Source organism: Rhinatrema bivittatum, chromosome 12 (assembly GCF_901001135.1).
Source record: "Rhinatrema bivittatum chromosome 12, aRhiBiv1.1, whole genome shotgun sequence".
Classification (NCBI taxonomy): Eukaryota; Metazoa; Chordata; class Amphibia; order Gymnophiona; family Rhinatrematidae; genus Rhinatrema; species Rhinatrema bivittatum.
In genome coordinates, this window is record NC_042626.1 from 77,148,915 (window position 1) to 77,258,167 (window position 109,253).

Here is a 109,253-nt window from a genome sequence, read left to right on the forward strand (position 1 = left end):
AATCTGAGCCTCCAATACTTCATCTACGTTGATGATGTCCAGATTCTCATCCCTACGAATAACAACATACAAAACACCCTTATTCAATGGAAAGCCATCCTATCCCAAATACAGAACCTCCTATCTCAAATAGCACTCACCCTTCATCACTCAAAAACAGAAATCTTACACATTTCAAACAAACCCCCAGAATGGATCATTCAAAACGGACCTTCCACACAAAGCTCTTTCAATCTCATCATATCAACAAGAAACCTTGGAGTCACCAGACTCACAGCTCAGCCTTAAAACCTACATTAACACCATAATAAAGGAAGGCTACTTCAAACTACAAAACATTAAAAAAATCAAACCGCTACTACTCATCCAGGACTATCGATCCGTACTCCAAGCCCTCATTTTCTCCAGACTTGATTACTGCAACTCCATCCTCCTTGGACTCCCATCCTCCACCCTCAAGCCCCTCCAACTACTCCAAAACGCAGCAGCCATATCCCTCACGAACAGCAAATGCTCCACACACATCACCCCCATACTAAAAGAACTCCATTGGATCCCCATCACACACAGAATTCAATATAAAGCCTTTACTGTTGCGGCTGCGGGATGAGGTGGACCCTTGGACCAGCCTAGTGAAAAGGGGAGTTCCTTTGGACAGGCCAGGAGGCGGAATCAAGCTGAAGAACTGGCGGCGGCTTCACCCTGGAGATCCTAGATTCCCCCAGGAGAAGCCCGTAGGGATCTGGACCGCTGGAACTTAGGTGATCTCAGGCAGGGGAATCGGAGAGAACTTCACCCAGAGAATCCTGGATCCCCCCAGGAGGGGCCCGTACGGATCCAGACGACTGGGACTTACGAGGCTGGAGCAGACGAGATGTGAAACAATTCCAAAGGTCAAGGCAGGCGGCGAACAGGGAACTTTAGGAGCGAACCAGAGTCAGGAACCAGGAGATCAGCAGACGAAGGAACAGCTGGAGCAGGGACTGGAACAGGCTCAGGAACACCAGGAACCAGGATGACAGGACCAGCAGGAAACAGGAACAGGACGGCAACTAGACTCTCAGAAGAGGGACCTCGATACAAGGCAAAGTTCCTGAGTCAGACACCGGCCTATATACTCTGCCGGCATCTGACGTCATCCAGGGGGCTGTCCAGCACTTCCGGGTGCTGGACCTTTAAATGCCCCGTTCTCACGTGTGCGTAGCAACGCGGGGGGGGCGGAGTCAGAGACGGGCTCGGCAGCATCTCCCACGTGGAGACACCGCAGCCATGCGGCCTACCAGGCTGGGAACCTGGCGTTTTCTTCTGCGGTCTGGAGCCGGGGGTAAGTGGCCACGACCCCGATCATGGGTGAGGCGGTCGGGGCCGCAACAGTACCCCCCCTTTACGCCCCCCCTTTTAAAGGACCAGGTTTCCAGGATGATCTAGATGGAATTGTCTGAGGAGTGATTTATCTAGGATGTTGCAGGCAGGTTCCCAGGTGTTGTCTTCATCTCCGCAACCCTCCCAGGCTAAGAGGTACTCCCATCGACGGTTGAAAAAGTGCACATCAACAACCTCCCGCACTTGGTATGTAGGATCCTCAGCCGTAGGTGCTGCTGCATCTTCTGGTGGTTTGCGGTGAAAGCGAGAGAGGATCACTGGTTTAAGGAGGGAGACATGGAAAACATTGTGAATTCGCAAGGTGGATGGCAGTCGTAGTCGATCGGAAACCATTCCAATTCTTTCTGCTACACGAAAGGGCCCACAATACTTGGGTGCTAATCTTTTAGAGGACAGCTTTAGATGGATGTTCTTAGTGCTGAGCCAAATGCGGTCTCCTGGACGGAATGCTGGTACCGGTCGATGATGCTGGTCAGCATATCCCTTAGCAGTTTGGCAGCGGAAGTGAGTTTGCTCTGAATGGATCTCCAAAGACCCCGAAGTTGTTGTGCGGATAACTGTGCTGCCGGTGAAGAAACTGGTGTAGATAGGGGCAGAGGGGGTTTAAGTTGTTTCCCATAGACGATTTGAAAAGGGGAGCTCCCCGTGGCAGCATGGATTTGATTATTATAAGAAAATTCGGCCCAGGGAAGAAGCTCCGTCCAATTGTTTTGTCTCTCATTCACGAATGCTCGGAGGAATGTCTTCAGAGAGCGATTCATTCGCTCCGATTGGCCGTTGCTCTGGGGATGGAATGCTGTGGAGAAACTGAGTTGGACCCTAAAGCACTTACATAGGGCCTTCCAATATCGGGCCGTAAACTGCGGCCCCCAATCGGACACTATGTCCTGAGGAAGTCCGTGGATACGGAAGATGTGTTGGGCGAATAGTAGTGCTAGTTCTGGGGCAGATGGTAGCTTGGGTAATGGCACAAAGTGGGCCATCTTGGAGAAGCGGTCTACAGTGAACCAGATCCACGGTCTTCTCCATAGACGTTGGTAGATCCACTACAAAGTCCGTGGCTATGTGTGTCCAGGGCTCTGTGGGAACTGGAAGTGGCTACAATAGACCCCAGGGAGATCCGACCTTAGGTTTCTGTTTGGCACACGTGGGGCAGGAACTTACATAGGTTCGGACGTCTCGTCACAGGTTGGGCCACCAATAGTATCGATTCAATAATTCCAATGTCCGATCCCGGCTGCATGCCCACCGGTTAGCAAGTTGTGAGCCCAGCGTAACACCTTCTCGCGTAAGCGTCTAGGGACCACGGTCCTTTCTTGAGCCTTGACTGTAACGGCTGCTAGGCGAACCTTGGCAGGGTCTAGGATGTATTGAGGATGATCCTCGTCTTCGTCCAAGATCTAGGTCCGAGATAATGCGTCGGCTCGGACATTCTTTGAAGCTGGTCAATACTGGGGGTTGAAGTCAAACCGACCGAAAAAGAGCGACCATCTGGCCTGTCTGGGATTCAACCGCTGCGCTTGAGATAGGAATTCGAGGTTCTTGTGGTCTGTATAAACCGTTATAGGATGAGCTGCCCCTTCCAGCCATTGTCTCCACTCCTCGAAGGCCAGTTTAATGGCTAGGAGTTCCTTGTCACCAATACTGTAATTGCATTCGGCGGGTGAGAACTTCCTCGAGTAATATGAACATGGGAGCAGCCGCCCTGATTGCGAGTATTGACTGAGTACAGCCCCCACCGCGAGGTTAGAGGCATCAACTTCAACCACAAAGGGGCGTAGCAGGTCCGGGTGATGTAAGCAAGTGTCTGTTAAGAAGGCTCGTTTTAGATCTTCAAAGGCCTGGATGGCCGTGTCTGGCCTCACTTTAGCGTCCGTTCCCTTACGGGTCAGAGCGGTGAGGGGTGCCACTCTGCGTGAATAATGGGGAATGAAATGCCTATAGATGTTGGCAAATCCCAGGAATCTCTGTAAGGCTTTTAGTCCCGTGGGGCGAGGCCATCTAGTGATTGCCGATACCTTCTCTGGATCCATCTGGAACCTGGTGGACGAGACTATGTAACCCAAGAACAGTAGAGACTCGCACTCGAACATGCATTTTTCAAGCTTAGCACACAAGTGGTTCTCCTTTAGGACTTGTAACACCTGTCTGACATGCTGTCGGTGAGATTCCAGATCTTTAGAGTAAATTAGCACGTCATCTAGATACACTAAGACGTAGGAATTTAGCATTTCCCTCAGTACCACATTCATGAGGTTTTGGAAGACTGCCGGGGCATTACATAACCCAAAGGGCATTACCAGATATTCATAGTGCCCATCCCGGGTGTTAAAGGCAGTCTTCCATTCGTCTACCGGGCAGATGCGTACTAAGTTGTAAGCTCCTCTTAGGTCAAATTTTGTAAAATGTTTGGCTCCTTGTAGTCTATCTAGGAGCTCGGGGATCAACGGAAGTGGGTAGCAGTCCCTTTTTGTGATGGCTTTTAATCCTTGATAGTCTATACATGGTCTGAGTGACCCATCCTTTTTCCCCACGAAGAAGAACCCCGCTCTGGCAGGCGAGCGGGAGGGGCGGATGAATCCTTTGGCAAGATTCTCCGTGACGTACTCCGACATCGCTCGGGTCTCCGGTAGGGATAGTGGGTACACTCGGCCACGAGGAGGCATGGTACCTAGCAGCAAGTCTATGGCGCAGTCAAAAGGCCGGTGTTGAGGAAGAATCTCCGCTTTTTCCTTGGAGAATACCTCGGCGAAGTCTCTGTAAGGTGCGGGCGGAAGTACCAAAGTGCTGAGCAAGGATACTTGAGGCGGTTGTGGAATCTTGACGCAATGAGAGAAACAGAAGGTGCTCCACTGCGCAAGTTGGAGAGTATCCCACTTGATTACCGGAGAATGTCGCTGTAGCCAGGGTAGTCCTAGGACCACGGGGTGCACGGCTTTTTCTAGCACTAAAAAGATATTTCTTCGGAATGGAGAACTCCTGTTTGGAGCGTCAAAGGGGTTTTGGACTCCGATATGGTACCGGGAAGCATGGTGCCTCGAATAGACGTGACGCGTAACGGAGGGCATCGTGGTACAGTAGACAGACATAATTGGTGCACCAAGTCTGCTACGAAGAAGTTCCCCTCCGTTCCCGAGTCTATGAACGCCAACGTATGGAAATACCCTCCGGGGTATTTAATGGTCACTGGGACTGTACATTGAAGAGCAGAGCCGGCACAGCCTAGGAGTAGCTCCCTGGTACTTCCTAGGCTTAAGCGTTTTCCGGGCGTTCCTTGCATTGTGCTAGGAAATGCCCCTTGTCACCACAGTAAAGGCATAACCCTAGCGGGCGACGTCTCCTTCTCTCCTCAGCAGTCAGTGGGGCGCGACCTATTTGCATAGGCTCGTCGGAGGAGGATTCTGCAGAGGGTGTTCTTGGCGTGGCCGTTGGAGTCATCAGCCTAGAGAACGCTGGGGCAAGAGCTATGGGTCAGCGTGGCAGGCGCCCTTCCTTAGCCCGTTGCTGAAGCCTCCGGTCAATCCGGCCAGCCACATCTATATGGTCGTTTAGATTGTCGGGAATGTCCCTGGCAGCCAACTTATCCTTGATACGGCTTACCAGTCCTTCCAGAAAGATTTATTTATTTATTTTATTTAAAGGCTTTTATATACCGGAGTTCATGCACTAGTGCATACCACTTCGGTTTACACGGAACAAGGAACAGAAAATTACGGGCGTCGCGTGTCCAAAGGGGCGCGATCTAAGGGGCTTGCCCCTTAGTGAGCCCCTTTGTGACCCCAGGACCCAGGACTCACATCACCACATACAACTCGCCTCACCACTCCTCACATCTCTTCATCCCCAAGCATATCTGAGGACCTCCAGCGGAAACAGTTCACATCCTCTCAACACTCATCCCAACAATTATTTTCCTATTCAGCAGTCTACGCCTGCACTCAGCTCCAGCAGTCATCTCCTGCACTCAGCTCCAGCAGTCATCTCCTGCACTCAGCTCCAGCAGTCAACTCCTGCACTCAGCTCCAGCAGTCATCTCCCGCACTCAGCTCCAGCAGTCAACTCCAGCATTCAGCATTCAGCTCCAGCATTCAGCATTCAGCTCCTGCACTCAGCTCCAGCATTCAGCTCCAGCAGTCATCTCCCGCACTCAGCTCCAGCAGTCATCTCCCGCACTCAGCTCCAGCAGTCAACTCCAGCATTCAGCTCCAGCATTCAGCATTCAGCTCCTGCACTCAGCTCCAGCATTCAGCTCCAGCATTCAACTCCTGCACTCAACTGCATTCAATTCCAGCATTCAATTCCAACACCCTAATCCAGCATTCAAATCCAGCACTCAACTCCAGCACTCAACCCCAGCATTGCGTCCAAACAGCATTCCAAGTGCCCTCATCTCAACCACTGTGCACACACCCGCCTGTACAGCCTCAATCTTCTGGGACCTCAGCCATGCTCATTTTGCCTATCCCAATCATCAAAAACCTCTACAACAACCGGATAAAACCAGCCAACCATTCAGTCTTCCAACACAAACGCCTGATACCAATAATGACAACCCCTCTCACCCAATTCCTCAGACTATCCTTATTCTCTCTAACACTCTTTAACGCTCAATCAATCTCAAAAAAAACTCACATAATCAATGACTATCTCCAGGACACACAACCGGATATATGTGCTATGACAGAAACATGGTTGAAACCCACAGACCTACCTCTAATTAACCAACTACCCATTCACAGCTACGACATCTACTCCATACCCAGACCCAAAAAAAGAGGGGGAGGACTTTGCTTAGCTGCAAAGAAGGAGCTCAGACTAACCCTACAGACCACTATTCACTCCTCTCGACTGGAATTTGCCCTCTTCAGCTCTAAACAGCTCCAAATTTGTTTAATATATGCCCCTCCCGGTCTCCTGGATTCAGATCCATCACCACTCATTGAACTCATCGCCAAACACCTAAAAAATGACACCCCAGCTGTCATCCTAGGAGACTTTAACATTCACACAGACGTGATCCCTTTATCCGCTAATTGCGATATGCTACTATCTTCTTTTAAGGCTATGGGCTTCTCTCAAATTGTTAAAGGTCCCACACACAAAGCAGGGCACACTCTGGACCTTATATTCATCAACTCAGGCCTTTCACAATCTTCCCCACCACAATGCTCCCCTATCCCATGGTCAGATCACCTGATGATAACAACTAATCTCTGTATCAAGGACAACCCCATATCTCCAAACACCAAAACCACAATTCACTACAGGAACTCATGCTCTAGAGAGGACCTCACCTCTCTCCTATCTTCGGAACTCGCCAATCTTGACCTTTCAGACGCAGAAACAGCCACCTCGTCATGGCACAACATTACGAACAAGGTGGCAGAAAAACTTTGCCCCCAAAAAACCAAAGAGATCAACCCAGCCTGCAAAACCAAAAAACCATGGTTCACGCAGGAACTAAAAACCATCAAATTAGAATTGAGAAAAAAAGAACACGCATGGCGGAGGAATCCTTCCAACACTACACTGAATGAGTACAAAACCCTCATGCACAACTACAGAAACAACATCCTTCGCACAAAGAGAGATTTTATGCCCACAAAATTCACAATTTTTCCTTTGATCCCAAAGCGCTGTTCACATATGTCTCAGAGCTCACAAAAACCCACCTCACCAACTATCCCAGATGATCAAGCACAATCAAGATGCACAGAACTTGCTCAATTTTTTGAAAACAAAATTCTCAAGCTAATGGCCCCTCTGGCAACCAGTAACACAGTACCTCCTTCTATCATCACTCCTTCACGCAACCAGAACATAAACCTAGATTCATTCGAACCTATCTCCTCACTTGAAATAGAAATGACTCTCAAAAGATGAAACCCTCCACTCACCCGACAGATTCCATCCCTTCTAAACTCCTACTCACCATTCCGAACATCATAGCGAAGCCCTTAGCAGAGATAATTAATAGCTCGCTAACCCAAGGACTAGTACCAGACATCCTGAAACTAGCCACCCTCAAACCTCTCCTCAAAAAACCCAACTTGGACCCTACAGACCCAGCTAATTTTCGCCCCATAGCTAACCTTCCATTTGTAGCCAAACTTATGGAGAGGATAGTCAACAAACAGTTATCCGAATACCTAGAAGAGCATAAAATACTCACAACAGCCCAATTCGGATTCCGCAAATCCCTTAGTACGGAATCCCTCCTAACTCTCTAACTGACAGAGTCCCTCGTAGGTCTGGAGAAAAAGACCCCATACCTCCTGATTCTCCTCGACCTATCAGCTGCGTTTGATACCGTAAAACACTCTATCCTGATCGACCGGCTCTCAGACATAGGCATCTCAGGATCAGCCCTGGAATGGTTCAGATCCTTCCTACACAATAGGACTTTCAAGGTCAGAATCAGCAACAAGGATTCCCTCCCGGTCAAATCCTCTTTCGGAGTTCCCCAAGGATCCTCTCTCTCCCCCACCCTCTTTAACATCTATCTTCTCCCCCTATGTCATCTACTCTCAAGTCTTAAGGTCACACACTTCATATACGCAGACGATGTTCAGATTCTGCTGCCAATCACTGACTCCATCTCCAGCACCATCAACTTCTGGAACAATTGTCTACAGTCCATAAACTCACTCCTATCTAGCCTTAACCTAGTACTTAATACGTCAAAAACAGAACTTTTGCTTATCACTCCAGATGAGAACCTTCAGCCTACCAACAACCTAACCTCACCACCAATGATCAATTCCACTCAAGTAAGAGACCTTGGGGTCACCTTAGACAAAAGGCTGAACCTCAAAGAATTTGTCAAGAACACAACGAAAGAATGCTATTATAAACTACATATTCTGAAAAAGCTGAAACCTCTCCTGCATTTTCAGGACTTCAGAACAGTCCTCCAAACAATACTATTTTCCAAAATCGATTACTGCAACTCTCTGCTTATAGACCTTCCAACCATAACCACAAAACCTCTACAAATGTTGCAGAACTCCGCCGCAAGGATTCTTACTAACACCAGCAGAAGTGAACACATAACACCCATACTAAAACACTTACACTGGCTCCCCATCAGATCCAGAATCATTTTCAAGTGCTAACTATAACACACAAGAACATCCATTCACAAACGTCGCTAGATCTAAGCCTTCCACTTCGCCTACACGAGTCTTCACGACCAATCAGAAACAGATACTTAGGCACCTTACACGTACCTTCAGCCAAGTCCTCACTCAAGAAACGTGCATTCTCGACTGCCAGCCCCCTTCATTGGAATGCCCTCCCCACGGACATTCGCCTCGAAACGTGTACTCGAACATTCAAAAAGAAACTCAAGACCTGGCTCTTTACAAAAGCCTACACTTAAAGGTCTAGCTCAGAACCACATCCCAGAACTTGAATCATTCTCGCTTTTATAATCATATCAAACAACTCCTAATTTTATCCTTGGTCTCACAATTCCAAATCATTAAATATTTGAACATGCTACACCAATACCTCTTAATCCAGATGTAACCTTAGTTTTTGAAGTCTTCATTCCTATAGAAATAACCGCCAGTTCTTATTTACTTAACCCTATTCTGTAGACGTAAACTTTTCATGAAGACTGTAATCTGTAAACACCTGTATTTATTATAAGAACTTGTATTTACTATTTATATTTATTATTCAGCTATTACATTGTTCTATTACCACTTGGTACTATTTCTCTCCTTCACCTCTAACTCTAAGTTCCTACTAAGTTAGCCATGTTATTTATACCCAATTGTTGGATGTAATTGTATATTTGTTTAATTGTTCAATCTGTTTGATGTAATTTTCTGTTCCTTGTTCCGTGTAAAGATACCTCTTAAACAATCCTCGCGCCAACCCACCTCCATGGTGAGGGTGCGGAATTCGATGGCATAGTCCGCCAAGGATCGGGATCCTTGCTTTAACTGCAACAAGTCAGAGGTAGCTGTAGACTGGCGAGCAGGTTCATCGAAGGCTTGTCAGAAGTTAAGGACGAACTGCTGGAGGTTGTGCAGTAAGGGATCTTGTCGTTCCCACATGGGGGAGGCCCAGTCAAGCGCTCTCCCATCTAGCAGAGAGAAGATGTAAGCTACCTTCACGGAATCCAATGGAAATTGGGCAGGCAGCAAGGTGAACCGGACATAACATTGGTTTAAGAAACCAAGGCAGGCCTTGGTGTCCCCCGCATAGCGTGTCGGGGCGGGAAGCTGGGTGAGCATCGTTGAATTCGTAGCCGGAGCTGGAGGCGGTACTGGCAGTGGCTCAGGAGTCACTGCCTCAAGCCGATTAGCCAGACGCTCCATGGTGGCGACGAGGACATCAAGGCAGTGTTGCTGCTGCTGCAGTCATTGTGCCATCCCGGGGATGGCTTGCAGGCTAGGTGCTTCCGCCGGGTCCATGGCCTTGCAAACTGTTGCGGCTGCGGGATGAGGTGGACCCTTGGACCGGCCTAGTGAAAAGGGGAGTTCCTTTGGACAGGCTGGGAGGCGGAATCAAGCTGAAGAACTGGTGGCGGCTTCACCTTGGAGATCCTAGATCCCCCCAGGAGAAGCCCGTAGGGATCCGGACAGCTGGGACTTAGGCGATCTCAGGCAGGGGAATCGGAGAGAACTTCACCCAGAGAATCCTGGATCCCCCCAGGAGGGGCCCGTAGGGATCCAGACGACTGGGACTTACGAGGCTGGAGCAGACAAGATGTGAAGCAATTCCAAAGGTCAAGGCAGGCTGCGAACAGGGAACTTTAGGAGCGAACCAGAGTCAGGAACCAGGAGATCAGCAGACGAAGGAACAGCTGGAGCAGGGACTGGAACAGGCTCAGGAACACCAGGAACCAGGACGACAGGACCAGCAGGAAACAGGAACAGGACAGCAACTAGACTCTCAGAAGAGGGACCTCGATGCAAGGCGAAGTTTCTGAGTCAGACACCGGCCTATATACTCTGCTGGCGTCTGACATCATCCAGGGGGCTGTCCAGCACTTCCGGGTGCTGGACCTTTAAATGCCCCGTTCTTGCGCGCGCGTAGCAACGCGGGGGGGGCGGAGTCAGAGACGGGCTCGGCGGCGTCTCCCACATGGAGACGCTGCAGCCATGCGGCCTACCAGGCTGGGAACCTGGCGTTTTCTTCTGCGGTCTGGAGCGGGGGTAAGTGGCCACGACCCCGATCGTGGGGGAGGCGGTCGGGGCCGCAACACTTACCCTAATGCACAAGTCCCTCAACAATGAAAAGACAGACTGGCTAAAAGACACCCTTCAGCCTTACACCTCCCAATGAAACCTACGCTCCAGTAACGCTCCATCCCCTCCAACAAAATGGCCCACCTCGTCTCAACCCGAGAACGAGCAATCTCAATAGCTGGCCCCATTTTATGGAAAAAACTACCAGAAAATCTCAGAACAGAACCCTCATCACAGGACTTTAAGAAATCACTAAAAACATGGCTATTCCAAAAGCCTACCCAGCTGACTGCTAACACCATGACACCATCAGCAATCTCCACAAAACTGAATCTCAGCCCGCATTCTTTAATCTTTTAAAATTCAGTTGATTTAATCGACATAATCAATAACCTGCACTAATCTATTGTCATTCTTGCAATCTTTATAAACACTAGAATCTTTTTAAACCTATTACTGTAATAGTTAAGATAACAAATAGCTTACTTTTTATCCTGTGTTGTTATCTCTCTCTCTATATATGTAACATTGTAATTACTTTGTCATAATATAAAATAGTGTGACCTAAAATCACACTATATGTATGTATATGCATTCATAGGTAACAAAACCTTACTTCAATGCAATTCTATGTTTTTTAATACAAAATAGTGTGTCCTATAATCACACTATCTCACCATACATGATGTAAACCGATGTGATACCCTGGGTGAATGTCAGTATATAAAACAAAAATAAATAGATAAATAAATAAACACAGAGTGATATAATTCTGTGGGTAGGAGGGCACAGTGTTGTATATTCCTGGTTGTTGCATAGGGTGGGAAAGTTCTGGGATTGACAGCACAGGGTGGTATAATTCTGGGGGTAAAAATGTACAGTTTACTATGAATTTGGTGGCACAGAATGTTATAATTCTGGGGGTAGGACGGCACAGGATTATTTAATCCTGAGGTGTTACAGAGTGGTATAATTCAGGGGTAGGAGGGCACAGGTTGGTATAATCCTGGGGGGGGCAGATGGAGGTATAATTCTGGGAATAGGAGGGCACAGGGTAGTATAATCCTGAAGGTAAGAGGGCACAGGGTGATATAATCCTGGGGAGGGCATAGGAGTGGTATAATTCTGGGAGAAGGAGGGCACAGGGTTGTATAATCCAGGGAGTTGTACAGGTTGGTATAATTCTGCAGGTAGGAGTTCGCAGACTAGTTTAATCCTATGGGTTGCATAGGGTGGTATAATTCTGGGGTAGTAACTCTCAGTGTGGTATAATCATGGGAGGGCACAGAGTGGTATAATTCTGGGGCTTGGAGGGCCCAGGGTAGTATAATCATGGGAGGGCACAGAGTGGTATAAATCTGGGGCTTGGAGGGCACAGGGTAGTATAATACTGGGGGGACACAGAGTGGTATAATTCTGGAAGAATGAGGGCATGGGGTAGTATAATCCTGAGGTTTGCAAATGTGGTATACTTCTGGGGGTAGGAGGACACAGCATGGTATAACACCAGGGGGCATAAAGGGGGTATAATTTTGTGAGTAGGAGGGAAAAGGGTGATATAATACTGGAGGATACAGGGTGGAATAATTCTGGGGGTAGAGGCACAGGTTGGTATAATTATTGGGGGGGGAGGGCAAAGGCTGGTATAATCCTAGGTAGGGATGATAGTGGTACAGTTCTGGAGGTAGGAGTTCAAGGGGTGGGCACAGATTGGCATAATCTCAGGGGGCATAAAGTGGTATAATTCTGGGGGTAGGAGGGTACAAGACAGTATAATCCTGGGGGGCACAGGATGGTATAATTGTGGTCTAGAAGGGCACAGGATAGTATAATAGTAGGGATTGCTCAGGGTGATATAATTCTGCGGGTAGGAGCTCACAGGTGTTTTAATCCTGGGGTTGCATAGAGTGGTATAATTCTGGCGTAAGAGCTCACTGGGTGCTATAATCCTGGGGGGCACAGAGTGATATTATTCTGGGGCAAGATGGGCACAGGGTGGTATAATACTGGGGGGGGGGGCACAGAGTAGTATAATTCTGGGGGTTGAAGGGCACCTGGTGCAATAATCGTGGGGTTGCACAGTGTGTTCTAATTCTTCGATAGGAACTCACCATGTGATATAAGCCTGGTGGGGCCAGGGTAGTATAATTGTGGGGGTAGCAGTGCACAAAGTGATATAATCCTGGGGATTGCTCAAGGTGATATAATTCTGGGGTAGGAGCTCACAGGTTGGTATAATCCTGGTTTGGAACAGAGTGGTATAATTCTGGGGCTAGGAGGACACAGGGTAGTATAACCCTAAGGGCTGCTCATGATGATATAATTCTGGAGGTAGGAGGATACAGGGTGGTATAATTCTGGGGGAAGGATGGCACACAGTGCTCTATTACTGGAGTTTACAAAAGATGTATAAATCTGGGGTATGAGCTCACAGTGTGATATAATCCGGGGGGGGGGGGGGGGGGGGGGGGACACAAGTTGGTATAATTCTGAGGGTAAGAGAGCACAGGGTAATACAGGGTGGCCCATGGAAAAGTAGCCTGCCTCAGGCGGGCAACTTTTCCATGGGCCACTCTGTATAGTCCTGTGGGGGCATAGAGTAGTTTATTTTTGAGGCTAGTAAGGCCAAGGTGGTATAATCCTGGGGTGGAGGGGCACAGAGTGGTAAAATCCTGGGAATAGGAGCTCACAAGGTGGGAAAATCTTGGGGGTTGCACCCTGGTATAATTCTGGGGGTAGGAGGGCAAAGGGTGGTAGAATTCTGGTGGAGGGGTGGCACATCTTGGTATTATACCTGGGGTTACAAAGGGTGGTATAATTCTGGGGAATAAACTCAGTGTGATATAATCCTGGGAGGCACAGGGTGATATAATCCTGGGGAGGGCATAGAGCGATATAATTCTTGGGGTAGGAGGGCACCGAGTGGGGTTGCACACACTGGTATAATTGTGGGGTGGATGGTCACAGGGTGGTATAATCCTGGGGGGGGGGGGGCATGGACAGGTATAATTATGGGGTAGGAGCTCACAGGGTGGTATAATCATCAGGGTTGCACAGGGTGGTATAATTCTGGGATAAGAGTTCACAGGGTGATATAATCATGAGGAGCTAAAGGGTGGCAGAATTCTGGCAGTAAGTGGGCAAGGGATGGTATCCTGAGGCATAGAGTGCTATAATTCTGGGGGTAGGAGGGCACAGGTTTGTTTAATCCTGGGGGTTGCATAGGGTGGTATGATTCTGGGGGTAGGAGGGTACAGGATGGTATAAATCTGTGGGGTACAAAATGGTATAATTCTGGGGTAGGAGGGCACAGGTTAATATAAATCTGTGGGGTACAAAATGGTATAATTCTGGGGGTAGGAATGCAAAGGATAGTATAATCCTGATAGTATATCCTGATAGTATAATCTCCTTCTTAGGGAAGGAGAGCATGCAGGTGGTATAATCCTGGGGAATATAGGGTGGTATAATTGTGGGGAAGGAGTGCACAGAGTGGTATAATCCTAGGGATTGCTCAGGGTGATATAATTCTGGGGTAGGAGGGCACAGGGTGGTATAAGCCTGGGGTTGCATGGGGTGGTATCATTCTGGGATAGGAGGGCACAAGGTGGCATAATTGTGGGTAGAAGCTCACAGAGTGATATAATCCCTGGGGGGGGGACGGGGGACGGGGTGGGGGGGGGGGACATAGGGTTGCACAGGGTGTTTAATTCTGGGGTAAAAGGGCACATGGTGGTATAATCCTGGGGGGTACAGTGTGGTATAAAGTTGGTGTAGATGAGCACAAGGTGGTATAATCCTGAGTGTTGCTCAGGGTGATATAATTCTGGGGGTAGGAGGGTAGCAGGTGGTATAATCTTGGTTTGCACATGGTGGTATAATTCTGGAGGAAGAATTGCACAGGATAGTATAATCCTGGGGGTTGCATCGGGTGATATAATTCTGGGATAGGAGGGCACAGGGTGGTAAAATTTTAGGGGTAGGAGGGCACAGAGTACTATAAACCTGGGGATTGCATAGGAATGTATAATTCTGGGTTAGGAGGGCACAGCATGGTGTAATTCCGGGTTGTAGGAGCACAGGTTGGTATAATCCTATGGGGCATAGGGTGGTATAATTCTGAGGTAGTAGTGCACAGGTTGGTATAATCCTGAGGAGGTACAGTGTGGTATAATTCTGAGGGTAGGAGGCACAGGGTGGTATAATTCTGGGGTTAGGCATTTACAGGTTTATATAATCCTGGAGTAGGAGCTCACAGAATGGTATAATCCTGGGGTTTGCATAAGGTGGTATATTTCTGGGGGTAGGAGGCATAGGGTGGTATAATCCTGGGGGACACAGGATGGTATAATTCTGGGATAGGAGCTCATAGGGTGGTATAATCCTAGGGGGGCACTGGATGTTATAATTCCGGGGAAAAAAAGGGCAAAGGGTTGTATAATCTTGGGGGCATAGAGTGGCATGATTCTGGTGGTAGGAGAGCACAATGTGGTATAATTGTGGGCTAGGAGGCCACAAAGTGGTATAATCCTGGGGGTTGCTGAGGGTGATATAATTCTGGGAGTAGGAGGGCACAGCGTGTTATAATCCTGGAGTTTGCACAGGATGGTATATTTTGGGAGATATGAGGCATAGGTTGGTATAATCACGAGGGGACGACACAATGGTGTATTTCTGGGGATATGAGGGCAAAGGGTGGATTAATCCTTGGGGGGGAGGCAGGCTGGTATAATTTTGGGGTAGGAGCTGATAGGGTAGAATAATTCTTGGGGGGCACAGGAGTGTATAATTCTGGAAGTAGGAGGGCACAGGGTTGTATAATCCTGGGGACAGAACAGGGTGGTATAGTTCTCGGGGTAGGAGCTCACAGGGTGGTATAATTCTGGGATGGGGCACAGGTGGTGTAGTTCTGGGGTATGAGGGCACATGGTGGTATAATCCTGCGGGTTGCATAAGATGGTATAATTTTGGGGTAAGAGCTCAGAGGGTGATATAATCTTGGGGGGCGGCAAATGGTGGTATAATTCTGGGAGGGCACAGGTTAGCATAGTCCTCAGGAGGGAACTGGGTGGTATCATTCTGTGGTAGGAAACCAAGAGGTATAATCCTGGGGGTTGCATAGGGTGGTATATTTTGGGATAGGAGGACACAGGGTGGTATAATCCTGGTGTTACAGGTTAGTATAATTCTGGGAGTAGGAGGGCACAGGGTGGTATAAACCTAAGAGGGTACGGAATGGTATATTCTGGAGATAGGAAGGCACAGGATGATATAATCTTGGGGGTTGTACAGGGTGATATAATTTTGCAGGTAGTAGCTCACAGGTTGGTTTAATCCTGGGGTTTGCATAGGGTGGTATAATTTTGGGGTAGGAGCTCACGGGGTGGTATAATCATGGGGGCGCAGAGTGGTAAAATTCTGGGGCTAGGTGGGCACAGGATTGTATAATTGCATGGTCGGAGTGAACAGGGTGGTATAATTCTGGGGTTGCCAATGGTGGTAAAATTGTGAGGCAAGAGTTCGCCGGGTGGTATAATGCTGGGAGTTGCACAGGGTGGTATAATTCTGGAGTTAGGTGCTCATGGGGTGGTATAATCCTGGAGTAGGAACTCACAAGGTGGTATAATTCTGAGTTAGGAGCTCACTGCGTGGTACAGTCCTGGGGTTTGCACAGGGTGGTATAATTCAGGGTGTAAGAGAGCAAAGGGTGCTATTACCCTGGGATGGGAACAGGGTGGAATAATTCTCAAGGTAGGTGCTCACAGAGTATTATAATCCTGAGGGGCACAGGGTGGTATAATTCTGGGGTAAAAGCTCACAGGGTGGTATAATCCTGGGGGGGGGGCATAGGGTGGTATAATTCTGATGCTAGGAGGGCACAGGGTGGTATAATTCTGGGGACAGGAGGGCACAGGGTGGTATAATCCTTGGGATGGAAGAGGGTGGTACAATTCTGGGGGTAGGAGGGGACAGGGTGGTATAATCCTGAGGGGCACAGAGTGGTATAATGTTGTGGGGAGGGGTGAGTTTGAAGCTCCTCTTTCGGTTCTGATGGGGGGCTCTTGCGCTATTTTAGGAGGAGCAGGGGCAGGGTGTGGCAGCACGACCGGTTTTCTCTCCCCTTCCCGCACAGCTTCTGGTGGTATCTCCCTCCCTCCCTCCCTCCCTGGGCTGCCGCCATCTTGGCGCGTCAGGCGCAGCGCGGCCGGGCGGGAGGCGGGATCCCGGGGCCGGCCGTAGGGAGCAGTGGGGGCTCGGCTTAGCTGTGCGTACGGCTTCAGCCCCGGGCCCGGGATGGCTTCGAACTGCACGAGCTCTGCAGCGGCGGCGCTCAGCGCCAGCAAAACCAAAACCAAGAAGAAGCACTTCGTGTGCCAGAAGGTGAAACTCTTCCGGGCCAGCGAACCCCTCCTCAGCGTCCTGATGTGGGGGGTCAACCACACGGTAAGAGACTCCCCACACCCACCCCCCTCATATAAACCTCAACACCTGTGCCCCTCCCCTCCTATAAACCCCAGCACTGGCGCCCCTCCCCTCCTATAGCCCGCATACCAACCCCGACAATGATTCCCCTCCCCTGACACTGCCTTGCCTCCTCTCACCTCCCCCTATATCACTCACACCGCCTCGACCCCAGCTACCCTGACACTACCTCCCTTCCAATACCCCTCATTCCGACCATTCCCCTAATGCACCCCTAACACTGACTGTCTCCCCTTCTGCACCTTGACACTGCCTCCCCGCCCCTCCCATACCTTGACAGGGACTCCCCTCCTCTCCTTTACCCTGACACTCCCTTCCCTCCATCCCAGTACTGGCACCCCTCCCCACCTATACCCATCTCCCTTCCCATACCACACACTGACCCCCTCTCCTCCTGTGACACGGATACTGTTTCCCCTCCCCTATTATACCCCGAGAGGGACCCCTGCTCCTCCTCTCCTATACCACTCAACCTTATCCCCCCCCCCATACCCCGATACTGACTCTCCTCTACCTAAACCCCCTCTACCTAGCTGTTAGAGCAGTGGGTTACAAATCAGAAGACCAGGGTTGAAGTCCCACTGTTGCTCCTTGGACAAGTCACTTTTCCCTCCATTGCCTCAGGTACAAAATTAGATTGTAAAACCTCAGGGGGTAGGAAAATACCTACAGTACCTGAATGTAATCTGCTTTGAAGTGCTTCCCTCCCACTGCTCCCTCCCTTCCTCTACCCTGACACTGAATCCCCTTCTCTCCTCTCACCTCCTAAACCACTCACACCACCTCCTACCCTCCCCTTGACATTGACTCTCCTTCCCTCCTAAACTCTTATGCTGCCCCCAACTCTGTATATCCTAACTCCCCTCACCCCACCTCCTCTACAGTCCTCTACCTCGACAACCCCTCTTGGATTCTGACACCCCCATCAGCCACACAGTGAGAGTATCCCACTTCATCACCTCTTCCCTTCCCTTCCTGCACCCTAACACCGCCTCCTTTCCTTCTAAACCCCCACACCACCTCCCCTTGCCCCTCCTCAGCTTCCTGATGTTGGAAGTAAACTGTGTGGTGGGAGGCCCCCCACCCCAGCATTATCACATCTCCTCTTCTCTCCTCAGCATCCTGATATGGGGGGTCAACCACATAAGAGATCCCTGACACCTCACTTCTTGCACCCTGACATAATACCCCCGTCTCCTTCTTGCACTCTTCACCACATCCACTCCCTCCTCTGCTCGCCAATGCCACCTATTGCCTCTTGCTTGCTGACACACCTCCCCCATACCCCAGCACCACATCCTGCTCCCAGACACGCCTCCACGCCTTTTCCCTCCCTCCCTTCACCTGATACTGCCTCTCCTCCTGCATCCTAATATTTCTTCCCTTCCCTTCCTCTCCTGTACCCTCATACCGCCTCCCATCCCCTCTTGTATCACTGCTTCACTTCCTGCACCCCGACACAGCTCCCCCTTCCTCTCCCTACTCCAGCACCCTAACACAGCACCCTGTCTCCACCTCCGTCCTTTCTGCTTCCCATACTGCTTTCTGCTCCGTGACACATCTCCCCTCACCCATAGCCCAACACCACTTCCTGCTCCGAGACATATCTTTCCTCCCTTCCTGCACCTGGACATCAGACCAATAAAACCTGCTGCACCTTCAAATCACTTCACCACCTCCCTTCCCTCTAACATCAGCACCTGTACCCTGATAATGCCTCCCTTCCCCCCTTGCATCCTGACACTGCTCAAGTACCACCTCCCAACCCCAGCACTGCCTCTCCTGCTTCCTTCACCTTGACGACACCACCACTTCCCAACACAGCACCTACACCTCATCACTTCCCTTGTACGCCGACACTCTTCCTTCTCTACCCTCCTCCTGCTCAGTGTCCTGATGGGGTGGGAGCAAAACACATTCCTTCTCCCACCTGCACCCTGACATTGCCTGCTATACCACCTACCTTCCTCCTTATGCACCCCCATCTTCAACTCTTCCCTCCCTCTGCTCAGCGCGCTGTTGTGAGGGGTCAGGCACAATGGTAAGGTCCCCTAGTCAGTATCACCTTTTCCTCATCCCCTCCCCCCCCCCTTTTTTTTCCAAGTTTGTGGGTCTGCTTCATAAGGGAAGGCAGCCTGGTAGTGCCTGAGTTGGGTACATTATAAATATTTCTGCTCGTAATCGTGAATGTCTGCTGTATGTTTAGACTGCATATAGGCTATAAATGCATTAAAAAACAGTTCTTATAAAACAGGTGAGATGGATGTATGGCTCTCTGTCATAGGAAGTGCAGTATGTTGGAGAGCATTGTATACATTTCTGAGAAATATGGCATGGTAGACTCTGCCTCATCTCTTGCTCTGCTACAAAGGTCTTCTGTGTTCTGGATGCAGTCATTGAAATGGACTATAAAAGCAGGTAAGGCCCATCTAGTGTCAGCCAGAGACCCCAGCTGATCTCTGGCTTTCCCCTTCACTGACAGAGTTCCTCTGTGATTATTTTTATTTACTTATTTATTTATACATACTTTTTTTTTTTATACCAGTGTTTAGTTGAAAGACCATCACATTGGTTTACAAAATATACAATTTAAAATTCATAATACATGCGTCAATACAAAGATCTAAAACTATAAAATTACAAAGAAATTAACAGTAACTAAACTTATATAAACTATAAAATAACTCATCTATGCTCGTAGCTTCTGCATTAAGGATTTTCTGAATCTATCTCTTAGCCGATTAAATAACCATGTTTTCAAAGCTTTTCACGTGCCAACTCTTCACGTGGATGGTGTCGAACGTGGCTGCCTTTCACCCATTTTCCTGATCCCCATGCTGCTTTAACTTCTGGCCAAGAGTGCTAGAACACAGTAGCCTTTGAACTGCAAGGACTATTGATATATCTTCTTCAGCTGAGCTTACAGGATAAATGGATCTTTTAAAAAAAAACTTATCACATCCAGTTACTGTGCAGACCTGAGCATCTGTCTCTCAAGATTCTTATATCTTGGGATTGAGCAGTAGGACTGCTGTGTCTGGTGGTGAGTTTTTATTTCTCTTTAAAGATCTTAAAACCTGGCCTATGAAAGATGCCTTGTTGACAGTAAGGTCTGTTGCCTTTGTCCAGCTTCAGCATTGGGACTTACATCAGAATTGGTCCTTGTGTGGCAGATTTCGGTGGGCTTTTCAGAACCTGCAAGAACATTTGCATGCCCTTTAATTACTGGCCCTGGACTTTCCTCCGCCCAAGAGAGCCATGCATTAATGATTGGAGATGAGGCTTGCAAAAAGTCCAGGAGCCAATGGTCACCAGAAGAATGTATTGGCACCTTAACCTTATCAGTAGGAGGGATTCATTCTACCAATCCAGTTGCAACTGTTCCTGTAATTGCCATGTGATTATAAAGTTTCAAAAGGGTTTCTTGCCAACTTATTTCGGGTGATGTTCAATAGTTGTTTCAGGATTTGTGGAAACAGGGAGCTCCCACTACCTGGCTTGAGGATTCGTTTGTGACTCTTGATCTTGCACCCAAAAGGGGAGCCATGGGTGCAGAAAATGCTTGTGATCCCCAGATTAGCCTGCATTCTACGGGGAGGGGGAAGGTGCCCTGTCTGTGAGCCGACTCTAAGACTGATAAGGAGTGGGATCCTGAGCTGCAGTTTTGCATTTCCATATTTCCTCCAGCTTGTGTTCTTGGGGTTTAGACCTTATCGATATATTTGTCCTATATTCCTGATTAATGTTCTGTTTTGATGAAAAACTGATGCAAGCGTAAGTAAAAGTTTAATTATAATTTTGATTGTAAAATGCCATGAGGGCAACTTAAGAACAGGTGGAATAGCTAATGTTTGTTAATAAAAATAGTAGCGTAATTAGAATAAGAGAGCCTTAAGGATATTCATGATGCATTAATATAAAAATGATTTGGTACTCTGGGAATGGATTTCTTTTTTTTTTTCAATACATAGGGAGAAGGTAAGAGTACCAGGAAAGGTTGCACTAGGCTTCAAACGTTTTGGTAATGCACATTCTGCTTGTCATTGTAAGATTGTCTGGTGACAGTGCCCCGGTACTGTTAAGTTATGCTGATGGGTGAGGGACACATTTCACCGACACTGCTCACAAGCTGGAAAAATTCTTCAGCACAAACTGCTGAATGCAATGTGTGCTGCTCACCACAGCTCTTGCCCTTTAGTTCCTGGAGCACAGGATTTGATTGGGAAGACCCAGAGTTAATCTGTGTCTGATCGTGCCAAGCTGCAGCTCATTCAGAGCCATCCATCAGGTGACCTCCAGCAAGCAGGAGCAAATCTGTGTCCTGTGGCTGTTATATGTTGGGTTTCTGTTGGTCAAATGTGCTGACATTTACATTGAGCACTCCTCACAGATCGTGCGGTAAGGGTTTCCTATCCCCAGCTGCCTGGAGTTATGATTGAACACACAAGTTCCTACTAGATGAAGCCATAGCTGGGAGTTGATGGTCTTGGAAAAGGCTGCTCCAGCAGCTTGGGGTCTTGCTGCTGTTCCCTGTAGCACAGGACCCAGCTGCCAGGCAGAGCCCCTCTGGAAAATCACAAAAAGCCAAGCTGTCCAGACTCCCAGGCAGCCACGGAACTGGTCAATTTGTCTGTGTTGGGTTTGGCATTATGAGTCAAGTTGAATAAGGGATGAAATGTATGTCTTCGGCTGGAAGTTTGGTCAGACCTTGCATTTAAAAATCCCTGCTCCCTCTATAATTTACAGCTGAACAATGAGCTGTGATATGAAACTCTTGAAGTCTTAGATGTGAAAATGTCCTGGTTTTGCTCCTTGTTGTTCACACTGTGGCAGTATCAGTAGGAGATTATGGATGTAGGGCTCTATGGTTGTGCTCTAAGGGTATGGGCACCCTCAGATTCTTCCCTTAAGTTTTCTTGCTGAATGAAGTAGCTGGAATGTGACTGCCCTTCCCCTGTGTTACTGGTGACCATAAAAGCAAGAAGCAATCCATGGGATGCTGCCACACAGTGTTATAAGCCTTAGGTGTGCTTCCTTTCTTTCAGATTAATGAGCTGAGTAACGTTCCTGTCCCTGTGATGTTAATGCCTGATGACTTTAAAGCTTACAGTAAGATCAAGGTGGACAATCATCTTTTCAACAAGTAAGTGGATATGAGCTTTTCCCTGGCAAATCCTGTAGTGGTAAATGCTTTTACTTGCCTGATGACTGGCAGACCAGAAGAAGCCTGTAAGATGAATAGGAAAGGTCTCTGCTATTTTGGACTTTAAGTGGCTCAACTGGTGGATTTCTAAACAAGTAAACAGCAATGGATTCATAAAGAAAAGTGTCGTACTACAGCATTTTAACTTCTGTCTATGGCTCTTCCGGCTGCTACTGCCACGGGTGCATGCTCTTAGTAGATTCTGGGTGCAATTGTGTGACTAACCTGCTGCCAATTTGATCTGCAGCGCTAGAAACTGAGCTGCTGCTGCAGGAAATCACTGTGAGACTCCAGTCTGAAGTGGGGGTGGTTTTATTAAGTGTTTCAATGCTGTTGGTATCCTAGGCTCATATGGTGCCATTTCTGGTATTCTAGGGAAAATCTGCCAAGCCGATTTAAATTCAAGGAGTATTGTCCGATGGTGTTCAGGAATCTGCGGGAACGGTTTGGGATTGATGACCAGGATTACCAGGTAATCAAACTTTGTCCAGGTCTCCTTCTGGTACTCTTGTGGTGGTTGATAGGAAGTGGGAGGTGCTGCTGCTGCCGCTGCCTGTTGCCTTTCTCTGAACACAGGCATTAATGTACCCCCCCTCACTGCTTCCTTCTTGCCAAAATGTTAATGTTGGCAGGAGCATCTCTTGCTTGCTGTTTTAAAATGTTTCGATTTTCTGTTACCTCCAAAATCCTGAGAGGTGGGATTTATAGTCCTACCCTTTTGGAAAGGTCTTGATCTTTTAGCACAGAATAAGATGTTAGTATGTGAGCAGGGTCAGTGGCTCGCAGAAGCATCCCCCACCACTGGGGACTGATCCCTGCAGTGTCTTGGGCTTCTATCAGTGATTTAACTGTAAAGGTAGCTTTCCTATCTTCTGCTAAGTTGGGAAGCAAACTCCAGTCTTCCTTTGTAGATTTGAGGTCTGACCAGCATTGATACGGCTGACTTCTTTGGCCATCATCAAACTTTGGTGGCGTCCAAGGGAACAGGAAAGATGATTTGAGATTTAAAATTAACTTTAAGGGCATAGTGAGAGGAGATCTGCTCTGTGTCCTTCACACTCAGCACAGATTGAAAGGGATATGATTTGTAGATGTCCTGCCCTTTCCAGTCTCTTTGCTGTCAAGTCTATTGAGTTCTCACTTTGTTCCCTCTTTGTCGGCCTGATTTTACAGCATACTTTGTCCAAGCTTTTGCCCAAGGAGCTCGATAAAGCCATGGTAGCCCCTGTGTGTCAGGTTAGTGGTAGCTATGTTTGATAGCACCTCTAGGTTTTAAATGGCATTCCTTAGCTTGTTTGCTGCTGATTCCTTCACATTAAAGCATTTTCTTCCAGGAATATGCATGTTTGGCATGGATGAAAGGATCTCAGCTTACATGTACCCTCATTTTCACAATAAAGGAGAGTTGCTTACCTGTAACAGGTGTTCTCCGAGGTCAGCAGGATGTTAGTCCTCACACATGGATGACATCATCAGATGGAGCCCCGACACGGAAAACTTACGTCAAAGTTTCTAGAACTTTGACTTGCCACACTGGGCATGCCCAGCATGCACTATACCACACTTCCACGGGAGGTCTCTCTTCAGTCTTTTAACATAGATATAAATCAACGTTAGGAAAAACCCAACTCCGTGGGGTGGCAAGTGGGTTTCGTGAGGACTGACATCCTGCTGTCCTCGGAGAACACCTCTTACAGGTAAGCAACTCTGCTTTCTCCGAGGACAAATAGGATGGTATTCCTCACACATGGGTGAATCCCTAGCTACAGACTGCACTCCCAACATAAAAAGTGGGCCAACAGACACCGAAACTAGGTGCCGCAGACAAGACAAAAATGGTGCTATCGGTAACAGAGAGGGTAGACAGCCTGAATCCAAACAGGCCCTAGGCAGGAGCGAGTTGGGTTCTACACCTCAAACAGATTCCAAAGGACAGATTGGCAAAACCTACTGTCGCGTTGGCCATCCCTACCCAACAAAATAGTAAGATGTAAATGTGTGGCGAACTCCTCTTCGCAGCCTTTCAGATCTCCTCCACCGGAACTGCTCCAAGTGGGCCACCGACCCTGCCACGACTCGGACAGAGTGAGCCTTGACATGGCCCACAAGACATCTGTGTATAAGAGAAGGAGATGCAATCTGCCATCCAATTCGATAGTGTCTGGCAATGGCAAAGCTCAAACTATTCCTATCAAAAGAAACAAAAAGTTGGGTGGACTGTCTATGGGCTTCTATCCACTCCAGTTAGAAGGTTAAGGCTCGCTTGTTGTCCAAACTGTTCAAGACTCGTTCGCCTTGGTGTGAATGGGGCCTGGGAAAGAATGTTGGCAGGATGATGGACTGATTAAGATGGAAGTTCATCACCACCTTAGGCAGGATCTTAGGGTGCGTACACAATACCACACTATCTTGATAAAATTACTAAGGCCTGGAGCTCGCTGACCTAGCATGCTGAGGTGACTGCCACCAAAAATATGACCTTCCAGGTCAGGTACTTCGGGTCACAGGTTCGCAGTGGCTCAACAGGAGCTTTCATCAGCTGAGCTAACACCACGTTTCCTGTATGAACCAGGATCAGTCCAGACAGTGGGTTATGTCCCCCACCCAGCAGATGGAGTCAGATCAAAGTTCCGAGGGAGGTGCCACATAAGCCCGCACCCCCTCTATGTCCCTTCAGTATCTTTCTGACTCCAGCAGATGTGAGCAGGGGAACATCAGTTCCCCAATACATGGATTGAGTGTAGAATTTCTCCTCACTTTTACCTTTTTTGTTAACTATATTTTTGTGAGGGATCAAGTTCTCATTTAAAAAAAAAAAAAAAAAAGACAGTTCAGTTTTCTCTTAGGGAGAGCCCTATTGGCTGGCTCCCTTAGTGGCACTTGCAGGCAGACCTGTTGCTTTGTTTTTCTTTCTGCCTGCCTTGCTTTCTTCCTACTGCTCTGACTTGGTAGATGGGGTAAGTGTCCTGTGTTTATTTGCTTTTACAGCCTTTCTTCCTGGACTTGTGCTGCACGGGGGTGCACGTTGGTGGCACCAACCTCTTCCCCCCACCCCCCGACCCTTGGCCCTGCAACGCCACATTCCCCGGGGCTGCCGTTGTCCGCAGGGAAGTCCCATTCCCCAGACGGTGTTTTTGGGCTTTGGTCGGGGGGGGGGGGGGCTCGAGCAGCTTTGGAGTACACTTGGCGCTTGTGGCGCCTCAGCTCCCCCGGTTCCCGTGCTTCTCCTCCTCCCCTCTTCCCCCCACACGCAGCATGCCGAGACTTTCAACATGCCCTGTGTGTGGACGCCACGGGGGCCGTCTCTCCAGGGATGGACTTTGCGCCGACTGCCTCCCCGGTGGGGAGAGCAGTTCGAGGCAGGGGGATGTCTCCGGTGCGCGAAATCAGGACCGCAGCGGTGGACAGTAGCCGGCCCCATTCCCGCGGAGTGCGGGAACGGCAGCCATTTTGCGGCAGGACCCGGCTGACTCAGAGGTCTCGGAGGGGGAAGGGGAGCCCTCATTTTCAATTCTGACACCGGTTTTGGACCCCGTGCAGCCAGCAATTGCCTTGCACCAGTCGGAGGAGCCTTTGACCAGACCCCCCTCGGATCCGCCGGCATTTTCCCCGGAGTTTGTAGTCTTGATGCATAATGCCTTTTTGGCCAGACTCTCCCAGCCCCTGGATCTTTTTCCTGGGCCACCCCCTCCCAAACTGGCACGCACGTATTCCCTTCCTGGGAGAGTCCTACCTCCGGGCACCGGCCCTCAGAGTGGGGGGGCGGGGGGCCCATCTCCACGCACCCTGGGATTGCCTAGCAGCTACCCTTGGACGCAGGGGGGGGACCCGGTCACGGATCCCGGTGGGGATGACCCTTTATTGACAGGCCAGCTGGAAGGGGACGACCCCCGAGTCCTGCGTATTGTCCAGAAGGATGAGCTAGATGACCTGATCCCACATATCCTGCAGGAGCTGGACCTGGATGATCCACCGGGGCCCGAGCCTTCGGCTAAGAAGGGGGACCCCGTTTTGGCGGGGCTCCGGCTCCTGACGCGGGCTTTCCCTACTCATCCCACATTCCTTCAGCTGCTTTCTAGGGAATGGGACGCTCCGGAGGCCACGCTAAAAGTTAGTAGGGCCATGGAGAAGCTATATCTGCTGCCCAAGGACTTTCTTGAGCTCCTCAAGGTTCCGTCGGTCGACTCCGCAGTCTCGGCGGTCACCAAACGCACCACCATTCCGGTCACAGGGGGCACAGCATTGAGGGATCTACAGGACAGGAAACTGGAGGTTTATCTCAAGAGAGCGTTCGAGGGAGTGCGTTCGAGGGAGTGCGAGCGGCCATCTGCAGCTCCCTGGCACAAAGGGCAGGTCTCCGCTGGGTGCAACAGCTTCTCACATTGCATGATCTCCTGCCGGAGATGAGCTAGGCGGATAGGTTGGAGGCCGTGATTGCCTACGGGGCGGATGCTTTGTATGAACTGCTCTGGGTGCTCTCCAGGGCCATGGTGGCAGCGGTCTCGGTGCATTGCCTTCTTTGGCTTCGGAACTGGTCAGCGGATTCTTCCTCCAAGACCCGACTGGGATCACTTCCGTTCAAGGGCAAGTTCCTCTTTGGCGAAGATCTGGATCAGATCATCAAGTCCCTGGGAGAAAATGCAGTATATCGGCTTCCAGAGGATCGGCCATGATCCACAAGGTCCTTCGGCTCCTCTAGAAACCGTTTCCGAAATCAACGCCGTTTCCCTACCACGCGTCAGCAGCAGACCTCCAGGAATCCTTCGTCCCGCTCACATTCTTGGAACCGGCCCTTTCCCGCTCACATTCTTGGAACCGGCCCATGGTGCACCCTCCAAGCCCATTGTGGGGGCTTGGAGGGTGCACCATGAGGCAAGGAGGAATTGCCTCATGGTGCACCCTCCAAGCCCCCACAATGATGTCAGGGCGACCCAACCGGTGATCCCCAGGGTAGGGGGCCGGATTTCCCTCTTCTACGAGGAGTGAGTCTGGATCACGTCGGATCAGTGGGTCCTAGATATTCTAAAGCACGGCTACGCATTGGATTTTGTACGGCCCCCCCAGAGACAGATTTCTCTTCTCCCCCTGTGGGTCACTTCAGAAGCAGCTCGCAGTTCACCAGACATTGGATTGGCTCCTCGAGCTGGGGGCAATTACCCCGGTGCCGCTCCCAGAGGTGGGCTGGGGTCATTATTCAATTTATTTTGTGGTGCCCAAAAAGGAGGGCACTTTCCGCCCAATACTGGATCTCAAGCTGGTAAACAAATCCCTCAAGGTACCACATTTCCGGATGGAAATGTGGTACTTCGCTCGATAATAGAGGCAGTTCACCGGGGGGAGTTCCTGGCCTCCTTGGACCTCATGGAGGCATACCTACACATTCCAGTTTTCAAGGAGCATTAGCGTTTCCTCCGGTTCAAAGTTTTAGGCCAACATTTTCAGTTCCAGGCACTTCCTTTTGGTCTGGCGACGGCTCCACGAGTTTTCACCAAGGTCATGGTGGTGGTAGCAGCCGCTCTCCGCCGGGAGGGTATTTTGGTGCACCCTTACCTAGACGACTGGCTCATCCGATCGAAATCCTTGAGCCAGGGTTATCAGGCGGTCGACAGAGTGATACAGCTTCTTCAGTCCCTTGGGTGGATCATCAACTTCGCCAAAAGCAGCCTCACTCCATCACAGTCATTGGACTTTCTGGGCGCGAGGTTCAACACGGCCGTGGGCAAGGTTTTCCTACGACCGCAACGTGCCCAGGCATTGCGGGATCAAATCAAGCACTTCTCTGCTCTCTCTCCACCCACAGGGTGGGATTATCTTCGTCCTGGGGTCCATGGCATCAACTATAAATCTGGTATCCTGGGCCTTCGCACATCTACGACCACTACAGAGAGCTCTGCTTTCTTGCTGGAAACCGGTCTCACGAGATTTTCAGGCGATTCTCCCGATTCCTCAGACAGCCGTAGACAGTCTCCACTGGTGGCTAGACCCACGGAACTTGGCTCAGGGGATGTCCTTGGAGACTCCGGATTGGATAGTGGTCACCCTGGATGCCAGCCTCTCGGGTTGGGGAGCAGTCTGCCAGACGAGGTCCCTCCAGGGACAGTGGACGAAAGCACAGGCGCGGTGGCCCATCAACCGCTTGGAAACCAGAGCGGTCCACCTAGCCTTGAAAGAGTTCCTGCCCCTAGTTCGCCATCGAGCGGTCAGGATACTCTCAGACAACGCGACCACGGTGGCATATATCAACCGGCAGGGGGGCACGAGAAGCCGACACGTCTCTTTGGAAACGGACAAACTCATGGCGTGGGCGGAACTACATTTGGTCCGATTGGCGGCCTCCCACATCGCCGGGGTGGACATCATACAGGCGGATTTCCTCAGCCGTCAACATCTAGACCTGGGAGAGTGGGAACTCTCGGAGGAGGCGATGCACCTGATCGTCCACCATTGGGGGACTCCTCAGGTAGATCTCATGGCGACAGCTCGCAACACGAAGGCCCCTCGCTTCTTCAGTCGCAGAAGAGAACACGGGGCAGAGGGTGTCGATGCTCTAGTGCTGCCGTGTCCCCATCATCTATGTTTTTCCCCCCCTGGCCTCTAGTGGGCAGGGTATTAAGAAGAATCGAGAACCACCAAGGCACAGTGATTCTGGTGGCTCCGGAGTGGCCTCGCTGCCCATGGTTTGCGGACCTTCTCAACCTGGCGACGGACGGGCCTCTGCGCCTCAGGCATCTTCCACAACTTCTTTGTCAAGGCCCAATATTTTTCGACGAGGCAGCTCGCTTCTGTCTTGCGGCTTGGCTTTTGAGAGGCGCAAATTGAGACGCCGTGGTTACCCAGAGGCAGTGATTTTGACTCTCCTTCGCGCACGTAAGACTTCCACCTCCGTCGCCTACGTCCAGGTGTGGAAGGTTTTCGAATCTTGGTGCACGGCACATGCTACACACCGGAATCCATTTTGGTGACTCAGATTCTCTCGTTCCTACAGGCAGGCTTGGAGAAGGGGTTAGCCTATAACTCTCTTCAAGTACAGTATATGTGCTTCAACGGTATATGTGCTTCAACGGTAGGGGAGAAGAAAAACTGATACTTCACGCATAGCTCTCTGCTTCAACGGCAGGGGAGAAGAAAAACTGATACTTCACGCATATCCAGCATAGCGCTCTGCTTCAACGGCAGGGGAGAAGAAAAACTGATACTTCACGCATATCCAGCATAGCTCTCTGCTTCAACGGCAGGGGAGAAGAAAAAAGGATTCGCACTCACAAAGCGGGGAGTAGCTGGCTTGTTACGGCGGTTACTACCCCAAACCAAATAAGCCTGATACTTCACTTTCAATGCATATCCTGCTTCAACCGCAGGGGAGAAGAAAAACTGATACTTCACGCATATCCAGCATAGCTCTCTGCTTCAACGGCAGGGGAGAAGAAAAACTGATACTACACGCATATCCAGCATAGCTCCCTGCTTCAACGGCAGGGGAGAAGAAAAACAACCAATAAGGGCTGAATAACACAGTCTGGGTAAAACAAATAAACATGGGTGTAGCTTGCTTATTGCGGCGTTTACTACCCCTACTACCCCTAACTAATCAAGCTTGATATTTCACTTGGTTGCAGCTCCATCACTGCTCTCTACATTCATGGTGGGGGTGGAAGAGAAATAGAACCAAAGAGCTAAGAGAAACAGATAAGTATGAGAAAAAAATGTGAAGCTTGCTGGGCAGACTGGATGGGCCGTTTGGTCTTCTTCTGCCGTCATTTCTATGTTTCTATGTTTCTATATATATACAGGTGGCGGCCTTAGGAGCTTTGCTTCGCCGAGGGACAGAGATTCCACTTTCTTCTCATCCGGACGTCGTTCGTTTCCTTAAGGGAGTAAAGCATTTGAAGCCGCCGCTCCAGGCTCCTTGCCCCTCTTGGAGCCTTAACGTAGTGCTCCAGATCTTCTGAGGCAGTCCTTTCGAACCTTTATGGACCACTACTCTCAAGGACCTCACTCTCAAGACAGTTTTTCTGGTGGTCGTTTGTTCGGCCTGTCGGGTCTCTGAACTTCAGGTATTATCCTGCAGGGAACCGTATCTTAGCTTTACCGACTCCGGGGTCACCTTGCGCACAGTACCTTCATTCCTACCCAAGGTGGTTTCTACCGTTCACCTGAATCAGTCGGTGGAGCTGCCTTCCTTCTCTTCAGTTGACTCTCGGGACCTACGCAAACTCGATGTTAAGCGTTGCCTGATACGTTATTTGGAGGTGACCAACGACTTTCGGCTCTCGGATCACCTCTTCGTCCTTTGGTCCGGTCCTAAGAAAGGGCATCTGGCCTCTAAGACGAAGATCGCCCGCTGGCTGAAGGAAGCCATTACGTCATCTTACATTGGAGCGGGGAAACATCCTCCTCTGGTGTAAATATCAATGTTTTTATTTTATTTGTCGGTAGTGCTGTATTTTGATTATATAAGTCAGGGCATGTCATATATTCATTGAGATGCTAGTTATTACAGATAGAGGGCATATAGCATCTCCCAGGAACACTTGTCTTTGACTCTTCTTTAAAAAGCCAAATAAACTAAATTTTAAACCTCTTGCTGAGTCGAAGTGTTCTTGTTGCCCTGGCCCTGAGTACAGAAATTATGTACACTGGGGGTCCGGGCTCACTCCACCCGCGCCCAGGCGACCTCATGGGCGGAGAGTCTTTTGGTCTCGTCGTAGGAAATTTGCAGGATGGCCATCTGGAAGTCACTGCATACTTTCGCTCGCCGTTATCATCTGGATGTTCGCTCATCGGCTTCTGGGTCCTTTGGCGACAGGGTCATTCGAGCAGGGCTATCTATGGCCCACCCCCAGTAGGAAAGCTTTGGTACATCCCACCGTCTGGACTGATCCTGGTACATACAGGGAAAAGAAAATTATTCCTTACGTGCTAATTTTCGTTCCTGTAGTACCATGGATCAGTCCAGACGCTCGCCCTCAGATTGGTGGGTTTTTCTAGACAAGGGATCGGCTGCTCGACCTCTTCCTTTTTTTCTGTGGAGCTGTTTCATACAGTTCTGTTGGCAAGTTGCCGTTGGACAACAGTTTTCCAGTTGCAATTACAGTTTACAGTTCTAGTTTCATGTTAACTGAGGTTTACTTGATCCCTCCGTTTTTTCCTTCTTGTTATGGCTTTGATAGTCTAGTTATTGAAGGGACATAGAGGGGGTGCGGGCTTATGTGGCACCTCCCTCAGAACTTTGATCTGACTCCATCTGCTGGACGGGGGACATAACCCACCATCTGGACTGATCCATGGTACTACAGGAACGAAAATTAGCAGGTAAGGAAGAATTTTCTTTTGAGGTCCCAAGACACAGTGGGAGGCCTTAGGGGGAAGCTTCAATTGAAGCATTCCCCACATGAAACATACAACTATAGGCTGTACAGAGATAGGTATACCATCTCCACCTTGGTGGTATGTGCCAGTTGCACTGAGATGAACTCTAACGGAATTGGTCTTGAAGCCAGCTTCTGATAGCTGTAGAAGGAAATCGAGCAGTTTTTGTGTGGGGCAGGAGAACAGATCTAGGGCCTTCTGTTCACATCACACAGAAAACCTTCTCCACTTCATTCCATAGGGCTTTCTAGAGGCTACCAGGACTCGAGAAACATCTTCTGAAAGATCATGTGCTTGCAAAACTAACCTCTCAACATCTAGGCTGTGAGCAATAGGGCATGGAGGTTGGATGTCTCAACTGCCTTGATCTTGCGTGATGAGATCTGGGGAAGTCGCTAGACTGATTGGTCTCCGAATGGACAACTCCTGGAGGAGTGGAAACCAGACCTATCTCGGCCAATAAGGAGCTATGAGGATCATAGTCCCCTTGTCCTCGCAAAGCTTCAAGAAAGGCTTTCCTACTAGGGGAATCGGAGGATACATGTTAAGAAGACCTTTGCTCCAATGTTGGGCAAGAGCATCTGAAGCTGGTTTGCCATCTGTCCTATACAGGGAGTAGAATCAAGGCATCTTTCTGTTGCAAGGGGACGCAAAGAGATCCACGTATGGGGTCCCCCAGAGGCGGAATATCCGATTTTGCTATCCCCTGGTCCAGGAGCCACTCATGGAATCTGACGGCATGACTCAGTCTGTCTGGTAATATGTTCTTCATTTCGACCAGGTACATGGCCCTGAGCACATCCCATGGGACAGGGCCCGTGACCAAATCTGAAGCACTTCCTTACACAGAAGGTACGAGCCCATATCAGCCTGCTTTGTTGACATACCAATTTGCCACTTGGTTGTCGGTTTTGAATCAGGACAAATTTGTTGGACAGCTGATTTCTGAAAGCCCATACTGTGTACCTGATGGCCCGGAGCTCCAGGAAACTGATCTGGAAACAGCTTTCCTGGACAGACCAGAGACTCTGGGTGCTGAGTCCATCTACATGAGCTGCCCAGCCCAGGATGGACACATCCTTGGTTAGGACAATTTGGGTAGGAGGCCTTGGAAAGAGATCCCTCTTTCCAGATTGGAAAGTACCTGCCACCAGGACAGAGAGTCCCGGAGAGGCATGATGACTCAGATGCAATCCTGGAGACTCTCTGTGTGGCCTGGAGCCACTGTGACCTCAGGGTCCACTGGGCCTTGCACATGAACAGTCATGCGAAGGGAGTGATGTGGATGGTTGCGGCTTTATGACCCAACAGCCTCAACAGGTTCCAGGCTAACACCTGCTGGCTTTGCTGAATCTCCTTCGCGATGGTCTGATGACCTTGATGAGGGTAGGAAGGCCTGGCCTGAGCCATGTCTAGCAGGGTTCCTATGAAGTCCAATTGAAGTAAGGGGCTGTTATGGGACTTCAGGTAGTTGATGATGAACCCTAGTGACTCCAACACTCAGATGGTCAAGCACACAGACCTGATAGCCCCTGCATGATATGTGCTTTTGAATAGCCAATTGTCCAGATAAGGGAAAACATGCACCCCCAGCCTGCGGAGGTGCGCCACCACCACAACCAGACATTTTGTAAATACCTGTGGAGCTGATGCGAGCCCGACCGGCAATACCCGATACTGGAAATGCTGTTTTCCCACCACGAATCAGAGATACTTCCAATGAATTTGGAAGATCTCGATGTGGGTGTGCATGTCCTTGAGATCGAGAGAGCATAGCAAGTCCCCTTTTTGTAAAAGGGGGATCAAGGTGCCCAGGGAAACCATCTTGAACTTTCCTTTCTGATAAATCTGTTCAAGGCCTTAGGTCTAGGATAGGGCAGAGTCCTCCTGTTTTCTTTGGAATCGAGAAGTATCTGGAGTAAAAATCTATGCCCTCTTTTGCCCTTCTGGAACAGGCTCGACCGCTGTGGGCCGTTAAGAGGAGGAGAGCTCCATTAGTACACCCCCTGTTGTACTACCAGCCCCCAAAACAGGCTTGGAGGGCAATTTGTCAGGGCCACCCAATAGGTTCAATTAATACCTTCATAGACGAAGGAAAGAACCCACTGGTCTGAGGTTATACTGGGCCATTGGTTTGCAAAGAACTGCAGCCTGCCCCCGATCCATTGCCCCGGATATGAGAAACTGGACTACGCTCCCTACGACCCAGTCAAAACCCCGTCCCTGGAGTTGACTGAGACATTGGCTGGGTCTTGGGAGCTCTCTGCTGCCTGGGATGTCTGCGGGGAAGCCCTGATTGCTGCAGACAGTAGCGAGGGGGCAGAGGATAGAACTTCCTCTGGCAAAAGAAAGATGACTTCTGCTCCAATCTCGCTGACCTCCTAGCAGAGGAGGACAGGTCTGGAGTGCTGGCAGAGAGTTGTTTGATTTCATGATGGTCCCAGAGCTGGGCCACCGCATTCCTCACCTTATCTCCAAAGAGATTCTCCCCAGTACATGGCATGTCAGCATGTCTTTACTGTACCTCTGGTCAGAGATCCAAGGCCCGCAGCTATGCCATTCTGCAGGCGCCGAGTCCTGCTGCAGAGACCCTCAATTCTGTTTCAACCAACATCGTAGGTTGCGTTGGACCTTGGTCTATTCTGTGCTCCAGGCCCTTTTATACCAGCGACATGAGGGTGTTCTGTTGCTACTGTTGCTTGGCTATTTCCTGCCACCTGCTTCCAGATGTCCCATGAGTATCTGGCTCATTTAGAGCTGGTAGGAAGGTTTGTGGGCAATGATCATAGCTCACTTGAAAAAACGTTCTCCCAAGAGTGTCCATCGCTCTGTGATCCTTCCCCGGGGCGCTGAGGAATGGGTCAGAGGACCGCCTCTGCTCTTTTGAGAGTGGATTCGACTACCACCGATTTTGGTGAGGAAGCTGTCACTTATCAAACCTGGGAGCCTTCTGGACGACTGGTAAATCCTGTCAGCTGCCTTATTCATGGGAGGCACTGTGAGGGGTTTTCCACTTCCTCAGCAATAACTCCTTTCAAGGATATCGTGAACCAGGACTACCACGATCTCCTTAGGAGAGTCCATGAACTTGAGGATTTCAATCATTTTATGCCTGGCATCCTCCTTTTATCAGCAACTGAAAAAGAATAGCCACCTCCATTGCCCATACAAAACCTGCAAAGGACAAGTCTTCAGGCAGGAGACTTCCTTCGCTCCTCTGGAGGAGAAGGGTCTGAGGGGAGACCCTCAGAGCAATCTGTAGGGGATTCCATGGCGTCATTCCCCCAGGGGTCATAGTGGCCCTCATCCTCACTGAAAGTGAAAGGGGGATGGGTCCATAATCACCAGCTGAGCTGGAAGGGGGACTGGAGGCCTCTGAAGCTTCCTTCTCCAAAGAACTGGCCACAACCATTGTATCGGCAGCGGGAAGCTGTTGTGCCCTGATGGGCAGTGATGCCAACCTGGGAACCGATGCCAGCTGGGTTGGTAAGGTGCTGATGAGTGCATGTAGCTTCTCCAACAGCAGCTCCAAGATGGACAGTGCTGGCTCCAGTGCCGTCTGTGCCACGGGACAGATGTCCCACATCGCTCGCTCGACTGCTAGCTGTATTCGCCACTCGAGCTCCTCCTCAAACATTGCTGATGCCAACGCCAACTGGGAGGAAGGAGGGGTGGCCAGATCCTCTTCGGAACAGAGAGGAGGCTTGGTGACTGGCATCAGGACTGGTGGAGACTGCGGATCCCCGGCACTGATGGAGGATTGGCACTTCTTGCCGTGAGGTCGCTTGAGGAATACTACAGGGAGGACCAAGAGGGACCCGGCATCGAATGCAGAAAAGAAAATTGTGTGAAATTCGAAAAAAGTGGAAAGTTTTTCAAAAGAAGCTAAAAAGCCAAAGTCTGTTCACAAAACCGTGATGCTCAGCGCCGCGGAAAAAGAGAGACTGAAGAGGGACCCCGCGTGGTATAGGGCATGCTATGTTTTCTGTCGGGGCTCCATCTGATGTCACCCATGTGTGAGGCCTACCATCCTGCTTGTCTTTGGAGATTTTTTAATTGTGGTGGTAGTGTTATATATAATTGCTTGGGAGTACTGCAGTATTTTTATCTGTTGTAAATTGTTAAAACTTGTGATGTATCTTTTGTAATCCCCAAATCCACTGGTTTGGGATAGGGGGAGGAGAATGAGGATCCTGGCTACTTCACAAGCAGCATGAGGTTGAGTTATTGCATCTTGGAATTGTGTATAGCCCTGCAGTCTCTCATGTTTTTCCTAATATAAAGATAGGTGTTTGCTGAACGTTTTGCTCTCCTTGATAAAGCAGAGAGAAATTTGTATGTACAAATGTGCAGATCATAAAGCAGTGTGTACAGGAACACCATTCACATACAGATTAAGCCTTCAGCCACAGAATCTCTACTGGAGAGGAAACATTGTATGATGTGTGTGGGCAGCAACAGTAGGGAATCACAACAAGGAGCCAAGGATCAAAGAGTGGGAGGGTAGGACTTGAACTAGTCCCAAGACTAGTTATCACTTGCAGACCTCTCTGTATTTAAGGCCTGGGCATACAGTAAGTGCTTGAGGCCTGATAGAGTATGGTACTGCTTGCCCGGCGCCCTGGGATGGTAGACTTTTCTTCCCTTCTTTCTTCAACCTGTTCCCCCATTTTGTGTCCCCAGAATTCTCTGACGCGAAGTGCCCCAGTGAACAGTGAAACTCAAGGCCGCTTTGGCTCTCGTTTCCTTACAACCTACGACAGGAGGTTTGTCATTAAGACAATAACAAGTGAAGATGTGGCGGAGATGCATAATATTTTAAAGAAGTACCATCAGGTATAGTGGCTCTGGCATTTGGAAGTGGGGGCTGGGGGAGGCACTGCTGTTGGAGTCACTGAGGGTGAGGCACACCCTGAAGGTGATGTATTTAGTCTTTGGCTCACCTTTTCCAGCTCTCATGCAGCAGGTATAGAGATTATTTTGAACATTTGTTGGGGAGGAGGTAGTGGCTGGTAGTGGTTAAAGAAAAAAGGGGATGAAATTAAAAAAAAAAAAAAAGACAGACCAAGAGGACAATTCTTCCAGATTCTTGAGTTTTAGCACCAACTCCGTTCTGTCCTGCCACACCTGTCTGCTATGCCGAGACTGAGGATCCCTCCCCTCTTAGCCCTGCAGCACCCTCTGCTATTACAGTGTTAAGACCACACACACATGCACAATAAACTAAACTTTTTTGTACTTCAGTTTATTGTGGAGTGCCACGGGAACACATTGCTTCCTCAATTTCTGGGGATGTATCGCCTCACAGTGGATGGTGTGGAATCCTACATGGTGGTGTCCCGGAATGTGTTTAGCCACAGACTCACCGTGCATCGGAAGTATGACCTGAAGGTAAGGGACACGCTCACAGAGTGAGCTGTGATAAATGGCTGGCTTTTAGCCTGCCCCTTACCCCCTCACATGGGTGTCGGATACTAGAAGCATCTGTTGAATGAGTGCCGTCATGTTTCAGCCCAGCTGTTCGTGATCAAGTAAAACTAGTAAAAGAAATGTGTACAAGTTAGTGGGGGAGGTGTGGAAGCAGTCTCCTCATAGCGGGGAGTCAGGTGCAGATTAATGCAGTGTCATCTTGCTAGTTTATTAACATACAGAGGGTGCCTTCTGGCTCCCCCCAGAATCCCTGCCCCAGCTATCTTAATTTCTGCAGCAGCTGTAGCTCTTTAAATCTATTTTCCATGTCCCAAGATGTCTGAGCTCATATTGGCTGTATCATCTGAGTTTCATTCTCATAACTTTCTTCTGGAACGTGTCACAGTTCATCTGTTCCTGCTGGTGAACATATCCAGAAGCTGCATCCTCCAAATCGGGCTGCTCTAAAGCCCAAGTGTCTGTGGAGGATGGGAGCCCCATGGGAGCAGCATAAACCTTACCGGCAATGTTACTCTTCTTTTTCTCAGGGCTCAACAGTATCGAGGGAAGCAAGCGACAAAGAGAAGGTTGGTGGGACTGAGTCTTGAGCGTTGAGTCACATTGTTGATTTTTCTGTCATGCCTGCTGACTGCTGAAATAGTAAATGCCATGAGTGCCTGTCATTGCTTAGAATTAGGGCTTCTCAATCCAGTCCTTGAGATGACCCAGTCAGTCGGGTTTTCAGGATATTCACGTGAATATGCATGAAATTTTGCATCCCAAGGGGAGGTATAGTGCATGCAAATCTAGCTCCTGCATATGTATTGTGGATATCCTAAAAACCCAACTGGGTTGAGAACGCACAATTAAACTCTGGAATTTGTTGCCAGAGAATGTGGTTCGTGCAGTTAGTATAGCTGTGTTTAAAAAAGGATTGGATAAGTTCTTGGAGGAGAAGTCCATTACCTGCTATTAAGTTCACTTAGAGAATAGCCACTAACATTAGCAATGGTTACATGGAATAGACTTAGTTTTTGGGGTACTTGCCAGGTTCTTATGGCCTGGATTGGCCACTGTTGGAAACAGGATGCTGGGCTTGATGGACCCTTGGTCTGACCCAGTATGGCATTTTCTTATGTTCTTATGTTCTTATGTGTTCCCTGTAAGTACCAGGATCAGTCCAGACGGTGGGTTATGTCCTCCGTCCAGCAGATGGAGTCAGACAAAGCTTCGGAGGGTGCTGCCTCATAAACCAGGGCACCCTCTGTAAGTCTTCAGTATCTTTCTGACTCCAGCAGATAGAAGCAGGGGAATCTTGGCTTCCCCAGTATATGGAGAGAATTATTCTTTCTTTCTCCTCTGTATTTTTATTTGATGGATCAAGTTATTTAAAAAAAAAAAAAAAGCAAGCAAATTAGTTGATTATACTGCCTTAACTTGCAGACAGATCTGCTCTTTCACTCTGTCTGGTTTCTCCTTTTCCTTATTGTTTTATGGGGTAAGTTTTTTGTGACTTTATTACTTTCCTTTAGCTGCTCTTCGAACCAGCTCTCCTGGGGGTGCATGTTGGAGGTTTCAACCTCTCTCCCCCTGCCGCGTCCCGACCCGCAGCCCTGAGAAGTGCATTCCTCGGGGCTGCTGATCGCAGAGAGGTAACATTCCTCTGCTGGCGCTCGTTTTTCCTCGGTGAGTTTGAAAGCGGAGGCATTTTCCAGCTGCCCGCGGCGCTGTTTCCTCGTGGCTTCCCCCCCCCCCTCCCCCTGCCCTCATGCTGAGGGCTCTAAGATGTGCAGCGTGTGGATCCGAGGCTCTCCCGCGAGGGGATTTGTACGAGATGCCTCCCTGGTGGGGAGGGCACCTCGCAGCCGGCGGGACGTCCTTCTTTGCGCGGTCAAGCGCGCCTTCACAGACAGGGACCGGCTCCGATTCAGCTTCGCGCGGGAACGGCGGCCATCTTGGTCTCAGAGCCAGCTGCACCGTTGCCCTCAGGAGAGGATTCGGAAGATCTTGCTGAGCTGTTACCACCGGTTTTAACACCGGTTCCGCCTCGGACCCTATTTACTGCCTGGGGATCCTCCTGCCTTGCCCCTCTCGGGCCCACCTCCGTTCTCCATGGACTTTGGGCTCCTCATGCACAATGCATATTTGGCAAGAATGTCCCAGCCTCCGGATTCCGCAACAGGGCCTCCGCCCCCCCAAGGTGCCCAGGGCAGCTGATACTCCTCCCGGGGGAGTCTTCCAGGGAGTCCAGGTCCCAGTGGGGGAGGGGCACCGGGGGCCCCTCTGGGGTCCTCCCGGGTGCATCTCGCTCTTTCCCCTGCGGTGGGGGTTGACTCTGTCCCGGATCCTGGACTGGATGATCCCCTGCTTGGCCTGGATGATCCCCTGCTCGCTGCCCAGATGGAAGGGGATGACCCGAGGGTGCTCCAGATCTTTCAGAGAGACGAGTTGGATGCTCTCATTCCACATATCCTCCAAGAGCTGGACATTGAGGCCCCCCCCTGGATCCGCCGGGACCCACTACCTCGGGGAAGAAGGGGGACCCAGTGCTGGCGGTTCTCCGCCCTCCGACCAGGGCCTTTCCTACCCATCCTAACTTCCTGCAACTGTTGGCTAGAGAATGGGATGCGCCTGAAGCCTCGCTGAAAGTCAGCAGGGCGATGGATAAACTGTACCCTCTCCCTGAGGACTTCTTAGATCTTCTTAAGGTTCAGAAGGTCGACTCCGCAGTCTCGGCTGTCACGAAGCGTACGACCATTCCGGTCACAGGAGACACGGCTCCGCGGGACATGCAGGACAGGAAACTAGAAGTCTACCTCAAAAGGTATTTGAGGTAGACAGTGTTTAAGGGGCGTGGGATAAACACTGTGGATCCATGAAGTCAAGATGCCGCCAATGAAGAGTGGGTGACTCGCCAGAATGAAGGCTACTGCCTGGAGACATACCCTTATTCAATAAACGTACACATGCTTACTGTGACTCCAACATCGTTCTAGCTTCAACAGCAAGAGGAAATGTGGAATAAAGGATCTGCACTCACAAAGGGGGCAGTAGCTGGCTTGTTACGGCGGTTACTACCCCAAACCAAATAAGCCTGTTACTTCAATTTCTATGCATATACAGCATAGTTCTCTGCTTCAACGGCAGGGGAGAAGAAAAAAACTGATACTACACACATCCAGCAGAGCTCTCTGCTTCAACGGCAGGGGAGAAGAAAAAAGGGTCGCACTCACAAAGCGGGGAGTAGCTGGCTTGTTACGGCAGTTACTACCCCAAACCAAATGTGCCTGATACTTCACTTTCGATGCATATCCAGCATGGCTCTCTGCTTCAACAGCATGGGAGAAGAATAAACTGATACTTCAAGCATATCCAGCATAGCTCCCTGCTTCAACGGCAGGGGAGAAGAAAAACAACCAATAAGGGCTGTATAACATAGTCTGAGTAAAACAAATAAGCATGGGAGTAGCTTGCTTATTGCGGCGGTTACTACCCCTACTACCCCTAACTTATCAAGCTAGATATTTCACTTGGATGCAGCTCCATCACTGCTTTCTACATTAATGGTGGGGGTGGAAGGGAAATAGAACCAAGAGCTAAGAGAAACAGATAAGTATGAGAGAAAAAAGTGTGTGAAGCTTGCTGGACAGACTGGATGGGCCGTTTGGTCTTCTTCTGCCGTCATTTCTATGTTTCTATGTGTCCGCACTGGGAGTCCAAGCGGCCATCTGTAGCTCACTTGCACAAAGAGAGGGACTTTGCTAGGTACAGCAACTCCTTACCTCTCAGGAGCTACCGCCAGAGGAAGCAAGACAGGCAGACCACCTGGAGGCGGTCATAGCCTATGGAGCGAATGCCCTGTATGACCTCCTCCGAGTTCTAGCAAGGTAAATAGTCTCGGCAGTCTCAGTGTGACATCTCCTCTGGCTCCGCAACTGGTCAGCAGATTCCTCATCCAAGTCACAGTTGGGATCTCTTCCTTTTAAAGGGAAATTCCTCTTCGGGGATGATTTTGACCAGATCATAAAGTCACTCTGTGAGAATCTTCCTCTGGAAGATCAACTGCGAACCTCGAGATCGTTTAATCCCTCCAGAAGTCGGTTCCGCGGGCAACGCCGCTTACGCACCACCAGACAGACGATGCCTCGGACTCCCTCTTCCAGATCTCAGTCTTGATCTCGTTCCTTTCGAGGCCGTAGACCAACTAGGGATGGGGTGGCCCAAGGGGCTCCTTCCAAGTCCTTTCAATGATGCCAGACTGACTCACTCCCTGACCCCCAGGATCGGGGGACGAATCTCTCTCTTTTCTACAAGGAGTGGGTCCGGATCACGTCGGATCAGTGGGTACTAGACATCCTAAGACACCGGCTACGCATTGGATTTTGCTCAAACCCCCCCCCCCCCCCCCCAAGAGACAGATTTCTCTTCTCTCCCTGCGGACCACCTCAAAAGCAGCTCATTGTATGGCAGACCCTCGACAGACTTCTAGCTCTCGGAGCCATCCTTCCAGTACCACTCACAGAGGTGGGCTCAGGCCACTATTCGATCTACTTTGTGGTCCCCAAGAAGGAGGGATCCTTCCGTCCAATCTTGGATCTCAAGGTGGTCAACAAGTCCCTCAAGGTTCCTCATTTCCGGATGGAGACTTTACGCTCAGTGATCGCGGCAGTGCATCAGGGGGAATTTCTTGCCTCCCTGGACCTGACGGAGGCTTATCTTCACATCCCCATCCTCAGAGCGCATCAGATTCTGGGTCAGCATTTCCAATTCCAAGCCCTCCCTTTTGGCCTGGCGACCGCCCCCCAAACATTCACAAAGGTAATGGTGGTCGTGGCAGCAGCTCTCCAACGTGAGAGAATTCTAGTTCACCCATATCTGAACGACTGGCTCATCCGAGCAAAGACACTGACACAGGGTCACGCAGCGGTCACCTGGGTTGTGCAGCTTCTTCAATCCCTTGGTTGGGTTGTCAACTTCACCAAGAGCAGTCTTATTCCATCACAGTCTTTGGATTTCCTGGGTGCGCGCTTCGACACGGCGATGGGCAAGGTCTTCCTGCGACCGGATCAGGCCCAGTCGCTCTGGGGGCAGGTTCAGCACTTCTCTTGTCTCCCCTCTCCCACAGCCTGGGATTACCTACAGGTCCTGGGATCCATGGCATCCACTATTGATCTCGTACCCTGGGCATTTGCGCACATGCGCCCGCTACAGAGAGCGTTACTCTCTCGCTGGAAACCGGTGTCGCAGGAGAACCAGCTCATCCTCCCACTCCCCCAGCTCGCCAGGGACAGCCTGCTTTGGTGGCTAGACCCGCTCCACTTGACGCAGGGAATGCTCCTGGAAATTCCAGACTGGGTGGTGGTCACCATGGATGCCAGTCTATCCGGCTGGGGGGCAGTGTGCCAAATGAGTTCAGTACAGGGGCAGTGAACAAAGTCTCAAGCCGCAAGGCCAATCAATCGCCTGGAAACGAGAGCAGTATGTTTGGCACTGGAACGTTTTCTTCCCCTCGTGCGGCATCGGGTGGTCAGGATCCTCTCGAACAACGCGACCACGGTAGCGTACATCAACCGCCAGGGGGGCACGAGAAGTCATCATGTCTCATTGGAAACGGACAAGTTGATGTCGTGGGTGGAGGTTCACCTCTCTTGACTTGCAGCCTCTCACATTGCGGGCGTGGGCAACATACAGGCGGACTTCTTGAGTCGACAACGTTTAGATCCCGGGGAGTGGGAACTCTCCGAGGAGGCGATGCAGCTCCTCATTCATCGTTGGGGGACCCCTCGCCTGGATCTCATGGCCACTCTTCACAACACCAAGGCACCGCGATTCTTCAGTCGCAGAAGGGAGCACGGCGCAGAAGGCATGGATGTGCTGGTCCTTCCTTGGCCATGTCACCTCCTACTCTACGTGTTTCCCAAACCCTCCCCGGTGACCACTAGTGGGCAAGGTCCTCCGGAGGATAGAGGTCCACCAAGGTCTGGTGATCCTGGTGGCACCGGAATGGCCACGCCGTCCTTGGTTCGCGGATCTGATCAACCTCGCGGTGGACGGTCCTCTACGCCTGGGCCACCTGCTGCGCCTACTGCATCAAGGCCCAGTATTTTTCGACCAGGCAGATCGCTTTTGTCTTGCGGCCTGGCTTTTGAAAGGCGGAGACTTAGTGAGAAGTATGCCTGAACAGAAAACCAACATGGAAAAGGAAATCCCCAGAAGCCTCTGCGTGTCTTTGGCCTGCCTGGGCTGAATGGACTGAGTGACTTTCTGAGCATGGATATCTGTAGAGGCAGGCAAGCTGGCACTAGAGAGGTGATGTCTATTCATAGAGTCACGACAGGGGAGCTTCAGGCAATATTCTCAGGAGTTTGTAATCCACACAGTTACAGACGTGTTGATTACCTTTACCAGTAAGAGTTTAACAGAACAAAGAAAGTCATGGGAAATGGGCTACACATCCTGGGAAGCCAATCAGGGATAGTTAGGGATGATTTAATCATGCATTTGACATCACAACTTATGTAAATGATTCTTTGGGCAGTCACGCAAGTCTAGAAGCTTCCACAATATTGTATGTTATCTATAAAAGAAGGATCACTTCCTGTATACAAGGAGATGCTGGTCAGTTTGTAAGACTAAGGGCACCCAGTACCCAGCATCTCCCGAGAACACTTATATTGATTAATAAAAATGCATTATACTTTTACTGAGTCTAAGTGTTCTTGTGTCCCTGGCCATAAGCATAGAGTAAGCTTTACGCCGTGGATACCCGGAGGCCGTAGTCTCTACTCTCCTCAAGGCTAGGAAGACATCAACCTCCATCGCTTATGTACGAGTCTGGAAGGTCTTCGAATCCTGGTGCGCTTCTCAGGCCGCACGGCTGCGGTCAGCTTCCGTGCCTCAGATCCTTGCGTTCCTTCAGGAGGGTCTGGAGAAGGGCCTCGCTTACAACTCCCTGAGGGTCCAGGTTTCTGCTCTTAGATCCCTGTTCCACCTCCAGGAAGAACTTCCACTTTCCTCTCACCCTGACATCGTCCGGTTCCTCAAAGGGGTGAAACACCTGAGGCCCCCGGTTCAGGCCCCCTGTCCCTCCTGGAACCTCAACTTAGTCCTCAGGATTTTGGGCGGCCCTCCCTTCAAACCTATGCGTGCCTCCACTCTCAAAGACCTCACCCTCAAGACTGTCTTTCTGGTGGCCATTTGTTCTGCCCGCCGGGTCTCCGAACTCAAAGCGCTGTCCTGCAGGGAGCCTTACCTCCGTTTCACGGACTCTGGGGTCTCCTTGCACACAGTTCCCTCGTTCCTGCCCAAGGTGGTTTCTGCCTTTCATCTGAATCAGACGGTGGAACTTCCGTCCTTCTCTGGCGACAATCCACGGGATCTCCACAAACTTGATGCTAAGCGCATACTGATCCGTTACCTGGAGGTCACCAATGATTTTCATCTGTCGGACCATTTGTTTGTCCTTTGGTCTGGCCCAAAGAGAGGCTACGAAGACAACTATAGCTCGATGGCTCAAAGAGGCTATTGTCACAGCGTATATAGGGGCAGGTCGGCAACCCCCCCCGGGCGTCAAGGTACATTCTCTTTGATCTCAGGCAGCGTCCTGGGCGGAAAGCCAGTCTGTCTCCTCGCAGGAGATCTGCTGTGCGGTCACCTGGAAATCATTGCATACCTTTGCAAGGCACTACCACTTGCATCTCCAGTTGCCGACTTCCGGCTACTTTGGCGACAGTCATTCGACAAGGGCTATCAAGGGCCCAACCTATGTAGGGAAGCTTTGGTACATCTCACTGTCTGGACTGATCCTGGTACGTACAGGGAAAAGAAAATTATTCCTTACCTGCTAATTTTAGTTCCTGTAGTACCATGGATTAGTCCAGACGCCCTCCCTAAGGTTTCTGGGGATTGGGGTTTACTGCTCGACTTCCCTCTAACTTCGCTACTCTGTTTCATCTAATCTGGTGTTAGCCTCTCCGTTTAAGGGGCTGTTCCACAGTTCTTTTTGCAAGTTCACTTTTTGGCACCAGTTCTTTGGTTATCGGTTATATATATTTTATTCATAGTCATGTGTGGTTGGTTATCTTGATCCATCCTTCTCTGTCTTATTTCTCTGATATTCTCTATACTGAAGACTTACAGAGGGTGCACTGGTTTATGAGGCAGCATCCTCCGAAGCTTTGTCTGACTCCATCTGCTGGACGGGGACATAACCCACCGTCTGGATTGATCCATGGTACTACAGGAACGAAAATTAGCAGGTAAGGAATAATTTTCTTGTTTAGGAGATTGTAGGAGTGAAGGGACTGGATTTTCCTCTACATTGTGAAAAGGAAGCCATTCCACAGGGGAACAAAAGAACAGATTTTTGTGAGCAGTATCAAAGATCTGAAGAACAGAAATGAACGGTGAAGAGATTTTAGAGTTTATAAGATGATGTAAACTGAGGCTCATTAAAGACACAATGAATCCCTCCCCAGGGGGAAGGCTATATGAGGTAATGGGAGATTCTGACTTGCCTTTGGTGCAAGTAGCAGAAGCAGGACTTGACAAGGGGGGTGGGGGCCTTGTAACTGTCCCTCCATGGCCATGGGCCCGTGCTAGAGACGGGAAGTAGGAGTCCAGGCCTCTTGTGCAGTGCATTGACAGCCTCCTAATTCATATCAGATCCAGTTTAACCTGTTACTGAGTATTTCCATCACCCATTCCTTCTATGTGCACCTCATGCCTATCACTGTACACCTCTGATATACAAATAACAAACCTGCCTTTTGCAGGCCAAAGAGCTGCCCACGTTTAAAGACAATGATTTCCTGAACGAAGGTCAAAGGCTGCATGTCGGGGAGGAGAACAAGAAGATGTTTCTGGAGAAGCTAAAGCGAGATGTGGAGGTGAGGAGCAGCTTTACCTTGGATTCTCCTCTGTACTAGAAACATCTCTTGAAAGCTCTGATTTCTGTCAGCACATTGGTTTCTATACTGTGTTTTATCCTTACTATTTTGCAAGGGTATATGAGATCACAGCTAATAATTATTAGCACTTACTGCAGAGGGCTTGCAGGTTCCCCCTGGCCCCTGCAGAGAGCACTTCTGCAACTCATGAGCAGTTTCAATACAAGGCTGGAAAGAGGATGGGGATCGTTCACTCTCCTCAATGACATTCTCAGGCTGAACTCCAGGCACAGAATTTTATATCTGTAGATCTCCTTATCTTTACCATTTAAAGACATTTAAAAAAATCTGTTGAATCATGTAAATAATCACATACAACTACAATTTGCATGCTTTCATCCTATTATAATAATTGAAACAGTAATACAGAAATCAACTGTATTACTGTACTATGAACGTCCAGCCCAGCTGCCTGCACTGATTTAAAAAAAAAAAAAAAAGTAAAAGTAACATAAACCTACTAAATTCAACCCCGCTATCCAAAATCCTTCTCACTAAAATAAAACACTTCCTTTTCATCCTCTGTTATTTCACAAAAACTCCCCCTAAACAGTCTAATCAACTAACAATATTCCTACTTCACTTCATCCCGGCAAGCCAGGCAAAACAGCAATGGGTTGTGCACTTCAGCCAGCAGATGGAGACAGAGAACAATGACTCGCTGATGTCACCCTCGTATAGCTCAGCTGAGGCATCACTAGCCAGTATTTCTCAGTCTTCAGCCAGATGGTAGTTCCCTGTACGTACCCGGATCAGTCCAGACCATGGGTTGAGCCTCCTGTTCAGCAGATGGAGACAGACCAAAACTGTAAGGGTATCCTATATCAGGACAGAGTCTACCCTTCAACCCTTCAGTATTCGTCTGTCTCCAGCAGATGCGACAGCTCACCCTTCGGTTCCCTGTGTTCATTCCTTAGCCCTTACTCGTGGGGTTCTCTCTCTCTTCCCTTTTACCAGGATCAAGCAAGTATTGTTGTTCTTCACCATTTAAAAAAAAAAATAAAAAATTTAAAATTAGAAAGAAATTGAACTCTGTTTTTTTTCTCTTAGGAGACAGTTCCTGTCTCCTCGCTCTTGGGGGGCCTAGGGGGGCTTGGCCCCTTGTTTGTAAAATAGCCTAGGCTCCCTCTTCTCGGTGGTCCTCGTCTGTGGGGCGATACTGGTGGTCCAGTCAGTCCCCCTAGACAGCCCTCTCTCTCTTTCTCCCTCTCCCGGGGCGCCTCCCCCCCCCCCCTCCCCCTCCCCCCGGTGCTGCCAGCAGGGAGGCTTTCATTCCCCTGCTTGCCCGATTGAATAGTTCTAAAAAAAAAAAAAGAAAAATTTTTTTTGCTTCGGGCTCATTCTGGTGCAGGCAGCTGGGATTGAGTGACGGGAGGGGCAGGGTTCGCTCTCCTGCCTTCGCTCCCTCAGGCACTGCAGCTCAGCTGTTTTTCTTTGTCATGCCGCGTTCAGCAGTCTGCCTGGCCTATGGAGAGCCTGCAATCAGGCTCTCCAGAGAAAATTTGTGCTCCGGGGGGTGAGGGCTCCTCCTAGGCAGCTCCTAAGTCTGTGCCCCGGGGCAGACCCTCCAAGCGCATGGCCGGGCCATTCCCGGGTCGTCAAACCTCGGGAACAGTGGCCATCTTGGGTTTTACTGCAGCTACTGTTTCAGAACTGCACGAGTCTCAGGAGCCCGATTTAATTCTTTCTCCCCCGATCTAATTCTTTCTCCCCCGATCTGAGCCCCGAGCACTCTCCGGAGGTAGGTAATGCTGGGCTTGATGGACCTTGGTCTGACCCAGTATGGCATGTTCTTATGTTCTTACCCCTTACCGGAGGAGTGTCTGGAAATGCTGAAAATCCCTAAGGTGGATTCTTCGGAGATGGCTGTCACGAAGCACACCACCATTCCAGTGGTGGGTGCTACGGCCCTGAAAGATGTCCAAGACCGCAAGCTGGAGTTCTGTCTCAAGCGTATCTTCGAAACCTTGGCCTTGGGTGTTCGGGCGTCGATCAGCAGTCTCATGCAGCGGGCAAGTCTTAGGTGGATGCAGCAATCACTCAGTACCCAGGACCTCCCGTCTGCAGAGGCAGAGCAGGCTGAAAGATTGGAAGGTGCAATACGTATGGGGTGGATGCCCTTTACGACTTGTCCATGTCCAGGCAAAGGCGATGGCTTCCGTGATCTCGGCCAGGAGGATTCTCTGGCTCCGGAACTGGTCTGCCGATTCCTCCTCCAAGGCCCAGTTGGGCACACTTCCTTTTAAGGGCAAGTTGCTCTTTGGCAAGGAACTGGAGCAGCTTATTAAATCCTTGGGTGAAAACAAGGTACACAAGCTGCCTGAGGACCGCCCGAAACAGTCTAGAGCCTTCTTCCCGGCTCGTACACGTTTCTGGGGTCAGCGACGTTATAATGCTCAGCCGAGAGGGCCTCTCTCTAGGGGAAACTCCTCCAGATCTTAGTCCTGGTCGCAGTCCTTTCGAGGCCGTCGCGTCTTCTGAGATGGCCTCCTGCAGTGCTCCACTACCAAGCCCGCCTCCCAATGAAATTCGGCGGGCCCATTACTCCGTTCCAAACTTAGGTGGTCGTCCATCTCTCTTCCTCAAGGAATGGGCCAAAGTCACGTCAGATCAGTGGGTACTTGACACAATCGGGAACGGCTACGCTTTAGACTTCTCGAGACTTACCGGATCTACACATAGTCTCCCCTTGTGGACATCAGAAGCGAGCGGCCGTGTCTCAGACCCTCTCCAGACTGCTCGGACTGGGAGCCATAGTCCCAGTTCCCACGGAGGAACAAGGCGCCGGCCAATATTCTATCTACTTCGTAGTACCAAAAAAGGACGGTTCCTTCCGCCCCATTCTGGACCTCAAGCGAGTCAACCGAGTTCTCAAGGTGCCTCATTTTCGAATGGAGACCCTGAGGTCAGTAACAGTGGCTGTTCACCCAGGCGAGTGTCTGGCCTCCCTAGATCGGACGGAGGCCTACCTACAGATACCGATCCGGGCCGAGCAACAGAAATTTCTCCGCTTCCACATCTTGGGCCAACAATTTGTTTCGGGCCCTGCCCTTCGGCCTCGCCACAGCTCCACGCACGTTTTCCAAAGTCATGGTGGTGGTGGCGGCCGTGCTTCGACGGGAAGGAGTCTTGGTATGTCTTTATCTGGACGATTGGCTAGTGCAGGCCAAGTCGGAATCTCTTTGCAAGCTGGCAGTCAACAGAGTTCTAGCTCTACTCACTTTGCTGGGCTGGATTATCAACTTTCCCAAGAGCCACCTGAGCCCTTCGCAGGTGTTGGAATTCCTGGGGGCTCACTTCGATACCCGAGTAGGCAAAGTATTCCTTCCGGACGTTCGGGCATTCAAGCTGATGGACCAGGTCCATGATTTCATCCTCATGCCTCTCCCTACGGCCTGGCATTACCTCCAGGTTCTGGGGACCATAGCTTCCACTATCTACGTGGTCCCGTGGGCTTTTGCACATATGCGTCCATTACAGAAAGCTTTGCTATCCCGCTGGAAGCCGGTCTCGGAACAGTTTCAGATGGATCTCCCACTCTCCAACTCTACCATCGGCAACATGCAGTGGTGGCCCTCCTGAAGGGCATATCCTTACAGATATGCCTGAAGGGCATATCCTTACAGACGCCACACTGGATAGTGGTAACAACAGATGCCAGCCTATCAGGCTGGAGAGCAGTTTGCCAGTCACAATCTTGTCAGGGACGGTGGTCCCTGGCACAGTCTCGCTGGCACATCAATCGTCTGGAGGCCCGAGCGGTCCATCTGGCTCTCCAGGCCTTTCTCCCGCTGATTCGCCACAGGGCGGTGCGTGTGCTCTCTGACAATTCCACTACGGTGGCTTACATCAATCGTCAAGGGGGCACCAGGAGTCGCCTGCTGGCATTGGAAGCCAGCAAGCTCTTTGTCTGGGTGAAATGTCACCTGGAGCGACTGGCAGCTTCTCACATAGCGGGCAAGGACAATGTGCAGGCCGATTTTTTTTTTTTTTTTTTTTTTTTTTTTTTTAAAGTCTACAGCATCTCGATTCCGGCGAGTGGGAGTTGTCTGCCGAGGCGATGAAGCTGATTGTTCGCAGGTGGATTGATGGCGACCTTGGGCAATGCCCAAGCTCCCAGATTCTTCAGCTGCTGGAGGGTACACTGCTCGGAAGGGGTGGATGGCCCTAGTCCTTCCTTGGCCCACCGACATTCTCCTCTACATGTTCCCCCCTCCCCCCCCCCGCCCTTGGTGGGGAAAGTTCTCAGAAGAATAGAACTCCACAGGGGTCCGGTCGTTCTCGTAGCTCCCGAATGGCTGCGCAGACCGTGGTTCACGGATCTAGTGAATCTGGCAATGGACGGCCTTCTTCGTCTCGGTCATCTTCCGCATCTTCTCAGGCAAGGTCCAGTATTTTGTCTAGCGGCTTGGCTTTTGAACGACGGAGATTGAGAAAGAAGGGATATAAGGAGGAGGTTATATCTACCCTTCTCCGTGCTCGTAAGACCTCTACTTCGCTTGCCTATGTCCGGGTTTGGAAGGTCTTCGAAGCGGCTTGCACAGAATCGGGGGGTATCGGTTCGCTCTGCCCTGGTCTCCTTGGATCTTTCCTTCCTCCAGAAGGGCCTCTCAAAGGGCCTTTCTCTTAGCTCCTTACGCGTCCAAGTGTCCGCCCTCTGCTCCCTCCTCGGCAGTGTGGAAGGTCTCTCGCTAGCGTCTCACCCGGATGTGGTCCCATTTTTCTCAAAGGGGTCAAGCATTTGAAGCAGCCCGTCCGAGTCACTTGTCCTTCGTGGAGTCTTAACTTGCTTCTGCAGGTTCTCTGTGGGGCTCCCTTTGAACCTCTCCTTCGGGCTACCCTCAAGGACTTGACACTCAAGACTGTTTTCTTGGTCTCTATTTGCTCCGCCAGGCGAGTGTCGGAGATCCAGGCGTTGTCTTGTCGGGAGCCCTTCTTGCGTTTTTCTGATTCGGGTGTTTCCCTTAAGACTGTACCTTCCTTCTTGCCAAAGGTTGTCTCCTCCTTCCATGTCAACCAGTCGGTGGAACTCCCGGCATTCTCTGCTGAGGATGTTTCGGGTCCCGCCAGCAATGACCTTCGCCGACTGGATGTTAAACGCGTTCTCTTGCGTTACCTTCAGGTCACAAATTCATTTCGGGTCTCTGACCACCTCTTTGTCCTCTGGAGCGGCCCAAATAGGGGCAAACAGGCTTCTAAGACCATAATCGCTCAATGGTTAAAGGAGGCAATTTCGTCGGCCTATATCTGCCAAGGCCGAATGATTCCTGAGGGTCTGAAGATTCATTCTTTGCGTTCTCAGGCCACCTCCTGGGCAGAGATGGCCTGAGAACGCAAAGAATGAATCTTCCAAGTCGCCGCCCTGCAAATTTCCCCAGGAAATTTGCAGGGCGGCGACTTGGAAATCTCTGCATACCTTCGCTCGGCATTATCGCCTTGATGTTCAAGCACCAGTCTTTGGTTCTTTCAGAAGGCAGGTGCTTCGAGCTGGACTTGTTCGGTCCCACCCTGTCTAGGGAAGTTTGGGTACATCACATGGTCTGGACTGATCCGGGTACGTACAGGGAAAGGAAAATTAGTTCTTACCTGTTAATTTTCGTTCCTGTAGTACCACGGATCAGTCCAGATGCCCTTCCCTGTACTCTGTCGTCCGCTCAAAGTTTTTTTTCTCTACTTCCCTTGCAGGATATGGTCGGAATTTTCCGATACCCTTTGGTTCTAATTAATTGAGGCACCGGAAGCATCTCAGTGATGTCAATGATTCAAGAGCGTTTTTTCCTCTACAGAGTTCCTATAGTTACAATTGTTAACATTTTTTTTCCCGAGTTCTCTGGTTCTTACTTGAGTTCTCTTGTTACTTGCTTGATTCCTGAGGATTCTCTTTATACTTTCTGCTTTGACAATAGTCATACTGAAGGGTTGAAGGGTAGGCTCTGTCCTGATATAGGATACCCTTACAGTTTTGGTCTGTCTCCATCTGCTGGACAGGAGGCTCAACCCATGGTCTGGACTGATCCGTGGTACTACAGGAACGAAAATTAACAGGTAAGAACTAATTTTCCTATATGCATCCTTGCTTGTGGGCTGTGGCCTGCCAGGATTGAATAGGCCATTTGACCTCCTGTGGTGATAGCATTAGATCCCTCCCTCAGTTGAGAATCTGGAAAAATTCAGGAGATAAATTCAGGACAGAAGTGAGGTGAAGGCTGTGGCCCTAACCCTTCTCCTGACAGGGGAAGAGTTCCGGTAGGGTAATGAAGCCTTGGGCTCAGCCCTACTGCATAGTCCTTTTCTCTTCCCTCTACTTCCTGCCACTCTTGCTGCTGCAGGCTGGTTCAGTTTTTGTTTTTTGCTTTTTTTCAGCGTGGCTGGTAGGGAGAGTTAAAAAAACAACCCGCGCGTGTCGGACAGCGCTGAGATTGGATGCCAACACACTGCTTACAGGGTCATTCAGGAATGAGAGTGGCAGCTGTGATTGCGGCTGTGTTGGACTGTGAAGGGCGGAAAGTGCTGGGGGGCTATTTTTGGAGCCGACCAGGGGATCAGCACAGCAGTGCAGGGAACATGCAGCAGGTGCCATGTTGGGTGTTTACAGGAGCTGCTGAGATGTGGTTGGAAGCATTTGCTCAGGAGGAGAGAGAGAGATGGCATCAGGGGAGCAGCATGGGAAGAAGCTTTGCATCTGCTCTGCTTGCCATATGAGGATCCTTAGTCCCAGAAGGTCCCTCAGTGTTTACCAGAAGTGCGTGGAGGCCCAGGGAGACATCTCCTCAGGGGAATTTGTCCCTGCAAGTCATCAGGGGCTCCCACTTTACATGAATAAGGTATGGCGGCTGCTAGTACCAGGGAGGGTGAGGAGTCTCCTCCGCCACCTCTCCTACTGATCCCCTTGGGAATGGACACAGAAAAGGTTTTTCATACCTTGGGGATGCATCTTTCCACCATTTTTTAAGGGCCTTCAGACTTTGTCAGGGGCAGGAAGAGCCCCGGGAGGAAGCTAGGGATTGCCCGCTTCAGAGGTCTTCTTCGGATCCTAGGAAGCATTCCAAGGAGTCCTTGCCCCTCTCAGAAGGGGGAAGAAGAGAAGGGGACAGACTGAAGGAGGAGAAGATGAAGAGGGGGATCCATCAGGAGACTCAGGTGGAGAGTCAGGATTTTCAGTGGGGGACCCAACGAGCCATTCTTGGAAGAGGGGGAAATTCCACCAGAAACTGAGCCTCATAGAACGATACTTCGGCTCTTTCACAGGGATGAGATGTCCATTTTAATTTTGCAGATCTTGAAGGCCCTTGGTTGTGAGGAGACCTTGCCAGCAGCGGCTAAGGATCTGAAGAAGAACTCTGTAATGGTTAGCTTGTGCAAGGCATACCATTTTTTTTTTCCTCTGCACGAGGCTGTCCAGGAGCTGATAGATTTAGAATGGAGCTCACCTGAGGCTAATTTTTAAAGGAGGTCAGTCTTTGGGGGGGGCGGATGACGTCATCGCGCTGAATGGGATGCCTGATCTGTGAGTTCCCGTCCCAACCCGCTTTTAGCTGCTGTGTATCTTAACCATCTGCATTCCACTGAGCCATATTCTTCTGATCGTATCTGGAAACACAGCAGATGGCTTCTAAACGGAAAACTGCTGACCTGAAGCAGTTTTCATAAGCTAAATCCACTCCTGACCTAGCTGAGGCCTGTGGAGAGCAGGCCGCTATGAAGGCGGGCAATCACACGGTCAAGACAGTAAATGTGACAGGGCTATCGGATATTCCAACTAGAGATGAGCTATGCACTTGGTTTATGGATATGAGATCTGGTATGAAACAACTTAAATTAGACTTGCTGGCTTCCATATCCGAGATTAAAGAAGAGGACGTCGCTATAAGTACCCGGGTTGATGATCTGGATATTCAGCTGGAAGGCCAAGAAGACACACTTAGAAAACTGTCGGATCAACAGGGTCTTTTGCAGGCTGAACAGGAAAAGCTGGAGGACCTTGAAAACAGGTTGCGCCGACACAACTTGAGGATCAGAGGCATGCCGGAGACGCCTGACCATGCAACAAAACCTTTTCCTAAGCCTACTCTAATCGACTCTTTCTGCTCAAGAGCTCGACGCGGGTGAGCCAGACGCCCTTAAAATAGATTGCGCCCATAGATCGCTAGGCCCTAAAACTGATAATTGCCCCTGTGATATAGTCGTGTGTCTACACGACTTTACCATCAAAGAACAAATAACTTTGACAGCACGACAGCGTGGTGGTTGGTCATGGGAGGGGCATAAACTAGCGATCTATTAGGACTTAGCCCAGACACGCTTTTCCAAGGTGATGGTAGTCGTGGCTGTGGCCCTTATAAAGGAGGGCATTCTTGCTCCTCCACACTTGGATGACTGGCTAATCAGAGCCAAGTTGGTAGAGAGAGCCAGGTGGTGTCAAGCAGGTGATTTAATTGTTACAGCACCTGGGATGGGTAGTGAACTTAGCCAAGAGCATCTCAGGTTCTGGAGTACCTGGGCATCCAGTTTGATACGACTCAAGGCAAGGTGCTTCTTCCAGAGTCTCGGACCTGATCCCAGAAGATCTGGGATCAGGTCCGGGCTGGGCAGTTGGCCCATCAGTCTGGTCATATCTGCAGATGTTGGGATCAATGGCTGCGACAACAGAGGTTGTACCTTGGGCGTGGGTTCATATGTGTCCTCTGCAGTGGTCTCTCCTGACTCGATGGAATCCCCAGTCCCAGGAGTACAATGTGATAATGACCTTACTGCCGGAGGTGAGGCGGAAGTTGCTCTAGTGGTTACGAAGGGAGCATCTTGAAAAAGATATGGATTTGGAGACTCCCGAGTGGTTGGTGGTCACAACGGATGCAAATCTCCAGAGCTGGGGAGCTTACTGTCAGGAGTTGGTGGTCTTGGACTGGGGATTCCATCGAGTGGGCTCCCAAAGAGGTGTCTTGGTCCATCAACTGACTAGAGGCCCGAGTGCTCTGGTTAGCCTTCCTGCAGTTTGTGAACTGGTTGGAAGGAAAAGTGGCGAGAGTTATGTCAGACAACACGATAGCGGTGGCTTACATAAATCACCAAGGGGGAACTCAAAGTCAGCAAGTCTCTCTAGAAATGGATGCCCTTCTTTTGTAGGCAGAACTTAATTTTCAGGCATTGTCAGCCTGGCATATGGTAGGAGTTGACAACGTGTGGGCAGATTTTCTCAGTTGTTACGAGTTGGATCCAGGAGAATGGGAATTGGTTCCCGAAGTCTTTCACCTCATCATGGATCACTGGGGATGTCCCTATGTGGATCTAATGGCGAGTCAAAGGAATGCGAAAGGGGAGAGATTCTACAATTAGACAAGGGATGTTCAAGCACTCTGAGTGAATGTGCTAGTTCAGTCTTGGCCACAAGGGAAGTTATTCTATGCATTTCTGCCATGGCCCATGATCAGCCAGTTAGTGCAAAAGAGAGTGCGACATCCAGGCCTGGTGCTTCTGGTGGCCCCAGATTGGCCACGCAGGTCGTGGTACGCAGATCTGCATTGTCTTCTGATGGGGGATCCATGGCATTTCCCTCTTCTTGGGGGGCTGCTGCAGCAAGGCCCAATGTTTCACAACAGTCTATGTCAGTTTTGTCTTACGGTTTGGCCCTTGAGAGGGTTTGGCTTTTATAAAGCAAGGTTACTCAGGGGCAGTGGTGGAAAATCTGAGAGCGTGTAAGTTTTCCACTTCGTTGGCCTATATTCGTGTATGATGGGTTTTTGAGCATTGGTGTCAGAATCAAGCTTGTCTTCCTGCTTCAGTGTGTGTTCCCTTAATCTTGATTTTTTACAGGAAGATCTGATTAATGGGTTGGCCTTGAATACGCTGAGGGTGCAAGTGGCCACTTTAGCATATTATCGAGACCGAATGCAGGGGAAGGCCTCTCTTCGCACCTAGACATGTCTAGATTCTTGAGGGGAGTAAAACATCTTAGGCTCCCTTTGCATTTCCCAGTTGCCTTGTGGGATTTGAATCTGGTCCTCTCCTTTCTAGCGGATCCAACCTTTCATCCTCTTCAGGGCATATCCTTGCGTTTACTGACCCTTAAGACGGTATTTCTGGTCTCTATTTGTTCAGTGAGGCGGATTTTGGAATTGCAAGCCTTGTTGTGCAGAGAGCCTTTTTTTTATTTATTTATTTATTTAATATATTTTTATTAATAAACATGAAAACATTCCAGAACCAAACACGACTTCCATTCATAGTAAAAAATACATTGACAGGTACACAACTATAAAAAACAATAACAGCACTATCAAGTAAAACACTCTGTATTCATATACCTAGTTGTGATTTGTAAAATCAAATGGTAGAAAAATAAACAATGATTACAATAACTATTCTGGCCATTGCTTCTTTTCCACATCAATTTAGCAATTATTGATATTCCCTTTCCCACCCACCCCCCCTCCCAGCTGCTGAAACGCTAAGACAAACTGGGGTAGATTTTCAAATACCGTGAATAGGCGTACTTTTGTTGGCGCTCCAGGAGCCAACAAAAGTACGCTGGATTTTAGTAGATACGCGCGTAGCCACTAAAATCCGGGATCGGCGCGCGCAAGGCTATCAATTCTGTATAGCCGGCGCGCGCCAAGCCGCGCAGCCTACCCCCATTTCCTCCGAGGCCGCTCCGAAATCGGAGCGGCCTCGGAGGGAATCCTCTAACGCCCTCCCCTCACCTTCCCCTCCCTTCCTCTACCTAACCCACCCGCCTGGCCCTGTCTAAACCCCATCCTTACCTTTGTCGGGGGATTTACGCCTCCCGGAGGGAGAAGTAAATCCCCGCTCGCCAGCGGGCCGCTAGCGCGCCGGGACGCGACCTGGGGGCGGGTACGGATGCCCCGGGCCGTAACCACGCCCCCGTACCCGCCCCCAAAACGCTGCCGACACGCCCCCTAAACGCAGCGACGACCGGGGCTCTGCGCGTGCCGGTAGGCCTATGTAAAATAGGCTCACCGGCGCGCAGGGCCCTGCTCGCCTAAATCCGCCCGGATTTGGGCGGATTTAGGCGAGCAGGGCTCTGAAAATCCGCCCCTATGAATCAGTGCGGATGAACCTGAATGTGAATTAGGTGATCATAGTTGTGTCGTGGATGAGGAAAGCCATTGCTCATAACCCGACCAGGATTGAGTAAATCGAGTTCTAGTCTGGTGTTTATATGCTGTGATTTTACCCAGGGAATGCATAGTGAGTACTCGTGATTGGATACATTTCAATGTGGGAACACTCGGGTCTTTCCAATATTTTGCTATGGAGCATCTCGATACAGTGACCACATATTTAATGAATCTATTTTGAACCTTGTCACAACCTGGGACCTCTTGATTCAAAAGAGCTTGTGGGGCAGTGAAAGCCACGGGCACCTTGATGACAGAAGTAAGCCAATCCGAGACCTGATGCCAAACAGATTGAATTTTGGGACATGCCTACCAAAGGTGAAAGAAAGTACCCTGGAAACATATGTTGTAGTTTTTCTAGAGTAATATACCAACGGTAAAACAATTTGTATCTATTCTCTGTATGGCTAACTGATTATCAACCATTTCCCCAATTGCGTGTAAATCTGTTTCCAGTCCTCCTCAAGCCATGCACCCTTCAAATCCTACTCCCAAGCTTTAATATGTGCTTGTTCTAATTGAAAACTGCCGTTTAGGAGTAAGTAAATCTTAGAAATAATTTTGCTTGATTTGTCTGCGTGTCTGCACATACTTTCAAAAGCAGAGATCTCCCATGCCAGATCTGCAGCCACTCCATTCTGTGCTATGTAGTGACGTAAACTGCAAGTGATACCTGTCACGTAGAGAACTAAAGGATATCATACCCCCTGGTTCCCCAACATGATCAAGTTGTGTAATACCTTTCACAATCCAGCTCCAGAAGGCTAGAATAGGCTCGGTTGGTCTGAATGAAACATGATGGAATAAATGAGTGCTATAATAGTAAATCCTCTGCCCTACTAGTAATTTTTTCCATCGCTCCCAAATTTTTAAAGAAAGCTGTACAGTTTCCGGGATATTAAATACCGTCTCCATGTGCCACGTGGTTGCCATAATATGGCATTTAAAGGCATTGGTCCCAGGATTGCCTGTTTCAATTTTAACCAGGGCTTCATCCCTTTACATTTTTGCCAGTCAATGATAGTCTTCAGTTGGGCAGCACCCTGGTAGCATTGTAAGTTGGGCAATCCCATTCCCCCTTGAGACTTAGGAAGGAAAAGTATCTTTTTAGCAACTCGAGGACGTTTTCCCTCCAGAGAAATTTTAACAATCTCTGCTGCCATTTTTCAAGGATTTTGGCCGGGACTTCAATCGGAAGTGTTTGTAAGAGGTATAATATATGCGGAAGTATATTCATTTTTATTACGGCTATACGCCCTATCCATGCGATATGGTAACAATCCCACTCCTCCAGATCTTTATATATCTTAGCCAGTAATGGGGGGGTAATTTAACTGAAATAGATCAGAAGCACCACCTATATAAATCCCTAAATATTTTATCTTTTTTTGTGCCCATTTAAAAGGATGAGCCTGTCGTATGTGCTCAGCAAGGTCTAGAGGCATGGATATGTTGAGTAGCTCGGACTTTTCCCAGTTAATTTTAAAACCAGAAACTTGACTGAATTCTGAAATCTCTTTGCTAATCGCTGGAATGGAATGAGCAGGATTCGTTATGGTAAACAATATATCATCCGCAAAAAGTGATAATTTGGAGGAAATATCTCCCTCCTGCACCCCGGTAATGTTGTCATTACTGCGAATCCTATGTGTGAAGGGCTCTAAGAAAAGGGCAAAGAGTAATGGAGATAGCGGGCAACCCTGCCTAGTGCCTCTAGCCACTGAAAAAGGCTGCGAGTACCCTCCATTCACCTTCAAGCAAGCCTGAGGAGCTTCATAGAGTTTTTGAATCCAGCAAATAAAAGCCTCCCCAAACTTGAAGGCCCGCAGCTTTTGAAACAAAAAAGGCCAGTGCATATAGTCAAAAACCTTTTCGGCTTCCACTGCTAATAGCAAAAAAAGGTATTTTCTGAATTCAAGCCCACCAAATGGAGTCCATGGTTTTCCGAACGTTGTCTGAGGCCATCCGCCCGGGAATAAACCCTGATTGATCGGGGTGAACCAGATCTGGTAAAATGTTATTCAGCCTCTGGGCCAAAATTTTCGCTAATAATTTCATATCAATGTTGATTAGAGAAATCATCGGCAGCAACTGCATACAGTAGGGTCTCTCCCTGCTAAATTGGCACTGGAAGATAGTTTTGCTGGGCCTTGTAGGGAGTTAAATAATTTAACCAAGATAGGTGTAAGAATATCTGTAAATTTTTTATAAAACACAGCTGTGTATCCGTCTAATCCAGGTGACTTCCCCGATTTCAGGCTTTTTATAGCCCATACCACTTCTGCTCCCGTTATTTCTTTATCTAGTATTTCTCTGTGGCATTTGTAATTGAGGTAGCCGGGTGTTCTGAATAAATGTTTCGATCTTCTCTCTTTCAATATTGAACTCAGCTTGATACAGCTCTGTATAAAACTGTAAGAACCGTTGCCTAATATCTGTGTTTGTTGTCAACATCTGGCCAGACTCATCTTTAAGTTTTACTATATTACTTGAGTTCTTAGTTTGCGTGCCAGTTGTTTTCCTGCCTTATTCCCTCCTTCATAGTGGACTTGTTTGCTTAGTTCCAATCTGTGGGCTATCTGGGCTGCATCCAACTCCCCTAATTTCAGCTTACATTGGTCAGTTTGGGCTAAAATCTTTTCAGATCCATTCTTTTGATGTAGATTCCCTAGGATGGTATGGTTAGCCTATCTCTGTCCCTCTGTTTTTTCAGATATGCCCCCCAAGCTATCAATCTGCCATGAATGACAGCTTTCATGCAATCCCATAGAACCATTGGGGTCATACCATCCTTGTCGTTGATTTATAAATAGTCTTGCATGTCCTGCCTGAGTTGTGAACTAAAATCAGGATCCTCTAGTAAAGCAAAATTGCTTACCTTGTAATAGGTGTTATCCCAGGACAGCAGGATGTAGTCCTCACATATGGGTGACGTCACTGACGGAGCCCTAAAGCGGGAAAACTTTCTGTCAAAGTTTCTAGAAACTTTTGACTGGCCCTGTGAGGGCACTGAGCATGCCCAGCATGCTATTATATTCTCTGCCACAGGTGTCTCTCTTCAGTCTCATATGTAGCAAATGCATTAGCAAAAATAAAATAATAAAAAGGTTTGAGGCCCAACTCCGCGGGGTGGCGGGTGGGTTCTGTGAGGACTACATCCTGCTGTCCTGGGATAACACCTATTACAAGGTAAGCAATTTTGCTTTATCCCAGGACAAGCAGGATGCTAGTCCTCACATATGGGTGATTAGCAAGCTAGAGGCTGAGTCATTTTGTATTGAGGCAACAGTGAAGTATTGTTGAAATGAGTCAGCCGAAGATCATAGTAGGTTGGTTGTAGAAGGAGTTGGGCTTAGACTGGGAACAAGTTCTTTAGGACAGATTGTCCATAGGCTGAATCTTGTCTTCCTTGCTTATCCAAACAGTAATGAGCTGCAAAGGTATGAAGAGAAGTCCATGTTGCTGCTTTACATATGTCCAGTATTGGCACTGAACGATAGTGTGCTACTGAAGTTGACATTGCTCTTACTGAGTGTGCTTTTACTCGCCCTTGGAGAGGAAGGCCTGCTTGTTCATAACAAAATTGTATGCAATCTGCTAGCCAGTTGGATAGAGTATGTTTTCCCACTGGTTTACCTGGTTTGTTTGGGTCATAGGAAACAAAGAGTTGATTGGATTTCCTGTGGGCTGCAGTGCAGTTGAGATAAAAGGATAAAGCACGCTTACAGTCCAAGGTATGCAAGGCCCTTTCTCCTTGATGAGAGTGAGGCCTTGGAAAGAATGTGGGTAAAACTATAGATTGGTTTAAGTGGAATTCCGTGACTATCTTGGGGAGGAATTTAGGATGAATACGGAGAACCACTCTGTCATGTAAGAACTTAGTGTAAGGTTCATATGTGACAAGTGCTTGCAACTCACTAACCCTTCTAGCTGATGTAATGGCTATGAGGAAAATAGTCTTCCATGTAAGAAATTTTAGCTCACTGGAATGTATGGGTTCAAAAGGAGAATGCATAAGTCTTGATAAAACCAAATTGAGATCCCATTGTGTGGCTGGATGTCTAATTGGTGGTTTGAGGTGAGTTAAGCCTCTCATAAACCTGCTGACAAGAGGTTGTGTAGAGATAGGTGCATCTGCTACCTGATTATGGTAAGCGGAGATTGCACTTAAATGTACTCTTACAGATGAAGTCTGGAGACCAGATTCTGAAAGATGGTACAAGTAGTCTAGTAAAGAATTTGTAGGGCAAGTGAAAGGATTGATGTTGTTTTGCTTGCACCACAAAGTGAATCTTTTCCATTTGGAAGCATAGTTCTTCCGTGTGGAAGGTTTACGTGAAGCTATAAGTACTTGAGATATATTGGATGAAAGATTGAGTGGTTGTAAGATCAAGCTTTCAACATCCATGCTCTCAGGGATAGGGATTGGAGGTTGGGATGGCGCAACCGACCCTGATCTTGAGTTATGAGAGTGGGAGCTACTCCCAGACGAATTGGATCCCTGACTGAAAGATCTAGGAGTGTGGGAAACCATACTTGTCGAGGCCAATATGGGGCTATGAGTATCATGGTCCCCTTGTCCTGTTGCAGCTTCACTAGAGTTTTGGTTATGAGCGGTATTAGAGGATACGCGTAGAGTAGGCCTGAGTTCCAAGGGCGAGCAAAGGCGTCCTTGGTTGGCCTGTTGTTCAAGTTGTATAGGAAACAGTAGTTGTCCACTTTGTGATTCAGATGTGATGCAAAGAGGTCTACTGTTGGCTGTCCCCAAAGTTGAAATATCCTGGTCACTACTGAGGGATCCAGGGACAATTCGTGTGGTTGGAATTGACGACTGAGTCTGTCCGCCACTACATTGTGAATGCCTGCCAGATAAGTGGCCTTGAGAAACATGGAGTTGTTTAGGGCCCAACCCCATATCTGAGCTGCCTCTTGACAAAGGAGGTACAAGCCTGTTCCTCCTTGTTTGTTTATGTACCACATGGCTACTGTGTTGTCCGTTTGGATCAGAACAGTCTTGTGTGTAAGGCAGTCCTTGAAGGCATGTAAAGCATAACGTATAGCTCGAAGTTCCAGGAAATTGATTTGAAATGTTGCTTCGAGCTTTGTCCAAGTTCCTTGTGTTTGGAGGTTGTCTATATGAGCTCCCCAACCCAAGGTGGATGCATCTGTAGTTACAGTTACTTGTGGAACTGGTTGTTGAAAAGGTAGGCCCTTGTGCAAATTGTCCTTGTTCATCCACCATAGTAGAGAAGAACGTAGTTCGTGGGTTACTTGAATTTGAGTATGCAGTGGTTGAATGGCTTGGATCCATTGTGATCTTAAAGTCCATTGTGTTATTCTCATGGCTAAACATGCCATGGGTGTAACGTGAACTGTAGAGGCCATGTGGCCTAGTAAAGTTAGAAACTGGTGAGCTGTTGCTTGTGTTTGTGAGCTGAGCCACGTTGCTAGCAGTGAGATTGTTTCTGCACGATCTTCTGGTAGAAAAGCTCTTGCAAGGTTGGTGTTCAAATCTGCTCCTATGAATTGAAGCAGTTGTAATGGTGTGAGGTGGGATTTTTGATAATTGATCAGGAAACCCACTGAATGTAGTGTTGCAATTGTTTGATTGAGAGAATCGAGAGCTCCTTGTAGAGACTGACTTCTGATGAGCCAGTCGTCTAGGTATGGGAAGACATGAGCACCTTGTTTGCGTATATGTGCTGCTATGACTGCTAGACATTTTGTGAACACTCTGGGTGCAGAGGCGAGTCCGAAAGGGAGTACTCTGTATTGGAAATGTTGATGACCCACTATGAAGCGCAGGTACTTGCGATGAGGGTATATTGGGATGTGAGTATAAGCATCCTGAAGATCCAGAGAACAAAGCCAATCTTCTTGTTGAAGAAGAGGAAGCATGGTGCCTAGGGAAACCATCCTGAATTTTTCTTTCTTTAGAAATTTGTTGAGATTTCTTAGGTCTAGGATGGGCCTTAGGCCTCCTGTTTTCTTTGGAATGAGGAAGTAACAGGAGTAGAATCCTCTTCCCTTCTGAGATTGGGGCACTAACTGTATTGCCCTGATTTTTAGAAGGGTGGATAATTCTGCTTGTAGAGGAATTAGTTGAGATTCTTGTTGTGGGAAGGCTCTCGGTGGAAATTCTGGTGGAATTGACAGGAAATTTAGTTTGTATCCTTGAGCAACTATAGAGAGCACCCATTGGTCTGTTGTTATTGTTTTCCAGTGAGTGTAAAAATGGCATACTCTTCCACCCACTGGAAGTTGTGTGTGAGGGTTTAAAGGAGTGGCTTTTTCTCTGGGCAGTATCTCAAAACCCAGATGCAGGGCCTGTCTGAGGTGGAGGTTGAGTACGAGGTGCCCTGGGTTGTCTAGTTTGGGCACGTTGCTGTTGAGGCCTAGTAGATCTACCCCTAGATGTTTGAGAGTAGTATCTGCGTGGCCTGTAGTAAGGCCTCCTTGTTTCTCTGCGGGGAAGTCGTCTAAGAGGCTGTGTGGAAGGATCCTGAGGTATTTGGGACAGTTGACGTAAAGTCTCTGTGTGATCCTTCAGTTGTTGTACTGCCTCTTGTACCTTTTCTCCAAATAGGTTGTCTTCCAGGCATGGAAGGTCAACAAGTTTTTCCTGAACCTCAGGCCTGAGGTCGGATGCCTTGAGCCATGCATATCTGCGAGCAGCAATGCCTGCAGCTGCAGTCCTAGAGGCAGTGTCGAAACTGTCGTAGGCCGCTCTTACTTCATGTTTACCTGCTTCCAGGCCTTTATGTATTATGGCTTGTGCAGGTTCTTGAAGCTGTTCAGGCAGAGAGTTTGTAAGTTCCTCCATCTGCTTCCATAAATTTCTCTGATACTGTGTCATGTACAGCTGGTATGCAGAGATTCTTGAATTTAGCATGGAAGAGTGATAGATTTTTTTTCCCAAGGAATCAAGGAAGCGATGATCCTTGCCCGGTGGAGTGGAGGAGTGAGGGCGGATTCTTTTTGATTTTTTCTGGGCAGATTCAACTACCACAGATTGATGTGGTAGTTGTGCCTTTTGGTACCCTGGTGCTGATTGTACCAAGTAAGTTGAATCTACCCTTTTGTTTACAGATAAAACTGTGGATGGATGCTCCCAGATACGGTGTTGCAGGTCTAAGAGCACCTCATGAATTGGGATTGCCAAAACTTGTTTGGGTGGATCCACAAATTGCAGGACCTCTAAAGTATGTTGTCTTGAGTCCTGTTCTGCTTCCAATTTAAAAGGAATGGTGTCTGCCATATCCTGTATGAAATTTGAGAAAGACAGGTCTTCAGGTGGGGACTTCTTTCTGGGTTCTGGAGGTGAGGGATCCGACATGAAGTCCTCAGAAGAGGAGTCTGTATCTTGACTATCCCAAGAATCCTCTTCTTCCTGTCTATAAGGTTGTTTTGATGTTGATCTCTGTGGCAGATGTAGTCCTGATGGACCTGGTAATGAGTCATCAGTGGGAGTAGATGGAAACACATGCTCCCCAGGCTTTTTGGGTAAGGTGTCTATGACATCCTGATACCTTTGAAGTAGACGTTGGAAGGATGGTAGGTCATGAACATCATCGTCATCCATCGGTGCTGGTCTCGATGGAACTGATGTTTGCCTCGTTGTCGACGTCGAGAGCGGCCTTTTTCCCGATGGAGGCGGCAACATAGGCATCGATACGGGAGTAGTCAATGGCAGTTGCGCATATATCGACGTCGATGTGGTTATTATTCTTGGTGTCGACGTCGACTCCTCTAGTGTTCTCGGCGCCACTGTGGACACCGGCATCGGTGGTCCCACCGGCATCGGCAAAGTTGCCGGCATCGATGCTGGAAGCATCGGCATCGACGAGCCCATCGGAATTAGCTGTTCCCTCAAAGCCTGTGATATCGCTTGTCTGATGATATCAGACAATTCCGGCGTTACAACTGATGGTACCAGAGCAGTTGTAAGCGGTGGCGAAGGCTGAAGCGTTGGATCCATTGCAGGGCCCTGCGGGGGATCAGAAATTGAGATCGGAGGATGAGGCCCAGACACCGAGGTTTCCTCCGAACGTGGCCGCTTTGCCGTCGACGGATCCTGGGACGTGGATTCAGTCATCGATGACTGTCTATGTCGATGCCTATGTTTTGGTTTCTGCGGGTCAACGGATTTCGTCGATGCGGACGAAGACGATGAGTGATCTCCCGACGGTCCCGGGGTGGATTTTTTTAAGTAGCAAGCGCTTTTTCGCTCCGGCCGGAGACGATCTTGATGACGTCGAAGGTGATGGTATTAACTGGAGATGGAATAAATGTTCCATTTTTTCCAGTCGAGACTTTCTCGTTTTCGGCGTCATTTCGGCACATTGCGGACAATTTTTTACGTTGTGATTTTCTCCGAGACATATTACACACTCGAGATGCGGATCAGTAAGCGACATCTTACGGGCGCATACCGGACATTTTTTAAAACTGGTAGCCATATTGCTATCGACGGCCGTCGAGGCAAATAGCGAAAATTATGAGAAAAAAAAAAAATTTTCTCCTGAGGAGAATAAATTTGAGACCGAGGTACTCACCAGCCGGTGAAGAAGAAAACCCCTTGAGAGAATTGTGAGAGAGAATATCTAATAATATGACTTTTTTTAGTCACAAAGTATTGAGAAGTTCTCAATGGCTCCTATCCCGCGATACTAACTGCAGCGCGGAAAGACGAAGACTGAAGAGAGACACCTGTGGCAGAGAATATCATAGCATGCTGGGCATGCTCAGTGCCCTCACAGGGCCAGTCAAAAGTTTCTAGAAACTTTGACAGAAAGCTTTCCCGCTTTAGGGCTCCGTCAGTGACGTCACCCATATGTGAGGACTAGCATCCTGCTTGTCCTGGGATAAACTATCATTGAGCCTCCAGTATTGCTGCCCTTTGTCATATTGAGAAATATTAAGAGTCATTCTTATGGGCGCGTGGTCAGACCATGTAATAGGTTCAATAATTGGGAGAGATGTCAGGTTTATACATCCCTTATCCATAAAGAATAAATCTATTCGCGAGTAGGATTGGTGCGCCTTCGAGAAAAAAGTATAACTTTTTGACTTGGGATATCTGGTTCTCCAAGGATCAAGCAGGTCAAACCTGGAGAGGCATGCCTTCAATAGCTTACGATCCCTCCCAAATGCTGGGGCATGCCCAGGATAGCCCCACCAGTGTAGCTCTACTGCTGTATTTATAGAGGAAATAGCCCTCTGCGTTATCTTCTATGGGTTGTGACAATTTCCCAAAAAATAAACCTTGATTAGAGTTTGGCGCATATACATTGACCAGTGTATATTTCATTCCCCCTAGAGAGATTTGTAGTAATATGTATCAGCCCTCCGGGTCCAGGACGCAGTTCACCTGTTCAAAAATATCTTTTCTTAGTAATATTCCCACCCCCTGTATATTTATTTTTTATTTATAGACATTCAATTGGAGATACCACATCGGTTTACATACAGGTATTGTAGATATTTCCCTATCCCTAGAGGACTTACAATCTAAGTTTGTACCTGAGGCAATGAAGGGTAAAGTGACTTGCCCAAGGTCACAAGGAGCGACAGTGGGACTTGAACCCTGGTCTCCTGGTTCATAGCCCACTGCTCTAACCACTAGGCTATTCCTCCTCCCTTTTGTTTTATTTATTGTTTTATTTGTGTGCTTTAGAGCTCGCTGCCCAGTACTGTGCAGGATACAAATCATTCTTCATAGTGCCTTCATAGCGACGTTTAAGGTGTGTCTCCTGAACAAAAACTACTGTTATCTGATGTTGTTTCAAGTCTGAGAATAGGCGGTGCTGCTTTAGGTAGGAATTTAATCCCTTAACATTAAGGGAGAAAAGATTTATAGCCGCCATCTATGAGTAATGTAAATAGAGGAATGTAACCGTGCAAAAGGTATCCCCTCACCCATAATATATATTAACCTGAGAAACCGCCCAAACCATTTTGCACACACCCAGTTCAGCCCATCAACAACACATCCCAAGTATACTCCACGAAGTATTACCCCATGCAGCTTTAAACCAGTCAATTCCCACTGATATACCCCCATTATTCCCCAAATCCTAGCAGTATAGCCCCACCAGTGTAGCTCTACTGCTGTATTTATAGAGGAAATAGCCATCCCAGCATGTTAGTATCTCCCAACAATATATAACTTTGCAACTTCGGAAATTGGTACATTTCTGTTCTCCATTAAAATAACCTCAAAACTTTGCAACTCTGAGACATCACGAATTGAAAACCCGAGCTTTTCCTGGATGCATATATACCCCTCCTGATGATTTCTTAATATTTCCCTGCTCAAAATCATAAGGTAGAAATATCTCATTAATTCCTCCAACCTGAACTTAGAAAACTAAGTCTATAACATCCATCATATACTCATGTTTGGTCTCGAGGTAGGCCTTCATTCTCTGGATTGCGCCTGAGTCTGCGACCTCACTTAGCCACTCGTTGCCAACGGGGCAGGTCATCTCTTCAGGTTGCAGTCTTCGAAGCAGCTGGTAATTCTTCAAAGCCTGGGTATCCAGCGTCACTCAATATGTGGGCTGCATCCGTTAGAGTTTTGACGCGATGAGATTCTCCTTTGAGAGAAAAGCTCAGTCCAAAAGGAAAAAGCCATCTGTAGCGCACGTTATCGTTGCGAAGGACATTTTTTTTTATTTATACAGCTTTTCTATACCGTTATACAGAGAGCCATGTCTCTATCTCTACGGTTTACACATTAATACTATAAAAACAATGAAAATAAGAATAGATTAGAATAAAAATTACATAAAATCAATCTTTTCATTTCCTGTCTCTTCCGGATGGTTACTGGGGACAAGTCAGCATAAATCATATCATGCCCCTGCCATGACCAGGTCACTTATTTCCTTGCAATAGTCGCTATTTTGTCTTTAAGGGCAAAATCATGAAAGCAGGTAAACACATCGCAGGGCCTGTTGTTCATTCTAGGCCCCAGGGCTCGGTGTGCGCGGTCAATTTTTACTGCTGATAAGTTTTCTGACGTAGAAGAATGTTGGGCTCTTTGTAACAGCATGTCGCTTATCTGTGCTATGATCTCCATACAATTTTGATGTTCCGGAGTCTCGGGTATGCCCCTGAACCGCAAATTATGGCAGTGGGAACGGTTTTCCAGATCTTCTACTTTTTCCGTGAGCAGTTCGATCTCTTTCTGAAGTGAAGATCTTTCTCCCCACGCCAACTTTGTCCTTGCTATGCGCATCAGTTCTGGTTTCGATTTCAAAAATCCGCTGTCCATTTTCAGCAACCTCCTCCTTTATTTTCTCGATGGAGTTCATTATTTCACTTTTATTATTGTGAATATATTGCTTTAGATCAGCAAACCATCTTTTCATTTCAGCTCGCGTCGGTAGGTCATCACCCGTAAGTAGTTGGCTCTCTGAGGTTTCCTCCGACATCTGGCCGCCTTCTTGCAGCCCCATTGTTGCTAAGTTAGCCTCTCCGATCTGCCCTTGTTTGTGGTAGGAATATTTTCTAAAGTTGATTTTTCACTTTACCGACATCTGAAGGTGTCAGTCTTTAAAACTGTTTTGAGGAGGTGTAACTAAATGGATGCCTATGATCAACGGAGATTTAGCTTGTTGGTGAAGGAGACTCTAGTTCAGGCAGCCATCTGCTGAGATGACGTCACTTCCTCCGCAGAGAGCCTTTTTTGATTATCACGCTGGATAGTATACAGATATGGACGGTACTTGTCTTTCTTCTGAAGGTGGTTTCGGATACATCAGTCTGTTTTGTTGCCATCCTTAAACAGGGATATGGATGGACAGGAAATTGTAGCTGTTGGATGTGCGGCGGCATTTATTGTGTTCTCTAGAGGTTACGAATGATTTTCAGAAATCAGATCAGCTTTTTCTTCTTCACGGGGAGGGGGTGAAGAAGGAAGAGGCAGCTTCTCAGGGCATAGTGGTTCTTTGTGTTAAGAAAGTGATGAAGTGGCCTATGTGGATTCCAGGAAGCCTCTCCCAAGGCACGTTCGGGCACATTTGACCTGGATGCAGGCAGTTTCCTGAGCAGAATTGCATTTGCTTTCTCCAGCAGAGATCGGTAGAGTGGCGACGTGGTCTTCATTGCATATGTTTGCCAGGAATTACCAGCTGGATATGGAGGCGTAAGAGGATTCTGCCTTTGCTAGGGCAGTGCTGCTTGGAACTCAGGCAGCCTCCTGTCCTTCTGGGAAGTAGCTTTGGTAGATTCCACTGGTGTGGACTGACTTGCCCAGATGAAGAGGAAAGTGAAATTACTTCTTACCTGATAATTTTTCTTCCTCAAATTAGGGCAAACTAGTCCAACAATCCACCCTGGGCTTGCCTTTGGGCAGTCGACTTTTTTCTGTTTTGCAAGATCCTTGTCAAGGAAAGAATGAGTTTCAAGTATACCCCATGGAGCTGGACTAGCACAAAACTGGGTAAGTGAGTCCCGTTTCTATTCTGGTTTTCTGATTGGACTCAGCTCCGCTAACAATAGTCACCTAAGACAGTGTTTCCATTATTTAAAAAAAAAAAAAAAAGAAAGAGAATAAACCCAAGGGTAATTTCCAACAGTGTTTGTAGGATGCAATATTTCTTGTTAGTTGTTAGTGTCCACAGTTTGCTTTTGAAGAAAGTACTGGGTGGCTGGTGCCAGAGCTGAACTATATAAGGTGACATCTGCTAGTCTGTCTCAGCCTCCATCTGCTGGTTGGAGTACACAACCCACTGGTGTGGACTGGTTTGCCCTACTTCAAGGAAAAGAATTTATCAAGTAAGATGTATTTTCCCGCAGATAAGCAGGCTGAATTAGCCATGCTGTCTGGGAGTGCCCCTGGCGGCCTGAAGCAGGAACTTCTCTTGGAACGTTGAAAGACGTGCTTCTGCACGCTTGCGCAGTACCTTCCCGTGCATCTGCCTGCATCGCCTCAGTTCTTTGCTTTCTCGCACACCGACAGTCACGGGTTAATCTGGTGCCTCTTTTTTTTTTCTCCATTTCTCTCACATTTTCTTTGCCTAAGCGAACCCACAAAAGCACTTTTCAGTGCTACCTTTGCCCCTAAAGCCCTAGGGTTCAAGTTTTACCAATGCGGCAAATCGTGTCCATCACTGATAGACACAGAGTTTGCTATCACTGCCTGGGGCTGGACCACAACCAGGCATCCTGCCGGGACTGCAGCAGGATGTCTCCTTGTGCTCAGCGTCAGCGGGCTGTTAAAATTGCCGAGCTAAGGAACTTCTTGAAGACTGTGGGCTCGTACGCCCCATCCCAGCATCTGCGCAGTCTTCTCCAGGGTGGGAGCCCAAAAGACTGGATGGACAGAAACAGGCATCCTTCTTACAACCTTCTCCAGTAAGTCACATGGGGCCAAATCCATGAAAGACTGGGCTGGGGAGGAGAGACCAGGCCACGTCAAGGCGGCCTCAGCACCTGGGCTGTGCACCAGCCCTCCTACTTCGGATGCGTCGCCCATGGCGCCCCCAGCCAGAGACATGCATAGAGCCGCGCCATCAATCCCAAGGCATTAGATCACCCTGAGCAAGCTGCTCAAAGCGGAGCATCATCCAAGGCATAAGGCTGCTGTGTCATATCCTACAGCGCCGAAGTGCACCCTCAAGCTAGTGCCGAAGCGTGCAGCTGGCGCTGAAGCAGCCTGCTACCGATGCCGGGAAAGGCCAAATTCCACCATGACACACCCGACACATCAGCGCCACACATCGCACGACTCTATGAAGAGCTCACACCGTCCTAAGACTCTGCCAGCACTCTTCACCCTCTCCAATGTCGAGGGTTCTGGGCCTTCGGAGGTGGACACTCCACGCCCTTTGGGCCTTTCTCCTTTGCTTCCGATCAGTGCTTGGCAGCCCGGAAACAGAAAAGACTTCGGGACCTGACATCCCCAGAAGCGGGTGCCAACAACGAGTCACTTGGACCATTTCATAGATCAGGTTCGAACACCTGACTCTCCTAGAGACAGATCTAAGCCAATCGATGTCCCAGATCACGGGGATTCTTTGAACCTTTTTTCGACACTATGGCGTCTTCTCAGCTCCCGCAACCCCTATCTAGTCTATCCACTACAACCTTTGAATATTCCCCTGCTTTGTCCCCGCGTTGGGAACCCCCGGATCGGGCACAGCAGAAGGAAGAGGTCAGCTCACCAACCCCCCAGTTGTTGCAGGAGCCGGTGTATTCCTCCCCACCCTCTCCTGGGTCTTCGGGCATACCCTCGGATCCCCCAGAGGACCCTCCGAAACCCACGTCACCATCAGAGGATCAGTTCTACTCCAGATTTATCAAGAAACTGAGTGCTGTCCTCAGCCTGGAGACCAAAAAACTACCGGACCCTAGGGCTGAAGTCCATGGCTTGCTCAAGATTTTTTATGTTATGGCAGAGACCACCGCCCTGCCTTCACACTCAATCCTGGACACGGTTATGGACAGGGCATGGGAATCTCTGTCCTTGGCGCCTGCTGCCTCTAGGAAGACTGATCTTAAGTTTAGAATGAGGAAGTCAATCCATTATGGCCCAGTCCAGTTACCACACAAGTATGTGGTGATGGAATCCGCCATGAAGCGGGCCAGAAAGACCAGACTGTATTCCAACTCCCCTCTGGGCAAAGACAGCTGTTATCTAGACGACTCGGGGGGGGGGGAAGGTGTTCCAGGGATCAATGCTGAACGCTAAAATACAGCAGCACCAATTTTACATTACCCAGTATCTCTATGAATGCCTTCAGACCCTGAAGTCAAGGAAGACTAGGGAGTGGGTGATCAACCCCAGAGACGGGGTATCACTGACATGGAAGAAGGGCTCTGACACCTTCTTTGCACAGTTTACAAGGGTTTCGACATGTCAACTCAGACCTCTGAGGCAGCCATCACAGCCAGGAGGATAATAGCCTGGTGGACCTGCCCTGCAAAGGTGTTAACTTGTTTGGGGACAAGCGCCGGGAAACGGTGTTCCCAGCTGAACAGGCACCGCCGAAGCGGTACTACCCTGCCTTCCGGAAGCTGTTCTATCCCATATGGTTGTACAGACCTTTTTCATCATATAGGCCTCCTCCGTACCAGCCATAAAGACCGCAACAACAACAACCCTAGCAGAGGTACAGTAGCTGTGCCTAGTACCTGCAGAAATTGACGCAAAGCATGGGGCAGAAGCTTCAGCAGTCTTATTTATTTATTTTAAAGTATTTATTTCCCGCGCCCTCCAAAGTTCGAGGCGGGTTACATATAAAAACATACATAAGTTGATTCAATACATGTGACTAAGACTGAAAAACAAATTAAACAAAATAAATAATAAGAAAAAAATAAAAATACTTTGAGGAAATAGTAAAATAAAATAATAAAAATACTTTGGTGATATAACATTGGTGATGAAAAGAGAGGAGAAGGATGGTCATGATACGCATAGGTCTGGGAAGGCTTGTAAGAAGAGATGATGCGTGACAGCTTTTTTGAAATCTTTTTTATTGGCAATTAATCTTAAGTCAGGAAGTAGTGTATTCCATTGAATAGGACCTGCAATTGAAAATGCTCGCTCTCTGGTTATAGTTAGCCTGGTTGTTTTAGGGGACAGAATTTGTAAGAGAAGTTTGTTTTTGGATCTGAGGTTTTTGCAAGAGATATTTACATGTATTGCAGCAGATAACCAGGTGGAATTATTGTTATAAATCAGGCTATGAATGATTTTTAGAGTTTTGTATTGGATGTGCCTCTTGACTGGTAACCAATGTAGTTGATGAAGTATTGGTGATAGGACTTGCTGTTGGAAAGAAGAAGCTGGAGTGGAACAATAGTAGATTGAGGTAGGCCTAGGTATAGCGAGTTGCAGTAATCTAAGCCAGAAAGAATTAGTGATTGAAGTATGGTGCGAAAGTGGTTCAAGTAAAGATCACAGAGGAAAGGCGGAGTGAACAGCACACACATATAGAGGAAATCACAACAAGAAAATGTGCGGCATACAATGTACTGGACAATAATATAACTACTAAACATTTATTTTACATTTGCACACTGAAAAGTGTGCATGGCATTCAATGTATTCAATGTATACCAAAATGATTCAATGTATACCATACATTGAATGCCATGCACACTTTTCAGTGTGCAGATGTAAAATAAATAATTGTTTGGTTGTTACAATGTACTGGACAATAACAATATATGCTGCACATTTTCTTGTTGTGGTCAAGTAAAGATCAACCAGGCCATAGCTACATGAAGTGTTGAGCAGCTATCTAGCTTCCTACGCTTGAGCATGGGTTCAAATTACAATAGACCGTTGGATTCTGAACATTGTCCAGAATGGTTACCGCCTAAACTTCAAATCCAAGCCTACGTTACCACACCTAGCTCCATCCTCCAAAGGTGTGCGGGATATTCCCCTCCTCTTGCAGGAGGTTCATTCGCTGCTCCGCCAGCGAGCCATCCAGGTGGTGCCTCCAAAGCGACAATTCCAAGGGTTCTACTCCCAATACTTCCTTATCCCCAAGAAAAGTGAGGGACTAGACCAATTCTGGACTTACATGTCCTCAATCGCTTCGGCAGGAGAAGTTCAAGATGACTTCCTGCAAAACCAAAACCAAAATTGTAAAGCATATAGAAAGACCTGATTTAATGGAACATAGTCAACATGGATTTACCCAAGGGAAGTCTTGCCTAACAAATCTGCTTCATTTTTTTGAAGGGGTTAATAAACATGTGGATAAAGGTGGACCGGTAGATGGTAGTGTATTTGGATTTTCAGAAGGCGTTTGACAAAGTCCCTCATGAGAGGCTTCTACGAAAACTAAAAAGTCATGGGATAGGAGGCGATGTCCTTTCCTGGATTACAAGCTGGTTAAAAGACAGGAAACAGAGAGTAGGATTAAATGGTCAGTTTTCTCAGTGGAAAAGGGTAAACAGTGGAGTGCCTCAGGGATCTGTACTTGGACAGGTGCTTTTATATATATATATATATATATATATCTATATATATCTATATATCTATATATATATATATATATATATATATATATATATATATATATATATAGAGTGAGGTTACCAAATTTGCAGATGATACAAAATTATTCAGAGTAGTTAAATCACAAGCAGACTGTGATACATTGCAGGAGGACCTTGCAAGACTTGAAGATTGGGCATCCAAATGGCAGATGAAATTTAATGTGGACAAGTGCAAGGTGTTGCATATAGGGAAAAATAACCGTTGCTGTAGTTACACGATGTTAGGTTCCATATTAGGAGTTACCACCCAGGAAAAGGATCTAGGCATCATAGTGGATAATACTTTAAAATCGTCAGCTCAGTGTGCTGCAGCAGTCAAAAAAGCAAATAGAATGTTAGGAATTATTAGGAAGGGAATGGTTAATAGAACGGAAAATGTCATAATGCCACTATAATCGCTCCATGGTGAGATCGCACCTTGAATACAAATCTGGTCGCCGCATCTCAAAAAAGATATAGTTGCAATGGAGAAGGTACAGAGAAGGGCAACAAAAATGATAAAGGGGATGGAACAGCTTCCCTATGAGGAAAGGCTGAAGAGATTAGGGCTGTTCAGCTTGGAGAAGAGACGGCTGAGGGGGGATATGATAGAGGTCTTTAAGATTATGAGAGGTCTTGAACGAGTAGATGTGACTCGGTTATTTTCACTTTCGAATAATAGAAGGACTAGGGGGCATTCCATGAAGTTAGCAAGTAGCACATTTAAGACTAATCAGAGAAAATTCTTTTTCACTCAACGCACAATAAAGCTCTGGAATTTGTTGCCAGAGGATGTGGTTAGTGCAGTTAGTGTAGCTGGGTTCAAAAAAGGTTTGGATAAGTTCTTGGAGAAGTCCATTAATGGCTATTAATCAATTTTACTTAGGGAATAGCCACTGCTATTAATTAATTTATTATTTATTTATTTACGATTTTTATATACCGATGTTCATTTCAAAAAGAGATATCAATTAATTGCATCAGTAGCATGGGATCTTCTTAGTGTTTGGGTAATTGCCAGGTTCTTGTGGCCTGGTTTTGGCCTCTGTTGGAAACAGGATGCTGGGCTTGATGGACCCTTGGTCTGACCCAGCATGGCAATTTCTTATGTTCTTATGTAAACCATTTTGCCTTTTCTGCAATCCAATGACTGGATGTGTTCCTTGGACCTCAAGGATGTCTATGCCCACATACTAATGCACCCCCTCTTCCTGGCGCTACCTTTGTTTCCAGGTCAACAACAAGTAGTACCAATACAGAGTGCTGCCAATCAGCCTATCCTTAGTGCTCAGGGTGTTCCTGAAATGTCTAGCAGTAGCTGTGGCCCATCTCCCGAGACAAGGAATAAAGCTCTTCCCCTACCTGGACAATTGGCTGCCTGTCACCCCAAGCGAATGCCTGTGCACCCACCAATTTCAGAAGATAACCTGCTTGGAGCAGCTGGATTCATCATAAATTACAAGAAGTCTCATCTAGACCCCTCTCAATCTCTGCAGTTTATAAGCGTCATCATTAACACGAACCTGTGCAAGGCCTTCCTTCCGGAGGACAGGATTTGCACTTTCTGGACCCTTGCTTCGATTTTGAAGAACCTTTCCCACCCCACAGCTCACCAAGTTCTCACATTGCTAGGTCACATAGCAGTGGCAATGTATGTGGTCCCACACCCACTTCTTCACATGCGCTGCCTTCAGTGAGGACTAAAGTCCCAGTGGTCCTGGCAATCCCATCCGATGTTGTCGGACGTGGACTGATGGCTGCAAACAGAAATTCTCCAATGGGGGGGCACCTTTCCGGACTCCATCCCACCAGGACATCCTAACCACAGACGCTTCCACCAGGGGTTGGGGAGCTCATGTGCTACACTTCAAGACCCAAGCCCTTTGGCCCCCCTCAGAAAAACGTTTTGAAATCAATCTGTTGGAACTCTGAGCTATTCAATACGCAGTCCGTGCACTCGTTCACCACCTTCGGCGCAAAACAGTCATGATTTACATGAGCAATTGGGTAACCATGTTCTACATCAACAAGGAAGGCGAGTGAGGTTCCAAACCTCTTTGCAGAGAGTCAGTGCTAATTCTAGACTGGGCGCTGGCTCACTCCATACAGCTGCAAGCCATCTACCTGCCCGGCATGAAAAACGTGGAAGCAGATTGGCTCAGCAGAATCTTTCATCCCCACGAGTGGGAGCTTCATCTGGAGGTAGTGTCCTCCCTCTTCTGCAGGTAGGGACCTCGGATGATAGATATCTTTGCCACCGAACAAAATGTGAAGTTGCCAAAGTTCTGCCCCCTGTTCCCCAGCTCCCAGCAAGTGGCTCAAGACGCCTTTCTGTTCCGCTGGGAGGGATCAATGTATGTATTCCCCCCCCCCCCCCCCCCGATCCCATTTATTGTCCAAATGTTTCAGAAATGCATTGCGGAGGAGTCTAATCTCATCCTCATAGCACCGGTGTGGCCCAGGCAACCGTGGTATGCCTACCTCGTGCACCTCTGCCTACAACCACCTTACAGACCGAATCTTCTAAAATAGGAGGATGGGGTGCTTCTTCATTCCATGCAGAACTCCCTTAGTTTGATGGCATGGAGATTGAAAGGGAGATACTGAGCCATCTGCCTATTTCACTGTAGGTACCAGATATCATCATTTCCTTACGCAGACAGTCCATGCTGACAAATTATGCAGCCAAGTGGTCATGGTTTCACTGCTGGTGTATATTGGCGTCCCTGGACCCCTTTCAGTGCTTTCCGGAACACTTGCTTCAGTGCCTGCACTCTTTGTATATGTCCAGACTAGCAATTTTGTCCATCAGGCACACCTCCGTGCCATTGTGGCCTATCACCTTTCCATTTAGGATGCCTCTATTTCCACGCACCCCCTCATTTTTTGTTACATGAAAGAGGCTTTGAAACTACGTCCTCCAGTTACACGGCCAGCGGTTCCATGAGACCTAAACATGATCTTGGAGGCGCTGATGCATCCTCTATTTAAGCCAATGCAATCATCCTCAGTGAAGTTTCTCACGTGGAAGGTACTCGTTCTAGTAGCAATAACTTTGGCACGGAGGGTCAGCAGCTTCAAGTGCTTGTCCACCACGCTTCCTATCTTCAATCACAAGGTCACCCTTCAGACACACCCGTCCTTCCTCCCAAAGGTGGTCTCTGCATTCCATCTCAACCAAACCATAACACTGCTGACCTTTTTTCCACAACCGCATGCTTCCAGCCGGGAAGCTCTGCTTCACACATTATATTTCAAAAGGGCGTTGGCTTACTACAAGCAAAGGACTAGTATGCCCAACAGACACTCAACTTTCTGTCCTACAACCCGAATGCTCCAGGATTGCCAGTAACCAAACCTACCTTAACGAATTGGTTGACCCAATGCATCCATTTCTGCTATTCTACCAAGTGTGAAAGGTTGCTTTCGAAACTCAAGGCACATCAGCTGAGAGCAGTAGCTGCCTCCATTGCACACTTGCAGCAAGTGCCAGTTAAGGACATCTGCAAGGTGGCTACATGGTTTTCATTGTATACCTTCACGTCTCATTACTGCCTCCATTAACACGCCAGCACCGACTCATCCATGGGGCAAGAGATACTGCATTATGCTACCAACTCTTAAAACTGTCCACCACTTTCAGGGACACACTGCACAGAAGATCCTACTCATATACGAGCATCCACAGTCGACCTGCTCGCATGGAGAGCTGAGCTCTGGGGACTCCTGGACAGCATGACTAATTCAGCCTGCTTATCTGCGGGGGAAAAAAGCAAGTTTGCTTACCATAAACTGTGTTTTCCATAGACAGCAGGATGAATTAGCCATATGTTCCCACCCTCCTCCCTGGTTAGTTCTGTCTTCGGCCTGCTCTGCTCTATTCTTTCTCACAAACTAAGGTGATGCAGGCAGATGCACAGGAATGTACCGCTCTTTTAATATTCTCTTTTAATGCTTAAATATAACTTGTTCTTATCATGAATAATACTGTCTATTTTTATTATTTTACCATGCATGTAATTATTTGTGTTAGAAACTGCTTTCCTCATGCTTTGTTAACCGTTGTGATGGCTACACCGAACAACAGTATACAAAAAGCAATAAATAAATAAATAAAATTCAACGTTCTAAGAGAAGTTCCCACATTGGGCCGCCAGGGGGCGCTCCCAGACAACATGGCTAATTCATCCTGCTATCTACGGAAAAGACTGTTTACGGTAAGTAAACTTGCTTATTTCACCAGAATTCCCTCACCCCTGTACTCGCTGGTAGATGCTTTTGGACACGTCCCCCTCCAGCCTGGCAGGTTATTCCATGGTGGAGTGCGAGAGGCATGACTGAGAAGGCTCTAGCTCTGGACCCAGAAGCTTGGCTCCTCCAATCCCTGGGATCTGTGATAATAGCAGTGCTCTTGCTGGTGTATATTTAAGAAGCTTACCTAGGCTATTTAAAGCTTTATGAGTATTTTAGATTTACCCCTAGCTTCTACAGGGAGATAATGCAAGTATGCAAGTACCTCAAAAGGGATGAAATGTGATCCCCCCCCCCCCCCCCCCCCTCTCTGAAGTCAGCTTCATTGTTTTGAAGGAGACCTATCCAGACTACATTTTATAATCTGTAATCCCTTTGAGTTTAAATATGATCTAAATACAATTGACTCGTGCAGAATCTCCAGAAATCTATGTATTCAATTTATTTATAATGGCACAAAATCCTGTATAAAAACTTGGTTTTTGGCTTGTGAATGCTGCTTGATACGCTGTCTCGCTGGGTTATATAGAGATGGAGGCAGGTGTTTAACTTACAGTAACAAAAACTAAAAGCACGGTATTTTTAACAGACCTGCTCTTGAGGCTGCTCCACTGATCTCTGCTGTTGAAACCCTTTCTAGTTTTTATGGCAGCTGCGAATCATGGATTACAGCCTGCTAGTAGGAATCCACGACGTGGACCGTGCGGAGCAAGAGGAAATGGAGGTGGAAGATCGAGCTGAGGAGGAAGAGTGTGAGGATGGCATTGGTGGGAACCCCATCTGTTCCTACGGTACCCCACCCGACAGCCCTGGCAACCTCCTAAACTTCCCCCGCTTTTTTGGCCCAGGAGAATTCGACCCTTCGGTGGATGTGTATGCCCTGAAAAGCCACGACAGTGAGTACCAGCAGATCCTGGGATTGTACTGTGCTGTGTGAATGCCTAGCTTCAGCCCCCAGGACATGAGATTCCCACATCCTGTTAAGAGATGCACATCACACTCTCCCGTGCAATATTTGCTAGAAGAAGCCACTCAAATAGATCTGTCAGTATTCTGAACTGGCCCCTGTATGCTTTGCATTTACTTATAAAATGTACACAACAAGCATATGTCTTCCCCACTGAAAGCAGGAAGGAAGCGTAGATCTCGTTTGTATTTATAGAAGCCATCCTGCTGCTGTTTTCTGCAGTAGTGAGCAGGGATTGTGGGACTCTGGCTTTCCTGCACTGTGGCATCTTTTTTTCCTCTGTATTGTGTGTGACGCACAGGATGCTTACTGACCAGCTGAGTGGTTGTTTTTTTGCAGTGCCACTGAAACCCTTTGTTTCTTTCTCAGATGCCCCAAGGAAGGAAGTGTATTTCATGGCTATTATAGACATCCTGACACCATATGATACAAAGAAGAAAGCTGCACATGCTGCCAAAACAGTAAAGCATGGGGTAAGCATGAATAGGGGTTGTGGGGGAGGTAGGTTCTGGGCATTTTCTGAAGCATGGGGGAAGGCGACAGATTCTTGGGCCTCTCTGAAGCATGATGTAAGTGTGGACGGGATGGGACTGGGGGGGGATGGCAAGTGCTGGGTCTCTCCTGAAGTATGGATGGGGAGGGAGGCAGAGGCATATTCTGGGCCTGGGGTTAGCATGCATGGGAACGGGTAGCTTCTCCTGTAGTTGCAGTTCTTGCCTCTGTCTTACATGTTGTTTCTGTCTTGTTCCTTCCAGGCCGGTGCAGAGATTTCCACAGTGAATCCAGAACAGTACTCCAAACGCTTCATTGAATTCATGTCCAACATTATTACGTAGTCCTCCTCCTGTCCTCCCTCAGCAAGGGAACCCCAGAGACTGTGCGAGTGCAGGCTGCAGTGTGTCTGTGCCATGCGGAGGTGCTGCGCTGGATGCTATTGTGTAAATTGCAGGGTGCTTGTATTAGATGTTACACTAGAAGACGGACTTCTGTTACAGGAATGCCATCATGTGCATTTCAGGACCTTTTTTATCTCCTTGCTTCGGCACTGCTATTTCCCTGCTGCTTTTCATGGAGGAGTTCCCCCCATGGCCCTTTTGGTTGAGGGGAGGAGGGGTGGCAGATTCTTGAAAGTCAAAGCCTTTCCCTGAGAGAGACCCAGCAGTTGGAGCCTTCAAGTGGTGCTGAGCATGATGTCTCTTCTGCAGAAGATGTGGATTGTTGATTTAGTTACTAGAAGATAGCTCCTGAAGCTAAACAGGGCATTCCTGGGTAGGCATTTTCTAACCGAACAGTTCCTTCTTTTAATGTGAGTTCATCCTTTGTGCGTGTTTAGCCAGGAAGGGAAAGGAGAAACCTTTTTTAACTGTGTATGTTTGTGAATCATTGATAAACTGAAAGCCTGTGGGAAGGCAGCAGACGAAAGAAAGAAGTGAGTGGCCAGATGAGCTAAGCGGCAGGAGGAGTCTGGGACTTCTTTAAGAGAACTTTGCGCATGGGCGTAAGGTTAACTAAGGGAAAGCTCTCTGCAAGTTTCCTTGGTTTGCAGTTGGGGTTCACAGGAGGATTGGTAGAGTCTCCCATTGGTGCTACCTGAAAGGTATGGTGGTGCTGGTCTCATCCTATTTTCCTGAATTGGTTCGATATATGCAGCAGTTCTACTGCATGGCAGCTTTAGGTAGTCTCCCGGGCCTCAGCAGTTGGTTCCTGGTAACAAATAGCTGTAGATTTAATTTCTTCTCAGCTACTGACACTTCCATTTTCAACTGTGACAAAAGTCCGACAGAAGTGCAAATCCCATGGAATTAGTGGATGAGGCAGTGTTTTTTGTGTTTTACCTTCCCCATGATTTAAGGGCTATAAGAGAACTTGTCCCACGTAACAGACCTTGGTCCATCTATAGCTGGGATGGTGAACTCCTAGTCCTCGAGTGCCACAAACCGGCCAGGTTTTCAGGATATCTACAATGAATATGCACATGCATATCCTGAAAACCTGGCCGGTTTGTGGCCCTCGAGGACTAGGAGCAGGGCCGCCATCAGGAATTTTGAGGCCCCATACAGCCAAAATGTCTGGGCCACAAGCATTCAGTGGATAAAGTATATGCAACAATGTTTGCAGCTGTTTTATCTGCAAATTCAAAGCGAAAAGAAAGAATAAAAAAAAAACCTCTTCTGTGTCTCTCTCCAGCCCACCGCAGCTCCTCTTCCTGTCCCGGGGCCCCGGATCGCTGACATCACGAGGGGAGGAGGAGGGCAAAGCTTTACCCGGAGGAGCACGGGCGCGGCCATCGCTGGGTCCCTTCTCTTTGAAAACCCAACTTCCTTCCTGAGGAAATCCTGAACCCGGAAACAACGTGGGCCACAGCAGGGCAGGAGTGAAAGCGGCGAGTGAGCATGCAGCGGCCGTGCTACCAATGCCCAGGGAGGGCCTGCTAGGCGGCCATAGTCCAGTCCACCTGGCTACATGAGCAGGGCTAAAGTTATTTGGGAGGGGGGGATTTATCCGATTAACTTCCCTAGCCGGATAACTTTTGAATACGGAGTAACTCTCCTAGCTGTCATTGGGGGGGGGGGGGGGCAGGGAAAGAAAATGTTTTAAGAGGCGGATTTTCAGCCCAGGGTCTCCCCATATTCCTCCCCACCCCAACCACCACCCAGTTCCCAACTTTGAGCTTGCTGCACCTTAGGCTGGAATAGGCTCCCTCCCTAGACTTACTCACGTGCTGTGCAAAATTCCACCTTTCCGAGGCTGCTTTTCAGTCTTACCCGCAATCGACAGCACCATCCGAGCTGTAGGTATAGTGAGTTATGGCAGGGTTTACGATCTCAGCAGAGCAGTTTGTTTTTTTTTACCTGCAGCCATGTGCACGCTTTGCTCCGGATACAGCAAGGAGTTCTGTGCGCATAAAACAGGATGTGCTGCTGAGGGCCCGCTACAGCGGGCCCCCATATGTGGCAGTAGATCCTGGGGCCCCATACTGCAGGCCCAAGAATACTGCCCTGATGGCAGCCCTGACTAGGAGTTCACCATCCCTGATCTATAGGGTACTTCTAACAGGAATTCCTTGTTAAGTTGTCCACAAGGAGCCTTCAGTGCAGTGTGATATAGTACGGATGGGTTGAAGATTGGGATCATCTGCCCATAATCCAAGTAAAGGCAGGATTTTAGCTAATCATGTTGTCTTCTTCCTGGGTTCTTCTCATAAAATGCTTTGGATTAGGCCTTTTTGCATGTCCAAGCACCAGTGGTTTCTTTCTCAGACAGCTTTCACTCCTAACTGCTGCATGGTCTCTACTTCTCAGCAAGTGGTCTTCACTGCTTTGTCCTTGGCTTGCTTCCTCTACCTGCAGACACAGGTGACCTCCTGTATATGGTGCTGTGCTCAGCTCTTGAGACTTCAGCCTCAATGGGTGGGAGAAATTGTTTAGCCCTTTCTTGGGGGGTGACAGGATTACATTTGTAACTCTTACTAATTCTGAAGGTGAGAAGCTCTCTTATCCCCCCATTAGTCTGATGCTTGACTCTACCCCCTTAAGTGAGCTATAGATATTGAGGGAAGGTCAGTATGGGATATGGCAGGCACCATTCCTATTTCTTCTCCCAGCGTACACCTGCAGGAAGTAGCAGTAAAACAGGTTTAATTGGTAGAGCAGTTTGTAATAGCGGAAGGAAAGCTTCAGAAGCCGTGGAGCTCTGCTTTGTTTCACTCTGTGCTATAACTTGCCATGTTGGAACTTTTTCTCGTGTTGCCCGTAGTTCTTTTGCAGAGTAAATATTGCAGCAAGACCTGAGCCACGTTTACTATTAAATCAAAAAAAGAGTGGATGATTTAATTTTTGTTTGAGGAACTGTGTGAACAAAAGGTTTGGGCCCTGTGTGCTTCTCTGTTCCCTCCTCCTCGTATTTCTACCTTAGACCTGCTGCTTCTGCACGACTCCCTGATAAGTCATGTTGCCATATTATGTATAAAGAATGCAATTTAATCTTTTTTAAATGTATTATGCCATATCTAACTTGTTTAACAAAAGCATTTTTGTATATTGTTTACAGCTGAGGTAGCATTATGTTTTTTAAAATGCTAATTTTGTTTAGACAGTATTTTTTTTTGTTATTGTCAAATAACTGAAAGGTGAGATGCGAACATTGATTGTTTGGGGGATAATTTTTTTTTGTTTGTTTTGTTTTTTAAAGGGATTCCAAGTTGGAATTTTATTTTGTTTTGTTTTTTTGCCCCTGGCTCTAGGTCCTTTTATTATTGGAAGTATTTAAAAAATATTAATCATGGTTTATACAGTTGCCTGTGAACTTATTTTGCTGATTTTTTTATTTTTTTTTTCTTGGTGGTGTTTTTAAATGTTGCATCTGTCCCTTGAGGTTTCCTTCCCCCTAAAAATGAGGAGGAGGAAAGGTGAAAGGTCCTTGCTCTAAGGCATAGCTTTGTCCTGGGGACCCCTAGCTAGGACCATGTACAAAGATGAAAGACCCATTACCTATATGTACCCAGATCAGTCCAGACTCCTGGATTTTGTCTTCCTGACAGCAGCTGGAGACACAGTTTTACAGATAGTGCTACATAACCTAATGTACCTGCTATTGTCGCTCACTATTTTCCTAGTGCGTAGCCAGATGGACTCAGGACCAATGGGTTATGTTCCTCTGCCAGCAGATGAAGAATGAGTCAGATTTCAAGGCTGACATCGCCCTAGATACACCCCTGCAGTGCCCTTAGCCCTTTAGTATTTCTCCATCTCCAGCAGATGGTGGATGTATTTCTCCCTATGGGGATTGCTGTACTTTTTGGAAAGAGAAATTTTACATTTGAATTGGAGAAAAAATAGATCCCCTAAAGGTCCCTCCCCCAGTTGAGGATTCCTGAGGCGATTTCTGAGATCCCTCAGAGGTGTGCCTTGGTCCACGCCGATTCCAAAGCCCTCTCCCTCCACAGCCAGAGACAGTCTCTGACTCAGCCAGTAAACACTGAGCCCAGGTAAGTAAAAAAAAAAAAAAAAAACACCTCCCGATTCAGAGACATTTGGAGGGGTTCGGTAAGACTTCCGCCAGTCTCCTTGCTTGGCATGCCGTACCAACGTCGTTCCCGATCCTGTTGGTAAAAGGAGATGTGGGCTTCCGAGCTAGGCCCCGCTTTAGATTTTGTCTGCACACCGCATGGTAGGCTGCAGCGGGGCCATCTTGTGCACGTCTTTGTGTGTGTCATATTGCCCTCGATGGAACGTTGGTACGCTCAGTGCGCACAACCTACCAAGCACAGAATACAGGTAAATCCGAGTGCACAGGCTGTGCATGCGCCTCGCTGCATCCCACCTAGGTGCCCAAAATCTGTGCCAATAAAGTTTTAAGTGCGAGCCAACAGACCACAGCACCACCAATGGCTCTGGCAGCCAAGAAACATAGGTGCCTTTCTCTGCACTGCTTGTCATATTAGGGCTTCACAGTTTGACCTGTGAAGTACCCCGGATCTGGAGTTCCCCCGGGATTGGGTCATCCTTGGGAGAGGAAAATTCAGCAGCACACATCCCAGTACCTCCTGGACTAGGTACTTCAGACCCTGAAGATGCTGTGAGTTCCTGGGGTGGATTCTGATGAAACCAAAGAAGAACCCCATTCTGATTTCCTTACAGAAAGCCTCTTGCTACTTTCCAGTACTGGAAGCCATCCAGGTGTTGATTTACCTGGAAAGGGATGTCCCAGAAGCAAGTTTTAAAGGGGGACGAGTGTTAAAAGCTCTATACCCACTGGATCTGGCAATGAGAGAGCGTTTATGTTTTGCTAAAGTGGAGGCACTGGTCTGTGTCATCTCTTAAGTGAACAGCTATCCAAGTTGAGAGAGGAATGGCCTTAAAGGATAAGCACGAGAGATAGATGGAGTCCATTCTTAAAAAAAGGCCTTTGACGCAGTACAGATTGCTTCTTGTTCTGCCCTTGTAGCTCGTTCATGCCTACTGCTCTCTCAGGAGGTGGATGACTCGGGGATGAATTCTAGAACAGTTATGGAACCCACCGCCTTTTTAGCAAACACTGGCTCGGATCTAGTCTGTACTTCATCCAGAGGAGTGGCCTCATTGGTGGCGGCCAGAAGACAGCTATGGCTACGGAATTGGTCAGCAGACGCAACCTCCAAGGCAAATCTTACAAAGATGCCCTTCAAAGGATCACTCCTTTATGGAAGTGAACTGGAAAAGTTGGCCAGTAAATAGGGAGAGTCCCCAGTTCCAAGGCTACCAGAAGATTAGAGAAAGCAGTTATAGTGCCCCTCGCCTATGAGGGGTCGATCCAGGAGCTCCCAATGCTTTTGTCCCTACAGAAACTTGACATTTCAGGTCTCGACCCTCTGGGAGGTCTCAGTCCTTTCTTAGTCAACTGCCCAAGAGGGGCAGGCTCAGGTTCATCCTGAAACCCCCAATTAATATTTGCTGACCCACCTTCGGAATGAGGAGATAGGGGGTCGACTGTCCCTCTTCTACCAGAGGTCAGTTGAGATCACTTTGGACAAATGGGTACTGGAGGTCTTACGAGAAGGATATGTGCTGGAATTTCACAGCACTCCTCGGGACATTTATTTATTTGCTTGCTTTTATATACCGACATTCGTCAGGAACATCACATCGGTTTATAATGTAATACATGAGAGACAGTTAAGACAAACAGTTACATCAATAATTAAGAAAACATTCAATTAAAATATTCAATAAACATTTTTAAAAAGTAAATGCTAAAATCAAAAAGTTACAGTGTGAGCTGAGTAGAAGGGTGCTCTGCTTTTGTAAATAGGATAAAATCATACATAATATTAAAAAGTGTTTGCAAAAGCCAGAAGGATGAAGAATAGTCAACAGGAAAAAGAGGTGATATTGTCTCGGTATAAGTCTTTAAGATCTCATTTGGAGTACCTTGTACAAGTCTGGAGACATGATGATAGCTCCTTGCCACTCCCAGCACAAGAAGCAGGCAATGGAGACTACTCTTTTAAGGCTCCTCAGCATGAGGGCTATAATCCCAGTACCTGTGCCCCAGGAAAATACAGGGCGTTATTCCATCTATTTCATCGAACCCATGAAGGAGGGTTTCTTTCGCCCTATCCTGGACCTCAAGAGCATCAATAGACAATAACGAATGATTCATTTCTGCATGGAAACCCTACATTCCCTGATAATGGCTGTACAAGCGGCAGAGTTCTTAACCTCCCTAGACTGATCCAAGGCCTACCTACATATTTCAATCTGTCAAGAACACCAATGGTTCCTCTGCTTTGTGGTACTGGATCACCATTATCAATTCTGGGCACTGTTCTTTGGCCTAGCCACCGCCCCCAAAACATTTTCCAGATTATGGTGATCATAGCTGTAGCATTGAGAAAAGATGGAATCCTGGTGCACCAATACTTGGACGACTGGTTGATCCAGGCCAAGTCCTTGGAAGAGAGTCTCTTGGTGACAATAGGTTGACGACCTCGCTTCAGGAACTTGGTTGGGTCATAAACCCGGACAAAAGCAGCCTCACGCCCTCCCAGTCTTTGCAATATCTGGAAGTCCGGTTCGACACCCAGGCAGGGCAAGGTCTTCCGACCATGCGGATAAGGAATGTGATGTCCCATGTGCATCAGTTGATGAGCACAATACGCCCAACGGTGTGGAGCTATCTCCAAGTTCTCAGTTTGATAGCGGCAACCCTGGAAGTAGTGCCATGGGCGAGGGCACTCATGGGACCACTTCAATCCTCACTACTGTCACTTTGGAACTCAGTCTCAAGACTATTCGATTTGCCTCCACTCGATGGGAGTATGCTCTCAGCTCCAGTGGTGGCTACAGGAAGCTAATCTGAGCAAGGGTGTACACCTCTCCTCTCCAAACTGGCTAGTCTTCACAACAGATGCGAGCCTCCAGGGCTGGAGAATTCACTGTCAGGAACTAACGGCCCAGGGGTGTTGGACCGAGGAAGAGGCCCTCTGCTCTGGAACATCAACCTCCTGAAGCCCAGTCAGTGAGTTTGGCGTGTCTACAATTCAGCCGCAGACTCCAGGGTCAAGCAGTCTGTGTAATGTCAGACAAAACAACAACAGTAGCCTACATCAACTGCCAGGGTGGAACCAAGAGCCAGCAAGTGTCACAGGAGATAGACCTTATGTAATGGGTGGAAATACACATGCAGGTGATCTCAGCCTCCCACATTGCAGGAAAGGACAATGTCAGCACAGACTTTCTAGGCTGAGAGAATCGATCCAGGAGAGTGGGCGTTGTCGGCCAAAGCCTCTCAGCTGCTAGTAGATCACTGGGGGTCTCCTGTCCATCGACCTGCTGGCCACATTCACAATGCAAAGGTTCCCCCAATTCTTCAGTTGCAGAAGGATTGACTCTCTCGTTCAGACCTGACTGGAAGAAGAGTTGCTATTTGCCTTCCCTCCGTGGCCCTTGCTGGGCAGGATCATTTGCAGAATCAATCAGCACAGGGGATTAGCCCTACTAGTAGCTCCAAACTGGCTCAGGCATCCATGGTATGCGGACATGTGGAGACTCCTGATGGAGACCCCCTGTGCCTCCCACCTCCGAGGGCCTGCTACTGCAGGGACCAGTCATTCATGAGGATCCAACTTGATTCTGTCTTACAGTCTGGCCCTTAAAACAGCTCGCCTGCTGAAGCAAGGATATTCTGCGGCAGTAATTGTCACCTTACTCCACGCGTGGAAGTTCTCTACATCCCTAGTGTATGTGCGGGTCTGGAGAGTATTTGAGGCCTGGTGCAAGGAAAGCAGTGTCTCCCCCCACCCCACCCCTCAGATGGTCAAAATCCCACTTATTCTGGAATTTTTGCAGGAATTTTGCAGGATTTTTGCAGGATGCATAAGGGTTTGACCCTTCTCCTTGAAGGTCCAGGTAGTGGCTCTCTCATGTTTCAGAGGCAAGGTGAACGGAACCCAGCTGTTGGCTCATCTGGACATGGCCCGTTTTCTGAAAGGGGTAAAGCATCTCCAGCCACCCCTATGGTGGCCGGTTCCTTTGTAGAATCTTAATCTAGTGTTCCTGAACATACTCAGATCAGTCCAGAAAAGTGGGTTGTGTATCCCTCCCAGCAGGTGAGTCGGAGAACAGTTAGAACTTTGGGCACTGCTACATAACGAGAGTGCCACCTGCAGTCACTTAGTATTTCTCTGACTCCAGCAGGTGGTAGAGATGCACTCCTGTAGTCTGACTAGTTTTATTTGATTTTTAGTTACTTGGTATTTTTTTTTCAGGGATTTCTTTTTCCTTTCTCTCAGCTGCGCTTCCTGAGGTGTTGGACACCTTCATGGGCCATCCCTCACTGGAAGCCGGGCGTCCGAGGGGTTGGACACCCCTGTCTGTGTTTCGCCCGCAAGTTCTTGGGAGTGGAAGGCCAGGGGCTCCTGGTTACTTCACACCAAAGCTGCTATAGCTGCTCCTTTTCCTTCTGCCTTTATTTGCTGCTTCATAAAGTTTAAAAAAAAAAATGGGGAGCTGAGCCAGCAGACATCTTTTCTGAGGTAAGGTGTCGGTGCAGAGAGAGGCTGTGGATAGCAGCCGTTTCAAAAAAAGGAGCAGCGTAGTCCCTCTTAGCCTGGGGCTCTGGGTGATTTCTAGAGGAAGAGGGTGACTTGGGCTTTCAGCCCGTGTATTTTTCAGCGCATTTTGCCGTTTTGTTTTTTTTTCGCCGCGTTTCAGCTCTACTGTGCTGGGGACTGTTTTGTTTTTCTTTTGGCCTCCCGCTCCGTTGGAGCGAGTGTTTTTGCCGACAGCTGTTTTTCCTCCCCTCAGGCAGACCGCGTGGCCGAATTAATGGGCCCTCGTACAAAATCACTGGCCTGCCGTGCTTTTGGTGTGAGCGGGTAGGCACTGGACTCGGCTGACCTTTGTGGCTTGCTTCTCCGGCATGGAGGGCTAGTCGAGGCTGACCAAATTCCCCCACAGGGGGGGTGGGAGGGCGTTGCTCCACGGGTCACTTGAGGAGGATTCCCCACTCATTTTGGCCCCTGTGGGGGATGATGTTGCGGAGGAGGAAACGAGACCCAGAGGAGTTTTCCCTGGACTGTATTTTATTTATGCACCAAGCCTTCTTGGCTAGGAGATAGGCAGTGCCGAAGCGGCTCGGACATATGGGGGAACCCTGTCGGTGCCTCCGGTGAAGAAGGCTCATGGCTTGGATGCGCAGCAGTGTCCAGGGGATCCCTCTCCCCAGACAGGGGATTCCCTCAGTGTGCCACAGGACCTGGGAGCGGGTGCAGACACTGCAGCAGACTCTGGGACGGGTCCGGGAGTAGACCTGGATCTGACTCCGGATCCAGGGGATGTGGATCCTGATGATCTGGATGGTGACTACCTCCCTCCAGTGGCGGGTGATGATCCCAGTGTGGTCTGCCTATTTCAAGCGTGAAGAGCTCTGTCCTCTCATTCCACAGGTCTTGGACGTCCTGGGGCTTAAAGTTTCTCAGGAGGAGTCTGACAATGAGGGAGTTAATCCTGTCCTCTATGGTATCTGAGGTCTGACAACTTCTTTTCCGCTACCTAAAAAGGTCCGCAAACTAGTCTCCCAGGAATGGGATACTCCTGATGCGGGACTGAAGGTGGGCAGGGCTTTGCAAAGCTTTACCCCATGTCCTCTGATATTTTGGATCTTCTGAAGATTCCAAAGGTAGATGCGGTAGTTTCGGCGATCACTAAAAAGACCACTATCCCAGTAGCTGGGGCCGTGGCACTGAAAGACATGCAAGACCGCAAGCTTGAGATCCAGCTAAAGCGAGTTTTTGAAGTAGCTGCCTTAAGTCTTCAGGCGGCAGTTTGTGCTAACCTTATGCAGAGGGCGTGTCTGTGTTGGGTTCAAGATTCCACCTCCTCATCCGCTTCCGGTGGCAGCGGAGCGCTTCAGGCCGCTCATTTAGAAGCAGGCATTGCTTATGTGGCGGATGCGCTGTATGACCTTGTGCGGACGTCAGCTCAGAATATGGTATCAGTGGTGGCAGCGCGTCGCCTTCTATGGCTGCAGAATTGGACAGTGGATTTGTCCTCAAAGTCTCAGCTTTGTAACCTCCCCTTTAAAGGCAAGCTCCTGTTTGGGGATGACCTTGATAAGCTGGTAAAGCTGCTCTGAGAGTCCAAGGGCAATTAGTTGCCGGAAGATAGGAGGTCTTCCAAGAAGGTTTTTCTGCCTCTGGCTCGTTTCCGGGACTCTCGCCGGTACCGAACCGCCAGGTATTCCGCGCCTTCTACTTCCAAACAGACTCCGGGATGCCAGCAGTCCTTTCGCGGTGGTCGCCACTCCAGCAGAGACTCTGGAAACCTCGGTGCCGGAAACAGTAAATCCTCCCAATGAAGCCACGGGCACCCATTCCATCGTCTAAGCTGTCTGAGGCAGATTATCCAACTTTTACACGGAATGGGCGAGAATCACTTCGGATCGCTGGGTCCTGGAAGTGATCAGAGATGGCTACGCTCTAGAGTTCTCGTGACCGGTTCGGGAGGTATTTGTGGAGTCCCGCATGGCATCTCACGCCAAGCGAGAGACTGTGTGGGCCACCCTGCAGCGCCTTCTCGAGCTCAAGGCGATTGTCCCCGTTCCGGAGGCTCATGAAGGCTGTGGCCGGTACTCTGTTTACTTTGTGGTTCCCAAAAAGGAGGGCACCTTTTGGCCCATTCTCGATCTGCAGAAGGTAAACCATTTGTCTTCGGATACCTCGTTTTTCGAATGGAGTCCCTGAAGTTGGTAATGGCTGAGGTCCGAAAAAGAGAGTTTCTAGCATCCCTGGACCTCACGGAGGCGTATCTACACATACCAATCCGGTTGAGCCATCAGAGGTTTCTGCGCTTTAAGGTCTTGGGACAGCACTACCAATTTTGGGCCCTTCCATTTGGCCTATCCACAGCTCCTCAAACTTTCACCAAGGTGAAGGTGGTGGTAGCTGCCTTCCTTCGCAAAGAAGGGATTTTTGTCCATCCTTGCCTAGACGATTGGTTGATTCACACAAAGTCTCGGGAGGACTGCAAGAGGTCTGTTTGTATGGTGAAGCTCACCTTACAGGCGCTTGGGTGGGTTGTCAATGTTCAGAAGAGTGATTTGCAACCCACCCAAGATCTGGTTTTCTTGGGAGCGCAGTTCGATACCTTGCGTGGCAAGGTGTTTCTGGCGGCGGACCGAGTAACAAAGTTGCAAAGCCAGGTCCAAGCCCTGCTTCAGCGGAAGAATCCCACTGTCTGGCATCACCTACAAGTTCTGGGATCCATGGCTTCCACCTTGGACTTAGTGCCATGGGTGTTCTCTCATTTGACCGTTACAGCGTGCGCTTTTGTCACGATGGAGTCCGGTGTCGGAACAGTTCCACGTGCCAATGCCTCTTCTGCCAGAATCCAGAGCCAGTCTGTCGTGGTGGCTATCACGCGACAGTCTGGACTTGGACCCTCCGCATTGGCTAATAATATCCACAGATGCCAGTCTTTCCGGTTGGGGCACGGTGTATACAGAGAGATCAGTCCAAGGGCTATGGTCGCCGACGGAGGGATCTTGGTCCATCAGTTGTTTTGAGACGAGAGCTGTTCGATTTGCCCTACAAGCATTTGCCCCTGGATTCAGGGCAAAATGGTTCGAGTGTTCTCAGACAATGCGACAACTGTGGCTTATATCAGCCGTCAAGGAGGGACAAAAAGTCCCGCGGTGGCTCTTGAGGCTCGACTTCTGTTTGCCTGGGCAGAGCGTCATCTCAAGGGAATTGCCGCTTTTCATGTTGCCAGAGTAGAGAACATACAGGCAGACTTCCTCAGCAGACAGTAACTCGATCCAGGAGAGTGGGAACTGTCCTCCGAAGTGTGGAACCTAATTTGCGCCAGATGGGACGTGCCACAACTAGATCTGATGGCAACTCAGGCGAATGTGAAGACAGACCGAATCTTCAGCCATCGGCGGGAGCGGGGCTCAGTGGGTCTCGACGCTCTGGTGGGTCCGTGGCTCACAGGGATTCTACTTTATGCTTTCCCGCTGTGGCCCCTCATCTGGTGTCTTCTCCGTCGAATAGAACTCCATCCGGGCAGGGTGTTACTGGTAGCACCGGAGTGGTCACGACGCCCATTGTTTGCGGATATGGTTTGCATGGCTCTAGAAGGTCCATTGCAGCTCGCTCATCTGCCGCATCTTCTTTGGCAGGGACCCATATTTTCGGATCGGGAGGATAAAGTCTCTCTCGCGGCTTGGCTTTTAAGAGGCGACGTTTACACTTGAAGGGTTATTCTGAGCAGGTCATTTCCACCCTTCTTCAGGCTTGACGCCTGGCCACTTCTATGGCTTATGTTAGAGTCTGGAAGCTTTTTGACTCATGGTGTCATGAACAGGCCTGCGATCCGTTGTCTGTGGATGTCTCTCGGGTGCTGGACTTTCTGCAACAGGAGCTCGCTAAGGGATTAGCATTCAATTCCCTTAGTGTACAGGTAGCGGCTTTGGGTGCTTTGCGGGGCAGAGTTAATGGCCGTTCGCTTGCACTTCACCCGGATATCTCCCGATTTCTCAGAGGGGTTAAAAATTTGCATCCTCCCGTCCGTTCTGTTTCTCCGGATTGGAGTTTGAACCTGGTACTTCGTGTACGATGTGGACCCCCTTTTGAGCCTATCCGCAGAGCTTCTCTGATGGATTTGACCCTAAAAACGCTGATTTTGGTGGCCATTTGTTCGGCTCGTCAGATTTCAGAATTACAGGCCCTGTCATGTCGGGATCCCTGTCTTCAAATTTATGATGATAGGGTGTCCCTTCGTACAGTCTCGTCCTTTGTCCCGAAGGTTGTTTCAGCCTTTCATGTCAACCAGACGGTTGAACTTCCAGGTTTTCTGCAGTGGTCTCGGGAGTCCTCTCAGGGTAGAGACCTTCATCTTTTGGACATGCGCCGCGTTCTTTTAAGTTACCTTGAGGTTACTAATGCCTTCCAACGTTCCGATCACTTATTCATCCTTTTCGGGGGGCCCTAAGCAGGGTGACAAAGCATCTAAGCCAACCATATCGCGTTGGATTAAGGAAGCCATTGCTTCGGCATGCATTGCCTGAGGTCGTCAAGTTTCTTTGGGTTTCAGAGCTCATTCCACCAGAGCCCAGGCTATGTTCTGGGCAGAGTGTCAATTACTGTCGCCTCAGGAGATCTGTAGGACGGTTGTATGATCCTCTTTACACACTTTCACTAAGCATTACAGATTAGACGTTAAGGCTTCTGATGAATCGTCCTTTGGTGAGAGTGTTCTGCATGCGGGTCTTTCGGGTTCCCGCCCAGTATAGGGTGGCTTGGGTACATCCCACTTTCCTGGACTGATCTGGGTATGTTCAGGAAATGAAAATTGGTTCTTACCTGCTAATTTTCATTCCTGTAATACCACAGATCAGTCCAGAGGCCCACCCCCTTTCTTCAGATACCAAAAGACTGTCTTGGTCAGAGCCTGCTTAAGTTTTTGTTGTTTTTTTTTTTTTTTATTGTTGAAGCTCCTTTTTTCAGACATGATTCATGGAGCAGTTTTTTAGCAGTTGTTCGGTCTGGTTTTTGCCAGCGGCAAAGTGGTAGTCTGGAAATTTAGTTGGGTGCTACCCTTAATTTAGTTCTGATAGCATGGGCTTGGGTACAGGTCAATACTGAGTGACTGCAGGTGGCACTATTTATGTAGCAGTGCCCAAAGTTCTAATTGTTCTCTGACTCCACCTGCCGGTAAGGATACACAACCCACTTTTCTGGACTGATCTGTGGTATTACAGGAACGAAAATTAGCAGGTAAGAACCAATTTTCATTTAGAATTTTTGGCAGGGCCCTCCTTTTGGCCGCTGCACAGTCTTTCCTTGCATTTATTAACCTTGAAAACTGTTCCTGGTGGCTATATGCTCGGCACGTCGCATCTCTGAACTACAGGCATTGTGTCGGCATCCTTTCCTCCAGATGACTCCAGGAGCATTACAGCTTTGGACCCTTCCATCCTTCTTGCCCAGGGTAGTCTCGGAGTTTCATTTAACTCACTTCATTGCCATCCCTAGATAAGCACAAGGACACGGAAGAATAGTGCCTCCTCCGTCATTTGAATGGCCGTAGACTTTTGGTGTGGTATGTGGATGTTTCAGAACTGCTCCAAAAGTTGGACCACCTGTTTGTCCTTCACGGTGGAAGGAAGCAGGGCGAACCAGCTTTGCGGGCTGCCATAGCTCGCTGGATTAAGGAGGTGGTCACAGGAGCCTATATGGAGGCAGGAAAGCCATTGCCTTCTCAGGTTAAAGCTCATTCTACTAGGGCTCAGGCGGTCTCATGGATGGAAGCTAGACTGCTGTCTCCCATCACTATCTGCCAAGTGGTGATGTTATCCTCTCTCTACAGCTTCTCCAAGTGCTGTTGCCTGGATGTACAGACCTGAAAGGACTTAGCCTTTGCAAGGGTGGTGTTAATCGGACCGCGAGCAGCCTTCCGCCCCAATTGGGAGTAGCTTTTGTACATCCCATGGGTCCTGAGTCCATTTGGCTACACGCTAGGAAATGGAGAAATTACTTACCTTATAATTTCAGTTTCCTTAGTATAGACAGATGGACTCAACATCCTGGCCACTGCTGCCCAAGAACGGTGGCAAGGATTCGCTAGTGGAGTGGATATTGATTCCAAGGGATTACGGGTAAGCAGTAGGGATGTGAATCGTTTTTTAACGATTTAAATTATCGTCCGATAATTTTAAAATCGTCATTAATCGGTAAGAGACTCGATACAATAGGAATTCCCTCGATTTATCGTGAAAAATCGTTAAATCGAGTACGGGAATTATTTGGGGGGAGGGCGGGAAAACCGGCACACCAAAACAACCCCTAATCCCACACCGACCTTTTAAAACCAATCCTTTACCCTCCCCCACACTCCCGAACCCCCCCAAAATGTTAAATTACCTGGTGGTCCAGTGGGGGTGGGGGGGGTCCCGGCGCGATCTCCCGCTCTCGGGCCATCGGCGCCATTTTGGCTACCACTGATAAAAATGGCGCCGATGGCCCGATTAAAAAAAAAAACCCACCCCTTTGCTTCTCCCACCCTCCCAACCCCCCCCCCCCCCCAAAAAACCTTTTACATGTACCTGGTGGTCTAGCGGGGGGTCCGGGAGCCATCCCTTCAATCATACCCTCTGTGCCGGTGCTGCTGGACTGATTTCAAAATGGCGCCGATCGCCTTTGCCCTCACTATGTCACAGGGAGCGAGTCGATCGCTCCCTGTGACAAAGTGAGGGCAAAGGCGATCGACTCGCTCCCTGTGACATAGTGAGGGCAAAGGCGATCGGCGCCATTTTGAAATCAGTCCAGCAGCACCGGCACAGAGGGTATGATTGAAGGGATGGCTCCCAGACCCCCCGCTAGACCACCAGGTACATGTAAAAGGTTTTTGGGGGGGGTCGGGAGAGTAATTTGTAAAGGGTCGGGGTGGGTTTTTTTTTTATCGGACCATCGGCGCCATTTTTATCAGTGGTAGCCAAAATGGCGCCGATGGCCCGAGAGCGGGAGATCGCGCCGGGACACCACCCCCCCCCCCCCCCCCCCGGACCACCAGGTAATTTAACATTTTGGGGGTGGTTCAGGAGCGTGGGAGAGCAAAGGGGTCATTTGTAAAGGGTCGGGGTGGGTTTTTTTTATCTGCTCAGGCCTCACTAAAAAATTAACGATGTGAATTGGAATCGGAACCGATTCCAATTCACATCGCTAACGATCCGATTTTTTCCTCCCTCCATCCGAACCTGATCATTAAAACGATTGGGCACACGATTCACATCTCTAGTAAGCAGTCATCCAGTCCCTAGATCAGGGCTTCTATATTCTTACTGGGGTTCAGTGTTTGGTTGAGTACAGTTATGGTTATCTGCTTTTAATCATGTTTTAAATCAAGTTTTTTTCAATAGTATGTCCACAGTAGCTTTTGAAGAGAATACTAAAGGATTGAGGTCACTGCAGGGATGTATCTAGGATGACATCAGCTTTGAAATCTGACTCAGTCTCCATCTGCTGGCAGGAGAGCATAACCCATTGGTCCTGAGTCCATCTGTCTACACTAAGGAAAACAAAATTATCAGGTAAGTGATTTCTCCATTCTCTGACTCCAGTAGATGGTGTAACACCTGCATGCTGGAGAAGAAAAAAAACATTTCAATAAAAAGATTATTGGATCCTTCCAGGGGGTTGTGTGGTCCTGGTGGGGCATCCCTCCTGCTATGAGGGTGACGAGCAGGGGGTTGTTGACCTCTGGTTTAGCTCGCTCCTAATTCTAGATTCCTTACGAGGTGGCCTTGGTAGCCTTCGATTCTGCTGGCAGTCTGCAGTTCAACCCAGCAGAGCAGGGATGTACTCCTTTTTTTTACTTTAGCCTGGACTGAGTCTTTGAAGTTAGTTTTGTTGTTGACAAAAAAAGAAAAGAATGATAGAGTGCCTCATGGTTCCTTTAGCAGCAGGGCTCTGTGCGAGCGGGGGTCAGCAATCGGAGTGGAAGCAGTGCCAGATGCAGCTTAACTTTCCTCTTGCAAGTGTGGTGGAGGGTTCCTCGAAGCACAGCCCAGGAATCCACATGGTAATGGTGCACAGCAAGCCTTGCCCTGCTTGTGGAATATTGCATTCATGGCTTAACAGGAAGGGCCTCTATTCAGGCTGTATTGGGGGGGGGATGAAGATTTCTCAGTAAGGCCAGAGCCATCTGCTGCAGCTTCCCAGTTGACACGGGTGTCCAGGCCTGCCGTGAAAAGTGCCATGATCAGCACAGGAATGGTGGCCATTTTTAATCCTCACAGAGCGGGCTGCATCAGTGCGGCAGCCAGGAAGATCTCCATCGTGTTTACCACCAGTGGTTGCTTGCATTGGGGAGGATGCGGGGGACTCTGAATATGGGGATTTCCTTCTGCATCAAGGTAATGGAGGATTTCCCACTGAATAGGGACTCATATGACTCCCAGACATTTTTGTATCTTACCGTTACTTATGCATGAGGTATGTCTGGCTGAGATAGCAGCAAGGCATCGCTCTAAGTCTCCGTCCTGGGCTGCTGGGGTTTTCCCAGCCTCTGAAAACTCCCATGTACACAAAAAGGAAACTGGAAGAGCATTCGCTGGACTATGGGTCTTTCCTCTCAGACAGGTGGAACTGTCTGACACTGATAATTCAGACAATCGGGGCGGCTATGGAGGATTCCCTGCTGCGTGCTGCAGCGATCCGGCCATAGCCACAGATATGCATGTGTGCGCTTTCTCAATGTAGCGGTTTCTTGATGGGAGCGCGCATGCGCAAGTTCGTACACCCGAGTGGCATTGGTGTGCGCACAGGAAGCTGCCTAGAACTGATGTGATGTTCAGGGGAGCTAGGTGCTGGAGTTGAACCAGTCCAAGCACCTCGGTATCTGTGAAACTTGCCATCTGAGGGTAATCCAGACTGTTGTCTCTATGTCTGTGTTAGCGCTGTCTAGTTGCTCAAGATGTTAGCTACTATGATGGCTCTGGAGGGGTGAGGAGTGTGAGCTGAGGCAATGCTCAGTTCTCCTTCCCTTGTAAGATGGTAGAGAAAGGTCAGGTGTGGGCCTATGGCCTCTGTATAGATTCCTCCTTTTCCTGGGGTGCATTGTTCCAGGACCTGCATACCTTTCTATTGGGTTGCATGGCAGAGCAGAAGCAATCTAAGTAGGGGCGTGTGCCTAGGCCTCGTATTTGTCAGCCACTGCAGGCAAACGCTGCAGGGAGGCTATCCTGGGATGTGGATCAGGATATGTCGGAATTTTCTAATGAAGTCTTTGTTTTCTCACCTCTAGCAGAGGGAGAAAATACATTGGATTGTATCGACATTGGATTCTAAAGTCGAGTCTCTTGTCTCAGACCCTAAAGACGCTTGGTGGGACTGGGGCCGAGGTGACAGGCTTGCAATCAAAAGTAAAGGGTCCTGTTTCTTTCCCCTCCTGTATCTAATTCAAGGGTCAATTGACTGTGAGTGGAATGCCTCAGAAGCAAGTTTAAAAAAAAGGGGGGTGGGGGGGGGGGGAACACACATTGGCAAGTTTGTGCCATGAAGGCAAGGGAACAGTTGATCTGCACTGTTATAAAGTGAGCCACCATTCTGGTGGAAGGAGGGGCAGGACCAGGATAGGAGGATTGAGGCTATCTTTCAGCAGGCTGCTGAGGCCATGGCAAATTAGCAAATTGCTTCTTGCAAGAAGCAGGTTCCAAAAGCAGTTCACTCTTGGAACCAGGAGCTGCATTATTAGCCAAAGCAACTCTGACTTGGTGCGGAGGTGTGGTTTCCGTGATAGTGGCTAGCCATCAATTATGGCTTTGCAAGCAGTTGGCAAACTATTTCCAATTCCAATCTCACAGGGTTCTCTCATTTGGGAGTGAATTGGAATAGAGGGTGACTACCTGGGGCAAATCCATTGCCAGCAGCCAGAAAGGCGGCGGCAGCATGTTCTTTTGGTGTGAAGGGCTGCTTCAAGGTTTCCCGGCAGTATCGTCAGTTCGGAGGAACATTTACTCAAAAGTCTCGTCCCTTTAGAAGATTTCAATCCTTTTGGCCTACAAAGCCTTGGGAGAATGGGGACTCCGGAACAGGAGCATCTCCCTTTTCGCACTGAAGGTGAGCAACAAATCTTCTGGATCAGGAAACATGCAAGTGTCTCGCTTTTATCACAGATTACGACGGGCTGATAGGTGCTGGAGGTGGTAAGAGACAGCCAGGCTCTGGCATTTTTCCAAATTCCTTTGGACACTTAAGGTTGCTCCAGGCAACTCTTCAGAAGAGAGTGACAGTGAGACTGCCTTAAGGAGGCTGTTAGATTTCAAGCCTATATGCCTGTTCCCAGAGCGCATAAAAATACAGCGTTAATTCTATGTCTCTTGTCATTCTTAAGGAGAAAGAGGGGTCCTTTCGGCTCATCCTGATCTGAAAGAGGTCACTCGACTTTTGCCTGTGGCTCAGAATGGAAGCTTTACGTTCCGTCATGATGTCAATACAAGCAGGGGAATTTTTCATGTCTCTCGTCCTGGCAGAGGCTTGTCTATATAGTCCCATTCACATGGAACATCAGTGTTTCCTGGGATGTTATTTTTTATTTCAGACCCTGTCCTTCATGCTGACTACTGTGTCCAGGACCTTAAAAGTCTTGTAGCGGAGTCTCTGCACAAGGCAGGCATTCTGGGCTGTCCGTCTCTGGTAGGCTAGTTGATGCAAGTCTGAAGTGCAGAAGAGTCAGCTGGCGGCTGGCAAGGTTGTTACCTTGTTTTAGGACCTGGGTAGTGAACTTGGCTCAGATGCTAGAGTATCTCAGCATGGAGTTTCATTATGGAGCAGGGCAGGGTGTTTCTCATGAGGAGTTTTGTACCTCCAGTTCCCGGGCTGGCTTGCGCTCACCCAGAAGGGACTAACCCCAGGACAGTTCTCTGTCTGAGCCCTGCCTCTGAAATCCCGACGAGCCTTTATTCTGGTGGAATCTTATTGTCCCAAAAGCAAGCACGAATGGGAAAAGATATCCTGCTTTTTGGTTTGTCCTCCGGTAACTTATGTACTTTTGGACAGCTGAGACAGGGGGGATAGTATGAGGAGGTTATTACTGCCTCGTAAGCCAGGCAACCTTCCATGTCCTTAGTGTATGTGAGGATTTGGAGGGTCTTTGGGTCCTGCTATACCATTCACGGAGTGCAGCCTATTCAGTCTAGTGTCCCATATTTTGACTTTTCTATAGGAGTGTTTGGTCACAGGTCTGGCTTTTAACTCTGTGAGAGTGCAGTTTGTGACATTGGGCTGGCTTCGGGGTTCAGTGCATGGATATGCTCTGTCCACGCATCCAGGTGTGTTGCATTTTCTTCAGGGAAAGAAAAATTTGCTTCCTACAGTGCGAAAAGGTCTGTCCCTCTTGGAATCTTAATCTGGTGCTTAGACAAATGGGTGTGGCTCCATTTGAGACATGAGAAGGGCAACCATATAGGACTTAACTCTTGAGGTGTGTTTTTTCTGGTGGCTATTTGTTCAGCCAGGAGGATTTCAGAACTCCAGGCATGATCGTTTTCTGCAGATTTCAGAGTCAGGGGTGACATTGAGCGCAGTGCCCTCTTTTCTGCCTTAGGTGATTTTGGCATTTCCTCTCAAGCAGATTGTGGTACTTACAGCCTTTCCCGATTTGGATTATTCTGCGCCTCATCCAAGTGAACAGAGGCTCTTGTACATGGTTTGTTCATTGGGAAGGTATCTGAATGTTACTAATGAGTTTCATATGTCAGATCACCTCTTTGTTCTGTGGAATGGTCCAAAGAAGGGGTATTAGCCTTCTAAGGCTACCATTGCGCGTTGGTTTATGGCGATTAGTTCAACACATATCTAAAAGTCATCCAGTGCCTGAGGGTTGGAGGGCTCACTTGACTCGTTTTCAAGTGACCTCTTGGGCAAAGGCTCAGCAGGTATCCTGTAGCAGATTTGCAGGGGAGCTATTTTGTAGTCGCTGCACAATTTCGCCAAACACGATCACTTGGATATTGGGATACTGGCTCCATTGGGCTTCAGTTAGTGTTCTGTGAGCAGAACACTCTCTGGGTCCACACCCAGTTTAGGGGTACTTAGGTAAATGACAGGAGTTTGGACTGATCTGGGTATATATAGGAAAAGAAAAATTGGTCCTTAACTCTGCTAAGTAGTACCACAGATCAGTCCAGCAACTAGCTGGACTGATCTGTGGTACTACATCTCCTACTGGTACCTTAGCGCTCGACTAGGAGAGTCGAGCGCTAAGGTTTGTATGTAATGTAGTGCTTTTTCAGGCTGCTGTTTTCTGAGACAGAGTTTCCAGTTGGTTACAACGGCACCAATCTCCTGTTTGTTGGGGGTGTTTGCTGTTTAGTTTTTTAGTGTAAATATCCTCTTGGCTTGGGTCCATGTCAATACTGGATGCGTGCAGGAGGTACACTGGGGTTATATAGCAATGTTAGTAAAACTTTGTCTCATCTGCTGGCATGGAGGCAAAACTCAGGAGTCTCGACTGATTTGTTGTACTACAGCAATGAAAATTAGTAGGTAAGAAGCAAATTTTCCTTTCTATGCTAATTTGTCTAACATTCATTGTTGATAGCCTAAAAAAGTGACTAGGCCACGTTGGGGAAGCCCTGCACTAAGGCTGGCTAGGTCCAGACCGCAGCTTGGAACCATAAGAGATTTAGTACCAGTAGGAGATGATTAAAATACAGCATTGAAAGTAATAGAGTAGCTTACAGCAATATTTAGAGAAGTTGTAGCCAGTCCAAGCTGAAGGTAATCCCTCTAACAAAGCTGATGAGGATTATGACAGCAGCTAAAGCCTAACTAATGCTAAGGCTAGATGGCAGGTGACTGCTTGTAAGATATCACTCTTAAGGCAGTTTTTATTCTGTTATAGCTAGAAAAACACATCGAACTTTCTAATAAACTAGTAACAGAGGGGAATTTCCACCTTCAGGCCTCTTGATTGCTTGTAATCCTGTTTGAAGCTAAAGTCATTTCTTCCTTGTCTTGAGAATTTCTTACAGAATTGATGAGGACCAGTTAGCTTTGTCCTTATCTCCCTTTTGTGCCTTTTGGATCTGTTGCTGAGTTTAGCATTTGTACTGCTGTTTGTAAAGAAAAATGAATTAGCACCACTGGAGAAATTATTTACCTGAATTTCATTTTCCTTAGTGTAGACAGATGGACTCAGGACCAAAGGGTTATGCTCCCCTGCCAGCTGATGGAGTCAGATTTCAAAGCTAACATCACTATACATAAACCCCTGCAGTGACCTCAACCCTCCAGTCTTCTCTTCAAATGCCACTGTGGCCCTACTAGTAAAAAAAAAACAAAAAAACTTGATTAAAAATGGATAACCGTAACTGTACTCAACCAATCCTAAACACCCCCAGTATTTGTTTTAAGCATTTTATATAGAGGTAGCTTGCGCTAGGGCCTGGATGAAGGCTTACCTGTAATCTCTTGGATTAGATATCTACCCCATGGGCGAATTCCTGGACAGCTGAGGGCGGGTTGCTGAGTCCATCTGTCTACACGAAGGAAAACAAATTATGGAGGTAAGTAATTTCTCCATTTCCTAGCGTGTAACCAGATAGACTCAGGCCCAATGGGGATGTACAAAAGCTACTCCTGATCAGAGTGGGAGGCTGCCCTTTGTCCACTTACCACCGCCCTTGCAAAGGCTGCATCCTCACGGGCTTGTACGGCCAGGCGATAGAACCTGGAGAAGGTGTGCAAGGAGGACCACGTCACTGCTCGGTTGATAACGGTGGAAGACAGCAGTCTAACTTCCCCCATAAGACTGCCTGAGTGGAATGAGCTTTAATCTGAGAAGGTAATGGCTTTCCTGCCTCCACATAGGCACCCATGACCACCTCCTTAATCTAGCAGGCGATGGTAGCCTGCGAAGCTGGTTCGCCGTGATTCCTTCCTCTGTGAAGGATACCGCAGAAAACGTCTGACGTTCAAATGCTGGAGGAAGCGGTATTCCTCCGCATCCTTATGCGTTTCCAAGGATCACAATGAAATGAACTAATTCCAATGAAACTCCAAGAATAACTCAGGCAAGAAGGATGGAACAGTCTGAAACTATAATGCTCTTGGAGTCAGCCGGAGGAATGGTTCCTGACATAACAATGCCTGCACTTAAGAGATGTGACGAGCTGAGCATATAGCCACCAGGAACACTGTTTTCAAGGTTAATAAAACAGAAGGAAAGACAGTTCAGTTCAGTTCAATCTAGTATTAGAATCTTTGGCCCTGCCAAAGATTCTAATACTAGATTAAAATTCCACATGGGAACTAGCCCCTGTAGGGGTGGCAGGGCCATGTGCAGATGAGCTGACCAGGGGGCTTGTTTCCATTCACTTTGCCCCTGAAACAGCAGAGAGCCACTCCCTGCACCTTCAAAGAGTTAAGGGTCAAACCTTTATTCAGGCCATCTTGCAGAAAATTCAGAAGTAGTAGGATTTTGACTGCCCAAGGAGGGGACACTGTGTTCTTGTACCAGGCCTCAAATACTTTCCAGACCTGCACATATGCTAGGGATGACGAGAACTTCTACGTGTGGAGTAAAGTGGCAATTACTATCTCAGAATATCATAAGAACATAAGAAATTGCCATGCTGGGTCAGACCAAGGGTCCATCAAGCCCAGCATCCTGTTTCCAACAGAGGCCAAAACCAGGCCACAAGAACCTGGCAATTACCCAAACACTAAGACGATCCCATGCTACTGATGCAATTAATAGCAGTGGCTATTCCCTAAGTATAACTGATTAATAGCCATTAATGGACTTCTCCTCCAAGAACTTATCCAAACCTTTTTTTAATCCAGCTACACTAAGTGCAATAACCACATCCTCTGGCAACAAATTCTAGAGCTTTATTGTGCGTTGAGTGAGAAAGAATTTTCTCCTTGCTAACTTCATGGAATGCCCCTCAGTCCTTCTATTATTCAAAAGTGTAAATAACGGATTCACATCTACTCATTCAAGACCTCTCATGATCTTAAAGACATCTATCATATCCCCCCTCAGCCGTCTCTTCTCCAAGCTGAACAGCCCTAAACTCTTCAGCCTTTCCTCATAGGGGAGCTGTTCCATCCCCTTTATCATTTTGGTTGCCCTTCTCTGTACCTTCTCCATCACAACAATATCTATTTTGAGATGCAGCAACCAGAATTGTACACAGTATTCAAGGTGCGGTCTCACCATGGAACGATACAGAGGCATTATGACATTTTCCGTTCTATTAACCATTCCCTTCCTAATAATTCCTAACATTCTGTTTGCTTTTTTTGACTGCTGCAGCACACTGAGCCGACGATTTTAAAGTATGATCCTCTATGATGCCTAGATCTTTTTCCTGGGTGGTAGCTCCTAATATGGAACCTAACATCGTGTAACTACAGCAAGGGTTATTTTTACCTATATGCAACACCTTGCACTTGTCCACATTAAATTTCATCTGCCATTTCCATGCCCAATCTTCCAGTCTTGCAAGTTCCTCCTGTAATGTATCACAGTCTGCTTGTGATTTAACTACTCTGAATAATTTAGTATCATCTGCAAATTTGGTAACCTCACTATATATATATATATATATATTGAAAAGCACCTGTCCAAGTACAGATCCCTGAAGCACTCCACTGTTTACCCTTTTCCACTGAGAAAACTGACCATTTAATCCTACTCTCTGTTTCCTGTCTTTTAACCAGCTTGCAATCCACGAAAGGACATCGCCTCCTATCCCATGACTTTTTAGTTTTCGTAGAAGCCTCTCATGAGGGTCTTTGTCAAACGCCTTCTGAAAATCCAAATACACTACATTTACCAGTTCACATGTTTATTAACCCCTTCAAAAAAATGAAGCAGATTTGATAGGCAAGACTTCCCTTGGGTAAATCCATGTTGACTCTGTTCCATTAAATCATGTCTTTCTATATGCTCTACGATTTTGATCCTGAGAATAGTTTCCACTATTTTCCCAGCACTGAAGTCAGGCTCACTTGTCTATAGTTACCCGGATCGCCCCTGGAGCCTTTTTTAAATATTGGGGTTACATTGGCCACCCTCCAGTCTTCAGGTACAATGGTTGATTTTAATGATAGGTTACAAATGTTAACTAATAGATCAGAAATTTCATTTTTTAGTTCCTTCAGAACGCTAGGATGCATGCCATATGGTCCAGGTGATTTGCTACTCTTTAGTTTGTCAATCTGACTTACTACATCTTCCACGTTTCACAGTGATTTCGTTCAGTTCATCTGACTCATCACCCCTGAAAACCATCTCCGGAACTCGTATCTCCCCAAAATCCTCATTAGTAAACACGGAGGCAAAGAATTCATTTAGTCTTTCTGAAATGGCCTTATCTTCCCTAAGAGCCCCTTTAACCCCTCGGTCATCTAATGGTCCAACCAACTCCCTCACAGGTTTCTTGCTTTGGATATATTTTAAAAAGTTTTTATTATGAGTTTTTATCTCTATGGCCAATTTCATTTCAAATTCTCTCTTCACCTGTCTTATCAATGTTTTACACTTAGCTTGACAATGCTTGTGTTTTATCCTATTTTCTTCAGATGGATCCTTCTTCCAATTTTTGAAGAATTTTTTTTGGCTAAAATAGCCTTTCACCTCACCTTTTAACCATGACGGTAATCATTTTGCCTTCCTTCCACCTTTCTTAATCCGTGGAATACATATAGACTACACCTCTAGGATTGTATTTTTAAACAATGTCCAAGCCTGTTGAACACTTTTAAGCTTTGCAGCTGCACCTTTCAGTTTTTTTCTGACTATTTTCCTCATTTTATCAAAGTTTCCCTTTTGAAAATTTAGTGTTAGAGCTGCAGATTTACTTATTGTCCCCCTTCCAGTTATTAGTTTAAATTTGATCATGTTATGATCACTGTTGCCAAGTGGCCCCACCACAGTTACCTCTCACCAAATCCTGCGTTCCACTAAGAATTAAATCTAAAATAGCTCCCTCTCTTGTTGGTCCTGAACCAATTGCTCCATGAAGCAATCATTTATTACATCTCTAGCAAGTCCTGATGTTACATTTACCTAGTCAATATTGGGGTAATTGGAATCTCCATACATCCAGCGTGCAAGGAAATAGTAAAGCAAGTCCACCTTCAAAATTATAATAAATTTTTATTGATTAGCTGAAATTCCTCAATATTAATAGTGGCAACTCCATACGTTTTCAATGACAAATATTAAAGTCCCCCGACACGGTCCGTGTTTCGCGGTCGCTGCATCGGGAGGGACCCACAATCAGTATCATCTTGTACGTGCATCATGGAGCACTGCCAAATTGGTTTGCTTCCCTGATTTCTCTTAGCATTTTATCATCTGTCTGACCATTTTGTCCAGGTGGATGGTAGTATACTCCTATCACTTTACTTTTACCCAACACACATGGAATTTCTACCCATATATAGATTCTACTGAGCATTTAGTCTCTTGTATGATCTTTATCCTGTTGGACTCTATACACTCCCGGACATAAAGTGTGTGCCACACCCCCACCAAGTTGATCCTACCTATCATTGCGATATAATTTGTACCCTGATACAGCACTGTCCGATTGGTTATCCTCCTTCCACCAAGTCTCTGTGATGCCAATTATGTCAATCTCATCATTTGTTGCTATACACTCTAACTCTCCCATCTTATTTCTTAGACTTCTGGCAGTGGCATACAGACATTTCAAAGTGTGTTTTTTGTTTGTTTTAACAACCTGCTTTTCAGTTGTTTGGGATAATTTGGAAATCATTAGCTTTGGTGATTTTTTACATATAGACTATGTTTGCTTTTAATGGAACCTCTCTGTTGGGATGCCCTAACTCTCCTGTTTCATTAGTATCCTTCAAGGATACATTTCTCCAAACCATGCACTGCTGAGTGACTGTTGGCTTTCCCCCTTGTTCTACTTTAAAAGCTGCTCTATCTCCTTTTTGAAAGTTAGTGCCAGCAGCTTGGTTCCACTCTGGTTAAGGTGGAGCCTGTCCTTTCGGAAAAGTATCCCCTTTCCCCAGTTCCTTTCAAAGCTGAATCCCTCTTCCCTGCACCATCATCTCATCCATGCATTGAAACTCTGGAGCTCTGCCTGCTTCTGGGGACCTGCACGTGGAACAGGAAGCCTTTCAGAGAATACCACACCCTGGAGGTTCTGGATTTCAGCTTCCTACCTAAAATCCTAAATTTGGCTTCCAGAACTTCTCTCCCACATTTTCCTATGGCGGTGGTGCCCACATGTGCCACGACAGCCGACTCCTCTCCAGCACTGTCTATAATCCTATCTAGGTGACACATGAGGTCTGCCACCTTCGCACCAGGCAGGCAAGTTACCAGGCGGTCCTCATGTCCACCAACCACCCTGCTATCTACGTTTCTAATAATCGAATCACCAAGTATGATGGCCGGCCTAACCCTTCCCTCCTGGGCAGTAGCCCTGGGAGAATTGTCCTCAGTGCGAGAGGACAATACATCACCTGCAGAGCAGGTCCTTGCTACAGGATCACTTCCTGCTACACCTCACTTCCATCGGGTGAGCACTCAAGGGTGAGACTATAAGACAGAATTGACTCAGATCCTTGTGAAGGACTGGTCCCTGCTGTAGCAGGTCCCTGTGCAGTGGGATGCACAGAGGGGTCTCTACATGTCCACATACCACAGACGCCTGGGCCACGCTGGAGCTACTGCTAGAGCTAATCCCCTGTGGTGCTTGATTCTGCGAATGACCTTGCCCAGCAGGGGCCACGGAGGGAAGGGGTATAGCAACTCTTCTTCCAGCCAGGTCTGAACAAGAGCAGCGATCGCCAGGGACCATGGCTCTCTTCTGCGACTGAAGAATCTGGGAATCTTCACATTGTGAGATGTGGCCAGCAGGTCAATGGACAGGAGACCCCCAGCAATCTACCACCAGCTGAAACGCTTTGGCAGACATTACCCACTCTCTAAGCAGGGACAGTCTGGATCCAGGAAAGTCTGCTCTGATGTTGTCTTTTCCTGCAATGTGGGATGCTCAGATCATCTGTAGATGTGTTTCCACCCATTCCATAAGGAGGGCTATCGCCCGGGACACTTGCTGGCTCTTGCTTCCACGCTGGTGGTTGATGTAGGCTACCGCCATTGCGTTGTCAGACATCACCCAGACCACTCGACCCTGGAGTCTATGGTTGAATTGTAGACATGCCAATCTAATTGCCTGGGCTTGCAGGCGGTTGATATTCCAGAGGGCATCTTCTTTGGTCCAACGGCCCTGAGCCGACAGTTCCTGACAGTGAGCTCCCTCGCCCACAAGACTCGTATCTGTCATGAGGACCAGCCAGTTCAGTGAGGACAGGGCATATCCCTGCTCAGATGAACGTCCTGCAGCCACCACTGGAACCAAGAGCTTACGCCCATCGGCAAGTGGAGGCAAATCGAATAGTCTTGAAACAGTGAGTTTGTGTGACAGCAGTGATCATTGAAGTGGTCGCATGTGCCCTCACCCACAGCACCACTTCCATGGTTGCTGCCATCAAACAGAGAACTTGAAGATAGCTCCACATGGTGAGGAATGTGATGTCCCAGCTGATGCACCTGGGACATCACATTCCTCACCCATGTGATCGAAAGGAAGACCTTGCCCTGCCTGGTATCAAATCAGATTCCCAGATATTCCAAGTACTGGGAAGGCTTGAGACTGCTTTTGTCCAGGTTACTATCCAGCCACATTCCTGAAGAAAATAATTACCCTGTTGGTCACCCAGAGACTCTTTTCCACTGATTTGGCCCTGATCAACCAGTCGTCCAAGTACGGGAGCACCAGGATTCCCTCTTTTCTCAATGCTGCTGCTACACCTACCATAATCTTGGAGAATGTTCTGGGAGCGGTGGCTAGGCCAAAAGGCAGTGCCCAGAACAGATAATGGCAACCCAGTACTGCAAAGCGTAGGAAACTGTGTTATTGACGGATTGGAATATGTAGGTAGGCCTCGGATAGGTCTAGGGAGGTTAAGAACTCTCCTGATTATGCTCGGTGATAATGGCCGTACAATGTTTCCATGCGGAAATGATTCACGCAATAGCTGTCGATTGACAATCTTGAGGTCCAGGATGGGGGGAAAGGAACCTCCCCTTCTTGCTACAATGAAATATATGGAATAATGCCCTGTAGTTTCCTGGGGCATAGGTAGTGGGATTATAGCCCTCATCTTGAGGAGCCTTAAGAGTAAGCTACACTGCCTACTTTTTGTGCCGAGAGAGGCAAGGAGACAAAATGAATACATACTGAGGAGTACTGTGAAATTCTAGCACATCTCCTTCTTATATGACTTCCAGTATCCATTTGTCCAAGTGATCTTGACCCACCTGTAGTAGGGGGTTGACTGTCCCTCTTCTATCTCCTCGTTCC

At 48.3% G+C, this 109,253-nt stretch overlaps 1 protein-coding gene across 2 annotated transcripts; it reads left to right on the forward strand.

The window, feature by feature from the left end:
• Positions 1–16,739: 16,739 nt before the first annotated feature.
• Positions 16,740–83,514, forward strand: PIP4K2B (phosphatidylinositol-5-phosphate 4-kinase type 2 beta). 2 transcript variants are annotated; one of them, XM_029572984.1, is made up of 10 exons: positions 16,740–17,030; positions 22,115–22,212; positions 22,648–22,744; positions 36,325–36,477; positions 36,886–37,032; positions 37,599–37,637; positions 45,825–45,938; positions 79,029–79,284; positions 79,725–79,828; positions 80,111–83,514. In XM_029572984.1, the coding sequence occupies exons 1-10, from the start codon at positions 16,881–16,883 to the stop codon at positions 80,189–80,191; spliced, it is 1,239 nt and encodes a 412-aa protein (XP_029428844.1). In that variant the 5' UTR covers positions 16,740–16,880; the 3' UTR covers positions 80,192–83,514. The 2 variants fall into 2 exon arrangements, with proteins under 2 accessions (XP_029428844.1, XP_029428845.1); XM_029572985.1 differs by lacking the exon at positions 16,740–17,030 and adding an exon at positions 17,674–17,693.
• Positions 83,515–109,253: the final 25,739 nt, after the last annotated feature.

Coding starts and splice junctions, on each gene's coding strand:
- PIP4K2B (XM_029572984.1), top strand. CDS start 16,881: ATGGCTTCGAACTGCACGAGCTCTGCAGCGGCGGCGCTCAGCGCCAGC. Junction 22,213..22,647: donor GACAATCATCTTTTCAACAA/GTAAGTGGATAT, acceptor CTGGTATTCTAG/GGAAAATCTGCCAAGCCGAT. Junction 36,478..36,885: donor TTTTAAAGAAGTACCATCAG/GTATAGTGGCTC, acceptor TTTGTACTTCAG/TTTATTGTGGAGTGCCACGG.